Source organism: Hyaena hyaena, unplaced genomic scaffold, assembly GCF_003009895.1.
Source record: "Hyaena hyaena isolate Hyena2069 unplaced genomic scaffold, ASM300989v1 scaffold_55, whole genome shotgun sequence".
Lineage (NCBI taxonomy): Eukaryota > Metazoa > Chordata > Mammalia > Carnivora > Hyaenidae > Hyaena > Hyaena hyaena.
Window position 1 is genome coordinate 3,442,978 of NW_024080687.1, and position 102,197 is coordinate 3,545,174.

A 102,197-nucleotide genomic window follows, 5' to 3' on the forward strand; every position below is an offset into this window, starting at 1 on the left:
GTGTTGTCATTATCCTCACATTATAGATGAGGAAAGTGAGGGCCGGAGGTGACATAATAAGAAATAATACACTTGGTCTCTGCCCCTGGTTCCTGGCACAGGACTCCTAAGTCCCCTTAGTGACAACAGCGTCTTTTGTTCTAATGAGGTCACTCCTGGAGATCTTCTGGATAGCCGCAGGATGGGGGCTGATGGCCAGAAAAACCAAGTCACGATTGGAAGCTGGAACTTTCAGCCCCACTACTCATTCTCCAGGGAGGGGAGAGGGGCTGCGACTGAGTTAATAGTCATGCCCACATGAGGAAGCCTCCAGAAACATTCCTAAATACGCGGTTTAGAGAGCTTCTGGGCTGGTGAACACATTTACGTGCTGGGAGGGTGGGGCACCCCAGCTCCACAGGACAGAAGCTCTTATGCTGGGGACCCTTCTGATCTCACCCTAGCACTCCCTCAACCAGCCGCTCACTGGTGTCCTCTAACATACTTTTTTATATGAAACTGATAAATGTGTTTCCGCGAGTTCTGCTGGGCTGTTGTAATAGCCCACAAGATTTTTAAAAAGTTTATTTATTTATTTTGAGAGAGGGAGGCAGAGAGAGAGAGAGAGAAAGAAAATGAATCCCAAGCAGGCTCTGCACTGTCAACATGAAGCCCGGTGTGGGATTTGAACTCATGAATGGTGAGATCATGACCTGAGCTGAAGTCAGACGCTTAACCAACTGAGCCACCCAGGAGCCCCATCATAGCAAATTATAAAATCTTAATAGTTGTGGGTTCTTGTCATTCCTCCTTTTTGGGCATCAACCTTCATGGCTAAACAGTGAAAAGTTTGAATGGGTAAGGAGTCCTGATGTGGGGCTCCCATACCACCCTAAGATTTTTTTCACCCTCGTCCTAACACCCCTGCCTCCAAAGTCGTGTTAGCAGGAGCAAGGGACATCACCGCCGTGTGCCCTGAGCTCCTCATCACTGAATTTGGGACAGGGCTTCTCTGAGGACTCAATCAACACATAGAAGGTGGTCAGAAGGGTGCTGGACCTAGTGAGTGTTCAGATCTGTCTCTGGCTTGCCCACTGGGCCATGGGCATCGAGAAGCAGCCTCGCTGCTGTGTCACCAGCGCCCAGCTCAGGGCCTGGAGCACAGGAGGTGCTCGAGGGGGGTTCATAGAGGGATCAAGGGCTGCTGTCTGTGGCCTCAGGGGCCTACTGCGTGCGCTCCCTGCTTGGAATTCGCAGCCAGTTTCTGCACACCCAGCAGCTGGCACTCTGCTCCCCAGTCCTGGGTCTCCGCCTAGAGGTCCACATTTCACAAGACTGTGCATCCGCCATACGGGGAACACTGGCCTTCCAAGCAGGGGACATCTGTCCATAACCTGGGGGTGGGTGCACCCTACACACTGTGTGCGCCTGCCCCCTGCCGGTGCCTGGGCAATCTTTCAAGGGCTTTTTGCTTTGTTCACTGTCCCTGCTATTGGTTGTTTCTGGTGGACTATCTGCAAGCATTTGTGACACCTGCTTTTTCTTTTCCTCTGCCTGGTCCTCTGGGGTCTCTCCTTTTCTCTCCTCTGCAAGTTCCTTGACTCACTTTCTTTTCTGGATCCTGCTGATGGGTGGTGCATAATGGGTGGGTTGGATGTTCAGGGCCTTTGGGGTTACTTGGTCATACTCCTTAGTTTTTATCGATGAGCAGATGGGTTCAGAGAGGGGAGGTGGCTTTCCCAGGGTCGCAAAGCACGTTAGTGACAGAACCAGGCCTGGAGTTCCTGGCCCTCCGAGAGCCAGGAGACCCGATGCCCACAGGTATACGCTGCGTGTGACCCTGTGGCTGGGTGGTCCTCTTGGGGATGGGCCAGAGTGGCCATAGGAAATTTTTAACAAAAAGTGGATTACTGGGGTGCCTGGGTGGCTCTGTCAGTTAAGCATGGACTTCGACTCAGGTCACAATGATTTCACGATTTGTGAGTTGGAGCCGCACATTGGGCTCTGTGCTGACAGCTCAGAGCCTGGAGCCTGCTGCGAGTTGTCTCTCACTCTCTCTGCCCTTCTCCTGCTCACAGTCTGTTTCTTTCTCTCAAAAATAAACATTAAAAAAAGAAAAGTGAATTACAGCTGGGTCTGGGGATGTGGAAGATTTGACTGGGCACTCCGGAGGGGGAAGGGACAGACGGGCTGGGGACCTGGCTCACTGAGATTCTCAGAAGGGCCTTCCAAGCCTCCTCCCAGGCCGGTAACCTTGGACAAGCCCCATAGCAGCCTTGAGCTTCCACAAGAAGAGAGAAACAACACTGCTTTGCAGGAGCTATTAATGATCACGGAATTAATCCTCATTGACATTGACGTTTATGGGGTGTTTCCCATGAGTCGGGTGCAGGGCCAGCTGGGCATCTGACATCTATTACCTTATATAATCTTTGCAGTGAACCCATGCCTGACCCTGGAGTGAGCTCTCTGGGGTGTAGATGCTTTAAAACAGCACAATCACTCTTACATGATTCCAGGCACATAATAACTGCTCAATACGTGGTAACAGCAATGACAACAAATAATAATGGTATTGCTTGCTGGACTACTGTGGCTCCATTTTTCTTCCCTCTCGCTCTCCAGAGCCACCTGCTGAGCCCCTTTCTAGAAGCAGCCTTGTGGGGATCTCCCTCCTCCAGGAAGTCTTCAAGAAGACGCCGGGGAATCTGTGGTTTTGCACAGCCTTTCTCCCTGAATCTCTATCCCATCCGTGTGGCTCCCAGGGGATTCAGTGTGTGGGTCTGTGTCCTCGTCCCTCAGACTGAGTGGTCCTGCAATTTCTTCCGGGCAGGGGTGAAGACGGAGCAGAGAGCTGACAGACGCCAGAGCAGGGGGGCAAAGTGAACGCAGCGGACTCCCCTGCAGGCTCCCAGGCCCCTTCTCTCCTCTCCCATGGGGAACTCAGGTCCCACTCAGGAAATCTTTTGCCCGGGATCCAAGCAGATCCTCCGGGTACACAAGGGTGCTTGGTCCCCAGCCCATGTGTCTGGGGCGGCAGCACAAATCAGACACCTGCCTCAGAGTTTTTCTTTTTGTTTTTATTTTAAAGGAAAAAAAAAAAAAACAGTGCAAAAACCCAGTTTCCAGTGTCAGCCATGCCCACCCCCCACCCCTAGGTCACCTCCCTGGCTGGGGGCCTGACTCTTCCTCCCACTCAGCAGCCCCTCCCCTCTCATGCAACCCACAGGGGCCTGGAGGCTCCACTTCCCTGGAGTGCCAGATCCCAGGGGGCCTTGGGGGGAGAAAAGAACTGGGGGGGCGGCCCCTGATCTGCCCGCCCCCCCCAGGTCTCCAGCCATGGCACCAGGTACCCCTCTTGGCTCTCAATAACCCTTTCCTGACCACACTACTAGCCTGGGGGGCACTGATCTGGGGGAACCCTGTCCGCACCCCTCTTTGCCCCGGGTCCGGCTCGGGGCTCTCCTCACTGAGGTTGGGGGGTTCCCTCCCTCCCTCCATGGTGGGGGAGAGTGGTGAAATCCCCAGGTTTAAATACCTTAATGAAAGCAGGGGATGGGGAGGAAGGGGCTTTAGATCTAATAAATTATTAGCGTTTTTAGTGTCCGTGGGGGGAGTGGGGAGGTCGAGGGGGCAGGGCGTGGCCTCCAGGGCCCCTCCCGCCCCTTACTGGTGAATCTCATTCTCTATGAGGCTGTCCTCATAAGACGGGAAGTCTGTGTCCGTGAGGCCATCAGGTGGCATCAGCAGCTCCTCATCTTGGGACGAGGACAATGGGGGCTCATCCCCTGAGCTTCCAGGACCCCCATCCCCTTCCCCTTCCACCTCGGAGTCCTGCAGCACCTGAGCGATGTATTTCTGAAAGGGGAGAGGCGTAGAGGGTGAGGGTGGACAGCTGCTCCTCATGGCAGGGACTGATTGGGGGATCTCAGGGTCTCCAGGGGGCGGGACAGTGATCTTGCCCCTAGGGAGGGGTGGTGGCCCCCCCAGTGAAGCCAGATCTCTCCCTGCCACTGGGGTCTGGAATGGGCTGCACTTTCTGGAGGACTAGTGGAACCCCCGACTTTGGATTGAGCCTCAATCAGAGGCTCCTGCCCACCTCTGGCCATGAATCGGGACACTCACCGCAGATTTGGGGACAGCGGCAGCAGTGGGGGGCCGTCCATTGCTTCTGGAGTCCACAGTATCTGTCTCTGTGTGCTCAATCTTGAGGGGCCCAGAACGAGTCAGGGAGTGAGGAGATGCCCTTGCCCTCAGCCACAATCATGACCCTGCACCCTCTTGGCACCCTTGTTGCCCCTGCCCTCAGCTCCCACCCATCCCCCTGCTCCCCTGCACCCCCTTCAGCTTTTGCCCTCAACCGCCCCCTGCCCCCTCGCCCCACACCTTGTAGTTGTGGGCACTGAGGTATTTGAAGTGTCCGAAGCAGACGTGGCAGAGACAGATGACGATGGTGATGACCAGGACCACGAATGTGAACATGGACGTGGGGGCTAGGAACCCTGGTAGGGGGGGCAAAGGATGGGGCTGCTACCTCTCCTCTGGGCACCCCCCCTCCACTTTTGCTACCTTCTGAACGCAATCCCACATTCCCACGTGCTGCGGCTTCTCCCAGGTTCCTTGCCTGTGGCCCTTGGGCATCACAGACCCTCCCATGGCTTGCTCGGCCTTGACTCTGGACGGCGGTCCCCCTCCCCCAGCTCCCTAAGATGTGTGTGGGGGGGGTGGCCCTCACCCGTGCGCATGGTGGAGAAGAAGAGCAGCCAGAAGAGGCAGAGGATGGGTGCGGCCACCACCTGGTTCACGGCCCCTGAGTGGATCTTCTTGTCCAGCTTGGCCGGCAGATAGGCGTAGTAGAGATTGTACCTGTCTACCAGGTGCTTCAGCAGCATGTACATGAGCCCTGGGGGAAGCCACACGGGCCCTGACCTCGGAACCCAAGCCACCGGTCTTCTGTGTGTCCGTCGCGGGGCATCCCTGTGCTACTGAGATCGCCGAAGGGCTGGCCTCCCTCCTCCTGCCCTATAGCCTCAAGCCCACCACTGGGTCCCAGACGGCCCACTTCCTCAGCTCTCCCGCTTTGCTCTGTGGCCCCTCACTAAAAATCCATTCATTTGGGCCAACAAGCTTCTTCTCGAAACCCTTATCGGTTTGTTTCCTACCCTGTCCCTAAACACACCGGTATAAATGAGGTGTTAAGTTCTGTTTTCCTGGAGGCTGAGGGACTGAGGACAAGAAGGTTAGTTTGGAGCCTTCAAGAACTAGGGAGGGTGGTTAAGGGGTTAGGATGTTATGGGGGGTGGGAGTAGAGGTCACTAGGTCACTAGTAGGGCAACAGTTGAAGAGAAACTTTGGTAAATTTTAGAAGGAAGAGGGACTTGTGCAAGGTGCCCAGCTCAGTTACAGTGGCTCTCTGTGAGTGGCGAGGGTCCCACACGACTCTGGAATCCAAAGGTCTTTCCTGAGCTTATGGGACTATGTCCATGTGTACCTGCGGGCGCTGTGTAAGAGTGTGAGTGTGTGTGTGTGCACACCTCTGTGGGTCTGCGATGTGTGTCCGAGTAGGTCAGCTGAGTGAAGGCAGGTGTGGATGAGTATGGCCATGTTGGGTGGCTTTGCCCAGGGGCCCAGCACGCCATCTGGGGCCAGCCTGGGCTGAGATGGCTTTCCCCCTCCTCCCCCCAGGCCCGGCCCCAGACTGAGGCAGGGACCGGGCGGGAGGCCCGAGGGGCCGGCCTCCCAGCCGGGGCCCTGTCCACTCGGGGCGGCCTGCCTTACTAGAGTGGAGCGGGTGAGGTCCTGGGTCCCCCCGAGCAGGGCCCAGGTCCCGGCGCGGCGGTGCCTACCGAAGGGCACGATGATGGGGCAGGTGATACTGTAGGTCATGACCACCGTGAAGACGCACATCATCCAGGCGTAGGCTGCGCCAAACTGGAACTCGTAGGCCTGATGCTGGGGGGGAGATGGGCAGGAGGGTGGCTCAGGGAAGGGAGGGACAGACTAGAGGGGTGCAGGGCAGGCGGGAGGGGGCAGGGGGCCAGGAACAAAGCCATGGGGAAAAGGAACCCAATATCCAGGGTGGGGCAGGGCAAAGCAGATGGAGAGAGGGGCTGTGGCTGAGACAGAGGTCAGGGCGGGTACAGTGATGGGGCATGGTGGGGGGGGACACCTTTGAGAAATAAGGGGCTGGCAGGTGGGTAGGCCTGGGAATGGGATGCTCAGAGATCTCATGTGGGGGTAGGGCACAGGGACCCTAGGTCTAGTGACCCAGACTTCCCCCAACTCCCATCGGAACGCTAGACTGTCAGAGCTGGCGGGTGCCTTCGGGGTTCTCTATGTCGATCCATCGCTGCACATATGGGTAAACGGAGGCTCCAGATAGGAAAGGGATACCCCAAGGCCACGGCATTGGGTCCTTCAAGTTCCAGGACCCCCGTGTCCCCGCTCCCTAGTCTAACTGCCACTGTTTCTGGGTTGGCCCACCAGGGGGCGCTGCGCGGGCAACCGCGGCCCTGGGCGGCCGTACCCGCTTCACGTTGCGCCTCTCGGCGGCCGAGCGCGCCAGGCAGAGCCGGATCATGTACATGAGCAGGCCTGGGATGCGCAGCAGGTCCATGGCGTTGCCGATAAAGGCTGAGGCAATGACGTAGTTCACGAAGAAGGCGCCGTTGTCGGGCAGGAACACACACCTGCAGGCACCAAGTGCTCCAGCACTGCACCCTCGGGAGACCCGGTGGCGGCCTGCCCACTGCCAGCAGGAGGGCACACCACACCTTCACCCCCGACGTGCCCTCCTTCATGTGGACACCCCCCGCTCAGCTCTCAAGCCCCAGTCCCCCCGGAGTGTGAACCCCAGGGGCTGGAGTATCAACAGACCCCTCCAACACCCTCGGTGTGAGTGGCTGCAACCCGGAAGTGTGAGCTCAGCGGTGTCCCTAGGACTTGTGTGCTATATAGAGAGCTCTACAGCCCCGAGGCCACTGCCGTTTAGGGTGTGACCGTCTGAGATCTCCACGGACAACCCTCACGAGATCCCCAAAGACACCCAAGGGCATGAGCCCTAGGAATACCCAGAAAGTACCCCTTAGACCTTATTCAGCCATGGTTGTTAGCCCCAGAGCGTGAGCCCCAGACACCTCCAGAACACAAGCTCCCGGAGACCCTTCCCCAAAGATCTTCAGTGGCGGAGCCCAAGAACTTTTGTCAATGCCTGTGACAGCCCAAGTGTGAGCCCAAGCAGATCACAGATGACCTAGAGCAAGACCCCTGGGGCTGGTGTCCACATACATAGCTGTGGCGTGGGGGCCCTCCCCCAACCACCAAAGAGCCTCATAGGGCTTTCCAGAAGAGGTACTCCATACAGAACTCCATAGTCACACCTCTGGATGATGAAACGTCAGGGGTGCTCCCAGAACCCCTGCCACATAAACATCCCAAAGTATGAGCCCCAGAGTTCCCCATAAATACTCCAGGGTGGGGAGCCCAAGAGCCTTCCATAGATATTCAAAAGTGTAGGCTCCAGAGCCCCTCAGGGGTCCACCCAAGTCACTCCCAAAGTATGACTCCTACTACGGACACGTCTCCAAACTTCCTGAGTGAAACTCGCCTCCCACAGTTAGTTCTAGAACACGAGCTCTAGAGATGGTCAGAGAGCCCCCCAGCGTGGGTCCTAAAGCCCCAAACACACCTTGAAGGGGACCTCTAGCTGGGTTCCTGGAGAATGAGCTCCAGGGACATCTCCCATGTCTACACCTGACGCACTGTGTGCGAGCTTCAGGGTGACCCTGCCACACCCTGTACGCCCCCTCCTCTTCCTGGCAGCAGGGGGTGGGAAGCTCTGCTGCACCCTCCCATGGCGGAAGGCCGTGAGTCTCAGGCATACCCACCCCCACCCTCCGGCCTCTTTCCCTGGGGGCCCGGGTCACTCACTCAAACCGAATAGCTGCCTCGGCCAAGAATTTCTTGTCAAAGAGCCAGCGGAAGAAGAGGTCCAGGCTGGAGAGGAGTGGAGAGGTGTGGTGGGGGGCTGGAATGGCCCAGAACACCAGGGGAGGAGGAGTCTAGCCCATGAGCCTCTGGGGATGCCCTGCAGGCGTGGGTCCCCCCTGCTCTGTGAGGGAAGTGGGAGTCTGAACCGCTCCCCTTGCCCATTCTGTAACGCACCCCCCCCCCCCCCCCCCCCCCCCCCCCCCCCCCCCCCCCCCCCCCCCCCCCCCCCCCGGCCACCAGCTCCCATCTCATCCTCTGCGACCTACCTGCTCAGTCCCAGCGAGGGCAGGAGCAGCACCATAAAGATGAGGAAGGTGTAGCACTTGTGCATGGTGGTCCTGTTCTCCCCAGAGCTGGGGCAGGGGGCGCAGGGGCAGAGGTCAGCCGCAGCAGCCCCCACGCCCACACCCCTAGCCTGGATGGTATCACAGGAGGCTCGGCTGGGATGGTGGCCTCCCAAGGTGAGGGGCATCCCTCCCCAGCGGCTCTGGGACCGCCCAGGGTGGGGAGGCGGAAGGGGAAAGGGCTGCCCAGCGGGGCCGGGCACGCACCCGGAGGGCCAGAGTGCAACGTGTGTGAGGTGTCTCACCGTGTCCAGTGAGCTTCGAAGAAGGCCGAATAGTAGACGATGGTGGGGAGCAGGGCCGAGAAGCACCACAGCAGCAGGGTGGGGAAGAACTGGGTGATGATGGGGTTCTGCAGCGGGGCACAGGGGGCCGTTTCAGGCAGGGGCAGCCTGGCGGGCCCCGGTCCAGCTTGCTTAGCTTACCGGCCCCTCCCCTACCGAGCCCGCAGCTCTCTGGGCCCCATGACAGAAGTCCAGAACCTGTGGGGGCCAGGGTCTCAGGAATACATCAGTAGTTAGCATTTGTTGAGTACCTACTAAGTGCTCAGCATTGATCACGTGCTTTATGTACATTGACCCTCACAACAATATTACCCCATTTTACAGATGAGCAAACTAAGGCAAGAAGAGATTCAGTAGGTTACCCAGCTAGTAAGGAGTGAAAGGGGGTGGAATTTGGACTCAGCAAGACTGGGTCTTACATATTTTGCTATTATCACTCAGTAATTTTCAAACTGTCTTCCTTTGGACTTCGAGACTCCAAGGAGCTATGCTGTGTGTGTGGCAGGAGAGGTGAGGGGAGAGCTAGTGGAAGTGACCATCACGCTGTCTGAGCAGCCTTGCTTTTCCACACTGGGTTTCATGTAAGAGTCTTTTTGATAAAGGCACCAGAATCTGAGTTTGGAGGCCAATGACGTAGTCTGGACCTCCATTCTGTCGGAGAGCCGGGGGGTGCGAAGGGACTTGCCCAAGGTCATATGGTCAGTTGAAGCTGGCCCTGGGCGCTCTCTCTTCCCTGGTGTCTCTATAGATGTGTGCACACCCAAGGGCGGTCTCTGCTAGCGGGAAGGTGGCAGGGAGCCCGAGGGATGTTCCCAGAGGGCTTTACAGCCCACGGTCGAGTGGGCGTTCTTGGTGGGGGCAGGGCTAGGAAAGCAGAACAGGGGCCAGGCTGGGCAGGAGGGCACTCTGCCTTCCCCCCCACCAGAAGAGGGGTCTGAGGCCTGGCATCTGCGTCTCCCGGCGCAGCATGGAGGGGTGGGGCGGGCACGGGCCTCACATTGAGGTACTCCACGGGCTTGGTGACGTTGAACTTGTCCATAGTGGTGATGATGATGGCCGGGGTGGTGAGGAAGAAGAGGAGAATGAAGAGGACAACATTGATGACCAGACAGCGCAGCCACCAGATGAAGCCTCGGATGGAGAGGTGCTCCCTGGGATGGCGGGGGAGAGGGTCATCCGGGGGACTCGTGCTGACGGTTCCCGGTGACAACCCCCACTGCCCCCTGGGGCCAGCAGGCCCCATGAAGCCTGCCCCTGCCACCTCCGTGCTCACCAGTAGATGTTCTGGGGGTCGGGGGCATACGACACGGTCCAGTTGGAGATGTGCAGGGACTCGCTGCAGGACGAGGAACGCGGCTCCCCGCGGCAGGTGCAGCCCTGGCACTTGCACACGTTGAAGTCCTTCAGGATGCTGGGGGACGGGCACCGGTTACCGGGGCGCCAGCCACTGCGGACCCCGCTGCCGACAGCTGGCCGCAAGTGTGGGGACCCAGAACTCCCAGCCGGGCAGTAGGGGGGACAGGGCCTGGGCTGGGCGGACAGGGCAGGGGCTCACATGGCGGTGATGGTCTCATTGTGGAAGGTGACAAAGGCCATGCCAAGAGGCTTCTCGTTCACCTTCTCCTTCTCCCGCTTGTAGTCTTCCTTCAGCTTCTGCTCCAGCTTCGTGTAGTACTCGATGGCCTCCACCTGCCAGGGAGGGGGGCGGTGGGTGAGGCAAGGGCTCTGGTCAGAGAGCCAGGCTGGGCTGGTCCCCACCATGCCCAGCGGCACTGACCTAGGGCTTACTACAGGCCAGGCACTGCTCTAGTCTTTCTATTGTTCACTCGTAATCCTCACAAGCCTGAGGTAGGTACAATTAGCTGCATCCTACAGATGAAGAAACTGAGGCACAGAGCAGTCAAGAAACTCGCCTGCAGCCACAGAGCTAGTAAATACAGCACAACACTGTCCTCTTGGCTGGCCTCTTCTGATTTAGGCCCTGAAAACTTGGTCACTGGAGGGACGGGCACAAACCCAACAGTGGAACTGGAGCTTCAAGGACTGTAGGAACAGGCGGGAACCGCCTGTAGGAACCGCTGAGGGAGGGCCGCTCCCTACCTCCAGCCCCCGGGCAGCATGGCCTTGCCTCCTCAGGGGGCTGGTTTACCTTCAGTGTTTCTTATTTATTTTTGAGAAGACAGAGAGTAAGGGGTAGAGAGAGAGGAGGGCAGTGGATCTGAAGCGGGCTCTATGTTGATAGCAGAGAGCCCAATGCGGGACTTGAACTCACGAACTGTGAGACCATGACCTGAGCCGAAGACAGACGCTTAACTGACTGAGCCACACAGGCGTCCCCTACCTTTGGCTGTTTATGTTTAAGGCCTCTGTGTGTGTGCGTGTATGTGTGTGTGTGTGTGTGTGTGTTCCCGGGGTCGTGGCACATGCACCTGGAATGTGTCCACCTCTACTGTGATCTGTCTTCCCGAGATCTGCTCAGCCCCTTCCCATATCCACCTGGGGCTCTGGGGGCCTGAGGCCATCTCCTACCTGCTCACAGCCTCGCACCACGCAGCAGCAGAGGTGGCCGCAGGGCTTGGGGTTGATCATGGTGGGGACATTCTCCTTACTCTGGAGGTTTGTGAAGTAGAGCTTCCCCCGCTCAGCCTTCTTCCTGTGGGATTCAAGTGCCCAGTCATTCTGCCCCCCCCCCCCCCTGGGGCCAGGGATGGCTGGGAGGGGGGTAGGGAGCCCAGCTGAGGGGCCATCCAAGTCTACTCCCTGAGGACAGGGACCTTACTCTTGGATCTGCTCAGAATGCAAGGTTCAGATATGCCCCCATTCCAGGGTCTTCCTGCCCATCCCTAGAGGGCCAGAAGGTCTTCCTATAGTCTGACCTAAGGTTTTCACACTGCGGCTGAAGAAGGGTGTGCCCTCGGGTGGGGTGGGGATGGTGGGCCCTTTCCTCTTGCAACAAACTCTAACCTCCAGGCCTTGCTCTTTCCAGAGCTGAACTGACAGGCGATCCAGGGGTTGAATTAAAATCAAATGCCCTGGGAAACACCTGGAAGGGGAGTGCGTGGCAGCCAAGATGCCCTCCACGATAGGCAGGGGCCCCCGGTGTCCTTGCCCCCCATTACCTCTCTGCATCGAGGAACATAAGGCGAGCCACGTTGTAACACGGGCGGGCTTCAAGAACCGTGCAGTTGGGATAGGCCTCCCTGGAACACAGGCCACCGTCACCTCCTGTGGCGACCCCGCCCGTCCGCCCCGGACTTGCATCCACGAGCCCATCACAGCCCCCGACTTGCATCCACGAGCCCATCACCTTGAGGATGTACACCCCCAATTCAAGCTCCCTCTTTCGGGTCTACAAAAATGGGAGCTCTGTGAGAATGAAACTTGGAAATTCCTCCCCATGTTTATATGAACAGCAGGAGGGAGCCCGAAGGCACGGGGGACCCTGAGCACACTTGAGCATATCCTCATGGTGACGGTGATGGGGGAGGGGGATATGTGAGTGCGCGTCTGCATGGCGCTAGGGGAGGCCACAGCCCACCGCAGTCTGATTCTTGTTCAGAGCTCTGAACTTTCAGTGGAGAGAAACTGCTCCTACTCTCGGGTTGCTCTTACCCCGGTTCCCAGAATAGCTGGTTACAGTCCAACGCTCAGCCTCGCCTAGGGACCGACCCCGACCAACCCACGGCCTGGACTGCAGACCTGAGACTGGCCTTTTAACCCTGCCCCGAGTTTGCCCCTCGCCTTGCCCTGAAACCGAGCAGAGAGAGACTGTGCGCGGCTCTCGGCTCTTGGTGCTGCTACCTGGCAGGACCCGGGGGAGCCTGCTGACTGAAGGCGCGGCTCCTCCTTTCTTATCGCATGCTGCTCCCAAATCTAGACTGAGCCCCATCTTTTTTAAAAGATTGTTGAAATGAAGAACCACCAAATGGTAAAGACGCACGAAGTCTGGTTCACAGATGCATGAGAATTTGCAAGCTTCAGCCTGGGATGGGGGTCCCTGAAATAACACTCCAGACTTTGCCCCTGACATGGCGGTGCTCTAGCTATTTTAGGGCTCCTCTTTGAAGGGGCCGTGAGCCCCGTTGCGGGCTGAGCCCTCATTCTCACCGACTAATCTCTAACCCCTTAATCCCCGCCATGCAGGCTCTCTGATATCGCACACGGGATGTTCCCTAATTCTGCTGGGTCGGGCCTCTAATTCAGACAGAGCCTAGACCTGGATCATGCGCCCTACTCATCACCGTACACTCGGGCCTGGGGCAGTAGCTTAGACATAGTAGGTGCTCACTAAACATGCGCTGAATGAATGGATCAATGGGATGGTTGTTCCCTGATGCTCACCTCCTTGACACCCCCCCCCCAACTCCAATTAGGACCACAGTCTCCTCCGCCCCTGCTTTAGAGGCTGACTGCTGGATTTTAATTAGTCTGCTTCCCACACAAAACCATAGACTGACCCCTGAAATAGACAGCCTGAACCATCAGGCCCGGTTCTCCTTTGTCCCTCTGGTAGAAAGCAAGGTGTGCGGAATGGATGTCTAGTTAGCGGGGTTCGCTTCCTCACTGCGTGCAGGGCCCTGTCAGGGTGTTCCCCCTCCCACTGGAAATAGCACCCCTTCCTCACCCCTTCACTCTGTTCCTCTTCCTGCTTTGGTTTTCCCCTTGGCACCAACCCCTACTTGACACAATGTCTGTTACTGGTTCATTTATTATCTGTCTCGTCCACCAGAATGTGAGGAGACAAGGGCAGGGGCTTTTTTTTTTACCCTGTTTCTGTCCGTAACCCTAGTTCCCCCTCCAGTGCGGGAGCCCAGCAGGTGCTCAAGAAGGATTTGTCATTAAAGGACTAGTCAGTACAAGCTGACAACTGATTCCGACAGGACAGTGATATTAAGGTGTCACCTAATTCTGAGCACACACTGTCCTTAATCCTGACTCGGACTGCCCCCTAATGCCGGTCACAGCTGGGACTCCAGACAGGATCCTGAGTCGCTCTCCTACTGACCGAGCATGATCTAATTTTGACCACTGTTCTTGAACTCCTGGGAGGGCAGGGCCTGGTTCTAATTTATTTATGCTTGGGGTACAGAAAGCGATAATAAGTGCGTGTTGAATGATGACTGTCCGTCCGCCACTCATTTGCCTGCGACGAAGTGGTCTGCCACCTGACCCTGGCCAGACACTGACTCCCAATCCTGTTCTGATCCAGAACAACAACCGGCTTCTGATCCAGTCCAACTGGCAGGGGATCTAGACCTCACTAAGTCCTGATCCTGAGCAGAGACTGAGCCCTGATCCAAACTACCAGTGTCCTCTTCAGGACCACTGGCCAACTCCTAATTCTGGCCACAGACTGATCTCTGATCAGACCCTGGACCGGCTCCCTGACGCTGACCTCCACCCTGTGAACCCCCCGAGAGCTCAATGATCTTTCATTCATTTCTATGGTCCCAAGGCTTAATATCATTAGAGAAAGTCTGCTGAGCGCACAGATGAATGTATGATGGGATCCTTAATCCTGGACGCAGACTGCTCCGGCCACCTGGCACTCTCGGAGGTGTGTGTTCCCCTCCCCCTCCAAGACAGAACTCCAGAACTGAAAAAAGCCTCCGAGAACACGCAGCTCAGGTCCCCCCGGGCTCTCTGAGGATCCACTGAAAGCCAAGAGCTCCTCCCTGCCAATCTGCACACAAACCCCAGAGTGTCAAACACAGTTTTGAAGCCACACACCTCAAAGGGGCATGGGCCCTGGGTCATCAACCCATGACCCAGTTCAAGCTGAGAGGAGAGGTGGAGTGGGGGGTGAGAGGGAGGAGGGAGGGGCTGTGACATCCACTTCCTTCTCTCACTTTCCAAGTATTTCCTGTATTTCCCCTGCTGTTAGGGGGGGCCTGTCACCCAGCCCCAGTACTAGAATATCCTGGAGTCACCTAATTCTTCAGTGGTCTAGCCCCCACCCCACTGCAGCCCCAGACCTCAGCCGGATGGTGTGAGGAGTCTGAGGGGCTGAAAGATGAAGAAGGGCACACAGGAACTGGGGTTGGAGGGAGGAGTGGCCACTCACTCAAAATGCTTCTTGATCTTTTCTGACTCTGCATATTTGGAGATTCCATTGATGAAGAGAGTCCGCTTCACCTGGGGTGAGAAGGGAGCAGGTGTGCCTTCCTGAGGAGGCTCGAGAATGCCAGGAGGGCGTGGGGAACAGTGAGTGGAGAAAAGCAGCTGGGGGGGTGGGAGGAGGCCTTAGGGGTAAACCAGGTCCCAGGGACAGCAGGGGAGTGTATCTCATTGAAATCAGGCAGCGAGCTTAATGAAGGTGCCATTGGGTGCCTTGCTCCCTAGGGGTCATCGAGGGGGAGGCAGGGGTACTACTCTCTGACCCTCAGGCCACGAGGCAGGCCCGTGGCTGCTCTGGGGTGGGCATTCAGTGCTGGGCCGGCAGGTGGATGCGGACAGGCAGGGAACATCGCTGTGACGGCACAGCACCGCGGTGCCCTGAGGCCAGGCACAGTGCGATTTCCACGCCTCCTGTCCCCTTCCTTAGGAAGGCTCTGCTGTTGCCTCATTTGGATGAAGCAACGGGGCTTGGGGAGGTAACTTAACTTGCAGCACAGGGGGCTCTTGAGCTGCTGAGCCAGGACTGAAACCCAGGTGGCCTCACCGGGGTGGGTGCCCACCCCAACACCCCATAGAGAGGCCCAGAGGGGAGGGAAGAGGCTGGGGGCGGGGCAGGCCTGCTCCGGCTCCACTCACCAGGTCATCTTCCTTGTAGCGCATCTTGGAGGTGTGTCTACGCATGCTGTAGACGGTGAGCAGCAGGTACAGGAAGGCGAAGGAGGTGTGCAGCCATAACAGGTTGTTCCTGGGTGGGGCAGAGGGGGGCACAGAGCACTGGGGCCAGGAGCACACACAGACAGTCCTGAGCCTCCCAGTGTGAGCTCAGCCCTGGTTCAAGGCTCTTCTACAGCCAGTGGCCTTCTGTCACTAGCCCCTTTCACAGGCAGGCCCCCCCCCCCCACTTCACGTCGTCCTGGCCCCAAGATTATTGCACTGCAGCTGAAACATCCCCAAGAGGTCATCTCTCGCTGCCCTGCCCACTGGTCACACTGTCTCCCAGCCACTCCCCGCCATCTTTCCCTGGCCTGAGGGAAAAGCAACTTCTTTCTCTGGCCATTCCCAGGGGTCCCCAGCAGACATCCACCTACTGTCTCCAACCCAAGTCCCCAGGGCCCCATAGCCACCTCTCCCCCTTCACACCGCTCCTCATCACGGCTGGGCTCTGACCTCCCCGGCTGGCTTCCCGATCTTACCCTGATTTCAGGTTGGCAATGGTGGTTCTCCCGAAGCTGTAGGCGTTGTTCTCTGGGGGGGGGCGGGCAGGAAGAGGAAGGGGGTGATGCCGGGGTCAGGGCAGGCGCCCTCCTGCCCCCCCTCCTCCCTTCCCTGCCCCACCCATCCCGTCCCTCACTGACCCAGCAGGTCTCCTGAGAAGTTGACGGGCAGCACGATGCCCACAGAGAGGACGCCCACGACGACCAGCAGCCCGATGATGTGCCGCTGGAAGGACAGGTAGTGCACGGCATCGCCCCCACATTTGTCCCGGATCTCATCATCCCTGCGGGCACGGGGCGGCAGGGGGATCCGCTGAGGGCTGGCGGCGCAGGGGCCACAGCTCGCTGCCTGGCCTGCCCCCGCCCCTGCGTCCACCCTAGCCCCTGCCAGTCTGGCAGCAGTATGGGGGTGGGCTGGGGGCTTCAGGGCCCCCTATTATTGGGAGGGGAGGGACTAGAGGCAAGGGGAGGGAGGAAGGGAAGGATGCAGGGAAGAGAGGAGGGAAAGGAGAAGAGGAGAGAGAGGAGGGGAAAGGAGGGGAAGGGGAGACTGTAGAGAGGAAGAATGGGGAAGAAAGGGACAGGAGGAGAGGGTGTGTGGAGACGAAGGGCCAGGAGGGAGAGAGGAGAGATTGATGGAACGGGTTGAAGCAGGAAGGAGGAGGGAGGCATAGGGCACAGCAGCGCCTTATGGGTGCTGGAGAAACACGTATGTGGTGTAGCTGGGGAGGGGCCCTGGGCGCCAGGGTGTGGGTAGCGGCGGTGCTGACCTGTCTAGGCCTCCTGCCTCTCTCAGCACTCACTGCCTGCCTGCTGCACTCTGGCTCGATCTCCTGACTTCTGCCTGCCGGATACTGGCTCCTGTCTGTTGCTGGCTGGCTGCGCCCAGCCCACCTGCCGCCCCCACCCGCTGGCTGCACAGAGGCTCTGAGGTGGGGGGCTCTGGCCTCTGCCCTCACAGGGTGGCAGGGGTGCGGAGAGCTGAGGACAGAGCGGGCCCACCAGGCAGGGGGCATCTAGGAGGCGGCAGGGTGAACTGAGGCCAGCTCAGGGGACAACAGAGGCCAGGACCCCAGGGCCCCCGTCTCTTGCAGTGGGGAGGAGGGTGCTGGGCTGGCTAGGAGCGCTAAGGCCCTCAAAGCTGCTGGCCTCCGGGTTTTGTAGGGAAGTGACAGGTTCTGAAGTTTTCCTTTGTTTCTCTCTTTCCTTAGAGCCTGCAGACTGTTCACTTACTTTATCCTGAAGATGGCTGTCAGCCAGGAACAGAAACCCTGGGGGGGACAGAGGGCCATCAGCTGGAGCCCCACCCCCACCTCACCAACCCCAACCTCCCTCCTCCCTCAAATCCCATCGGCCCCATTCTCAGAATCGCCTCCAGGCTGGGGCTCACCTTGAAACAAACTTCCACAACCCCCCAAAGAAAGTAGCTCATCCCAGAGTGGGAGACGGAAGGTGCCAGCCCTCAAAGAAAGGGACTAAGGCCGAACTGAGTGACCTGTGGATGCTCATGCCCAGAGCTACAGACCCCCACCAAGGGCCAACGGGGCCGGGCAACCAGAGGAAGGCCTGCAGCTGTGTGCATCAGGGTAAGGAGGGCGGGCTAGGAAGGGCAGCGGGGGTCTCCTCCAGACCCGGAGCCAACAAGGATAGTTTGCAACATGGCTGCCTATGCCAGGCTTCCGAGTTCCTGCCGCCTTTCTTCCAGGACACTCCAGAGGGACCAACCCCTGGGGCCCTGTGAGCTGCAATCTCCCCCTCCTCAAGCCCCCAGGCCTACTGCAGCGGAGACCCCACTGAGAGCAGGGTGGGACTAGGAGGGGGAAGGCCTGGCAGAGAGAACCGTCCCCCACCTTCCTACCAGTGGAAGGTCCAGGCTTAACATGGAGGAGAGAGGTGCCTTCCAGCTAAGACGCAGGACTGTGCCGCCTGCTGGCAACACCGCCTGAGCCTGGGGACCATCGGGACACCTCTGGTGGGCAGGGGTGATACCTTTGCTTTGCCACTTACCGGTGTGAGTCCAACTCAGGAGGCTGACAGGCTCCTTCTACTCTGGCTGCTACAGGAGCTGCTGCCCCCAGGCCACCCAGCCCAAGCTGGAGAGCCCAGGGCCAGCCTCATACCCAAAGATTAGAGTGCTGACTAGGACCCACACCCCGGCAGAACGAGGGGGACCAGGCAGCTAATGCTGGAGTACTGGGTCTGACATGCGTGAGGGTCTGGGGACTGCTGGCAATCGCCTTATCTGCAGGGACCTCTGCCACTCAGCTCCAACCCACAGCTGGTGGCCCCACCTACATGAGGGCCAACAGCCTGCCATCTCTGAGCAACACAATGAATTTCTGGTTTTGCTCGATGGGGCAGGAAGGCCTGCTAGTACTTCTAAAACCCTAAGGAGAAAGGGGTCATTGGGATTAATAGGCGGAGATGGGCGCAGAGCTCTACATGGTACAAGGTGTGGGATTCACGGTGTTAGGTTTGTGCTGACTTGGAGGCTGGCAAGGGGTACAGAGCAAGGCTGGGTGGCCATCCTGTGGCTCTTACGCAACCACTGCCCTTGCTGAGAAGGCCTCATTCCAGGTCCTTGACTCTGTATCACTGGAGGCGAGGGGCTGCTGGAACCCCGGCCCCGGAGGAGGAGTGGGTGGTTAACACGTTTGGGGGAGGGCACTCACATTGTCTCTTTGGTCAAAGTCGACGGAGCTGGAGACAGACGTGAGACGCTCATACCGGTCATGACTGTCCCCGTGCATAGCTGAGGCCACACTGGGGGTGGGGAGGTGAGAGATCAGAGAGCCTGGTGAGTCTGGGCTCCTGGAGAGTGGGGCTGAAGTGGGGGGCTCCCACTCCAGAGCTTCAGGGGCTAGACAAGGCACAGAAAGCGCAGAGGCTGAAGCGGGGATGAATGACTGCCTTCTCCCAACCTCCCTTAATTCCGCCTCTTCCCTTCAGGGCGCCTGGAGGGCACACCAGTGCAGGGCAGTTGAGTGAAGGGATTACTCCCTGGAGGCTGAAGCGAGAATGTGAGCAGGCCCTGCAGTTCTGGAGCTGACCAGCAGGGGGCGGGATAGGGGAGCAACAGAGCCCATATTAATCACAGGGCAATGGGGAGCTGAAGGAAAGGATGGACTAGGAAAGCCCCAGAAGGGCTGGAGGGATTAGGGGCTGGGGGATGCCTCCCAGGTAAGCCCCTACTCTCCCTCTTCCCTGACCCCAGCAGCTGCCGCAACTCCAACGTCAATCCTATAGACAGAGACAATGATGTGACACGAAAGGCCAGACTCGGGGCTCCGTGGGAAGCCCCCTTCCCAGACCTCCAGAAAGGGTGAGCAGGGAACCCTGAAATATGAAGAACTAGTTGTTAAGCAATGGCAAGCCACTGGTGACACCCAATCTTGTCTCTGGGACCAAAAGGTGAGTGTACTCTAAGTTTCCGGGAGGACGGCCCCTCCAGCCTGGACACCGGCCACCGGCCACTGCAGAGAGAGCCGGGCACGTGGGGAGGGGCTTCTCCCAGGCAGGAAGCCAGAGGGAGGGATGGGGAAGCAAGGCAGAGACAAGTTGGGAGCCCCCTGCTCTGCAAAGCACACCACCTGCGTTAGTCCGAAACATGAGCCTGCAGAGGAGAAAACTGCAAAGAGAAACCAGTAACGAGGCAGGAAGAGAAAAGCAGCATGAAAGAAGAAAAGAGAAAGCTGGTTTAGTGGGGATGAGGGGGCAGGTGCCCCACATACTATTCCTGTTCCACTCGCTCCCTCTCCTGCCGCCGCCGAAGCCTGGGGACAGAGAACAGACAGGGTTAAGGGCGGGGGGGGGGGAGGGGGAAAGGGAAGGGTCCCTGGGGATTGGCAAAGGACAGAGACCCAACTGTAGGCCCTCATGTCCCCCATGCCTGCTCTGGGACTGGTCCCTCTGCACCTCCCTGACAAAGGGGGATGAGAGAGGGCTGGCTCTTTCCTATCCCCGAGGAGTGATGGGTGTGAGTGAGTGAGAGTGTGTGTGTGCGTGCAGGGGTGAGGGAGAGTCCCAAAGCCTTACCTGTCTGCATCTGTCACCAAGGCCAGCCGCCCATAATCCCAAGCCACCTTCCGGAGAATGGAGAACAAGAACAGCAGGGCCTGAGGGCAGAGGGAACGGTTGGCAGGTAGAGAGACTGTCCAACTGCCAGACCAGCCCGGAGGGCAGAGGGGCTGGGACCCAGTCTCAGAAAGGGCTGCCCCTGGCTTGGGTGAATGGTCAGAGGCTAGGCTATGTGGATCCCTCCCACAGTGAAGCCTGGGGAGTCAGAGTCCGCTGGAAGAGCGGTTAGAGCAGCCGGGTTAGCTAGCTAGGTTTGGGGTGTGGATGCCAGGGCGGGGAGGCAGAGGGCATGCGCGGGCACTCACAAGGAAGCACATGAAGTCAAGAGCCAGTACGGTGGGGACGCCCCCAAAGGGCAGGCCCTGAAGGACGGTGCTGCGGATTCGGGCACTGTAGCAGTAGTCCTTGGGGTTGCTGTTGTTGAGGGCCGTGGTGCCCAGGGTGGCCAGAAGGAAGGGCAGCATGGCTGCTACTGCCGCATGGTCCTCCTGAGCAGAGAGCACAGGGGTCGGCTGGGCTCATGCCCTATCCCCCTCATGGCTCCCAGCATGAGCATGGGGAGAGGGAGCGAGGGCAGGTCCCCCGGCTGCCTGGGTGGGTAGAAGCACTGGCTTCCAGAGATAAGGGCCCGCGGAGGGGAGGGCTGAGTCACATGGATTTACCTTCAATGGCTCTAAGGCTGAGACCCCACCCTGGGTCTGGGGAACTTGGCCCAGATCTGGACTGGGGAGACTGGTTTTTCTAAGCTGGAAGTTGTGAGTCTCTACTGTCTACCTCCCACCACCTCCATGCACACACATACACATACACACACACACACACACACACTCACTTTCACGCTTGCTTTCTCTTTCTCCCTCCTTCTCTTTCCCTCCCTCTCTGTCTCTGTCTCAGGCAACTGCGCATGAGGGAACATGGGGAGAGGTCTTAGGCCTGAGGATTCAAGGCTAACAGGTGGCGTCTGGAGGCCAGGGCAGGATGAGTCAGGAGCCAGCTAGTTCATCCTGATCTTCTCTTTCTACTTCCATTAGAAAAATGGCATGATTTCATTTGGTTCGAGATTTCAACTCTGTTAATCACTTTCTCAATATAATTGGCTTAAAAAAAAAAAATAAAGATGTTCAGCTTCAGAGCTGGCTCTCTGTCCTCAGAGTAGGGACCTGAGGATGAGGTCAGGGTGGGAAGTCAGTTAAAAAGTTAGGACTTCTGGGTTTGTGTTATCTGCCTGGTCCCAGCCACTCCTGCTTACCCTCATTCCTCTTTCCTTGCCTTGGAAGGAGCTCCTCCCTTCCAGCTTCCTCACCTCTCCAATTATCTCAGCACAGGGGTCACCTGAGCGGTGTGCGAACTACAACTCCCAGAGTGCCCTGCTCCTGCCTCCGGAGTAGGGCAGGCTGGGAATGCCGTGCCCTCCAGCGAGCTTTTCCATTGGCAAAGGGAGAGAGTGGGCAGGGTCCTCTAAGGCTGCCCAAGCCCCCTGCAGCCATGGGTACCGTCCTCTAGCCCGGTTCCCCGGGATGCCCAGCCCTCTTGGGTCTGGGTAGATGGGGCGGGGAGGGAAGGGAAGGGGCAGCCAGCCCGGATACCTGGGTTCTGGGAGTGCCTGGGGACGGAACCTAGCAGGGCTCCGGGGAGGCTCCTACGGTGGAGAAGTGTGGCCGAGACACGCTGCTCCACCCCCATCCCACTGGGGGCCCCTGGGGGCCCCTTCTGCTGACAACACTGAAACTCTGCCTGGGGCGAGGGGGGGTCCCCAGGGAAGAGAGGAAACCAGACAAAGAGAGAGAACAACAAACCTAGAATCAGTGACTGTAACTCTGGGAGCAAACATCCTCTAGCCCCTTGGGGGGGAGACTCAGAGGGTTTCTCCTGCCCACCGATCCCTGGTTTCCCCCTTTCCTAACACTTCAATTACAGGGGAAGAGGCACCAGCTCTCAAGTGGAGGGGGAAGCTGTGGTTGTTTATATGTTTCACTTGGCCTCAGGGAGTCTCTGAAAAAGCCTGTACTAAGAAGGCTAAGGTAGTAACTGCCCAGTGTGTTATGCCTCCCTCTTCCCTTCCAGCCCAAGTTGCCTTAAAAAAAAAAAAAAAGCCCAAACCCCACTAATTTAGTACTTGCAACAGGCGCCACTTATCAAGTACCCACTGTTTCAAGAATAATACATGATTTTATTTAATCCTCGACAATCCTGAGTTGGATATTATTGCCATTTTAAGAAGAGGACACAGGGGTTCAGAGAGGTTAAGTAACTTTCCCTAAGTCACACTGCTAATAAAATGATAGAGTTCAAACCTAGGTCAACTTCCTTCTAAAGCGAGAACACTGTTCAGGGCACCATGCTTTTCTGATGTGCCTAGAACAGGACACTGCAGAACACAGAAGCTTCATAAATGCTCATTCTCCAGCTAGAGAATACCAGAGTACTATGGGAATGTGTATGTTTAGGTGTGCAGACATGTGTTGATGTGTCTATCTGTGTGAGTGCTGGCGGAGGTAGAAGACTGGTCTGTAAGGTGGGATGTGTGGGGGGCGTGCCTAGAAGCTTGGATATGTAAACATAAGGTGTGTAGAATCCTGTGGTACCAGGGTTAAAGGGGAGGCTAAAGGTAAGTATAGGTATCTCGGATCTTGGGTCTGTGATGGTTGGGGGCCTCTAAATTAGTGCCCCTCCAAACTCCAGTGTACTCCAGCAATCAAAATAGCCCATTCCTACTTTTTCCCTGTCTCTCTCCCCAACTCCAAGGCTCCACCAGACCAAAATGTAATGGGGAGAAACCCCCGGAGCAAAAGACACCGCACCTCCACTCCCAGTCCTGTCCACACTGAAGAAAGGTGGAACATTCTGGGAGCTTCCACATTAGGGGAACCCCATAGGGTGGATGAAGGTCCAGGTAGATGCTTAGTAACTGAAATTACAGCGTCCATCTGCTGCCTCCCTCTTTACACTTACAACGCACTCCCCTCTTCACACTGCATTGATCTTACCCCTCACCCCCCAGGAAGGCTGGGCACTTCCCAGATCAGATCACTATCCCCTCTATATAGTGGAGGAAGGGGGGGGGCAGGGAGGAGAAACGACTCACATAGGAGGTCACAGGGCAGGTAAAGGGTGGAGCCAGGGCTAGTGGCTCTTCAGGCTCACTTGGTTCCTCCGTGCTCCTAATTGTGGGGGCGGGGTTGCAGGGCTGGACTTCAGCTAGGGCAGCTGCTCAAAGCTTTTGGTGAGAGCAGCTGGGAGGATGGCAGAAACTGAGGCGGGATATTTGGGGGGAGGAGTAGGTGAGGGGGCAGTTCATCCCCTGGTCCAGTGGTATCCTGGGAGTTCGCTACTCCAACACTGAGACTGTAGGTGGCAGTATGTAGAAAGTGGCGGGGATTTTACTTCTAGCTATCTAAAGGTTGTTATGTTACCATTAAAAAGTGTGTGCATGGGGAAGGTGGGGAATCAGAAGGTAAGCGTTTTTTCTTCCAGAGTCTCTTGGGAAGATTTTGTGTAGGGCTTGGGATCCGGAAGGCTCTGTGGTTTGAAGGGAGGAGATGATGATGATGAAGGCCAGCTCTGCTACTATGTAACCTGGGCCTCAGCTTTCCAAACTGTAGCAAAGAGGTATTAATATCTTTGCTCCACCCCTCCAAGCTTCACAAGGATGGACAAAAAAGTATCCACAAGTGAGGATAAAAGTAGCAGGAAAAGGGGCATCTGTGTGACTCAATGGCATCAGCTCAGATCTCGGAGTTTGTGAGTTCGAGCCCCGTGTCGGGCTCTGTGCTGACAGCTCAGAGCCTGGAGCCTGCTTCAGATTCTGTTTCCCTCTCTCTCTGCCCCTCCCCCACTCGTGCTCTGCCTCTTTCTCTCTCTCAAAAATAAATAAACATTAAAAAATTTTTTTAAAAGTAGTGGGGAAAGGATGCATTTATCAAATACTGATTTCACTCTTCTTTTGTGCCAGGCACTGTTCTAAGTGCTTTACACATGTCAGCCCATTTACTAGCCATCACAACCCTGGGAAGACACTGAAGAGCAGAGAGGGCGCATAACGTGCCCGATGTCACACAGCTAGGCTGTCGTAGATCCAGATATGGACCCAGGCAGCCTGGCTTAAGTGTCTGCCCTTGACCATGGCATGCTGCTGCCCTGGCCAATGGAGGAGCGGCTTCCACAGGGGACCTGGGAGTCAGCGGGACTGCCGGCTCCAGCTCTGGAAAAATGCCACATCCTATTTCTACCTGTTTGCTCTCCTTCTTGCTGATGGCTGCCAGACCCTCCACTCAGGCCCTGGGCTTGTGATTGCAGGTTTTGAGAGCTATGCATAGGACAGGCAGAAGAGCCTGGTGGTGAAGGGCTTGCGCTCCATCTGGGGTGAGACAGATCTGGCCACTGACCTGGGCAAATTACTTCACCGCCCTGGGCCTTTCAGTTCCTTCATCAGTAAATGGGAATCATAATTCAATTGTGTGTTTGTTTTGAGAACTAAACAAGATGACTTATGTAAAGCTCTTAATACAGTTCAAGGCACATGATGGATTCTAAAAATATTAGTTACTGTTATTAATAAAGTGTTGGCATAAAAGGGGTTGGTTTGGTAGAAGAAAACTGGTAAAAATCAAAATAAAAGGAAAAAGGCTTTCTTGTGACAGAGACCCTCAGCCAGGATGGGCTTCCCGTTTAGACTAAAGGGTTTATAGGGCCTTCAGGACACTGCCGCTGAGAGGAAGGGAGTGTCCCCAAACTCTTCAAACATACCCAAGCCATCTGTAGCAGGCCAGAAAGGTGGGAGCCCAGGAGGGGGATGCTAGGCTAGGATGGGTCAGAAGTTCAGAGAAGAGAACCCGTTATTGATCAACCACCAGGCAGGGTGCCAGGCTCTTTACCTGTGTGATCCAATTGATCCTCATGATAAATCTTGTGAGGAGGTGGTAGTAAACGCACTTTTCACTTAAAACTAAGGTTCAGACAGGTTAAGCAACTCGTCAAGGTCACACAGCTAAAGAATGGCAGATCTGGAATTTGCACTGAGGGCTCCAAGACTCTGTTATAATTGGAGGGAACTTGTAGGATGTCCAAAAGCCGGGGGGGGGGGGGGAGGTTTGCTACCCTAACTACCTTTAGCTACCCACCACCTGCTTTCTGCCTTGCCAAGTCCCCACCCACTCAACCATAGGCCAAGACCGAGTTGGGTGAGCCAACAGCAGGCCCCAGCATGTGCCACTTGGAGCAAGCCAGGGCCTGGACCCTCTGGTGCCCTGGAGGACAGTCCCGCTGCTAGCACAGCCAAGGCTGGAAGTCTGGTAGACACTCTCACTCCTCTCCTCTCATGGCCTGGGAGGCAAGACTGTGTGGGGGGGTGGGCGGTCTATACTCAAGAGGGGTTGAGCACAGCCTCATTTCCCCTGGGCAGACCCAGGGAAAGGGTAGAGAGTGGTATTGGGTAGAGAAGCCCAGACCCTCTTGCCCGCAGGGAAGTGGAGTGCTGAGCAGCCAGAGCTCCCCCCAGGGGACCCTGGCAGGTGGCAGCACAGAGTCCCAAGGGCAGCTGGCCCCTCTGACCTCTCCTCTCCACTTCCCAAGCGTCCTTCTCTTCTGAGGGACAAGGCGCCAAATCTGTGGGACTGTCCTCCCAAGACGGTCAAGAAAGCCAGGAGGGACAAAGCGCGCCCCCTCCCCCCAACAGGGCCTTTGCCCCACTCCTTGTTCCGCCTCTGAAGCCTGTCCCCACCGCACCCTCCAACGCAGGCCCGGGCGGCTCATGAATGAACTGCACTGTGCGGGGCGCAAGGAGAGGACACGCTCCCGGGGCCAGTCGCCTCCCCAGTCCGAGACCAGTCCCTAGACGGGCCGGGGGCAGCGGCCGGCCTCCAGCCAGCACCCGCGAACCCTGCCCTTGTCCGAGCCCGAACTCTTGCCCCGGCAGGCTTCGGGGGTACTCGGCCCCGGGAAGAGGAGAAAAGATAAAAGAGACCGAGGGCATTGGACTTGGCGACCCTGGAATCCAAAACTCGGGGGCGGGGGCGGCAGGTTCCCCACAGCGGCGGCGAGCTGATGGGGGCGCAGCTGGAACCCTGGAGAGGCATGCGGGGGACGCGCACCTGGACCGGGCAGGTGGGAGAAGAGTGGCGCTTGGGGGCTGGGGGCGGGGGTCCCACCCCTCGGGATCTCCCTAGGGGTGGGGACAGACGGCGGTGCACATCTGGACCCTCGGCAGGGGTCAGAGGACTCGCATTTGGCTCCGGATGGTGGGAGGTTGGGGGCAGCGCGCGGCACCACTGGGTCCCGCGGGCACGAGCACCTTTGGGTCCCAAAGGAGGCTGAAGGGAGGGGACACGTAGCTGAGTCCGGGGTTTTCTTTGGGTGGTAGAAGGATCCTCAAAGAAAAGAGAAAGGGTTGGGGAAGGGTCGCGTACTTACCCCCAGGCGCAGACTCGGCTCCAGCTAGGAGCCCCGGGTTGGGGCGGGGCGGGGCTGGGGGAGGGGGAGGGGGAGTCGCTGGGCGGCTCGAGCTCCGGGCTCCTGCGGCGGCCGCGGCAGTGTCTGGGGGAGGGGGAGAGGGAGGAGGGAGGGGGATGAGGAGGGGGCGGGGCCACGCAGGTACCACCCCCCACGCCAGAACACGCAAGGCGCGCGCGCACCCTCAGATCGGCGCTCGCCTGGCTGGGTCGGGCGCGCAGGCGCAGTGGAGAGGCCGCGTGGGGGAGGAAGGCGGCGCTGGGCCAGGGAGGCCCGCCGCGGGATATTCCGGGGCAGCGAGAGCGGTACGGTCGGGTGGCCGGGTGGCCGGGTGGCCGGGTGGCGGGGGGAATGGGCGTCACGCTCCTCCTTCTCTGCTTCCTTTCTCCCCTGCAGTAGGGGAGGCGCACACCCCGGGGTAGATGGGGAAAAGCCGGCGTAGGTTAGTGGGCCCCCTTGGGGGCAGAGGGGCAGTGGGAGGGGTCAGAGCGGGGAGGGGGGGCCTCTGACCCCGGCCCTCCCGTTCCAGTCCCCGAGGGCGGCGGGGGCTCCCAGGGTCTCTGCGCCCCGCGACCCCCGCCTGCGCTCACCTGCCCTTCCCAGGGGTGTGGGGCTGGCTCGGTGAGGGGCGGGCTGCGGTCCAGCCTTCGCGAGTTGACCTTTGGCCCGATACCCTGACCCGGCTCCTCGAGTTTGTCTACTTCTCTTCGTCTTTCTTTCCCCTTTCCAGCCTAGGTATTGAGATGACTTTGTGACTCGTTTGCCAGGCGCTTCTGTGGTGTGGAGAGTGAGTCCACTGCTTTCACTGTCATGCCGATGAGTGGCTCCCCCTTGCTCCAGGGGGTTCCCTGGTTTCTCATTTCACCAGAGGCTGCATCAGCCGGGGATTAAGACTGGAAAGATGAAGAGAGAGGGGGAGAGAGGGGGGACAGATCGTGTGTAGGCTTTTATAGCACCCACACAAATAGATCACAAAGGCACGCAGAGTACCAACTTTTTTCATTGAATGTTAGGTTCCTGGAAGGCTCTATCTTCCCTTCAGGCTTGAAGAGGGGAAGTTTGGGAACAGAAAGGAAGTTTTGCGTTCCATACTGGGCAGTAAGTGAACTTGGCCATCCTATGGACAGAATTTATAAACAGGGTAACAAAAGGGCATACGATGGAGTCACGTTGGGTTACTTGGGGAAAGCTGGAAGATTGGGAGGTACTTAAACCCGGGCTGCTGGACCGAGGAAGGTCACTGCTTACCTGGTTGTGTCTGGTTCTTATGACCGGTCGTTGTCTCTGCTGGCTTTTTAAAGGGATCGTTAGAAGCTTGTGGAATGCAACCCTAAGGTTTGATATATTGCAGTTCAAACTGAACTCCCATTCACACTGCATCCCATTGGTTAGCTGAAATCCAGTTTAGTGCATCACAGCCATCATTGGGGGAAACAAAAAAGGTAGACGATATCAGAGCGCATTTTACTTAGTAAGACCAAGTATTGTTTCTTGATGCTTGTTTCGGGGATACATACATGCATACCTGTGTGAATGTGTCAAGTGTTAATACCATGTGTTTCTCTGTGTGTCACGGAAAACTTCGAAATGGATTGGTGTCCCTTAACCTCCTGTTTGCTGCCTTTCCTTCCTCAGCCTGAGCATTCAGTCATTTGAAATCGTAGACAAGGACTCAGCCCACTGGGAACGTACAGTAAAGAGTGTGTCTCTCTTGAGGGAGGTACTGCCCAAGAAGAAAGAATTTACTCTTCACTCGTGGAGATACATGCAGCTGAAGAACAAGCATTTTGTTGGAGGAGGAAGTAGGCTTACTTAGGAAGAATAGAAAGGAGAATTAAGCTGTCTTTGGGACACTCGCTGGTGGTGTCTCTAGGTTTGGATTCCGGGAGCTGTGTTGGGTGGGCGCAAGGGGTTTAGATGAAAAGGGATCTGTTCTGGTTTTTGTTTTTGTTCTCTCATGGATGGAATTGCTCATTTAACCCTTGGAGCTTCTTGGGTGTATGTTTCCTATGGAACGTTTTGCATATGATGTTGATTTTATGGTTGTAAAGCTGATGTGATCCACTGCCAGATAGCACTTGTCATGGACGTGGGTCTCTGAGGACCATTACAAGGTGTTTCTTATGTAATACTATTTTTTGTAAAGTTTTTTAATGTTTATTTTTGAGAGAGAGAGAGAGCGTGCACAAGCGGGGGAGGGTCAGAGAGAGAGAGGGAGACACAGAATCCGAAGCAGGCTCCAGGCTCTGAGCTAGCTGTCATCACAGAGCCCAACGTAGGGCTTGAACCCACTGTGTGAGATCATGACCTGAGCCGAAGTAGGATGCTTAACCGACTGAGCCACCCAGGCGCTCCAAGAGGAAACTATTCAAAAAGCCTGCAATGATAATTGAATCCAACATGCTGTGGAATCCATGAAGAAATGGTGGCCAAAACATTTTATTATTGCTCCTGAATATCAGGGATAAAAACCTTGCAGGGAGCCCATTTTCAGGTGGTACTCTGTTGGGTACTAGACATGATTATTTAGATTCTCCTCAACATTTAGAAACTTAGATGATCTAAAAGTCCTTTAAAGCCTATTTTGTCCCAATTCTGTGCTGGAGGACCTACATAAGATGGATTTCCCTTTTGTTTTTCTTACTTGGATGGTTCTTATGGCTGTGTGGTGGCGGGTGGGGTAGGGGGGACTTTGGGCCGCGAAAGGTCTCAAAATCAAGTTACAAGTTAGCCTTCATTTTTAGAGGTTATGAGTTGGCCTTCATTTTATTTTATTTTATTTATTTTATTTTATTTTATTTTATTATTTTATTTTATTTTATTTCTCTTATTTGTTTCTGAGAGAGAGAGAGACAGTGTGAGTAGGGGAGGGTCAGAGAGAGAGAGATACAGAATCCGAAGCAGGCGCCAGGCTCTGAGCTAGCTGTCAGCACAGAGCCTGACGCAGGGCTCAAACTCACAAATCGTAAGATCATGACCTGAGCTGAAGTTGGACGCTTAACTGAGTGCGCCCCGAGTTGGCCTTCATTTTAGAGGCTGATAGTTTTCTTTGGGTTGTACCTCACCCTGTGTGATTTTACATGTGTATTAGCAATGACAACCGGGTTGGAAGAGAGGACTGATTCAGATTCCAGAAATGCTGCTCTCGGTCAGGTAAGATGCCTTCTTATTGAGGCATCAGGTAGCTTATTATTTATAAGTGAAACACAACTCCGAGTTGGAAAGTCCCCCATCAGAAACTTTCTAAAAATCATTTATGTCTTTAGAAAAGGGAAGGAGCACTTTTCCATATTTACTTTAAGCTGAAAAACACTTTTAGGAGTGAGTGACCTTTAAAGACACACCCATAGAGGGGGGTGCCTGGGTGGCTCAGTTGGTTAAGGGTCTGACTTTTTTTTTTTTATGTTTTTCTTTCTTTCTTTCTTTTTTTTTTTTAAATGTTTTATTTATTTCTAGCAGAGAGAGAGAGCGAGCGAGCGAGCAGGGGAGGGTCAGAGAGAGAGGGAGTCACAGACTGAAGCAGGCTCCAGGCTCTGATCTGGCAGTCAGCACAGAGCCCGACGCGGGGCTCAAACCACAAACCGCGAGATCATGACCTAAGCGAAAGTCGGACGCTTAACCGACTGAGCCACCCAGGCGCCCCTGTTTTTATTTATTTCTGAGAGAGAGAGGGAAGGGCAGTGTGAGCAGGGGAGGGTCAGAGAGAGGGAGAAAGTATCCAAAGCAGGCCCCAGGCTCTGAGCTGTCAGCACAGAGCCCAACGCAGGGCTTGAACCCACAAACCGTGAAATCATGACTTGAGCTGAAGTCAGATGCTTAACACTGAGCCACCCAGGCACCCCAAGGGTCTGACTCTTGATTTTTGGGTCAGGTTATGATCTCTCTGTTTGTGAGATCAAGCCTCATGTCTGGCTCTGTGCTGACAGCGAGAAGCCTGCTTGGTATTCTCTCTCTCACTCCCTTTCTGCTCCCCCCCACCCCAATAGCGTTGTCTCTCTCTCTCTCTCAAAATAAATAACATTAAAAACTTAGGGGCACCTGGGTGGCTTAGTCGGTTGAGTGTCCAGATCTTGGTTTCAGCTCAGTTCATGATCTTGCGGTTCATGGGTTCTTGCCCCGTATCTGGCTCTGCACTGGCAGTGTGGAACCTGCTTGGGATTCTTTCTCTCCTTCTCTCTGCCCTTCCCCTGCTCGTGCCCTTTCTCTCTCTCTAAATGAATGAATGAATGAATGAATGAAGTAAAGACACACCCATAGAACTGCCTTGAGCATCAGGGAGCGAGGCTCTTCTCCCTGGTCAGCATCTGGGAAATAAACTGCTTGCGATGCAGACCTGGTCCTTACTGGTTAATTCCGAGAGGGCTTCCCCACTTGAAGATGACCCTTTTCATGAGGGAAGCTAATGCGTTTTCATTTCCATGCCTCTTCGCTTTTCCCTATGACCCCTGCTTGGCAGAGAGTTGCTGAGGCCTGGAGAGGTTGATTCAGGGGAGGATGAGGGTGGAAGAGTTATGCTTTCCATCAGCAGTGGCCTCTCTTTGAGTCCAGGGACTCTCCTAGGCTCTTCTTTTTCTCTACTGCCTGCCTGCCTGCCTGCCCAACTGACCGCTGGGTAAACCTGGCCCCTCGATACTGGCCCACTAAAGGTACTAATAGGAAGGAAATGTGTAACTGATTAAGTAGGACTTGACTTTGCCTTATACGGTTTTTCTGAGTTTTGACCATACCAAGATTGTTTCAGACTTAGTTCTGAAACTATAGGTGTTTGCACACCTGTGAGGCAGGGATGGAAGGGGAGCAAATCTAGAATAAATAAAATCCACATATTGAATAATTGAGAATTGTCATACATATTAAAGAACCACTATTTTATCTTTTTTAGTGTTTATTTTGAGAGAGAGAGAGCACTCACCTGCATACCCAAGGGGGAGGGGTAGAGAGAGCCTGTGCTGTCAGCACAGAGCCAGATGCAGGACAAGGGGCTCAATCCCTTGGATTGACCTGAACCGAAATCAAGAGTCAGAAGCTGAATGGATTGAGCCACCACCAAGCCACCCAGGCGCCCCAAGAGCCACTGTAGAAATGCTTCTGTAACTGGGTGGAGCATAGGATAAATAAATAAACAAGCATAGGACAAGAACCCTGGAAACATTTTATCTTTGTGAATCAAATTGGGAAATGGAGTCCTCACTGGTAGCCTTGGTAGCCACAGCGCACTGTGTCCTGGAGAGATGCTTTGTTTATGGATAGTGGTGCTGTGAAAACTGACACCTTGGCCAGTGAATCAGATGTGAATCAGATCGGCCTGAGCTTCGGTTCTAATCTGGTCTGGGTGTAGTGTAGATATTTATTGAAAAGACAGCTTTATTTTATTTTATTTATTTTTTTAGAGAGAGCATGAGTGGGAAGGGGCAGAGGAAGAGAGAGGGAATCTTAAGCAGGCACCTTGCTCAGTGTGGAGCCCGACATGGGGCTCGATCTCACAACTGTGAGATCATGACCCGAGCCGAAACCAAGAGTCAGACTGTTAACCTACAGAGCCACCCAGGTGCCCATGGAAAGATAGCTTTTTAATTTCTGAGTTTTAAAAGATTGGACAGAGGAAGAAGAGCACTTGCCCTCTGTGTGGCATGTTTGTTTCTGTGAAGTTTAGTAATGATCAAAGCAGCATCTTAGCCATATAGGGTGCAGTAGAAACAGCTTACTGACCTTGGACAGTCTACAAGTTAGCATTTTGGACTTCCTTTCTTCATCTGCAAAATGGTACTTTATGGAGCCCCCACAACTATTCAAAACCCTTAGCAGAGTCAACCCTTTACAGACTGTGGCTCTTTATTATTTGTCTATATGTTTCTATTCGGTGCTCAAGAAGGGATTCATCCAGGGGCGCCTGGTTGGCTCAGTCGGTAGAGCATGCAGCTCTTGATCTTGGGGTTATAAGTTTGAGCCTCCCATGTTGGGTGTAGAGATGACTTAAAAAAAAATCTCAAAAGAAAAAAACGTAACCATCCAACAAAATGATCTATGAAAACATTTGGAGAATTTATTTGGAGAGTTATAACCTGTTATAGTTGTGTGAGGTTTAAAAAAAAACCCACAAAATTTCCTAGAAGAGAATAATTGGACAGCAAAACAGTAACAAGTTCTTAAGCAACAAGTAGGAGTACTTCTTGGTACAGAAAGATTGGGGTGAGACCTGCCGGAGGTGGGAGGGGCTCTGTCTGCATGACAGAAGGGAGTGCCTTTTTTTGATTCCTGGAAGCTGCTAAGCTTCTGCTTTCCCATGCTTTAATTAAGAAGGGCATTTCTATCCTTACGGTCAGTGTATTTCCTTTTTGTGGCTGGGCCTTGCATTTGTATAGTGTTTCTTTTCACTTATTGACATGTTATTTGAACAAGTCTATGTGATTGTGCTGAACTTTTTATTTTTATTTATTTAAAAACATTTAAATGTTTATTTTTGAGAGAGAGAGAGAATGGGGGAGGGGAAGAGAGAGAGAGAGACAATTTGAAGCATGCTCTAGGCTCTGAGCTGTCTGCACAGGGCCCCCACATGGGGCTTGAACTCACAAACTGTGAGATCATGACCTGAGCCAAAGTCTTTTTGTCTTTTAAGAGTCCATTCTTGGGGTGCCTGAGTGGCTCAGTTGGTAAAATGTCCGACTTCAGCTCAGGTCATGATCTCACAGATCGTGAGATCAAGCCCTGTGTCGGGCTTTGTGCTGACGGCTCAGAGCCTGGAGCCTGCTTCAGATTCTGTGTCTCCTTCTCCCTCTGCCCATTCCCTGCTCATATTCTGTCTCTCTCTGTCTCTCAAAAAAAAAAAAAAAGTCCATTCCTCTTGAGAGGGTTTTACATTGTACCTTATGTGTCAGGCACTTAAAGATGGAAATTGTTCAGGTAGAAACAATAAATAAATATATATGTCTACATAATACATATCCGTGATACTAAGTACACCATTTTGCTGATCCTTACTCAAATAGTGGTACATTCCTGCTTTTCACAAAGCACCAGAGGTATAGGCTCTTTCTGTCTGCTTTTCCAACTCAGTCTCCGTGTGTTAAAATTAGCTAAACACGTTGGTTGTTCCTTGGAGGCTTCCCTGAGTCACTAGGAGCCAGAGTGAAGGGCACAAGAAAGACCCCGCCCCCCTCCCAGCATGGAGCCTCTCTCTGGGACTGGAGCGCCAATTGAGTTGTAGATTAATTGTATTCATTTAACAGATACTTAGTGAACTCCATCTGGTACATTGTGCCGAGGCCTCTGAGTGTGCAGTGCTGGGCAATACAGGTGTGGTCCCTGCCCTCACTAGGTGTCTTTCCCATGGAACCCTATGAAGGCGGTGCTAAGTAAAATCCCTGTGTGGCCCTCCCCTGCCTCCAAAACTGAAGGGAGACCTTAAAGCTCAACCAGGATGGAAAATGAGCACAGTTCTTGGATTGTATCCAGTAATCTCTCTCTCTCATTCCCTCCCTCCTTCTCTTGCTCCCTCATCCCCCTCTCCCTGGACAGGTTGTGATTCATCCTCTAAACCTGGAGGGCAATACTTGGTGCTGACCGGGAAGTGGCACGGAAAGCCATCTCTGGCACCAGAGTCTTCTGAATAGCTGGCTTCTGAGTGAGTGTTGTAGAGGAGGAAATATCATTGGGGTTGGTTTCCTGTGCTCACAAGATTCAGAGTGACGTTGCTTGTGAAACAAAGCATTATATATATAGACTGCTCCAAAGTGAATCAGGCTGTGTCTGCAGGATGGATTTATGCTAGGAAGTAACATCAGGCTCAGTTGGAATTACTTGGAAGTAAATTGCTGTCTCCATTACTCTTGCCTGATCTGAACCAGTTGTTTAGTGGTGGGATGAGGTGCCCTTCCACAGTGGGCACTGTAGGCACCAGGCCCAGGAGATGATTCCAGGGGCTGGTAAACATGGCAGGGGCTGATCCTGCCGTGACCAGCAGGATGGTTCTCCAAAGTGGGTCTGCATGTGATGTCCTGGTGCCTGAACACAGACAACGGCTCTATAGGGGCTGGATTTCCTTCTGGGTGGAGCTGAGGGTGAGGGTGTTGGCTACCTCTTTTTTTTTTTTTTTAAATGTTTTATTTATTTCTAGGAGAGAGAGAGAGAGCGTGAACAGGGGAGGGTCAGAGAGAGAGGGAGTCACAGACCGAAACAGGCTCCAGGCTCCGAGCTGGCAGTTAGCACAGAGCCTGACGCGGGGCTCAAACCCACGAACCGCGAGATCATGACCTAAGCGAAAGTTGGACGCTTAACCGACTAAGCCACCCAGGCGCACCTTGCTACCTCATTTTTAAATTTTTAAAAAACTTGCCCTTGGGGGAAGGGCAGAGAGAGAGAGGGAGACACAGAATCGGAAGCAGGCTCCAGGCTCTGAGCTGTCAGCACAGAGCCACGTGTTGGGCTCGAACTCAGGGACCGTGAGATCATGACCTGAGCCAAAGTCAGACGCTTAACTGACTGAGCCACCCAGGCGCCCTGGCTACCTCATTTATTTTATTCAACAGATATTTATTGCTCTCCTATCAAGACCTGCTGGGTTAGGAGTAGAGGGGACCACAGATTTTTTTTTTTTTTTTTGAGAAATAAGGGACACATATACAATAAATGAATGTATTTAGTTCTTGTGTGCTTTCAAGTTCATGGGAATACTTACTGCTGTCCATTTGATGTCTTAAGTCCTCTGGGTGTGGAGGTCACTATCAGATCCTGAAGAGCTAGTGAAAAGTCTTTGAATAGGACCTTTTCTTACGAAAATGGAAGTACCTGCTGGAGATTGTCAGTGTATCACTCCTGTGTCTGAGGTCAGTGCATATAATCCTCGAGAGCTGAGTCTATATGACCCCTGAATTCCTGTCGTGAGGTCATATGCCACGTTATCAAGATCCCTGCAGAGTCTCTGAGTTTTGGAGAGTAGCAGGGATTGGAACTTTAAGGGTTATCAGCCTTATCTCAAAAAAGTATCCAAATTTATGCAGTGACTGAGTTTGGATAGTGAATGTTGGTGCTGTGAGAGTTCCTCTGGCACAGGGTCCCCAGATGTCCTCGGTGTGCAAGATGGGTAGCAGGTGATGCTCTGCTTGTACACAAGGCTGCCCCAGGGAGCGGCGATTGTCACCAGGGCAGACTGAGCTGGGCAGAGCTGGGCATTGGTTGTGGGGGCGGCTTGTGAGCGAGGCACGGAGCGGAGGCCTGGCTTTGGGTTTGTGCCCAGGCTGCCCTGCGGATTTGAGAGAAGTGCCTGGAATCGTGGGTTTGTCGTAGCCGAGTCGGGAAAGTTCTGGGAAGCCCCCAGCACTTCAGCAGCCCTCGGACTAACGTAAGTGTTACTGAGGAAGAGGTGCGGTGTGAAGAGGCAGGGTGTTGCTGTTCTCAGGAGAGGGAATGTGGGTGGGTGGTGCTGGGCTAATCTTGAGGGTTCTGTGGAGGAGCCGAGGAGCCTCTTTCCTCCCTGGGAGTGAGAACGAGGGCCCGCCAGCATCAGATGGGAGAGCTTGGCTGAGATCGGAGGTAACCACCGCCTGGACCAGACAGACTGCTTTTCAGAGCCTTTTTTTTTTTTTTTTAAGGCCAATTTTTAGTTATTGCTCAGTGTGGAACTCTTCTTGCCACCTACACTACCAATTGCCCTCAAAACTTAAATTGGATTAAAGTGAATAATTTACACCTGGTGCTTATACAGTTCGGTTGATTCAGCAGGCATTGGGTCGGGTATGAATAAAATGTGTGTGCGATACCAGGGATGAAATGGGGATGATTTAACAGTTGGAAAAAATACTAATATTTAAATTAAAGTTAAGCTGTGTTAACTGTTGAATAAGAGCATGGGTTCAGATTTCAGTTTTGTCACTCCTGGCCCTGTGACCTTGGGCAAATTATCTAACCTTGCAGGGCCTCGTTCCTTCATGTGTAAAATGAGGCTGACACTAATGCCTATTTCATAGTTTTTGTGAGGCTTAAATATGAAGATAACATAAAGCACTTAGTCTAGTGCCTGATGCTTTGTAACTATTAGGCAAATTTTCCTAAAGAAACAAAACAGAGAAAGACCAGATGACCCTGAAAACTGCTTCTCACTCTGAGCTCCCTTTCAAGAAAAGAGCTTTGCATGGCTGGGTGAAGCTATCCAGTGTGTGGGAAGGACCCTTGGGCTGAGCCGGGCCTGGTCTGGGTCTGGGTCTGCCCGTGGCCAGCTGTAGGGTATCCTGCGAGTCACTGCATCTCTCTGTATCTTGATTTCCTAATCAGTGAGATGAGATGTGCTTGGATGGGCAATGATGGTGACTTTGGAGGCAGCCAGTACATACTGAGTGCCAGGCAGTGCGCTCTGTCCTTTGTTTTTGTTTTTTTAAATCTTTTTTTAAATGTTTATTTTTGAGAGAGTACAGGTGGGGTAGGGGAAGACAGAGTGGGAGATAGAGAATCCCAAGCAGGCTTCGTGTCGTCAGTACAAAGTCTGATGCGCAGCTTAAACCCGCTAACCGTGAGGTCATGACCTGAGCCGAAATCTAGAATCGGGACGCCTAACCGACTGAGCCTCCGAGGCTCAGTCCTTTGCATGGTGTATCCCATGACCAGCTGTGTGTAGGTGTCCAGATGGGGAAACTGAAGCTCATAGTTCCTTGTCCAGGGTCACGTAGCTATAAAGGTAAAGCTGGCCTCTTCTGATTTCTTTAATTTGGCGTGTCAGATGTTAATTGTTCTAGAAGTTAGCTGCCTTTCTTTGCATTTAATTTTCTGATCGTGACTACATTTTGACCACTGCTTCCTGGGTTGGTCTTACGGAAAACACTGGAGAATAAGCTTGTAATCTGAGGCTAAGTTGTAGTTAATAAACATTTCTGGAGTGTCCAGATATTTCTGTGGAAGTAAATAGTGGCTCCCCTCCCACCCTTGTTAAATAAAGTCTTATCTGAGGTGCTTTGAACTTCCAGGAGGGAAGGCGGTGTGTAAATACTACAGTGGTAGAGGCCTTTCTCAGTAGAGGTTTCGATGAGGCCCTCTGTAGCCAAACATTTGGGTAGAAGAACAGGCATGTTTTGCAGCTAGATTTGGTGGCTGGCTGTAGGATTTTCTTAAACGTACCCCTAACTGATGCCCAGGTCTTGCAGGCAACTAGGGCTGCCATATTTGTTGGTGCCAGGGAGCTGCGGGGTTGGGGTTCTGCAAGATGGAGGAGTTGGTTAGGGGTTGGTGTTTGTTCTGTCTCCACCTGGTTGCCCCAAGCCCGACTTTCAGCTGCAGAGCGGGGCAGGGAATTTTTCTGTGTTATGTTGTTGTTTGGGAGGCTGACCCAAATAGAGGCTTGGTCAGTGATGTGACAAGGGTGACGAGGGCATCTTTTGCCTCTGCTTGGCTAGCCTTGAGCTGTCCAGATGTTCTGGCTTTTATGTTTGGGGAAAAGTGACATGGTGACAAGACACGCTGCCAGGTGTCAGGTAGTCTGCTTTCAGGGAGTAAGAGTTCTGGTTTTGGGAGGCATGGGAGTGTCAGCAGGGGTACTGGTGTGTCGGCTTTCCTCCGTGGAGGACTCGGGAAGGGGCCACTGGCTGGGTGTGTGCCAGAGGATTCCTGCTTTCCCCTGCCTGTGGAAGCCTTGTAACCAGGAAGGCATCCCCTGTGCTGTTGTATTTGAGCAAGAACTGCTGTGGGCCGGTCCAGCTCTCTGACCCCAGTGAGATTATGAATCAGCAAAGCCAGAGCTGGAGTTCCACCTAATCATCTGTGTATCTTTTAACCACTGAGATTTCTATTTAGTGACTAATGATCTTCTGCTAGAAGTACCATCTCCCACACAAGGCCCCAGCAGGCTGGCTCTGAGCAAGGACACTGACTTAGGAATAAACCCTTTCCCCCTCTTTTCCTGCAGGATTTGCCATGGCTTTCTTTGCTGGGCTCCGGGGCCCCTTCACCCATGCAGGCAGAGCCCTCAGCCAACGCAGTTTCAGGTAACTTCCCCATTCAGTTCTCAAAGCTGCGGCTTTGAGTAAACCCCCCCATCGGGACTGGGCATCGTGCCTAGAAAGGGAGTGGGAACTCAGAGAGGCTGGCTTGGTGGCTGGGAAAGGTGAAGGGGCTGGAGCAGCTGGGATTTGTCAGGCCCAGTGAGCGGATTGGTAAGGAGGTGACTTTGCTGTTGGAGGAGGGGTAGGGAATGGCCGGCCTATGGTAGATGAAACTTCCATCCACGCCGGATTCTTGCAGTGACTCTGACATCTCTCGACCCGGTCATTCCCCCAGCACTTGAAAGCCTTTTCTTTTAAAAATGGAATCCCTTTTTAAAAATGTTTCATGCTTACTACCAAAACTCAGGCACGGTGGAAGCATGACAGCCTCCCCTCCTTCTAGATGCCAAGCCAGGACACAGAGCACGGGGTGTGTTCCTATTGGCAAATGTGCCTTCTGGCCCCTTTCGTGCACTCACTCCCTGGAGTCTACTGAGCACTGCGCCTAGGGCTGGTCATAGATGAATAAGAATTGCTTCCTGTCCTGAAAGAGTCTTCACAGTTGGCCATAGGAGCAAACTTGGAAACAAATAACTCTGAGGAAATGTGACCAGTATAATAATAGAGGTTTGTACGGTGCTCTGGATGGCTTGAGACAGGAGCTGCTAATGGGGCAGGAGGGGGAAGAGGGAGCAGAAGCCTTCCCGCAACAGAAGAGGGAACAGGCCCGGCCAGGCCTCCAGGGAGGGCTGAGAGGCACGGTGGGCCTGGAGGGCGCAGGCCACTCTGGCAAGTGGGAGGAGGTTGTGGACCTCAGCAGGTAAGTGGGGGCCAGGTTGGACCACCGTATAGTTCTAAGTGGTGGGGGTAGGGGGTGGCCTCAGTCTTACGCTCTAATGAGAGCCCTTGGTCTGCAGTGGGAGGCTCCCAGAACCATTTGGGACACTAACGTAACAGTCATGGTGGGAGAGAGGAAGCTGCGGAGCGGAGAGGGTTGGTGGGGTTGGAGGGAAGGGAGGGAGTAGCTTTGCAGGTCGCGGCAATAGGACTTGGCAGCCAGGGTGTTGATGGAGTGAGAGGTTTATGGCTTGGGGGCTGGGGAAGCCATTTTCTAGAAAGAAAACGTAGCGGCGGCCGGAGGTTTGCAAGGGGAGACGATGAGGTCAGTGCAGGACGTGACGAGTCTGCAGTACCAGTAGGACGTGTTGTGGGGAGCTCGGAGTGTAGACGCAGGGCCCGGATATAAGCAAGAAGTGGGGCCCGAGGTGAAATGTACTAGTTGGAAGCAAAGGGAATAGATGAGATTGCCTGGAGCAGGCATATGGAATTCGAGGGGAGAGTCCAGGGTTACCCCGGAGAATGCCGGCACTTCAGGAAAATAGACTGCTTAATCATAGTTTATCTGCCTTTTAAACAGGTACTGTTTTAAAAAAAAATCATTCTAGTGGGGAAAATGCACTGAACAAAAGATTGTTACCTTGACTTATTTCTCGTTTCTCCTATATTATGTCAGGGGCCTCCCTTAGCAAACCTACTCACTCACACTGTCTGGTTCCCAGCACCACATGGATGGGAAATTTGGGAATCGGTGTATTCTGGGGGAGCAGGTTTTGCAGGCTAGGCAGTGGGTGAGGCCTAGCCGGTAAAATAATCCCTTCATCCTCAGAGTTCTTTTGGACACTGACGGCTGTCAGTTAGGTTGCCATGAAGTTCCTTGTAACAGAGAATCAGGTTCTCCATAAAACCCCTCCAAGTTGCGATGTTGACCTGGCAGCAGAAGCTTTTGACTCTGAGGAAACTGTCTTGGGCACAGAGAAGTCTCCACAGGCACCCGGCTCCCTGTCAGCGCCCTGGGCGTTGTTGCCAACGTTTGATCTCTCCTAGGCCCTGCCCTCTGAGGCCTCTGCACCCTGACCAGAAAGATTACAGACTCCAGACATGTTTTCTCTTTCCGCAGCACCACCGGGAGCCTTGATGCCATTCAGAAGATGACACGCGTGCGCGTGGTGGACAACAGTGCCCTGGGGAACACCCCATACCATCGCCCGCCTCGTTGCATCCACGTCTATAACAAGAATGGGGTGGGCAAGGTGGGTGACCAGATACTGCTGGCCATCAAGGGGCAGAAGAAAAAGGCACTCATTGTGGGGCATCGCATGCCTGGTCCCCGGATGAGCCCCAGGTTTGACTCTAACAATGTGGTCCTAATTGAGGACAATGGGAACCCTGTGGGGACCCGAATTAAGACACCCATCCCCACCAGCCTACGCCAGAGGGAAGGTGAATTTTCCAAAGTGCTGGCCATTGCTCAGAACTTTGTGTGAGCCGTGGCCAGGCCACTGGCTGCTGTGGGACTCATGGGAGGGAACTCGGGGCCCCATGCTAAGGAACAGTGTCCTGTGAAAAAATAAACTTTTTCATGTATGTTCCTTCCTGGGCTTTCTGGGATGTGGTCCTGAGGTAAATGGCACCAAAGCAGTTAAAAGGTGGCCAGCCCTTGTCTGGCCACGCAGATGGTGGTCTTTGCATGAAAGAGCCTATGAGCTCATCCAGGATTATCAAGCTCCGGAGAAGGGGTGCAAACCACATGCCAATTCATAAGTGTACAGTTGGGCTCTGTCACTTTCTAACTGGGCAAGATTTTTTTTTTTTTTTTTTTTTGCCATTCAGATTTTTTGTGCATCAGAGGGCTTGTGATATTAAATGGTTATGAAGTTTACAGGGTTAGCATGAATAAGAGCAGAGGGACTTGTTGAGTAGAACATTGCCTTCAAGTTTCCATAGAACCCAGACGGTAATCCTCTCTCTACTGTGGAGTATCCTCTGCCAGGGACCAAAACCACTCCTCTGTGTTCAGTAGTAGAAAGCTCCTGCCCTTGACTGCTGGGGAAATGGGCTAGCCCTGATACTTTGCAGATGGCCTAACCTTGGGCCTATGTAGGTGGGTCCCATTTATTTGTTGACCTTCTTGGGGAGACTTGGGGGCTCCCTTAGTTTCTTTAATGAAATCTCATCAACTCGTTTATAAATTCATTCATTTGTTCATTCAAGATAACCCGAGCACTCATTCTTTGTATATTCCAGTGGCCTCTGAGAGGCTGAGTAGCATGATTAAGAACACAGGCTTCACGGTGCCTGGGTGGCTCAGCCTGTTAAATGTCTGACTCTTGATTTCGGCTTAGGTCATGATCTCATGGTCTGTGAGATTGAGACCCGTGTTGGGCTCTGTGCTGAGTGTGCAGAGCCTGCTTGGGATTCTCTCTCTCCCTCTCTCTGCCCCTCCCCCTCCTTGTGTGCGCATGCACGCGTGCTCGCTCTCTCTCCAAATAAATAAAAAATTTAAAATATAAATAAAACAAAGAACACAGGCTATGTAGCCAGATCACCTGGGTTTGAATCATCTCTCCACCATTTACCACTTTGTGACTTTGGGAAAGTTGTTTAACTTCTCTGTTCCTCAGTTTCTTCACCTATAAAATGGGGATATAGCAATGGCACCTACTTGGTAGGAGTGATGTGAGAATTCAGTGAGGTAGTACCTCTGAGTACCCTGCAATAATGAGCATTCAGTAGGTATTTGCCATTTTTTGTTGTCATTTCTATGCATCTGCCCGCACCGAGGAACAGTGGTGAGTGCTACTAGGTATGGTCCTTGCTGTCATGGGGCTTATGTGTCCCTGGAGAGAATCAACATAGACCAGAACTCCTCAAATGCAAATCCTTGGGGGCAAAAGTGCCTGTGATAGAGGGGTTAGACTTTTTCTGAGGGACTGGAGGCAGCATCCCCAAGAAAGGTCGCATCATTTGCTTTCTGAGGAATGAACAGAAGTGATAGAAGTCAGAATAGTGGTGGGGGTGGGGAGGAGTATGGACAGGAAAGGGGAAGAGGGAAACTTACCTAGGCAGAAATTATGGGAGTGTATAGATCTGTAAATATTGAGCTGTACATATTATGTGCTTTAGTATACCTTAGCAAAAATAAATGAGTAGGCAATAGTTAGGTGAGAGAGGAGGGGAAAATGTTCCAGGCAGGGGGAAGAACACGTGCAAAAATCCTGTGGCAAGAGTCAATGGTATAAGGACCAGGGACTTGAAAAAGCTAGTGTGGCCGGAGCAGGAAGAGTGGGAGGGAGTGTGATGTTGGCTGAGGGTAGGAGAAGAGCAGGGCCAGGATGTGCCGGGCCTCATAGGCCCCAGGCAGCTTTCCTTGTCTTGAGGGTGCTGGGGTACTGTGTAGGGTAGGGGTGGTAGGAGAGGAGATCTGCTTAGAGTTACTCTGTGGACAGGGGCCGAGGGAAGCCAAAATGGGTGGCATGGGCTTTGCAGCTGGCCCTGTGAAGATGATGATGCGTTGCATGAAGAGGGTAGCAAAGGAGGGAAGGAGAAGCTTTGAGGAAGTGCAGTTGACTAGGCTTGGGGGTGCGTTAAGATGGTGGGGATGGCCAAGAATGGGTCATGGGTTTCTGGCTTCCATGCTTGGATAGTTGGTCCTACCAAGCATTGAGGGGGCAGTACCCTAGGAGAGGTCTGTGCAGGGGGAGGGAGCAACTGGGGCATCTGGATGGGGATGCCTTTGAGACATCCAAGAGCTCTCAGGTAGTTGGATATAAATGATCTCTTAAGTTGGGATGGCCCCTAGTATCTGTTTTGTAAGTATTTATGTGTATGTCTATTCTTGGATTCCTCACGGTCCTTAGGTTTGGCAGGCATTGGTCCATGGTTTGAATGAGGACACTGCGTTTCAGAGGTAACTTGATTTCACAGGGTCTTAAAACTCATAGGTAGCAAAGCTGGTCTGGAAGTCAGATTCTGGGCCTTCCAACTGAGGAGTCTTCCCATAGCATTATGGGATCTTAATTTTGTGGTTGATGAGTCCTCCCCACCTTGAATTGATTCGTTAGCTGTGATCCTAGAGGATAATTTGTGTTTCCTGAAGTCGGTGGGTACGCCTTGGAGCCTGTTGCCTGCTATGACTTGACTGTGAGGAGGTGAGGGCTCGTAGTCTTCCGTCTTCCTGGTTGACGCATGTACTGCTCCCCTGGGCTCCTCCGACAAAGCTTGATTCAGGGGAGCCCTGGGTCCTTGAGGAGCTAACGTCCCTTTCCATCTGGCCCTCCGGAAGGGCTGATTGAGTCTGTGGCTGGCATGCTATGCTGCAGTGGCTGACCGTGGCCAAGGAGGAGGGATCACACCCAGCCTGGGACATGCTTTGTCAGTGGTGAGCGTCTCCAACTGCAGCAGCTGGTACTCAGCACGCTCTTCATTTCTCTGCTTTTTGGGCTGCTGCTTCCCGAAGGCTTTGGGGCAAGAGACCCCTGTCCTGAGGTGAAGGAAAAGCAGGACTGTTACTCTCAGCCGGGTACCACCTGCTCAGGGGCTGGGCCTTTGCTCTTTCCGGAGCTGCCCTCCCTCTTCGCAGGTCACTTGCTTTCTGGGCTCACGCTCACTCCTTCCTGTGCCCTTAGTCAGCAGACAGCGTTTGGTGTGGATCCTTTGACGGGTTTGCAGGGTCCCGCCGCTCTGCCGCATTCCCTCTGCCGCTGGGGCTTACCCAAGTCATTCAGATGACCGTCCTCGTTGTCCCTTCCTCTGGTCTTCACTCCTCCCCAAAGTGTTCTGTGCTGACCGCTGGAAGGCTGTGGTTTCCACAAAGCCGAGTGGCCGGAGCCTGCCCTCCTGCCTGTGACGCAGGCCTTCCCAACGCACAGCCCAGAATAGCCTCAGCTTTGCTGCTTTTCCAGCTGCCCTATCACTTTGCAAACTGGGATCTAATTTGCTGTCCACCCTCCCCACCCCAGTCTCTCAGCCAGTACCACTTTCTTTGCTCATGAAATATTTATAATCACAGATTATGTTTCCCTATGAGTATAAGCTTGCTTTTGTTTTTTTCCCTTCCATACCCTGAAGAAGCTGCCCCTGACAGGTCAGAGAGCCTCCGCCTCATAGACTTCGTCGCTCTGCCTCCTGCAGTGTCTGGCTTGATGACACTGTTGTTTTACTCCCTCTGCTGCAGCGTTTAACTCTCTGCTACAGCGCGGCCAAAGAAATGTGGTGGAAGGGGCTGTAGGGAGGTGGTCGCGATTGGGAGACCTGGGCCCCTGTTGGGCCGGTGCCACTACCTGGTCGTGTGACTTTGGGCAAGCTGCAGCCTCGGGGGAGTTGCACGGGGGCTGTGTGCTCGGGGGACCGGCCGGTGGGGGCCCTCTGGAGTAGTCCAAACATGCTTCTGGCCGCGGCCCTTGCCCCTGCCACTTTGAAGGGTATGTCTGTGGCTGCAGGTGGGGACCTGGCCAAAGGATGTGCAGAGATCATCCTGTCGCCACCAATACTCCTGGCAAACAGAGGCCAGGTGCTTCTGCTCTTCCTGTTTCCTGGGCAGTCCCCTCCTGAGACTTAATGCCCTGTCTTGCTTTAGTGAGGCAGGGAGAGAGAGAGAGAGAGAGAGAGAGAGAGAGACACGCCTTCTCTGGAGCCCACAGGCGCTGGCCTCACCTGGGCGCAGCCTCCTTAGATTTCCTGCTCCTTCCCCTCATTGCCTTTCTTGGCCTCTTCTCATGTTCTCTCTGGTTCTTTCTCAGCTGCCGAGAATTCCTGTTTTTGATGAAAATTGCATGATACTGGAATCAAATGATTAACTGAAATTCAAATCTGTCCTGGCAGCTGCATTTCTTTCCTTCCTCTGATTTTGTAATTCAATCTTTAACAAAAAGTTTCGGGATCTTTTTTATTCTTTCCCACCTGGAGGATGGATAGATATCACAGTTCAGTTCCCCTTGACATTTTGGACATTTGCCGAATTGTTTTCCCAATGTTAGTCATTTTCCAAATTGTTTGGACTTCCCAAGTTCACAGTGGTCATGAGTTTGCCTCTCAGTTTTCAGCATCAAACTAATGTGTTTATGAGGTTTTTTTGGTCTTTATGGTATTTTAAAGCCAGTGGGTTCCAGCCAGATTCAGGAACAGTGAGGCCTGTTGTCATTTGCTGATATTATGACAGACTATCTCAAAGACATACCACAGTTTTTTTTGTTTTTTTGTTTTCTTTTAAATGGAAGTGAACTTACACATTCTGGGAATTTCACAAGAGTGCTTGAATAATCGGGGTACCCTTGCCTATTATGAAACCTTCCTTTGAAATTGCTTTTAGGCCAGATGTTTACCTGCCAAATAGAGGTAACTCTTGGTCAATCGGGACTGATGATCCAATGTGGGATCAGAGCCGTCCTCCCAGGTCCCCGCTCCCTGCTCTGGGAGGCAGGCAGGAGGGCGCAAGGAGAGAGAAAGAGGCCTCTCCCACACGCTGGCTTTTCCAGGCATGCTGCTCCTGGCCTGCGCAGGATGTCATGGGCTGGGAGTGGGCTGTGCCACCCATGCCCACAGGCTCACCCAGTGCCCTTCCTGGCTGGCGCACAGGGCCAGGGGGTGGGGCCTTGCTTTGTCCGTGGACCTAGTTGGCCCTGTCCTTAACCAAGTACATTAGCCAACTCCCATTTGCTGCCAGCTCTGGTTAAAGGTCTGCTGGTGAAGGAGAAGGAAACCCTTGCTTATGTGAGGTTTTAGGGTTGTCTGTGGATTTTGTTTCTCCAGCTTTGTCCCCAAAATGTGTGAAACATTGAGAATTAGTCACATAGTTCTCCATGTATTTGGAACAGACTTTGCCGCAGATCTCCAGTCCCACAGGCTTCCCTTTGTACTTAATTTTAAGTTGCTTTTTGGCAGGTGGCGTTTTGCAGACAGTCTACATATACATATTCCCCCCCCTTTTGTTTCATATAAAAGTGAATTTTAGTCTTTTTACTCCTCTTATTTATAAGATCGTGTATTCGTTTTTATTTTTATTTTTAAAAGTATTTTTAATTTACGTCCAAGTTAGTCAGCATATAGTACAATAATGACTTCAGGAGTAGATTCCAGTGATTTATCCCCTAATGGATAACACCCAGTGCTCATTCCAGCAAGTGTCATCCTTAATGCCCCTCACCCATTTAGCCCATCCCCCACCCACAACCCCTCCAACAACCCTCAGTTTGTTCTGTATATTTAAGAGTCTCATGTTTTGTCTCCCTGTTTTTATATTATTTTTGCTTCCCTTCCTTTATGTTTATCTGTTTTGTATCTTAAATTCCACAAGTGAGTGAAGTCTTATGATATTTGTCTTTATCTGACTGGCTTATTTCACTTAGCATAATACCCCCTAGTTCCATCCGCTTTGTTGCAGATGGCAAGATTTCATTCTTTTTGATTGCCAAGTAATACTCCATTGTCTCTATATATCACATCTATCCATTCATTTGTCGGTGGACATTTGGGCTCTTTCCATACTTTGGCTATTGTTGTTTATAGCGCTGCTTATAAACGTTGGGGTGCATGTGCCCCTTTGAAACAGCACAACTGTATCCCTTGGATAAATACCTAGTAGTGCAATTGCTGGGTCGTGGGGTGGTTCTATTTTTAACTTTCTGAGGAACCTCCATACTGTTTTCCAGAGTGCATTCCCACCAGAAGTGCAAAAGTGTTCCTCTTTCTCCGCATCCTCGCCAACATCTGATGTTTCCTGAGTTGTTAATTTTAGCCATTCTAACTGGTGTGAGGTGGCATCTCATTATGTTTTTAGTTTGTATTTCCCTGATATGTGATGTTGAACATTTTTTCGAAAAATGTGTCTGTTAGCCATCTGGATGTCTTCTTTGGAAGTGTCTATTCACGTCTTTTGCCCATTTCTTCATTGGATTGTCTTTTGGGTGTTGAGTTTGATACGTTCTTTATAGACTTTGGATACTAACCATTTATCTGATACGTCATTTGCCAGTATCTTCTCCCATTCCATTGGTTGCCTTTTAGTTTTGCTGATCGTTTCCTTCCCTGTGCAGAAGCTTTTTATCTTGATGAGGTCCCAATAGATCATTTTTGCTTTTGTTTCTCTTGCCTCCGGAGTTGTGTTGAGTATCAAGTTGCTGCGGCCGAGGTCAAAGAGGTTTTTGCCTGCTTTCTTCTCTAGGATTTTGATGGCTTTCTGTCTTACATTTAGGTCTTTCATCCATTTTGAATTTATTTTTGTATATGGTGTAAGAAAGTGGTTCAGGTTCATCTGCATGTTGCTGTCATCTTTTCCCAACACCATTTGCTGAAGAGACTGTCTTAATTCCATTGGATATTCTTTCCTTCTTTGTCAAAGATTAGTTGGCCATACATTTGTGGGTCCATTTCTGGGTACTATATTCTGTTCCATTGATCTAAGAGTCTGTTATTGTGCCAGTACCATAATGTCTTAATGAATACAACTTTGTAATACAACTTGAAGTCTGGAATTGTGATGCCTCCAGCTTTGGTTTTCTTTTTCAGGGTTGCTTTGGCTATTTGTGGTCTTTTCTGGTCCCATACGAATTTTAGGATTGTTTGTTCTAGCTCTGTGAAGAATGGGGATTGCATTAAATATGTAGATTGCTTTAGGTAGTATCGACATTTTAACAATATTTTTTCTTCCCATCCATGAGCATGGAATATTTTTCTATTTTTTCATGTCTCCTTCAATTTATTTCATAAACTTTCTATAGTTTTCAGTGTATAGATTTTTCACCTCCTTGGTTAGGTTTATTCTTAGATGTTTATGGTTTTTGGTGTAGTTATAAATGGGATCGATCCCTTGATTTCTCTTTCTGTTGCTTCATTATTGGTGTATGGAAATGCAACCAATTTCTGTGTATTGATTTTATATCCTGTGACTTTGCTGAATTCATGGATCAGTTCTAACATTTTTTTTTTTAATTTAACCATTTATTCCTTATTTGAGAGACAGAGAGAGACAGGGTGAGCCAGGGAAGAACAGAGAGAGGGAGACACAGAATCCAAAGCAGGCTCCGGGCTCTGAGCTGTCAGCACAGAGTCTGACGCGGGGCTCGAACTCACGAACCATGAGATCATGACCTGAGCTGAAGTCAGACGCTTAACTGACTGAGCCACCCAGGCGCCCCAGTTCTAGCAGTTTTTTGGTGGAACCTTTTGGGTTTTCTGTATAGAATATCATGTCTGTGAAGAGTGAAAGTCTGACTTCCTCCTTGCTGATTTGAATGCCTTGTATTCCTTTGTGTTGTCTGATTGCTGAGGCTAGAACTTTGAATAGTATGTTGAATAACATTGATGAGAGTGGACTTCCCTGTCGAGTTCCTGACCTTAGGGGGAAAGCTCTCAGTTTTTCCCCATTTAGGATGATAACTAGCTGTGGGTCTTTCATATATGGCTTTTATGATCTTGAGGTATGATCCTTGTGTCCCTACTTTCTTGAGGGTTTTTATCAAGAAAGGATGCTGTATTTTGTCAAATGCTTTCTCTGCATCTATTGAGAGGATTGTGTGGTTCTTGTCCCTTTTTTTTTTTTTTTTAATGTTTTATTTATTTCTAGGAGAGAGAGAGAGAGAGAGACAGCGTGAGCAGGGGAGGGTCAGAGAGAGAGGGAGTCACAGACTGAAACAGGCTCCAAGCTGGCAGCCAGCACAGAGCCCGACGCAGGGCTCGAACCCATGAACCGCGAGATCATGACCCAAGCGAAAGTTGGACGCTTAACCGACTAAGCCACCCAGGCGCCCCTCTTGTCCTTTCTTTTATTGATGCAATGTAGTGCATGGATTGTTTGGCAGATATTGAACCAGCCCTAAATCCCAGCTATAAATCCCGCTTGTCTTGGTGAATAATTTTTTTAATGTATTGTTGGATCTGGTTGACTGGTATCTTGTTGAGGATGTTTGCATCCATGTTCATCAGGGAAATTGGTCTGCAGTTCTCCTTTTTATTGGGTTCTTTGTCTGGTTTTGGAGTCAAGGGAATGCTGGCCTCATAGAATGAGTTTGGAAGTTTTTTGTTCCATTTCTGTTTTTTAGGAGGTCATGTATTTATGTTTCTAAAAAGCCTGATGTTGAAGTACTTAGGAATGAAGTGTCTGGATATCTGCAGAAAATTATCAGTTGATGAACCTAAAAGGAGAATATGGCAGTTGTATTATTCTTTCAATTTATTTTAGGTTTGACATTTTCAAAACAATAATAGAAATAAAAGAAATAAAAAGGAATTCCTCCTTTTTTCTCCCCTTAATTCTGATGATAAAACCAACCCTATGTTGGAAATGTGCTCCCACTAATCTGTGCCCAGACTGGGTCCCCTAAGCCTATGGCCCTGACTAGCCAGGGCCAGACAGTCCAGATGGCAGGAGCCAGAGCTGTTCAGTCTGCCCGCTGCTGCCCACGCTCCAGCTTCTGGCTGGGTCTTTCTCACTGCCCTCCCCGGCCCCATGGCCCGGGCTTGGGGTGTATTCTTCCCTTCCTCCAGTTCAGGAATGTGGCTGTAGTGTTTGTAACTCTGTTCTAACACCTGGCACACAGTAGATAACGCAGTAAATGTGCAATTCATAAATCGTGTCTGTTGAGGTTTGTAGTGAGTGTTTAAAAGGAAAGGAGAACTTTGGGTGCCTGGATGGCTCAGTCGGTCGACGGTCCGACTTTGGCTCAGGTCACGATCTCACAGTTTGTGAGTCTGAGCTGCACGTAGGCTCACTGCTGTCAGCACAAAGCCTGCTTTGGATCCCCTGTCCCCCCACTCTCTGCCCCTCCTCCGCTTATGCCTCTCTCTCTTTTTCAAAAATAAATGAACATTTAAAAAAAAAAGGAAAGGAGAACTTTGTGCTTCCTAAATAACTACTGTTCGTCTAGCGTGTACTTTGAGTTTCCCTTCAGTGCCACCTGGCTGGGAGCGTGGATGGGTGCCTTTCTCTCAGGGCACATCACATCTAACCCATCTAAACCCCTGTGGCATGAGTTTATTGAAAACAAACCTGGTATGGTTTGAACCTTTCACTATGACTTGGGGGACTGAGAAGTGCCCCATGTTTCACAGATGAGAGAAACAAATTCGGGATTAGAACTAGGACTTTCTGGTACTCAGTCCAGTTCTTTTCAGTGCACCTCACTGTATCACTGAGCACTAGCACCAATGGACTTAGAAATATGGTACACTTTCTGAAAACCAATTTGGGAAGGGGCCACACACCTACCCAGCCTATTGGGGCAGAAAGCAGCATCGGTGTGAGGAGCCGGGAGACTCCTTGGTGTGTGGTGTGGCTGGGCCAGGTGGGCGGGGGTGCCGTGGGGCCAGGTGGGGAGGAGGCAGGGCGCTCTTGCTGCCGCGGGCTGAAGCCACCGGGTCCCAGAGCTTCAGAGCCCACTTCTCTGCCTTCTTCTCCTTCCCTGGGTAGCAGGACACTTCCTCCTGAGGGTCCACTTGATCTGTGGACACCACCACTGGTAAACCTCTGCCTCTGTGGAGCACTGCCACGGTGTAGGGTGGTCCTCCCTCGCATCTACCACTAAGGTGTCTCCCAGCCTTGCACCTGTGACTCTGGCCTCAGTGACAACTCTGGGTGGTAGGTCTCTATTTCATAGATAGAAAACTGAGTGAGTACGCAGTGGAGTTGGGCTCAGTGTTCCTTTTATGAGCCGTGGAGCCCCTGCTGTGCTTCATACCCCCTTAGCGTAGCACTTTTCACCCCGCTTTGTAACGGGGCAGGCCCCCTGCACTCAGGGCTGTCCCTCCCATTCTCTGCTATCTGCTGCGCACTCAGTAGGTACACAAAGAGTACTGGCCGCTCAAAGGTTAAAATTTGGAGTCTCAGTTTAGGAGTCTGTGTGTAGGTAGGTAGTGTAGGATAGGACAAAGGCTGAGACATTTACAGAGCATTTCCCAGGACAAGTGCTGGACGGGGTTGCACATCTCCGTGCAGATCCTTACCCGTAGACTTCATCCACACGGGTTGGATGCCCGGTGTTTCCAGCTCGTAGGATGTCTGCCCGTGCTGGTAACCCTGCGAAACTGGAGTTCACCTTCACATCCAAGCCATCGATATGTGCTTTCTTGGAGAGAACCCGTGATGAGTGTGGCTTTGGGCCATACCTTTGGTATCTCTTTCCAGGACTAGCCAGGATGAAAAAGAAGCCTTTTACTGGAACTTTTTCCTGGAACTTGCTTTTCTTATTTGCTTTCCAAATAATAAAATACTGTTCCTTCTCCTAAACTTGGTTTCGTGCATACAACATTTTGGTAACCTTCAAATATTTAGGCAACAGTTAAAAAGAGTTACAAGATGGCTTATGAGGCAGTTGTTTGTACAGGGGTTCAGAGGACAGCAGTCCCTTCAGGCTGGGCAAAATGTCTCCGGGATGGATGGAAGGAGTGAGATGGACATAAACGGCTCAACCCTCGCCTCAAGTTCATCAGGGTTAAATGATGTCCTTGGAAGCAGTCAGCAGTCCTTAGGCTCCGTCAGGGGACAGAAAGAGAATGGAAAAGGAAGGAAGAGATGCATGTGACAGAGAGTGACAATGTGCCACTGTCAGTTGGTTTCAGCATTAGGTGCCTAGGCTGTTGGTTGCTTCTTGTCGACAGAGCTTTTCTACCTTCCTCCATCTAGTTTCCTCCACCGTCCCCACCCAGAAAGATACTGAGTAAATAAGCTCTTATTAAAGTTTAATTTTTAAAAAAGTTTATTTTGAGAGAGAGCAAGTGAACAGGGGAGGGGCAGAGAGAAAGGAGAGAATCCCAAGCAGGCTTCGCACTGGCAGCACAGAGCTGAATGTGGGGCTTGAACCCATGAACCGTGGGCTCATGACTTAAGTCAGAATAAAGAGTGGGACACTTACTGAGCCACCCATGCATCTCTAAAGTTGAATTTTTAAATCTTTACCCTGCGGAGGAGAAAAGAAGGCTGTGGACAGGAGAAGGCAGTGGTGCTCAACTGGGGACATTTGTCAGTATCTGGAAGTGTTGGTGGTTGTCACAACTGGCGGTAGCATCTCATGGGTAGAGACCAGGGTCAGTGCTAGACATGCTGCGATGTACGGGACAGACCCCATAACAACCATCTGGCCTCAAGTGTTGATAGTGCCAAGGATAAGAAACCCTGGGGTAAGACTAGTCATGTGTGAGGGGACAGAGGACATCTGGGAGTCACAGTGAACCATTGGTTCCTAAATCACGGTGATTAATTAGAGGAGCGAAACCCTCTAACACTGAAATCCATGAAACTTTGCACTTGACATCGGCTTATGTGCCATTGCCCTGGCTTGAGCCCTAAAGGTGGAGCAGCAGGTAATGGGGGATTTAGATGGGCTGCAGCTTCCTGAAGGGTTGAGAAATAGACCAGCAGAGTCCAGGCCATCAGAGGACTGGGCCCTGGGCTCACAGAGTGGTTAGAGGGGCTCAGACCACGTGAGAGCTGTGGGCTGGGGTTGAGGGCAAGGTTGGAGGTTGGGCCCAGCCACGTGCTCACAGGCTAGGTCACTGAAGCTAGTTGCTTTTCTCAGAGCTTTGGCTTCTGCCCCCGCCCCCATTCTCCAAGACTGTCCTAATGGCACCAGCAGCCTTCCAACCCCACAGATCTTACAACTTTGGAGTCCTTTTGGGTCCGTCCCATTTTCCCTATTTATTATTAATTTTCATAGAGTGCCGCCCACTTTCCTAGAGCAGAGTGGCACTCCTCCAGCCCGGGGCCCAGCGCAGTCCTGGCATGCTGCTGTCTGCTGCCGAGTCACTGTGGCAATGCAGCCGCCTACCAGAGTCAGCTTTCGGTGTAGACCGCACACCTCTTTCAGCCTGGGGCCTGTAGCGCCTGGTGGGAGGAACAGAGAAGAGAAACCCACGTATCGAGAGCTGATTTCGTGCCAGGCACTCTACATGCTGTGTTCCAAGTAGCCCTTGCGAGGACACCGTGTGACTGCTGTGCCTCACATGTGAGTGAGCAATCCTGGGCCGGTGGCAGGCTGGGATCTGAAGTCAGGCCCATCTGACCTCACAGCTCCTGCTCCTTCTGCTGCACTAACCTGTGGAGGACATCTTTCTTGGTAGCGGGCCCTCCCCAGCTCTTAGAGCCATCTCCCAAGTGGCAGTTGGATGGCAGCTACCCGTGGTTGCTTCTGGTTTTCTCTGAAGTCCATTCCCTCCAGGCAGCCGAGGGCAGCGTTTCCCACTCGAGGCCTGCTCCCTGCCGTATTTATGAGTCCTGCGTCCTGCCCCTTGCAACTCAGGCTTCAGCTCCCGCCAGGGAAATGGGCCTTGCCTCACTCTCTGTGCCCAGCAGACTGGGCTCCCTGGGGCTGGCACCTGGTCTTGGCTCCCTGCTCAGCTCTCAGCACCCAGGACCGGGTGGCTTCTCAATGTTTGCTGAATGATTTATCAGGCGCAGGTTTTTCTCCAGCTCCACGAGAGGCTGCCTCTGCCTCTGCGGCCCCATTCCCACCTGGGAAGCCCAGGCCCAGGAAGCCCTGTATAGGCCGGCTAAGCAGCTCTGCCCGCCAGGTGCCGGCAGCCTGGAGCCTGGAGATCTGCACTCGCTCTGTTCCTCCACCCCTCCCTCCCGGCCGGCGCCTTTGCACCCAGGTGAGCCGCGTGAGCCCCCAGCTGTGGCTTTGCACAGGTCCCGCTTGGCGTGTCCTTTCCTCCCGGACACATGGCCAGTCATCCTATAGAGCCCTGCTCCCACATCAGTTAAACTTGGATCAACCGACATTTATTGACCCCCGGGCTAGATGTCTTTTAGTTTGCCCTTAAGGGTCCCTCGTGCCCCTTTTCTGCCTAGTTGTTCCCTGGCGGCTAACCTGTGTGGACTCCCATGCCCTCTGACTCCCGATTGGGTTTGGCCAGTGGGAAGCCCCAGCAGGAGCTCACAGGATGGGTACGGAGCACTTGTCACGGTCCCCTGCCCCTGTAGGGCTGGCCGCATCCCCAGTCCCCTCTGACAGCTCTATCTGCCACACTCCTTCCAAGAGCCATGCCCCCGGGGCCTCATGGAGCCTACTGCGCTGCCCGCAGCTTTGTTAAACTCTCCGCAGAAGGTCTTGACTGGAGTGGGCCGCCCGTGACCTGCCGGGACCCTGCCGGATACAAGCATGGACCGTGGGAACCCAGATGGCAAGCGATGGCCCCTGCTCTGGAGAAGCCCTTGAGAGGTGATGGGGCCGGTTCATCCTATGCGAAGTGGCGGGACGCTTCTGCCTCAGCAGCCGTTAGCCTGGGAGACTCCGACTTCTGGAAGAGATTTCTGGGAGCCAGAAGATTGGTCAAGTGACGTCTAAAGTGGCAGCTACTTTCATCCCAGCCAAAGCCAGACGTATGACACTGAATGAGAGGGACCATGACCTGCCGACGGCCTGGGGACCCTGGAGGCCAGCAGTGAGCGTGGAGGCTGGCAGGGCCACACCAGCCCCACGACACAGTCCTCCTCACCGCCTGGCTTCAAGTGCCCCAAAGCCCCTCATCCCAGACTGCATTTGTCAAGTTGGGCCAGGCTGTTGTGCAGAGGACCTCTCTAAGCGGTGGCCTGAGGGCCAGGCAGGTGGCAGGGAACTCAGTAAGTTCAAGGGATGGTAAGAGCACCAGGGTAGGGCAAGGCGGGGATGAAGGATGGGAGTCGGGACATATTTGGGCGGAAATAGGTATTCAGCAAGTTGAGACTGTTTGGCCTAGAGGAGCCATGTTGAGAGACAGAGCAGGGGTCAGGAAACTCACAACAGCACAGCCAGGCTGTGGGGACCAGAGCTGTGGGGATGGATTATTGAGGGCTGAGGTTTGTATCCAGAGGAGTTGTGTGGTGGGAAACAGGAGAGTGGGTGGGGAGGGGAGCAGCCGAGCATGGGGCAAGCTGCCGGCTGTGTCTGTGGAGGGGAGCGAGGCCAGCTCAGAGGGTGATAGGAGGTGGCCTGGGTCAAGGCTGGGAGGGGAAGCTGCCTGCAGTGTCCCTGATACGGCTGGGCCCACCTGGAGGCCAGGTCGGACTACCTGTGCCTGGAGGCGTGGGGCTTGCTGGCTGCCGTCTCCTCTAAGCCACTTTCCAGAAATAAAGGGCATCCATGCATCCTGCACCTTGACTCTTAAACCTGCTGGGCCACCCAACTGTTGAACTGGCCCAGAGGTGGAATGCGCAGGATGTGGTGAGTGTTTGGAAGTAAACAGAGGCAAGGGTGCCTTCTAGGTCTGTGCCTTGGGGGGCTGGTGGGTCCCTGGGAGAGGAGAGGAGAGGAGGAAGGAAGCTCTTTTCTGGTTGTTGAGCTGCGACTGTTTGGGGGACACCCTCTAAACACAAGGTCAAGGAGAGAACAGATGGAAGGCCTCAGAGGCTTGGGGACCCCCGTTGCTCACCCCACCACACACACCTGGGGAGAGGAAGGGGAGAGGGGAGCAGGCAGCCAGCGGAGAGCCCGGAGAGGACTGTATTTAACAGGTGGCTGCAGGAAGAGGAAGCTGGGCAGGAGATCAAGAAGAAATGGGAGGGAGGGAGGAGGGGGGCTGGGGAGTGGAGTCCTGGGGGTGCAGAGGGGAGGAGGGAGGGTGTGAGGAGGAAGTGGTCACCCCGGTCAGATGGGGCAGGGGCCCTTAGAAGTGAGGTGTGCAGAGGGCTGGATGAAGGGACCACATGGTTGCCACGGGCGGAGAGAGTTAGGTCAGAGGCAGCCCGCAGCGGGGCGAGGAGGGATGGGGGCAAGCAGACGGTCCCGAGGAGGACGGGGAATTTCTTCGGGAAGTTTGTCTGATGAAGGGAGAGGAGAGAGCAGCATGAGGGATGTTTTAGGCTGGGAGAGACCCGAGGAGTTTGTAGACAGGTGGGTTCTCCTCCTTGCTGTGAGGGATCTTTGGTAAGATGCTAGCATATGTAAAACTCAAAAACAAATGGAGGCCAGCCTTGAAAATTCCCAGGGCAGGGGCACCTGAGTGGCTCAGTCGGTTAAGCAGTGCACTCTTGATTTCGGCTCAGGTGATGATCTCCTGATTTGTGAGTTCAAGCCCCGAGTCAGGCTCAGTGCTGACAGCATGGAGCCTGCTTGGGATTCTCTTTCTCTCCTCTCTATGCTTCTCTGCTCTCTCTCAAAATAAATTTTAATAAAACATTAAAAAAATCTTAAGAAAATTCCCTGAGCAGACAAAACCAGGTTAGTCATACAAGTAAAGCTTAATTCAGCATCTTTTGCACGACCAACTTGACCTGGGCCATTTCTTGCTTATGCCTCTGGAAACCACAAGCAAGACTGAAGCTGTTTCCCAAGGTTGATACGAGGTAATAATTCCCTGTCATTTAAGAGAAGTCTAATATTATGACCAATCACTGCATAATAAAACAATCACTGCTTTCTCAGGTATAAACTGCTTCAAAACAATACACCCCTGAGCCTGATACCATGTTTTGGGAGTGCTGAGTGCTGGTTTGCAAACTTTTTGGTGGTGCACAATAGACTCTTGTTAATTACTGCTTGGGGGCACCTGGGTGGCTCAGTCGGTTAAGCGGCGCACTCTGGGTTTCAGCTCAGGTCATGATCTCATGATCTGTGAGTTTGAGCCCCGCGTTGGGCTCTGTGCTGACAGCTCAGAGCCTGGAGCCTGTTTCGGATTCTGTGTCTCCCTTTCTCTCTGCCCCTTTGGCACTCTCTCTCTCTCAAAAATGAATAAAAGTTAAAAAAAAAATTACTGCTTGGATGGTTCACTGGTTTTACGTCTGTTATTTTGGAGCTTTTGATACCTGCTAAGTACTAGGTCAATATTACCTGCATGAGAAGACCCATTAGCACGGGCTGTGTTTTACTCCGAAGGCCTTCCAGTGATGCCCAGACCCAAGGAAGGTGGCTCCCGGGAGGGAAGTATAACAAAGCCGCCTGACGGAGAGTGTGGGCCTTGGGCAGAGGTGGGCAGAGGCCCCCAGAGGGTTGGATTGGGGGGGGTTCCTCTGACTTAGACCAAAAGATGATGTGATGGGGCAGGTGAGCAGCTATTGGCGCCATCCCGTGCAGGGAGACTGCCCAGTATGCACTTAGTGATCATCGGATGGTGCCTCTGTGGCAGGTGGGTGTCGCCTAGGGGTTAGGGCAGTTGCAGTCACATTTCGTGACCACTTCTAGGCATTTCACGTGCAGATATTACCGCATCTTCCCAAAGCCTCAGGAGGTCGGTCCTGTCAGTGTTCCTGGGTCGTGCCCTGTGCTGACATGGGGACTGAAGCTCTGACTGGCGGAGCAGCCGTCTCAGGTCCCAGGGCCAGGCAATGGTGGAGCTGGAGTGCCAGGCCCCTGCACTTGCTGCTGGAGGCGGAGGCGGAGGCGGTGAGGACTGGTGGAAGGGGCCCCCGAACAAGCAAAGGACACCTGATCCCTGAGCCTGGTGGCAGGCTGGACGCTCAGGGAGGTCAGTTTTTGTATAGGTTGTGGGCGGGCAGGACACTGAAGGGTTCAGTCCTGAAGGTGAGAAGGAGGCTGTCCGCTGAGAGTGGGGTGGGGGTGGGAAAAGTGGGGATGAGCTGCCCAGAGGGAGGGAGAAGGCTGAAGCTGGAGAAGGGGTGGTTAGGGCGTCAGGGCGCTGGGCCCCTGTGGTTTCCGGCCTGGGCAGAAGAGGAGTCTGCCCAGCGGGGCTCAGTGGCCACGTGGGGGAGGGGGCGGAGAGCCGGTTGCCGGGGACATCCTGGGTCAAGGTTCTGCAAGGCCCGGCAGGGGAAGTGCCCCCACTCTCCCCGTGGGTTTGTGGCTCCATGACAGAGTTGACTCCACCCTCTTCTACACTGGGTCTCGAACACGCTTCTGTTCCCGGGTGCCATGCATGGGTTACACTAGTAGAATTACGAGTCTGACTCTAGGGGGTGGGGACAAGGCTGCCACCTGGAAATATTGCTTGAACCCAACTGTCTTATTTTGTCCCCTACGAATTCTTCAAGGACAGGAGCAGTGTGGGGCACACAGGAAGTGATTGCATGTTTATTCCATCAGGCTGGAAACTCCTCAGGGTACGGGGCCGGGGGTCCTGCCTCTCAGGAAACCATGGCCCCCTCCTTTGGTCTCTGTCTTTCCAGCACACATAGACACACACACACTCCCACGAACACATCCACGTTCATGCACACGCCCCCACACACATGCATACACCACCTTGGTCAGAGCTTCCCCCCAGCAGAACCTATTTGGAGGGGGGGCCTGTCTGGTGGCCTCGCTCTGGTGTGACCCACAGAGGCACGACAGGGACTCTGCTCGTGCATCTGGACTTGTCCGCAGTAAATTTAGGCTCTGAGCCCAAGGGGAGTGCAGACTTTGGGTGAGCTTGGTCCCTGCCCTTGAGAGGGTCTGGGTTGCCGAAAGATCTTGGCCAGAGGTAAGGAGGCCAAGGACAGGGATACAGAGACACACCTACCGCATGTGCTGGACGCTTCGGCATTGGCGATCTTACTGTCTTCACAGCCATCCTATGAGGCAGGTGTTCTTCACTTTGTAAAGTGGAAACTGAGGCTCGTGCTCATTGGCTGCCCACAGTGAGGGTGGAACCAGAATCTGGGCTAGGTCGGCCTCCAGAGATTGTGTCTGCAGTGGATGGAATTCTTGTTGGCAAAAACCGCTGGGAGGGAGGTGGCTTTATGTTCCCACCTTGTCCTTTTGAGCACATGACATGGTATTTCGTAAAGGCACAAAAGTTAATGTGGGTTAGGGCTTCTTAGTTTTTATGAGGCCCTCTGAAAACCAGAGAACTTGTGGAGGTTATGGCCCCTCTCCCCAGAATAATCCAAACATGCAAAGGCACACATAGGTAAATTTGCATATGACTTCAGGGGTTCAAGGCCCACCCCGCCCTAACCCCCCTCCCCAGACCTCCCATCAGAGGTGTCGTTAACAATGTGACAGACAAGGCCTCCTGGGACAGTGTACAAGGATGTCCATTTCAGCCCCATTTCAATTTTTAGTTATTTTTAATTTTTTACAATGTTTAATCGTTTTTGAGAGAGAGACAGAATGTGAGTTGGGGAGGGGGAGAGAGAGAGAGGGAGACACAGAAGCAGGCTCCAGGCTCTGAGCTGTCAGCACAGAGCCCGACACAGGGCCCAAACTCATGAGCTGTCAAGATCATGACCTGAGCTGAAGTCAGACGCTTAACTGAGCCACCCAGGCACCCCACGGCCCCATTTGTAATAATGAAAAACTGGGAACAATTTGAACGGCCAGCAGGAAGGGCTGGTTTGATAGGTAAAGCCGATCCAGGTACGACGGTCCCAAGAAAGAATGGTGTAGGTGTAAATAGATGTAGCTCTCTAAGACATATTGTTGGGTGGGGAGAAGCATGTTGAAGATTGATACACACACCATTTATGTAAAATAAAACAAAATAAGTTCACTCAACAATATTACTTATTTCTGCACATGTAGAAAAATGTGTATGAATGCATAGAAAAAGGATTGGGACCAGATCCAGGACGGTGTTAACAGTGGGGGTACGGTGGGGAGGGTGGGAAGTCCTGTTCAAGTATGACAAAACTCTGTCTATAGAGCTTTTTAATAGAGACAGAGCCCAAGCAGGGGAAGGGCTGAACTCCTCCGGGCTAGATTTTCTCAATGTAAAAATGTCAGTAATATCCACCTTTAAGAACTGTTGAGAAGGGGGTGCCTGGGTATCTCAGTCGGTTAAGTGTTAAGTGTCTGACTTCAGCTCAGGTCATGATCTCACGGTTCATGAGTTCGAAACCCACATCGGGCTCTCTGCTGACAGCTCAGAGCCTGGAGCCTGCTTCTGTGTCTCCCTCTGTCTCTGCCCCTCCCCTGCTCATGCTCTGTCTCTCTGAAACAAATAAATATTTAAAAAAAATTACAAACAAACAAACAACTAAATAAATGGAAATAAAAAACCACTAATTTTAAAATGCAGCACATATACTGGGTAAATAGGGGAAAAAGGGAGGAGGAAGGGATTCTGAAGGAGGTGGTGTTGGGTCAGGGAAAACCTCATATCAACAATCTTGTATTCCAGTCCTGACCTTGACAATGATCTGCCAGTGACCTTGGGCAAGTCACCTTAACTCTCCAAGCCTCAACTTCCTCTTCTGTGAAATGGGGATGCTAATGTCTGCCTTCCAGGACTCTTGTGAGAGTGAAGTAGGATAAAGCAGTCTTAACATATAGTATGTGATCAATGAAATCATAGCCATTAGTGTGATTTCAAATTTCAGCCCGCAAAATATTTGAGCTCTTACTAGGTGACAGGTAACATGGCTTAGGGATCATATCTAGTTCAATCAGAGATGACTTCCTGAAGGAGTTCAAGCTACCTGACCATGTGTGGGAAGAAGGGCAGCAGAGAGTGTGAGAGAGGGCTGTGTGCAGAGGTGAAGAGGGTCATGTCTGTGTGTCTGTTACTAATAATGATATCACTTACCTCCATGTTATATAGACAAGGATACTTGGAGAATCTAAACAAGTTGCCCATAGCCACGGCTAGAAAGTGAAGAACCGATCACACAGAAAGGATGGGCTGAGGAAGAGAAAGAACTTGGGAAGATTCAGGAAACTGAGGGAGTTCTCTGGGAGGGGAAGAGGGAGAAAATGGGCCTTGTTACCAGGAGGGCTCCTGAAGACAGAGATGTGGGGCCCTTCATGGGCCAGCAGGGCCTTGGTGAGCGCAGAGCAGACCCAGGAGACGCCGCAGGACCTGAGGTGTATCAGTCACTGAAATACTCTGGACAGCAGCTCCCCACCTCCCCTAAGGCCCAGGCGGATTCCCAGATTCCTGATTCCCTCTCCATGGATGGATTCAGGACTACCCCAGGGTGGGAGGGGAGCCAGGACAGGCGGTCAGAGAGGGGGAGGCCTGGAGTCTCTTTCCAGTAAGCATCTGTGGATGGGGTGGGGGGTGGAGAGCTGGCTGACAGGACTGAATCAAGTCATTAGCTCAAACCTGTGACCTGGCAGTTCCACTCCCTGAATCTTCACGCAGGGCCACAGGGGTCATGTGCAAGGGCGCTCAGGGTGGGGTTGTTGGGGGGAGTTGGAGGGAACCTGGGTGCGCATCCCCCTCTCAGTGGGTAACTGTGGAAGGTACCCATCAGGGACTAGCAATTTAGACGGGGTTTAAAAATATGGTACTGAGAAAACAAAGTAAGAAATAAATGATGTACTAATCAGGAAATTACAAAATACATGCACCTGTTTTGCAAGAACACATACAGATCTTGGCTGTGGGTGGAGGAGAGGAGTGGGAGTAAAAATCGAGATAAAGACAAAGGGCGTGGCGAAAATTCCGTCCCTGGGCAGGTGAGAAGGGAGGCCGGCTTGTAAAACCTACATTTCTGTGCGCATCACGACACCTAGTGGGCAGAGGGCCTCCCAGCTCCCCGGCCCCAGAGCCCGAGCCGTGATCCTGGCACCTGGACAGGCTGGGCAGGGCTTGCCTGGTTGGGCCCCTCAGCAGAGGGGCTGGGGTTTGCTGTGGTCAGAGTTCCAGGTACCGGAGTGGGGGGCCTGCATTGGTTCAGGGGAGGGGGAAGCTTCAGACCGGTTGAGCTCCACGCCACCTGCTGTGGTGGGTGTTTCCTGAGGGGCCAGAGGGTGAGGCCCAGATGCTAAATCCCTGAGTGCATACCTCAGTCCTGGCAGGAATCATTTGGAGGGGAGGGGGTGGGGTGGGGAGGGGAGGGGTGTCGGGGGCGTCATCGTGGAAGCAAAGATGGAAGGAGATGAGCCTGGGGACAGTGGGCATGGACAGGAAGCCTGGGGTTGATGGGGTCACCGGCAGCAGGGCCTGGGGCCATTGGCTAGGAATGCACCATGGACCCAGGCCAGGCCTGGGGCGGGCGTGGAGTGAAGCAGGGTGGGGTCCTGGGGTGAGGTCCTGCAAAAACACCTCCTTATCTGCTGCCTGAACTCCTCTGCTCTCCCAGACAGGTTGTGAGACCCTGGTCATGTATGATCAGGGTAAGTATGTCCTCGCTGGAAGTGGTGGTGAGGGGTACCAGCAGTGCTGGTGATCTTGCTCTCCGGGATTTGAGGGGTCCTACCCTGCTCCACCTCCCTCTGCAGTTCACAACTCATTACTCTCCCGCTCCCTCTCCTCCTTCACCTCCCCCTCCTTCTCTTCTCCATAAGATTCTGTCCCCTCACTTACGTTAGCTCTCCCTTCCCCCCATCTCTAGCCTCTCCTGCTTCCTGCACCAGAGTTATCTTCCTAAAGCGCAGAACAGCTTAGCCTGTTTAAGAACCTTCCTTGGCTTCTCATTGCTTGTGAGTCAATTCAGACATCTGTTGTAGGCACTCAAGTCCCTTATAATCTGGCCCAACCTGCCCTATCACACGTGTCTTACAGCCCGGCAACTCCATTCCTTCTTTCTTTCTTTTTTTAAATGTTTGTTTAGAGAGACAGAGCATGAGCAGGAGAGGGGCAGAGAGAGGGAGAGAGAGGGAATCCCAAGCAGGCTCTGTGCTGACAGTACAGAGGCTGATGTGGGGCTCGAACTCACAAACTGCGAGATCATGACCTGAACTGAAATCAAGAGGAGTCAGACGCTTAAGCTTAACTGACTAAGCTGCCCAGGTGCTCCTTCTCCATTGCTTCTCATCCTCCAAACCGACCGAGTGCTCCCGGTCTCCCCTGTTGCTTAAGCTGCTTTGGATACTCTTCCTCCCACTTCTCTGCCTGGTAAAGTCCTCCTCATCCTTAAAGGGCCAGTTCAGTTGTTAGCACCTCCACAGACTTCCCTGGCGAACTGGCCACCTGCAGCCCTCTGTCGTTAAATCAGCTGTCATTAATACTGGCTGGTGTCCAGTGCCTCTTGAGTGGGTAGAAAAAAAAAAGACCTCTGGGTTTTGACAACAGACTGTGTGGAGGGATCTTCTCTCTCTTTCTCTCTCTTAGTGTTTATTTATTTTGAGAGAGAGAGGGTGAGTGGGCGCAAGCAGGGGAGGGCGAGAGGGAGAGGGAGAGAGAGAATCCTGAGCAGGGTCCCTGCTTTCAGCGCAGAGCCTGACTCGGGCTCGATCCCACAAACCATGAGATCATGACTTGAGCCAAAAATCAAGAGTCTGACACTTAACTGACTGGACCATCCAGGAACCCTGGTAATTTTCTTCTCTGAACCTTAGAGTCCTTCTCTGCTAAATGCAGATGAAGCTGTCATTACACAGCCCAGACTCCTCGCTGCAGTCGGCAAGGTCTTACCTGACCTGTCTCCCGCCCCTCTGAGGGTACATGCTCCAGCCGCAGCAGCCTCCTCACACTGCTCATTCTTCTTCTATTTTTTTTAATTAAAAAATGTTTTTATAGTTTTTGTTTATTTTTGAAACAGAGAGAGACACGGAGCATGAGTGGGGGAGGGGCAGAGAGAGGGGGAGACACAGAATCCAAAACAGGCCTTAGACTCTGAGCTGCCTGCACAGAACCCAATGCGGGGCTTGAACGCACGAACCGTGAGATCATGACCTGAGCCAAAGTTGAATGCTTAACTGACTGAGCCACCTAGATGCCCTGGAATTTTCCTACTTTTTGACTTGGTTGGCAGCTTGTGAGTTCTTGAGGATGAAGCTCTTGTGTCTGGGATTATGGGGATGACAGGCTTGCAAAGTACTAGCCCTGGGCCCGGCTCTCCACCTGCTCTGGGAAGGGAGTATGTCTCTTTCATGCTTGTACTCTTAGCACTGAGCCCCGTGCCTGGCCCAGAGCGGGCCGTCAGGCCACATTTGCTGTCTGTCTGTCTGTCCATCCTTGTTCTTCTTCCTTCTTTTCCCTTCACAGCTCCTCATGGTCTAATGGGTTCTAATGGGTTTCTAATAGTTTCCTCCGGGCGCAGCAGTGCCTCCCAGGCAAGCCCCAGGTCTCTGCCACTTACTTGACTTCCAAGCCAGAAACAGGGTTTTTTTTTTTGTTTTTTTGTTTTTTTTTTTTTTTTACAAATAGTTTATTGTCAAATTAGTTTCCACATAACACCCAGTGCTCATCCCCACAAGTGCCCTCCTCCATGCCCATCCCCCCCTCCCCCCCACATCCATCAGTCCTCAGTTTTTGTCAGCATTCAAGAGTCTCTCATGGTTTGCCTCTCTCCCTTTCCCCCATTTCCCCCCTTCTTCTCCCGGTTGGAACTTAACAGAAACAGGGTTTTAAGTGAGCAGCTTGCGTCCTGCCCGTAGCATCAGAGGCCTTGACTGTGCCCTCAGCATCAGCATCACACCTGGAATGGTCTAGTCTAATCTGAGAAAACTGGAGAGAGCCCAGTGATGCCTACAGCCCCTCAGAACTTGGCTGTGAGTTGCTTAGGATGAGTGGGGTCCACGCAGTCTAATGAGGCCTCATTTGGTTCACAAGAAAATTGGCCAATGGCTTGTCCCTTCTTAAGCCAAGGTAGAGGTCTGGTAAAGAGAGGGTGTCATGGCGCCACGTCTCCCCCTTTGCCTCTGGGACCCGGATGCAGGAGGCAGTCTCTGGGTAAGCAGAGGCTGGCCTGTGAGGACGCTGCTGTGCGGCTGGGAGGCTGCGAGGAGCCACCGAGCTAGGGGTGGTCCCCAGGGACCGCAGCCTCCTCCCACCCACGGAGCCAGTGCGACAGGATTCACCCTCTGTCAGAAGAGAGAGACTTGATGGGCAGGTGAGGCAGGACCGTGCTTCTTAGATTTGAGGATTTACCAAAACAATTTAAAAAAAAGTCATTTTGGGAACTGATACAAAGGTTGCTGGCATCTCGTTTTGTTCAATAAGGACATAGGATAATTTAAAAAGTCACTTTTTTAAAACACTTAAATATGCTGTGGTAAGGTAACATGAAACTTACCGTTTGCTTCATTTAAAAGTATACACTTCAGGGGGTGCCTGGGTGGCTCAGTTGAGTGTCCGACTTTTTTTTTTTTTTTTTTTTTGAGAGAGAGGGAGGGGGAGAAGCAGAGAGAAGGAGAGACTGAATCCCAAGCAGGCTCTGGGCCATCAGCACAGAGCTGATGTGGGGCTCAAGCTCACAAACTGTGCAAGCATGACGTGAGCTGTGATCAAGAGTCAGATGCTTCACCGACTGGGCCATCCAGATGCCCGACTGCTGTCTGACCTTTGATTTCAGCTCAGGTCATGATCCCAGGTGGTGGGGTTGAGCCCTGTGTTGAGGCCAGCTCTGCACTGAGCATGGCGACTGCTAAAGATTCTCTCTCTCTCTCACATTCCCTCTGCCCCTCCCCCCCAAATAAATAGGATCTCTCTTTCTAAAAAAAGGTAATAAAACAAAACAAAATAAAATAAAATAAAGTAAAATAAAATAAAATACTGAGGTGTACTGAACTCAGTAGCATTTAGTATGTTCACAAGGTTCTGCAAGATCACTGCTTTATAGTTCCCGTACCCATTAAATGGTTCCTCCCTATGCCTCCACCCCAGCCCATGGCGGCCGCCCATTTACTCTGTCTCTACAAATTCGCCTGTTCTGGACTTTCATAGACATGGCAGCCTACAACACGTCGCCTTTTGTGACTGGCTTCTTTTGCTCGGCACGATGCTTTCAGGGTTCATCCATGTTGTGGCATGCATGAGTACGCCGTTCCTGTTTACGGCTGTATACTACTCCGCTGTAGGGACATACCACATTTTGTTTATTCATTTGGCAGTTGATGGGCATTTTGGTACTTTCTGCCTTTTAGTTATTGTGGTTCATGCTCCGATGACATCCTTGTGAAAGTCCCCTCTGAGCGCCTGTTCGATTCTTTCGGTCCATGCAAGGAGTGGAATCGTTGGGATCATACAGCAATTCTATGTTTAACTTATTGAGGACCCGCCAAACTGTCTCCACAGCAGCTCCATCATTATATGTTCTCAGCATGTGAGGGCTTCAATCTCCCCACCTCCTTGCCAGCACTGGTGATTTTCCTTTTTGTAGTCATCCTCGTGGGTGTGAAATGGTATCTCATCGTGGGTTTTGACTGCATTTTCCTAATGACTAATCGCATTAATCATCTTTGCCCTGAACTCTTTGGGGGAACTCTGGCAGGTCCCTTTCCCGCTGCGTGCCTCAGTTTCCTAGTGTCTACTATCCAGGGCCGTGTGAGGGTGAAGCGAAGGACCCACGAGAAGAGCTTGGCACCCATCCCAGACATGTGGGGGGGGCTCTCGAGAGCATGTCAGGCAGCCCGGCCCCACCCCGGCTCAGCTAGGGGAGAGGCTGCCACTCCGGGGACCCTCCTGGCTCTGATGGGCTGTGACTCTGCAGGGTAAGTTAGAGCCATTGCCCTTTGCCCAGCGGTCTGTGCCTCTCTTCCTCTACCTCCCTGAACTAGCAGGGATCCGTGACCCTTCAGAAGCTGGGCTGGGACTGACGTCCAATCAACCAAGAAGATGTTTCTGGAGTGTAGATCCCCTGAGGCCCTTTTTCCATTTCTTTTTTTTTTTTAAATACAAATATATTTTATTTTTTTAATTTTATTTTTTTTAAATATTTTTATTTATTTCTAGGAGAGAGAGAGAGAGAGAGACAGCATGAGCAGGGGAGGGTCAGAGATAGAGGAAGAAGATACAGACTCTGCAATAGGCTCCAGGCTCTGAGCTGGCAGTCAGCACAGAGCCCGACACGGGGCTGGAACCCACAAACCGCGAGATCATGACCTAAGCGAAAGTCGGACGCTTAACCGACTAAGCCACCCAGGCGCCCCAATACAAATATATTTTATTTGAAATAAATAAAAATGCTTACACAGCTCAACGGGTCACTTGGAAACAAACCTGCTTGACTGTACGGCTTAGCACAAACAGGCACCCTTCTTTTATGACATGTATTTGGATGGGTAGGAAGACACTACTTGGTTTTGTAAAACCTGACCTTCCCTTAAGGCCGGGTCATAGAAGCGTAAACAATGGAAATGAATCGGCCATTACCAGCCGTCGCGTCATATCTGTGTCACCCGTGTATTCTGAGATCACACATATATACCTGGGAAAGCTTACCGTGTCATACTTACATTTAAGTTCTTGGCAGGCAGGACTGAGAAAACGTAATTTGGAAGCAGTTTTACGTCCCATTTAGAACAAATCCCTGGTGTTCCCTCAAATAACAGGTTACACAAGAAAGATACTGCCTGGAACGTATCCTTCTCACTTTGGTTCATTTTTTGGCTTTGTTGGTGATTTACATAGTTGTCTGAATCATCTGTTGATAGTACAATCCGGCCACAAAGCATTAAAGTGCAAGATACCTATTCTTCATCAACATCTGCATTTTTCACGTTTTATACTCTACTGCAATCCTAGTATGTCAGCAGTCCTTGAATAATAAAAAAGAATAATAAGTGGGTAAAACTCTTCTAAAAATGCAGATGTCTATACCTATAATGGTAGTAGATGGGAAGGAAACAATGAGGTAAGAGAGGAGAGCGAGCAAGTTCCTGGGCAGGAAATGTGGTTCAGGTCTTTGGATTTAAAGGCAACTTCCCCAGAGAAGCTGGCTATGATGGTGTTTCCAGAAAACCTTCTTTGCTCCCACAAAAGGACCTGAAAAGCTCTATCCAAACTTTGGAACCCTACAGTTATGAGATGCTGTAAATGATGGTTGAAGCAGTCAGAGGGTGAAGGATGAATGTGTCTTCCATTCACTCCATTTGTAGCATAGCCTCTTTACCTGTTGATGGATCAGTAAAAACCACTTAAGTGCCGGAAGTGCTTTGAAAGATAGGGGTAGAAAAGTACTGAGCATATTACCTGTCTATATCAATAACAGGGCTTCAGGGGCACCTGGGTGGCTCAGTAGGTTGAGTGTCCTACTTCAGCTCAGGTCACAATCTCATGGTTCATGGGTTTGAGCCCTGTGTCCGGCTCTGTGCTGACAGCCAGCTCAGAGCCTGGAGCCTGCTTCGGATTCTGTATCTCCCTCTGTCTCTGACCCTCCCCTGCTCACGCTGTCTCTCTCTCTCTCTCAGAAATAAATAAAACATTAAAAATTTTTTAAAAAACACAGGGCTTCACATCTAGGAAAACTTTTTTTTTTTTAGTTTATTTCTAGGAGAGAGAGAGAGACAGCGTGAGCAGGGGAGGGTCAGAGAGAGAGGGAGTTACAGACTGAAACAGGCTCCAGGCTCAGAGCTGGCAGTCAGCACAGAGACAAAAGCGGGGCACAAACCCACAAACAGAGAGATCATGACCTAAGCGAAAGTCGGACGCTTAACTGACAGCCACCCAGGCACCCCTAGGAAAACTTTCTAAACAGTAAAGTGACACCAGATAAATCTCTCTCTCCAATCATTAAATGTGGCAGAATTAAACAAATTTTTTTTACAAGTAGATGTAGTGAAAACAGAAAATTATAAGGCAGAGAATACAAAAGAATCAAGATAATCCTCTAGGTTCAGCAGTATTCCACGAGGCTAGAAAACCTGCAAAACATCACTTTTGTTTATAAATCACTTATCATACAGCCGTGTGTTGAATCTTTTCTTTCTGCCAGATGAAGAATCCTACATTCAGCCTTTAAGCGTTCTGCATTTCTTTGCCAATCCGGTAGCTGAGTATCTTGTTCCAGTCGATTTTGGTGCGGGTAATTGGAAGCTGCAGGCGCAAAGCCTTGAATGTGATGTCTGACGTTGTCTGATAGTTTTCCACTAATTGCTGTCTGATGTCATGATGTAAAATCATGTGCTCTATGATTTTAATAAACTCCTTGGCAGTTTGGACTTCATTTGAAACAGTTACTGAATCCTGTATGTCTTTTTTCTTTTCTTTTTTTTCTTTTCTTTTCTTTTCTTTTCTTTTCTTTTCTTTTCTTTTCTTTTCTTTTCTTTTCTTTTTTTTCTGAGAGAGACAGCGTGAGCAGGGGAGGGTCAGAGAGAGAGGGAGATGCAGAATCCGAAACAGGCTCCAGGCTCTGAACCAGCCATCAGCACAGAGCCCGATGTAGGGCTCGAACCCATGAACTGTGAGATCATGACCTGAGCCGAAGTCAGATGCCTAACCGCCAAACCGACTGAGCCACCCAGGCGCCCCTGTACGTCTTTACGACTAACCAAGTGAACGTCACCTTTCTCCTAATAGTGAACTTGAATCTTAAGGACTCCAGCCACCTGGGCTGTAGGTGATATGATGATGAACTTCCACTCTGATCTCCAACGACTGTTCCAGAAGTTTTTAGGCTAAAACTGGTGGAGTTCAATACATGCAACAGTGGTCTGTTGCCCATCTGTAGTTTTAGCATCAACAGTACAGAAGCCATTGGAATAATGATCTTTCACATAGGCCTTTAAAGCACCATCAGAGGATTCTCTCCAAGGCTTTAGCCCTCTATCTACGTGTTCTCTGGCTGGGGGTCCACTTGCTTCTTTCCCTAAATGATCAAACTTAAAGGAAATTTCGTTTCTGGGATCTAAAAATCTGCTACTACCCAGGTCACCGTGTTCTGTACTGAAGACCTGATCTTTATATCCTTCAATCTTCACAGGCGTGAGCTGACCCATGTTATGCTGGGCAAATGTGGTACCCTTTCCCTGAGGAGATTGTCATTGTTAAGTAGTAGCCAGACATCGTTGAACACTTCATGACATTCCCCTGGAGATGCGTGAGTGATGAATTTAGCAGCTATGCCTACCCTCTCCTCATCCAACACCTGATCCCTGAAGTCGGTCATTTTGGGCTGCTCTTCCTTTTCCCATTTCCGTGCACCCTCCCTGCCCTCTGTGTGCTTTCCCTTCTGCGGTCTCTCTCTCTCCCAAGTGCACCCAGTTCCTGGAGCATAGTGGAAGTGTCTGGAAGTTTACCCCCACCCCCAAAGTAGCCCTTACCCAATGAATGGAGTGCAGGTGAGAGAGGGCTCAGCTCCCTTGCCTGGTGTGGGGAGAGCCCTGAGGTGTAACGTGCACCGCAGAGTCCCTTTGGGGACAGGATGAAGCCAGCCTCTGCTCCCCCATGGGCCTACTCTGCTTCCCCTAGTCTCTCTTCAGTGTCCCCCCCCCCCCCCCGGCCCCTGGTCCCCCTGGGAGCACTGCCTTAGGAAATCACTGAGCTGGGAATCCCCATCTCAGGATCTGCTTCTGGGAACTTGACCTAAAACTGGGAGCACCTACTCTGTCCCAAGCCCTGTGCCCAATGCTGAGATAGACCGTGATAAACAAGATGTGGTCCCTTCCTCCAACGAGCTCGCAGCTCGGTCGGGGCCGATCCTGACAACAGTAGGAACACTAATAGCCAATGTTGCACACCTACTATGTGCCAGGCATCAGGCTGAACACTTGACACACCTTACTTCATTAAAGCCCCGTAACCCAGGGCACCTGGGTGGCTCAGTCAGTTAAGTGTCTGACTCTTGGTTTCGGCTCAGGTCATGGTCTCACGGTTTGTGGGTTTGAGCCCTGCCTCCGGCTCCATACTGGCAGCCCCGAGCCTTTTTGGGATTCTGTGTCTCCCCCTCTCTCTGGTCTCTCTCTCTCTCTCTCAAACTAAATAAATAAACATTAAAAAAAAAAAAAAGCAACCCCACAGCAACTCTGTAACCTTCTGTGAGGGGATGGTTTTATCACTACCACTTTGCAGATGAGAAAACTTGAGGCCCAGAAGTTACCTAATATGTGGTCTGGCACAGCACTGCGTGGAAGTGGCAGCGATCACCTGGAGCCCCGGCTTGTCTGCCCCGAAACCCATGCTCCCGACCCACCACTGCACTACATGGCATTTCTTTGTAGAGAGCCAAGCTTCAGGGGGAGGGGCAGAGGGTGGTCCCAGCTGCTCCCATTCCGTAAGATTCTCCAGGGGCCACGCTGTGACTGGTTGAGGGTGTTTCACAAAGAATGTGTTACTGATCTTGGTTAACTTTCTTTTTCTTCTTTTATTTTTTTAATATATATTTTTAATGTTTTATTTATTTCTGAGAGAGAGAGAGAGAGAGAGACAATGTGAGCAGGGGAGGGTCAGAGAGAGAGGGAGACACAGAATCTAAAGCAGGCTCCAGGCTCTGAGCTAGCTGTCAGCACAGAGCCCGATGCGGGGCTCAAACCCATGAATCGTGAGATCATGACCTGAGCCGAAGTTGGACGCTTAACCAACTGAGCCACCCAGGCACCCCTCTTTTTTTTCTTTTAAAGTTTATTTATTTTGAGATGGGGGAGGGGCAGAGAGAGAAGAAGAGAGAATCCCAAGCATGCTCTTCACCCGGTGCAGAGCCCTACGTGGGGCTTGATCCCATGACCGCAAGATCATGACCTGATGGTCAAGGGCTGGACCTTCCAGTGACTGAGCCAGCCAGGTGTCCCCATCTTGGTGAACCTTGTGTTAATGACTTTAATTAGGAACAGAAATCAATAAATTCAAACCCACCTCTCTGACACAGTCACTTGCCGCTCACTTACCTTCCACTCTGCTTTCCGGAGCAAGAGGTGAGTGGATGTCCTACCCTGGGGCAGGTGAAGATCCCGTTCCATGGGCTGTGGTATAAACAGGGGGCCAGCTGCTGGCTTGCCTGCGTCCATGCCATCTGAGCTCCCAGGAGTGGTGCCTCAGGCTCTCATGGGGGAAGGAGTTGTGGCCACTGACCTGTGCCCTTTTGTGATAGAGCCCCCACCCCCTTCACATCAACACCCACCAGACCCCCAGGGAATCAGAAGTCTGACTGTTGCTCTTGCAGAGCGCCCAGGGGTGGTTGAGAGCATAGACTCAGGGCTGACTTCCTGGGATCAAATCCTAGCTCTGCCGTTTACAAGCTGAGTGACTTTGGGAAAATTACTTAATCATTCAATACCTCAGTTTTCCCCATCTGTAACCTCTGCCTTGTCCACAGCAGGAACTATACAAGTGTTGACTGCTATTACTACTGTCACAGAAGGAGGTCCAGGCTTGGTTAAACCTCCTGACTCATCCAGCAGCCTCTGATAGAGTCCCTGAGGCTGGGCATGCTCTTCTAGACAGATGTCCCCGGTCCCCTCTGTGTCCCTGGAGGGGGTGCAGGACTGTCCCTCAGTCTCCTCCCTCTTTCCCCAGCCCTCCCCTCTCTGGCTTGCATCTCGCCCACGAGGAGTTCTTGGTGCTCCTCTGAGTCAGAGGCCCTGGCAGTGGGACTGGGGCTTGAAGGGGACTGTCCCGGGGCCCCGCCCTAGCTCCGAACACGGGTGCTCTTCATAGTGAGCGAGGGGGCAGCTGGCTCAGGGTCGTGCACCTGTGCATAAGCCGGCTTTGCCACTCCCTGACCGTGTGACCTTGGCCGGCTCCCTCCCCTGGTCCTGGTGACACAGAGTGTTTATGAAACACCGCGTCTTTCAGTCCTCCAGCTCACTGGTGATTCTGGTTCTTGTCATACAGGCGCGGGGGCAGAGGCAGCAGGGGCTGAGAAACCACGATACGAACAGAGAGACTTGGTTCGGGAGGGGCTGGGTCAGCGGAGGCTTCCCCCCCCTCCCCCCCGCCAAGCACTCCTGGGACATTTCCTCAGGCAGGTGCTGCTAAGGTGAGGGACCTAGGCCACGAGCAGGTAGCGCCAGAACCAGAACCACGTCTGCTTAGACATGGTTCCCGTGCCTGGCCCTGGGGTCTCAGTAACAAAGGCCGGGTCTGGGGGCTCAGCTCCTGGTGGCAGGACCATGCCTCTGTCCCACATGTGGCCCCCTGGCCAGATAGGCAGGCTGGGAAGATGCAGGAAGGCCGTGGCCACACACAGGGCGGGGGGCTGTGTCTCCCCTAAGAAACTGGGGGCTCCCTGAGGTCAGGGGCTACTCTCTTCAGATGACAGACTCTTAGGGGGACCTTTTTCTTTTTTTAAGTTTCTATTAGAGAAATTTGCAAACCTACATGCACGTAGAGAATGAAGCATAATGAACTCTTGTGCACCCGCCCCCAGGTCCAGGAGCCGTCAGTTCATGGCTGATGTGGTTTCATCACCCCCCATCCACTCTCCCCTGCCCCCCCCTTAGATGATTTTGAAGCCCATCTCAGGCTGTGTATCATTTCACAGATGTTTCTTTTTTTAATATTTATTTATTTATCTTGAGAGAGAGAGAGAGAACAGGGGAGGGACAGAGAGAGAGGGAGACACAGAATCTGAAGCAGGTTCCAGGCTCTGAGCTGTCAGCACACAGCCCGACGTGGGGCTCGAACTCACAAACCATGAGATCATGAACTGACCTGAAGTCGAACGCTTACCCAACTGAGTCACCCACGTGCCCCTGAAGGTACATCTAAAGATAAAGACTCTCCTTCAAGAAAAGGGCAAAAATTCCTTAATTATAAGGACTTTTGAGAAGGCAAGGACTCACTTCTCACTTCCTCCTTCCCTCTAGCTCAGGGGAGACCCATTGCCCAAGGTTTGAGGTTCCTTCTGCCTCCATTTCCAGGGCATGAAAGATGCCCACCCTGGGTGGGCTCTGAGTGTGCAGTGGATTGACTTTGGCCAAGACCCTTCTCTGCCAGTGGAGGGTGACCTCTGAGGTCAGCAGGGCTCTGACCCATCTGCCTGGGGTTCCTGGCTCCTCCTGTGGCCTGTGTTGGGGACTTTGTGGCCATCTCCCTTTGTGGCCCTTGGGTGCAGACTTAGTGGGCATCACTGGCCTGTCTCGTTTGTGTGTTTATTCCTTTCATCCCCTGACACCACTCCCCTCTCCCCTCACAGTATTGGATGTGGATCTTTCCATTTGTATGTTTTCTGCAAATAGGCACTGTTATTTTGAAAAAAAAAAATTTTTTTTAACTTGGGTAATTTTCACTTTGTCATAATCTCCTTTGCTCAGCACTATTTTAAAAATCTAGCCTTGGGGCGCCTGGGTAGCCCAGTCGTTTGAGCGACTGACTTTTTTTCTGGTCATGATCTCGCAGTTCATGGATTTGAGCCCCGCATTGAGCTCTGTGCTGACAGCCTCAAAGCCTAGGTTCTGTATCTTCCTCTCTCTCTGCCCCTCGCCTGCTTGTGCTCTGTCTCTCTCTGTCTCTCTAAAATAAATAAATTAAAAAAAAAAAAAAGAATAAAAATCTAGCCTTGTTGGGACACCTGGGTGGCTCAGTCAGTTAAGCATCCGACTCTTGATTTCGGTGCAGGTCATGATCTCAGAGTCTTGAGCCCGGAGTCAGATGCTGTGCTGAGCATGGAGCCCAAGATTCTCTCTCCCTCTCACTTTGCCTCTCTCCTCCACTCTCTCTCCCCCTCCCCCTTTCAAAAAAGAAAAATCTAGCCTCGTTGCTCCAAACTGCTGCCACGTATCCCATGATGTGCTGCCCCACAATTTTCTGCCCACCCCCGTGGAGGGAATGAACTGCGGGGCTCCGCCTGCCTGGACCAGGGGGCCCGGCTAGGACTCCCGGGATGCAGTCACAAGGGAGCTGCCGGCTCACAGGGCACCTGGTATTTCACCTGACTAAGCATGGCCACCCCGAGTCCCCAGTGCACCGCCTAGCCTATGCCCGCCACGCCAAGGGCTCAGATGTCTCCACATCCCCACCAGCGCTGGGCTTTATCCAGCTTTCCCATCTTTGCCCATCCGTTGGAAAGAAGTGATGTCTGGTGATTTTCAGCACCTCTTCTCATGTGTGTTCGCTTGTAGGGTCTGGTCTCCCTTCACTGCCCACTCATATCTCTTTGCCCATTTGGGGGGGCGGTTTGCCGTCCTCTTGTAGCTCCCAAGAGGCCCCTTGGGTCATCTCATCCAGGTACTAATCCTTTGTGGGTTGTGACATGGCCAGCATCCGCCATCACTCTGTCATCTTTGGGCACTTTGAAACCTGACCCCTCTGCCTCCTGCTGGCTGCCCGGCTCCTTTCTGAGTGGATGGCACAGGTGAGGCCCTTCTCGCTGTCTCTGCCCTTTTGGTAAATGCCAGGCATCTGGGACAGGGTACAGCCTGCACCAGGAACTTGCTTTAGCACGGGGCTCCGGCATGGGGGAGGGAGGGACTGGCTAGGACAGGACGGCAGCTGCCCCAGAGCCCCGTCCCCACCCCTCGGGTGCCCTTGACCCGGCAGCTCTGGATCTAACTGGTTCCTTCGCTCACACACACACCAGCACTGGGCTTGATCATGATGTCCTGGGCCTTCCAACATGATTAAGACCCTGCCCCACCTCAGTGGAGGGGAAATAAAGAAACACACCCACTAACTACAGCAGTGGCTAGGTGGAAACTCAGAGACAGGGCCGGAGCAGAATGTAACCTGCATGGACTGCCTGTTGCTGGTCAGGGAGGGCTTCCCAGTGGAGGTGCCTTTGGTCTGGGCTTTGGAGGAAGCATGAGTGTTCGTTCTCCAGGCCTCAGCAAGTGAGAATAGGAGTGGAGCTTTCCATTTTTATTTCCAGGGAATATGATTTCTAGGTCTTTCCCTTCCATGGAGTTGAAGGGTCTTTGGCCCTGGCTTCTTATGAAAAGGGCGCATGGTGCCTCACAAAGAAAAGGCTTGGGAGGTTAGCAGATAGGCTTTCTCTGAATGACCTTGGACAAGTTCCTTTTTCTCGCTGGACCTAGGCCCCCTCATGTGAACGATGAGGGCCTGGGGTGGAGAGAAGGGCCCCTGGATCCCGGAACCCTTCAGAATCCCTGGAATGTTGCCAACATGGCGGCAGCGGTTGTCTTTCCCCCTTCAAGGGACAAGGGCCTTGAGGGGAGACTGTCCTGTGTCCATGGGCTCAGCCTCTCCCCCAGGGCTCTCTGCTCCCTTAAGCCCCCTTTCTGCTGGGCCCAGGGCAGGCCTGACTTGTTTTTCAGGTTTGCCCTCAGAACCTTCCGGACTTCCCTTGCAACAGCTTCTGTGAGTCGAGCAAGTCCTGTGCGTCAGGCTCTGTGCTTGGCATTTTACTTCATTTACTTCCCACAAGTCTGTGAGGTGGGTGCTATTATCCCACAGTGCTCAGAGAGAGTAAGCCACCTGCCCAAGGTCGCCCAGCTTGTCAGTGGCCGGACAAGGATTCTAACCCAGCTCTGCCTGCTCCAGGGTCCGTTTCTTAATCGCCTCTGCTCCTGCCCCACGGGTCCTCCCTTTCCTAAATTCCAGCTGCCCTGTTAGCATTCCCTGGCCAAGCCGTCTCTCTCCATGCTTCTCCTTGATCCCAAACCTCCACCTCCACCTTTCCCAGAGTCACTCCTACTTTCCCCTCTGCCACCCCCCCGCCCTCCACCCCGCTCAGGCTCTCTCTGTTACTCTGAATCTCCCCGGAGTGTGCCCCGAAGCTGGGTACCTGCACGGAGCCTGGCGGGGCAGAGTGGGCGGGGAGTGGGGGGGAGTCCCTGAGGCTCTTCATTAGACCCCAGCCCCACAGCACATGCTGGGCCCCTGGACGGGTGGCGTCTCTGAGCCTCACATCCCCGGGGTGGGGCGGGGGGGGGGGCGGGAAGAGGGCGGAGGTCACTCCCCTTCCTGAGGTCGAGCAGGGTGAGCCATGGAGGAGGTCACGCTCTAGGGCCCAGCAGGGCTGGGGATCTGGGCCTGGCAGCTGGCCTGGCCTGTGCCCGAGGTGACCAGCCTGACGGTACGTGCGTGTCCTGCTGGAGGCCGCTGGGTTATCAGAAGGGAGTGAATGGGCCGGCACAGCCCGTCTCCTGGGACGTGCAGGGACTCATGCCACCTGGGTGTGTCCGTGCACACACGCACGTGCCAGCCGTGCGGTCTCGGCTGCGGGCCTGGTCCCTGAGGAGGGGCGGTGGGAGTTCTGGGCTCAGCACTTGACTCCCTGGCCTGTAACAAATTCGGCACAGTGTCTGGGACCCGGCGGGCCTCTGACTCTTCTGCGCTGTTATTTTTATAGCCTTCTCCTAGACAGCGAAGCGAAGCCTGTCTCCCACATGGGCACCCCAGCTGGCGGAGGGCCGGCAGTGGGTGTGTGAAGTGAGCGCTGGGCCGGAAACGCAGCTACGCAGGCTGTGTCCTGAGGTCACCCATCCCCCAGATGCAAAGTCATGGCCTCTCTGGGTCTCAGCTGCCATCAGTGAGCAGGACCAATACCACCCGGGATGGTGCCTGGGGTCTAAAAGGAATACTGGCGTGTGCAAACTTTAAGTGCCGCAGCGCAACATAAAGGTGGGTAGTGTCGTTGGTCGGAACCCCTGATTTCCACTGAGCACCTAGTGAGGCCCAGAAAGGGTGATCGACAGGTGCCCCCCTCCGCCGCACATTCTAGTTGTTAAGGATTTAGCCCATAGTTTGCCTCTGCCCTTGAGATGTGGAAGATGATTGGATGAGGAGCATTGCGTGAATGAATGAGTCAACGGATCCATGAAGGACATCGGTCTCTGCAGGTGTTGAGACAGAAGGCTACTCCACAATTGCAAGGTCATGGGGGCTGGACCAGGTGCCTTTTGAGGTGATTTCCCACTGCTGGTCCTTTCCAGGTTCTGTGACTGGAGCTGAGATTGTCCCTCCCCCCCCATTAAAAAATATTTTTAAAATATTTATTTATTTTTGGGGCACCTGGGTGACTCAGTCAGTTAAGCATCCAACTTCGGTTCAGGTCATGATCTCATGGTTGGTGGGTTGGAGCCCCGCGTCGGGCTCTGTGCTGACAGCTCAGAACCTGGAGCCTGTTTCACATTCTGTGTCTCCCTCTCTCTCTGCTCCTACCCCACTCATGCTCTGTCTCTGTCTCAAAAATAAATAAACATTAAAAATAAACCACAACCATTTAAAAATATTTATTTATTTTTGAGAGAGAGACAGAGTGCGAAAGGGAGAGGAGCAGAAAGAGAGAGGGAAACACAGAATCCGAAGCAAGCACCAAGCTCTGAGCTGTCAGCATGGAGCCCGATGTGGGGATCGAACCCACAAACCGTGAGATCATGACCTGAGCCAAAGTTGGAGGCTCAACCGATGGAGACGTGCAGGCGCCCCAAGTTTGTCTGCTTTCTAAGAGACTCTTGCTCCCAAGCCTCTGCTGCTGGTGCTGGGCTGGGCACAGTACCTTGTGCCCACATAGCCTGCCCTCGGGGCTTCTTGGGAGAGCCTAGAGCTAGGAGAACAGAGGCCTATGTAGGACCTCTGTGATGGGCGGGGGGAGGCAAGGGAGGTCAAGGCTGAGTGTGTGTATGTTGGCACCATGAGCCCCTTGTGGAGCAGCCTGGAAGGCTCCCTGGAGGAATCAGTTTTGAATCTCAATGTCGGGGCCAGTGGGCTGGCCTCTGGTCCCAGCCATCACCAGGCCTGTGGACTGGTTTGCACCTGCCCCCTTCTTGCTCAGCCATGCGCAGCCCTTGACCCTGGATGGCAGGGGGGAGGGGTGCCCAGCTTGGGTGCAGAGGGACTCCCGCCCAGGTAAGTGTGGGCGTAGGTTTTGGTTCTTGCTGGCTCACTTGGATAGTCTTGGGAAGCTGGAGCTTCCGGGTGTGGTTCTGACGCTACGTGACTTGGCTGGTTCTAATCTCTTAGACCCCATTTCTTCCCTTGCAAATGCCTGGTTGGCAAAGGTGATCGCCTGGGTCCCCCTGGGACTCTGGGTGGGGGTGAGGGGTCTGTTGGGAGCTGCCTGGCCGGCCCAGCCCAAGACCTTGTGCCCTGGGGGTGAGCTGGGGGTGGTGGGGATTTCGTTTTGTAGCTGCCACCATTTGGGGGCTGCCAAGAACCCCCAGTGAAGTTTATTCCCAGGCATCTGCTCCCTCCACCCCCCTCTCCTTTTGCGCCGTTTTGTCCCCTCAGTGTTACATTCCACAGAAGAAAGTGATCCTTCACTCAAGGCCTGAGGATTATGGGCCAGAGAGAAGCCTGTGTTGCCCTGGGAACATGCACGTAGCCCTTTCCCACCGGTACCCTCCTCCTCCTCCCACCAAAGGCTGGGGCTGGGAGTTGATCCTGGCACATCCCGGCCCGAAGGAGCAGCGGGGCATCTGGGGTTAGGGGGCTGGTCAGGCTCTTCCTCCCTCTCTGGGGGTCAGCGACCCAGGGTGGGGGGTGAACTGGGTTGAGCTAAAGTGGGCCTTCCCAAGAGGTGGCTAGGGGCTAGGTCTTGGGGTCTCCACGTGCCTGGGCTCCCCTGCCCCCTCACTGCTGCTCTGACCCCCACCCCCAGGCTGAAGCCCCCCTATCCCTACTAAGCTGAGGATTTCCGCAGGCTCAGCCAACCACCTGACCCTAATTATGGCGCCTTCATCCTGTTGGGGTTAAGCTCTCAGTGGCCTTCCCTGCCCCCACCACAGTGGTCAGACCTGGGGTCAGAGATTCAGGAGGCTCAAGCCCGGTGGGCCCCCTCTGGGAAGAGCTGATGGCCAGGATTATCCCTCGGGGTCACAGAGGGTAAGGAGGCAGCTTGCCTTGGGGGTCTGGGTGGACAAGTTAAGAAGTCCAGAGAACTCTGGGGAAGGAAGGCGTGGTTTCTCTGGACAGCACGACAGACAGCGGAAGCCCTGGGCAGCTGGCCTCTGGAGGGCAGGGAAGTCTAAAGAATGAGAAGCTCCCAGAGGCCACAATCTCAACCCTAGCTTCATTTAGAATCACCTAGAAAGATGTTTAAAAATACCCATACCTCAGCCCCACTCCTACTGACCTTGATTTCATCAGCCAGGCCTGGGGCAATTGGTATTTAATCTCTTCTCCCCAGGTAATTCTCTTTTTTTTTTTTAAACTTCTTTTTATTTTTTTATTATTTTTTATTTTTATTTTTTTTTAAATATTTTTTTATTTATTTCTAGGAGAGAGAGAGAGTGAGCAGGGGAGGGTCAGAGAGAGAGGGAGATACAGACTCCGAAACAGGCTCCAGGCTCTGAGCTGGCAGTCAGCACAGAGCCCGACGCGGGGCCCGAACCCACGAACCGCGAGATCATGACCTAAGCGAAAGTCAGACGCTTAACTGACTAAGCCACCCAGGCGCCCCTAAACTTTTTTTTTTAAATGTTTTATTTATTTCTAGGAGAGAGAGAGAGACAGCGTGAGCAGGGGAGGGTCAGAGAGAGAGGGAGTCACAGACTGAAACGGGCTCCAGGCTCTGAGCTGGCAGTCAGCACAGAGCCCGACACGGGGCTCGAACCCACAAACCGCGAGATCATGACCTAAGCGAAAGTTGGACACTTAACCGACTAAGCCACCCAGGCGCCCCTCCCCAGGTAATTCTCAAGGAGAGAAAGCCAGTTTGAGAATCCCTGCTCTAATACCCCACTGCCCTGGAGCCAGCAAAAGGCCCTTGAGGGAGGTCACTCCACTAGTTGGGCAAGGCTGGGTTGGAACTTGGTGTTTCTAACCCTCTGGCAGGCCACTTCCTCTTGGCCTCCTAGGTCACCTGGAGGCTTACCAGATGTCCCATTCATTTCATCATTTAGATCCTTAGGAGCTGTGTGACCCTGAGCAAGTTGCTTAACTTTACTGTACCTGCTTTCCCTGCTGTGATAATAGTCCTTAGTGATAAGAATTGAATGAGATGGTGCCTGTAAGGCCCCCAAAGCACATGGGGGAAGAGTAACCTGATTCCTTCTGCCTGATGCCTAGGGCCAGGGCAGGGCCTGGGCAGAGGCCTCCTTGATCACCCGCCATCAGGCAGGTACAGGTGACAGAGCAGATGGAGTGGGGAGTGGTTGTCTAGAGGTTCCCTGGGCTCTGAAATGGAGGTGCGAAGTGGAGGGGAAGTGCTGGAAAGAATGGTTCCCTCTCCCACCAGACGTCTTGCCTTTCTTATTGGAGGCGGTCACTGGTGTGGGGCCTGCAGATACAGGAATGGCCACCGGGTGTCACCCTCAGCTCATGCTTGAAGTGAAGGCCGCCCAGAAAGAGGAAAAGGAGCCGGCTAGAGAAAGGGAGGAGCACCTCCCCCGGGAGTGGGTGAACTTGGAGAGGGCCCGGCTTGGTGGGATGGCTGTTAACTTCTGCAGGAAGGTGTTGTGCAAAGCCTCATTCGTCTGCTTTCAGAATTGTTCTTCCCGTGCTGCCAGCAAATCCCATTCAACAGGTACTTTACGGGGCACCTGCTGCATGCGTAGCGTGAGAATTTTCCTGAACACCTACTATGTGCAGACTCTGTACACACAGTTGGCCATTCACCACACACACAGCAACCCTTTGAGTTAGTATTATTATCGGTCCCATGTTACAGATAAGGAAACCGAGGCTCGAACTGGTTATGCATTGGGCCTAAGGTTACCCAGCTGGACAAGGATTGAAACCCATTTAGAGCTGAAATTCTTTCTCCTACACCATATTTACTTCCAGAGAGTCCCCCAGAGTTGTTTCAATTTCTTTACCTGTCAATTCTAGGGGCAGATTTTGTTCATTCAACAAACCAGCCCTGCTCCCTGCCCTCTGCTGGGCTCTGTGCTGAGCACTTCTCAAGCACAGATACTAAGAGGGACAAGCCAAGCCATCCCCCACCTGCAGCCACCCCACTCGAAGTCTGGACCAGTGCTCTCCAAAGCGTTTTGGGCCATGCTCTCTCACAGTAAAAAACACTATTGAGACACACTAATAATATAAACATATTTTTATGTTGTTTACTTTATGAACCACACTCACACTAAATGAAAAGAGGAGATTAAAAAAAAATAGACGTTCTATTATTTTCCTCCTGTACCTCTGGACTCATATACACACAACACTTCAGCCTCAATTCTTCCAGGAGAGGAGAGGAGAGTGTGGGTCCAACTCTGCTCAAGATGAATGTGCGGTCAGGGTTCCAGAACATCTTTGCCCACCCCTTCCAGGCCCTGGCGATGGAAGGGAGAAACTTCGGGGGCGGCCAGTGGGAGTGTGGGCAGATAGGACGCAGAAGCAGGGCCACACCTGAGGAGAGATCCAGATAATCCAGACAAGAGACAGGTTTTTTATTTTCGATCCTGATGCTGAAAATTTTTGTGATGACTTTTTACCCTGTCCCAGGACATACAGTACCAGGACATTGTGCCCCAGGTAGTATCTGATTTCATGTACTTTTAGGCAGTTCTGTTCCATTTCCAACAGTTTAAACCATCCGGTCCCCCCCTTCCCAGAGGTTGGGGAGCATTCCGCCTACTACAGGAAGGAGAGAGCCCATCTGGGGAGGCACTTAGGTCTGCCTTCCTCTGGGGCCGCAACCCCCACTGTCTCTCCTGGGTTAGAGGTCCCCCTCACTGGGGTAGGTCCTCCCGTAGGGCCCAGCACTCGGGGGACCTCCATGAATATGGGTTGCAGGAGAAGAGGGGTAAGAGGCTGCATTTGGAATACAGAAGGGAGCCCCTCACTGAGGCTTAGGAGAAACCTTAAGAGGCTTCTTAAGAGAGAAATCTTAGAGATGTCTTAAGATAAGCCCCTTCCCCCCAACCCTGCCCCGGGCTGGGCTGGAGAAGAACCAAATGGCCTGTGAAGGCATCTGTCTGCCCCTGAGGGTAGCTGCCAAGACGGCAGCCATTTTGGCTGGCCTGGTGTGGGTGCCTTTGTGAGCAGAGGCTGGGTGTCTGCTTCTGTAGTCACTGGGCGCTTGTTCTGTGGGGTGAGGGGTGTGGGGGTGGGGGCACGTACGTGAGGCTGGGCACGAACAGCCTCACCTACCAACCGTACTTCTGCCAGGTACAACCAGCTACTGCAGCTGCCCGCCGTCCGCCTCCTCCCTTCCCTGGGCATGGCCACGCCGGGGGGCAAATGACTTGGCGGGTACCTCCCCTCCCTTGGACCCACTGGTGCAGGGCGGGCTCACCTAGGGCACAGGCAGGACTCCCAGCTAGGTGGGTGCTCCGCCAACACCCCTCCCAGGCTGCGGGCCAGGAGGATGGGGGGAGTGAGGCATGGGAGGGGGCTCAGGGCAGAGATAATGGGCCCCTCCTCTCGCAGACTGTATGGGTAGAGCAAGGCAGAGGGGTCTGGAAAGAAGGGGGGGTTGCTCTGTTTAGGGCCAGGAAATGATTTCCATGCAAATTAGATGCAAACTCCTTAATGAGTTTGCAATTAGGAGAGGAGGCTGCCAGGCCCGGGCAAGGCCTGCGGGTTTTATGAATGGGCCTGCGTGGGGTGGGGGTGGCGGCGCGCCGGCCCGCCCCCACATTTCCCTGCCTCTGCGGCCGCGACATGCCGCGCCGCACGTTGCTGCCTCCCGGCCCCGCCGCGACCTGGCCCGCCACCAGCGGGTCAGCTGCTTCAGACGGGGCTCCGGAGGCTGTCGCCCAGAGTCCCGGCCGCGCCGCCCGGCCTCCTCCCGCCCGCCCGCCCGCCCGCCGCCGGCGACGCGTCGGGCAGACGACACGCCCCCCCTGGGGCCCGGCAGGGGCTCTCGCCTCTGGCGTCCCTTTCTCCAGGTTATTGGAATGGTTTCCTGAAGCAGGAGGCAGTGAGGTTCGCCTTCAGGCTCTGTTTCCCTTAGAATGAGCAGCCCTGGGAGGTCAGTGACCATAGGAGGGGGGGTGGACCCCTAACTTGGGAGGGCGATGACCTTGGGAGGCATGGACGTCTAGGTGAGAGGAGAGGAACCAGTTGCAATTCCAGAAACGCTTGCACTTGCATCTCCCCAGTCATGCGCGTTCCCACCTGCCTAACCTCCAAAGGCCTGTTCCCACCACCCCAAGGCACCTGCTTTCTTCGGCAGCACCCCCTCAGGTCTGCTCTGGGCCTTGCTCTGACCTGGGGCCAAAGAGTGGGTCTCCTGGGTGGGTGGTCAGCTCTATTCAGAAAGAGCCTCAGCAGAGTTTGAGAGTTTGAGCCCTATTAGGCCACAGACCCATCCCCTCCCCCACTGCTTTCAGAGTAAATTAACTAATTACCTCCAATTAAAGTGCCATGCTCTCTGTTCCCTCCTGGGTCTCAATCCCTGCGGGACACCCCCCCCGCCCCCGGGAGTCCTCTTCACCTAGGCTGGGTCTGGAAGGGGGCCTGGCCATTAGGGTGGAAGGCCGGGAATCACTGAGTGGAGCAGGGGAAAGGAGAGGGGCGGAGGGAAGCCCACAGAGCCATTTCCTTTTGTGGAGGGGTCTGGGCCGCCAGAGCTTCTGCCTTCCTGGGGGTCTGGGGAATGTGGGCCCATGTGGGGACGAAACCAGGGACCTCCTTTGGAGGTTAGGAGTTGGGCCAAGGGCCTGTGCAGATACTGGGGGCCTGAGGGTGACCCTCCTCAGAAAAAAGCAACTTCAGGGACAGGTTCTAGGAGCTGGCAGTTCTTGGTGGCGCCTGTTGCCTCCCTTACCCAATGTACTGGGAGACGCTTCAGAAGCATCCATCCAGTCTCCCCAGTCCAACCCCGTCTCCTCCAGCCACAGCAGGGAGAACCCCTTCATTCTTTCCCCCCTACCCCTTTGTGGCCCTGAAGCACAGGCCCTAGCACTAACGTGGCCCGCACCACCCGACACTGCCCTGACACCCCCCTGGCCCCACGTGTGAGACGTGACGGGGAGGATGCCTGGCGGCCAGAGGCAGAGTGATGGGCTGTTGACCTGGTCTTTCCTGAGACAGGGCAGTACCAAACCAGGCTGTGACTCAGGCCCCTACCCCGGCTTGAGCCCCACTATGCCACAGACCTGGGCTTGAGCCATCCTTGTGTTTGGGGGATGGGGATGGATGTGGAGATTTGTCAACTGCAGACTTCTTTTTGGGGTCACTTCTCCCAGTCCAGGCAGGGCACCACACACATCAGTGGGTGTGTGAGCTATTTAGGGCAGGGGCATGGTTTCACACACGGAAAAGGCTGCCTCTGGTATGTCCTGAGCCCCCATCTGCCAGCTTGGCTTTCCCTCCTCTGTCTACTAAAAGCCAGCTTAAAACTCCCTACCTCCAGAACGGCTTCAGCATGCCTCCCTTATTTGTGGCCAGAGGCCACTCTCATCCGGCTCCTGGTTTTCACTTATCTCTCTGACTCTTGTCACTGTCTCCAGACCCTCCGAGAGTGCATCTGCAGAACTTTGTTCTTTCCTGCACTTCCCAGTGGCCAGCAGAGGGCGCACCCCAAAGCCGGAGGCACCAGGGAAGGAAGAACAGGCAATCCGCTTCCCGGGATCCAGGCTCTGTGCAAAGTCCAGGCTCATGGGTCCGTTTGTGTAAAATGAAACTGACCCAAGATGCCTTCCTTCCTGAGGATCTGGATTTAACTTGTCAGCAGAGCGCCAGAGGTTAGACTGCAGGCTGAACCCAGGTGGCTGTCTTGGAGATGAACCCAGGTGGCCCCCGGGGGACGGGAAGGAGAGGATGAGGGAGCTGTCCCCTCCCAGCAGCCCTAATGGGGAAGGGGCACTAGAGATCATCAGCTTTCCTCCCCTGACCCTGGGAGAAGGGTTGGGAGGCGCTGCAGAAAAGAGCTGTTGTCCTACCCCGTGGGACGGGCTGCTGTGGATCTCTGGGTCACCTTTGGATTCCTGGCAGGATGTGGAGCTGGTCAATTTGGGACCCTTCAGGGATGTAAGATCCACCCCTTGGTGGCCTCTTACCATTACATTTCTGGGCAGTTCTCTACAAACAGGTGTATAGGGCACAAACTGGTAATACGGGTGAATTCGTGCCAGTCTAGGAGGGGCCCTGACACTCATTTCTGTGAATGTGGCCCTAGGGCCCTGGGCAGCAGCCACCAGACCCTTCTGGGCCATCAGACCCTTCTGCCATCCTGTCAGGGCGTGCACGATGAGATGCTGGCCTTCCCATTTTGGAATTGCTGGGAAACGGGCTCTGTGTTCATCCCGAACATTCCACTTCCTCCAGGGACATAATAGAGAGGAGAAGGGGAGTGGGGCTACCTCATCTTTTAGGTACCCCACCCTGTGAAAAGTGGAGTGGGGAAAGGCTTGTTGTTGGGTCATCTGACACAAAAGCCTGGGAATGGGACTGGGGGGATGGGTGGGGGAAACACGGCGACGGGACACCAGGAGTGGTTCTTTCTTGGGTTTGGGGTTTGGGGAGGGGACAACACGGAGAAAAACCCGATCGGCTAGGCTCCAGGACGCCCGGGCTGGGAACAGAGGGATGGCCATAATGGTCTAGCAGCAGCGGACGATGGCGAAGGAGGGAGGTGAAGGGAGGAAGCGTTGCGCCCACCCGGGCTCTCCCCCAGCCCCTCTCCCCCAGCTCTCCCCAGCCAGGCCCGCCGCGGCCCCTCCTCCAGACCTGGGCGCCGCCTCCCCCTCCCCTCCTCCTCCCCCTCCCACCCGGCGCTGCAGCTGCTGCCGACGGACCATTCTGCACGTAGCGAATGGAGGAGACGCACAAGGGAGGCCTCAAGTGCGCGCGCGCGGGAGCCGGAGCCGCGCGGGCGGGGGAGCGGCTGCGAGCGCGCGTGCGCGTGCGGCCCGGGCCCTGAGCGCGCGCGCTGAGCTCCGGAGCGCGCGGCTCCTCTGCGCTCCGTAGTTGGGGATGCTCGGGGGTAGGGTCCCCGCTGCTCCAGGCCCTCCCACAGCACCCTGTCCCCGGTCCAGCGAACCTGACCTCTACCCAGGCCCCTTTTCATCTTCCACCCCAATACTACGGACCTTTGCGCATAGTAGGCGCTTCGTGATAACTGGGTGCTGGAATGAATGGATTTACTTGCCCTCTTCACCCTCCGGGTCACTGCTCAACAGTCAATAGGTTCCTGGGCTGGGGCAGGGCCTCATAGAGGGCTGAAAAGTCTGGTTCCTTGGGGACTCCATTCAGAAGCCTATAGCCCTGCCTTTGCCCCAGTAGCTTTCAGCCTGGAGGCCCTCACCCTCCCACTTCTCTGTACCTGAATCCAGGGCAGGTCGGCGAGGCCTCTAGAGGGCCTTCAAAACCGGCTGTCAAGGAAAATGCTTTGACCTCTATCTTTTCTGAGATGGGGAACTCCCAAGGGTGTGCCTTTCCCTGTCACCTCCTCCCACTGTCTGTCACCTGCAGACTCCCACTCCCTGGGGTGTCCTGCATGGGACTGGGCTCAGCCCACACCGCTGGCAGAGGTGTGGTGTGGGGAACACGGAGCCTATGCCTTGACATAACCAGTGAGTGCAGGGAGGCCACACCAGGCTGTGGCAGGCGGTGCTCATCTTGGAAGTGTCTGCCAAGTCCCAGAAGCACCCTCCCCACTTCCTGAGCCCCTGATCTCAAGGGGCTGGTAGGTGGGTGGCCTGGAAGCTGTCCCTTACTTCCTTGCTTTTGCAGCCTCACTCCACCCTCCCCGCGGCTCAGAGACATGGGATGAGGCCTCGCTGAGCTGTGCAGGCTTTGGCCAAGGCAGGTGTAAGGCTTTGTGAAGGGGTGTCTGGATAGGATCAGTTTCCTTTTGGACCTCCCGTAGTGCTAGTAGGAATGAGTAGAAGGGGGCTGGAGAGTGGCATGTGGGTGATGGTGATTGAGGGTCCTTTGTCACACATGTTACCTTGAGCTTGCCCAAGTTTGAGCCCTCTGAGCTACAGTTTCCTGTCTAATGGGAACACGGCATTCATCTAGTGGGGGTGTTGAGGATTCAAATGTAGTCTGCATCTAACATGCCTCACGTGTTGGAGACAGATGCTCAGTCAGGGCTAAATTTTTTTATTATTGGGTGTAAAGAGGCCGAAAGGCTGGGGACATTTCCCTCGGCTGTGTCTCCACAGATGGAGTGAATTCAAATCCCAGAGCTGGCAGCTCCTTGGAATTTAGAGGTGGGCTTGGAGAACACTATCGCGGAACCAGTAACATGTCATCTTTGTGTCATCATCCAAGAATGAACCGTTTCACATTAGTTTTCCCAACATTAATATCTGAGCCCTTAAACATATTTTGGAATGGAAATCACTAGTGGGTATTACACACTTTCCTGCCTTCTTAATCAGAGGTTACAGACCATGTGAGTCTTTATGACTCAGGGTTGTGGTTACAAGTGCCATCACTATCCTGGTTGTAATACTGTCGTGTTGAGCCCCACACCAACGGCCCATTCCACGATGGCCTTTTCATGGTTCTTGGGTCTCCTTTTTCTATTCCTTCATCACTTCATCAACTCCTTCCCTATTAGCCGTCGCCTGCCCCATCTGTCACCATCACTTTGTCTGCCTGCAGGCCGCAACCCCACCTCGTTTTTCACTTGTTCCTATTCTGCTCTGGGCAGAGAAATTAGAAAATCACATCTGTTTGTGGATGTGAAAAACAGCAAGATCTTTTGAACTTGACAAATTATATTAAAATTCATCTGGAAAAGTAAACATGCAAAAAGAGCTTAGAGAATTCTGAAAAACAAGCATTATAAGGGAGCGACCAGTGCTACTAAAATGTTGTCTAAAGCTCTAGTAATAAAACAGTTGGGTACTGGCACGAGAACAGACAGACAGATCAAAGGAACAGAACAGAGTTCAGACACACACTTGCGAACAAATGGAAATTGAATATATGATAAAGGAACATGTTAGATCAGAGAAAAAGATGAATTATAATCAAATCAGACAACTTGCTAGCTGTTTAGGGAAAAAACCCAGTTGTCCCTTCACTAGTTTGAAATAAGTCCCAGATGGACCAAATATTTAAATGTAAAAGAGAAATCATAAAATTACTAGAAGAAAATATTAACAGGTTTTGAAAAAATATATTTTTGGACTGGGGAAAGTATGACACAAAACATAGGAATCACAAAAGGAAAGACTTAATAAAACTGGTTACATAAAAATGTAATATCTTGGCATGTCTGGGTGGCTCAGTTGGCTAAGCATCTGACTTTGGCTCAGGTCATGATCTTGTGGTTCTTGAGTTCGAGCCCCGCATAGAGTGAGCTCGAGCCCTGCTTTGGGTGAGCCCTGCTTCTCTCTCTCTCTCCCCCCTACTCTCCACTCTCTCTCCCTCTCTCTGCCCCACTGTGGGATTCTCTCTCTCTCTGCCCCTCGCACACTTGTGCTGTCTCTCTCTCTGTCTCTCTGTTTCTGTCTCTGTCTCTCTCAAAAAAGTAGAATCTTAAAGTCTAAAGGCAAATAAACCAGAAGAAAGTATTTTCCATATATATGACAAATGAGTTCTACAGTCAATAAGGAAAAGAAAAGCTGATAGAAAATTGGGCAAAGCACACGAACAGAAATGAGAATACTAATGGCCAATAAACAGATGAAAATGCCCAACTTCTGTCAAAATACAAGAAATCGAAAATGAGAAACAATAAGATTTTGTTTTTCCCAGTCGGATTGTGGAGGGTTCCAAGTTGGTGGGGAGGCAACAGCACTTGTGAAGGGGGTTGGCCATACACGTAAGAAGAATTCACAAACCGTTGGCATAGGTCACAAGCTTTCAAAGTATATGTGTAACTGTGTTCATTGCAATCTTATTTCCAGATCTAAAAAACCAGGAAGCAATGTCAAGCCCAGTGGTAGGGCACTGGTTAGCTATGTTATAGGGCATTCAGAAACCAGAGTAGTGTGTGGTGGTTAAAATGAATGAGCTCCAGGGGCGCCTTGCTGGCTCGGTTAGAAGAACGTATGACTCTTGATGTCAGGGTTGTGAGTTCGAGCCCCACACTGGGTGTAGAGATTACTTAAAAATAAAATCTTTTTTTAAAAAAAGAACGAGGTCTGGCTTTGAGTGTCAGTATTCACTAAGTATAAAAGCAAGTGGCCGGATACTGCTTAGATGGTGCTGGTCAGCAAAGTGTACCCCCTTGGGCTGCATTGTCATCCTGTAGACCCCAAATCTTGGGTGGCCTCAGGACTGGGTCAGGAACCCTGGGGCTGGCGCCCAGCGGTCTGTTTTAACACGCTCTCAAGGGGATTCAGATGAAAGCTCACATTTGAGAAGTACTGGTAAAGAGCATGTCACTATTTGTGTAAAAAACGGATGTAAATCTATCTGCCCTCCGCTTCAAAAATTTTGGGATTCACTCTGAGCAGATTGAGATGACCTTTCCTTTTTCCTTTTTTTTTTTTTTTGCTTCTGAACTCTTCAGACATTTTCTCCTGAGAATATTGTGATGTAACTTTCTAAAAAAGTAGTTGATTGTGGCTCATGGGTGGCTCAGTCGGTTAAATGTCTGACTTTGGCTCAGGTCATGATCTGGCGGTTTGTGGGTTCGAGCCCTGCATTGGGCTCTGTGCTGACAGCTCAGAGCCTGGAGCTTGCTTCGGATTCTGTCTCCCTCTCTCTCTGCCCCTCCCCCACTCATTCTCTCTCTCTCTCTCTCTCTCTCTCTCTCTCAAAAATGACTAAACATTAAACAAAATTTTTTTAAAGTAGTTAATAAACAAGCTACCCAAGAGGAGACACAAAATGTCGTCTATACACACAATGGAATATTATTCAGCCTTAAAAAGGAAGGAAATTCTGACACACGCTACAAATGAGAACAAACCTTGAGGACATGATGCGAAGTGAAATCAGCCGGCCACAAAGGGACAAATACCGTATGACTCCACTTTAATGAGGTACTAAACACATAGAAACAGAAAGTAGAATGACGGCTGCGGGGGCTGTGGGGAGGGAAGAATGAGGAGTTAGAGTTTAATGGGTAGGGTTTCGGCTGGGGATGATAAAAAGACTTCTGGAGAAGGATGGCGGTAACGGTTGCACAACAATGTGAATCACTTGATGCCACTGAACTTGCCCTTTAAAATGGTGAAGATGGAGAATTTTATGTTTCTGTGTAATTTGAAACATGTATGAAGAAGAAAGCTACCTGAACGAAAAGTTGTACCACATAGGAATAGCGACTGAAGCCAGAAGGTTCTGTGAGAGCCTCCCGCTAGATTGCAGTGTGAATTTGAGGGTTGGGCTTGACAGCAACTCTCTCTGCTGCAGAGTCGGGTTGCAGCAAGTCTTGGCATCCGATAAGAGAGAGACCATGTCCTCACCCACGCAATGGGAAGTAGACCTAACGAACCTGCTGCCTTGAGAGCAGGCATAGGCTGAAGACAGGTAGAGATAGGAGAGCAGGTTGGGTGGAAGACAGAGGCATGCTGGCTAGTGGGGAAGCTGGGTCATTTCTCCTTTCCTTCTGTCTCTGCTGAGACCCTTCTGTCTCAGCAGAAGGGGTGGGGCATGGCGGGCTCTCCACGTGGGTCAGGGCTCTGCAGAGAGTGTGGTGAGCCCAGTGGCCAGGAGGGAGACGGCTCAAATGGGGAGAGGAGAGGAGGGAGGGCAGAATGGGCGGAAAGGAGCAGGGCAGGGCCTGGGTTTCTTGGGGATAAGGCTGTGCTCCGACATCTGGCCGCAGCAAGGCCTGTAGTTGCATGAGGGATGATGCTAGGGGAAGGGGTGAGAGGAGGGGGTGCTGGCCAAGCTGGACCCAGCACAGCCACCTGTCTGGGGCCCAGGGGCAGAGGATGGCCAGCCTGGGGGAGAGGGCTCCTGCCTCAGGCTCCGGAACTTCAGAGACGGCCCATTCTGACAGGTCTGCCTGTGTAGAATGATCCTCCCTCCCCAGGTCCCAGGAACCAGGGGCTTCCAGGAACTGAGAAGGGGAACTTGTGGCCAGAGAGGGGCCCCGAGATAAGGCGGCCTTGCAGCCAGCCTGGTCAGGTTGAGGGCACCACACAAAGCGAAGGGAAGGAGGAGGGGATCTGGAGAATCTTACGAGCTCTATGTGCTCTCTAGGACGAGGACAGGAGACCCCAACACGGGGACCCCAGCACTGAGGTTGGGGGAGGCTGCCTGCCTGACCCCCCCCACCCCTACCGCAGGGCTGGCCCACATTTAGCAAGCTCCTCTCAGGAAGCTGGAGACCAGTCCCCGACCTCAGGGAGCTCACAGCCCGCCCGGAAGGGGGACCACCCAAACTCAGGCAGAGTGGGTGCTGCCCACAACCCTGGCCGGCTCCCTCCAGGGCTGGCTCTACCCTGGCTCTGCCTTAGTCACAGGACGCCTGTACAGTGGGGTTGACAGTCTCAGCCACGGCAATGCCCAATCCTCAGTATGAGGGAGGGAGGGCACAGACTCTCTGATACCCCCCGCTTGTCAGTGGAACAATGAGGGCCAGAAGTCGTTGCTTCCTCTGGGCCATGCCAACCTCGGTGCTGCATGGCCTTGTGGTTCATTTCTCTGAAAGAGGTGCAGGAGATAAGGAGAGGGATAGAGGCTGGGGAGAGCCCTGCTACGGGTATGGAAAGGTGGCTGAAGGTCTGGAGAGGGGTTCCAGGCCTGTCCATCCTGTTTCCTGCTTCCTTCACTGCCACCTATACCTGCTCTTGGATGGGGCGGCCCTCTTACAGTGACCCACTGGGTGGGAGGCCTCTCCTCTCTAATCCAGGGGCCACCATGTTGGAAAAGGACTAGTTGACGGGGTTGGGACCCACTCCCCATGCTGGTTTGGACTCATGGAAGCCAGAGCCTGCCCAGCCTGGCCTTCCCAGGCCACAGCTAGCTGCCCAGGCTTGTCTGCCCTCCCCACACTTGGCTTCGGGTGTAGGGGGAGCTGGATCCGCACCCCAGCAGCTGAGGGCAGCCAGGTGTGAGATGCTGATGCCAGAGTGCTGGCTCTTTCATCTGGACTCCCACGTTCAGCTGGGCCCTGCACACGCGTCCTGTGGGGCCACCCTGCCCTGCAGATGATTTAGCACGAGATACTGGGGCTAGACTGCAGGGGGGACCACTCAGAGGTGGGAGTGGGTAAACTGGGAAGAGGGTGCTCCCTGAGGGAGCCCCTGTCTGTGAGGATAATTGCCCTCCTTCAGGACGGGAGTTTGTTGGGAAGTTGATCTCTTCTACCTCCAACCAGTCTGAAAAACCCGAATGATATGATACGGATGGTCTAGGAGTCACCTGTTCTAAAGCTAAGAGATCCAGTCCAGAGCTGGTTTGATGGGAAAGACACAGCCTTTGCTTTCATGGAAGTCACAGCTGAGGGGGAGATACAGCCCTGGCTTCAGGGAGCCCTAGTCTGAGGGGAGACACAGCCTTGCCTCAGGGACCCCAGTCTGAGGGGAGACACAGCCTTGCCCTCAGGGACCCCAGTCTGAGGAGGGGAGACACAGCCCTGCCCTCAGGGGCCCCACTTGATGGGTGGGGGAAATGCTTTCTGCTCCTTACCTTTTCCCTCCAGGGCACGTTATTTTCTCTGTCTAGACCCATCCCCAACTCTCATGGAGATTTCCTTGCCTAGGAAAGGTTGAGTGGGGGGCATCCTGTCTGGCTCTGCCCCCTCTTTCCTGCTGACTCCAAGCCCGCTCACCGTCCCTGTGTAAAGCCCATGAGGGTTCCAGGCGGGAGACTGAGTCATGGTGACTCAAGGGTGAACTGAACCCCCATCCCCATGGCAGGGGTGGTTGTGTGAAGTGACACTGGAGCCAGGGGTAGGAAAAGAAGGGAGCTTGTTGACTCCCGGCCGTAGGCATCCTCTCCTGTGTGTGCCGGGGCTGCGCATGCGTGCAGGCAAGCGTGTGCAGCTTGAAGCCCTTGTCCTCTGCATCTCGGCAGACATGTGAGGCTGGAGTGAATCATGGAGCGAGAGGTGGATGTCTGGAAGCCAGATGTGGCCCAGCTGTTCGGGGCAGCGAGCCCAGCCACCCCCAGACCAGATGTCTCCCTCCACCCTCTATCTTCCAGGCTCTCAGAAGCATTTCTGGGGAAGATCCCCCACCTGGGGCCAACCAAGGATTCTCTCTCCCTACTGTGAGGGATTATTCCCCCCCATCAGGAAGGCATCCCCTAGTGGGTAAGAACAGGGCCTCCACAGAATCACACGTACCCCCCCTCCCCTTCACTTAAGCCTAAGTGCTCATGGACACACATGCCCTCAGACAGAGAGCTCTCCCGGGGTGGGGGGGCACGTGTCTTCCCCATCAGATTAGAGGGTCTGAAGGGAGGGTGCCAGCACACAAATATGGCGCTCACTCAAGCATGTGCTCCTGCGGACATGGACACCTAAGCTGGGGCTCCTTCAGAGCAGAGCTCAGCCTCCTCATACTGTAGCTTCCCTTAGGCAGATGTCAATACGCCTTCCTGATCAGATTGGAAGTTCCCTGAAGGCAGACCTCCTATCTCTGCTGGTCAGACTGGGGCTCCCTGAGGCAGGGCTGTGTCTCCCCCTCAGGCTGGGTCTCCCTGAGGACAGGGCTGTGTCCCCCTCAGACTGGGGCTCCCTAAGTGAAGGGCTGTGTCTCTCCTCAGACCGGAGCTCCCTGAGGCAGGGCTGTCCCCCCGCTCAGACCGAGGCTCCCTGAGGGCAGGGCTGTGTGTCCCCATTAGTCTGAGCCCTTGTGAGGGCAGGGCTCAGTCTCGCTCCTCAAGCGGCTTCCTCCAGAGTCCCTGAAGATAAGCTTTGCCACAGTTCTCTTCCCTGGGCTGTTCGGTCATCTCCTCATTCCTTGAGGCTTCCTTATGTCTCCTGTGGTCCCTCCTGCGGTCACTTCACTGCCCGTGGCTAGGAATCTCCCAGCAGATTCCCAGCATCTTCAACATGACTGGTGACTCAGCCCCCTCCAGCTTTCTTCCCCTGCCTGAGCAGCCGTAGGCCTCACATCACGATGGGGAAACCCCCTGCTTCCCTCTTTCTCTGACGTCTGTGCCTGTCTCCTGTGTCCTCCCAGACAGGACAGCCCTCTCCCTGTCCCCCACCTCCACCCCCACACTGTAGTCCTAATCCACTATCAGAGATCGTGAGGAGGGAGTGTCAAACATGTGACTTCATTTTGTCTTCACAAGTCTGGGATGTGGCTAGGGAAGGTGATCTACATTTGACAAGTGAGGAGAGGGCTCGGAAAGGCTGAGGGGCCTACTCAGGGTCACACAGCTCCTGGGTGGCAGACCGGAAATGGGAGCAGATCCCGATGAGGCATATGTGCTTGGCCAGGTAGCCTGGATGATGTAGCTTGCTTAGCCTCTGCTCTCAGGGAGTCCCAGCTTGGGGTGTTTGTGTCTGAGGGACCATCTTTCCTGTTTTCCTCTGGACCTACTAATCTGATGGCGGAGACACAGTGCCTGCCCTCTGAGCCCATCCTCCTCAGCTCAACTGCCGGTGCTCAGTCTCCCCGGGGAGAAGCCAGGAGGAAACCAGTGCCCATGGTTAAATGGTGGTGCTTGGGCTGAGCTGGCCATGCCACAGGGCTATGTGGCTGGTCCTGCTCGTGGCTTGCAGCAGAGCCCGAGTGCCACGGAATGTTGCTGCTCTGCGGGTTTGGCCCGAGGGAGTACAGGCTGGCATGGTGGCCTTCAACCAGCCGGAGGACATTCTAATCGTTCGATGGAGGGACACTGAGCTTTGCTAGGTGACGGGGAGCAGCACCTTCCGTGCATGAAGCATGTGCTGTGAGCGTTATAGAGGTGAGGAAGCATGGGCCCAGAGGGGAGCTTCGCTGGGCTCAGAGCACAGAGTTCTTGGCTTTCAGCCCATGTCTGTCAGACCCCAAAGCCGCCATTCCCGGGGGGAGGTGGCTGAGCATTGCTCGGTCCCATCTCTGCTCCTCCTGCATCCTGTTGAGGAATGGCTTGGCTCTTGACTCAGCCTGCCTGGATTTGAATTCTGACTCCATCCCTACCTGCTGGGTGGTTGTGTTAAGTTACTCAACCTCTCTGTGCCTCTGTTTCCCCATGTATTCAATGGGTATAATGTGATGGTACTTAGCATGTTGAGATCTACTTGGTATTTGCGAGCCGGGGAACCAGAGTGCTCATACGAAGATTTCGGTCTCTTCTTTCTCCTCCACCCCCACCCCTCTGAGTCCAAGAGGAGAAGAGTAGTTAAGAGCTGGGACTTGGCAAGATGCGTCCAAGGTCTCTCTGGGGTTGGGACATTCCCCAAGGGGTGCTCGGCCCCTCCTTGAGAGCGGCGCGGGGTGGTGGGGGGACCAGGAAGACTTACCCCCGCATTGGTACCATCCATCCCTGGCCTCCAGTCCCCTCTCCACGGCAGAGGGTAGGCACGTGGGCTTCTGGCACATACCCGGTGATAAGGGCCACCCAGCAGGCAGGACGTGGGCTACGTGAGGGCCCAGTGGAGGCGGCAGCTGCCTGCCCAGCTCAAGGGGCCAAGGCCAGGAGGCTGGGCTGTGGGGTCCATTGTCTGGCCTCCCCCCTTCTGGCGAGCACAGGCTCGGCAGCAGCCGGCAGCGGGCTCTTGGCAGAAACTCCATCCTGCCCCCCCACGCAGGCATGCCCTGGCCTGCACGTCCTCGCCTGGGCCTCCAGCCACCATGGTGCGACCCGCTGCACTGGCTACCGCTGCCACTGGCCTCCAGGGGGCACTGCTTGGGCGCCCAGGAAGACCTTGCAGGGCGAGGCAGGGCGTGGAGGCCTCATCCCGGGGGCTGTTGGGGGGCTCAGTTCACCAGGATGCGACAGACTGGGAAGAGGGCAGGGGAAAGTGGGCCTCTGGGCAGAGCGGTAGGGCGATGTGACCCCCTGGATAGAGCTTTGGAGAGTTACCTAAGTGTCAGGTCTATGGATGGACAAGGCAGAAGGGAGCTGATGCTAACTGGCTGGGGCTCCCCCTCAGGTCACCGCGTCCTAAGCTGTCCAACGAAGGGACCGGTGAGGACCCACCTCAGGTTCAATGCTCTGTGATTCACGCATCCTTGTTCTTACTGGCTGAGCTCAACCCCAGTTGAGACTAGTGGAAACCATATGGGGCATGTCCTGATCTGTGTCTCCCTCTTCCCTTCTCCATTAAAGTGGAGTGCCTGGAGCCCAGTGTCCTTAGGAATCATTGAGGTGAGGCCTGACAATTCACTTTCCCCTCAGAGTCTCCAGCCTGGAGCTGGAGATATGGTCTCTGATCACCAGGTTAAAAATAACCCCCATGGGCTCTTCTCCTTCCACAGGAATGATGTTTCGGCATCTGTGGCCCCTCTGGGCTTGCCAACTTCCAAAGCATGTGACGTTGTCAGGGGACTGTAGGTGTGAGGAAGACAGCTGGGCGGGGGTGTCGGGGGAGTCATGCTGCCCTGACTTTAGGTGACGCTGTGGTGCAGGGGTCAGAGAAGGCTGGCGGGGCCGCTGGGGCTGCCATGGGGCTGGGGGCACGTGACGGGCACGGTGAAGCCCACTTGTGAAAGCAAAACGATGCGGACCGCAGGCGGGGTCTGTCTCCGTGCAGAGCCATCGGGTCGTGTCTAGCCGAGCCTTAGATCCCAGAATCAGAGTCAGGGAACCACAGGATCGTGGAATCAAGGGATTCTAGACTTGAAAAGAACTCAAAGAAAGACTTTCAGTCCGAGTCCTGCCCAGACAGGAGAAAAACAGCAGCCTACTAGAGAATATTTATGGAGCTTGTCCTGGGGGCCGGGCTTCTCAGCTCGCCTCCACGGAATGAATTCTCCTAGTGGCTCCCTGAGCCCGGCTCAGCCTTGTTTATGTTTTGCTTCAAACAGAAGAAACAGAGGCGCGCAATTAGATAGGGTTGTCATCCAAGGAGGCTTCACGCTCCTCTCTGTATGAGTTCCAAACTACTCACGCCCCAAATCAGAACCTGGTCCAGTTCTATAGGGGAGGAGCAGAGGCCCAGAAATTCAGCTGCTGGGAGGAGACCGCTCTTAGAATTGCCAAGGCCCTTTTATTCCCGAGTCCGTCCACCGCTCCCTGCACTTCCGAGTTCTCGAATCACAGTGACTTTCACGTCAGGTTATTTTTTCCTCATTTCCTCATCTGCTTCTCCAAGGAGATGGGACAACCCTCAGTTCCCCTAGTAAAAGCCGCCGCCCCCCCCCCCCGCATCTTTTTAAAAGTTTCTTTATTTATTTTGAGACAGAGAGAGAGGGAGCAAGGGAATGAGCAGGGGAGAGAGCGGGGGAGGGGCAGAGATCCCCAGCAGGCTCTGTTCTGTCCTGGAAGAGCCAGACGTCAGGCTCAAGCTTACAAACTGTGAGATCATCATCTGAGCTGAAATCAAGAGTCTGCTGCTTAACTGACTGAGCCACTCAAGCATCCATTCTCCCCCACCCTCCACCGGGAATCTTAGAAAGGGCCCCCCTGTGCGTTATCGAATCTGACCACTGAAGGCCACGTTGAAGGCAGCCCTGTGCCTTCCCAGGCAGGGCAAGGCAGGATCCTGATGGGGCGGAAGGTGTGGTTCTCCCACAGCATTTACATTACATGCTCTTTAGGGTCCTAAAGGGCTGGGCTTGTTGTTCCGGGGTGGGGACCCCACGTCTCTTCCCCTGACTTCCCACCATGGGTCGGGTGGCCCTTTGTTCCTTACACCGGGGCAGGATTTCAACAGCAGCAATACCGAGCATGCGCGGTTCCCCATGCGCTTTCAAGGCACCAGACACAGTGAGAAGCACTTTGGGGGAACTGTCCCACCGAATCTTCATGATCCTCATGACAACCGGCTGAAGGGAGTTCTATAGGCCTCACCTTACCAGGTGAGGAATCCCCAGAACACCAGAGAAGGGCTCCCTACCAAGGGCCCTATTGACATAAAACCACACGGACTCCGTGTGTTTGTAAAAAGTCACTTCACACTTGTCTTGAGTAGTGAGGCCGTAAGTAAGGCTCATTCTTAAAGCACAGAGAGGAGAACAGAATTGGACATGGGTAGTGGGTCAGGTTGGCCATGTGGCTCCTCCCATACCACGAAGCCTGGCTGTCTGTCTGTCACTGGAAGCATTTTCCAGGGGGCATTTCCCTCCTTCTGGGTATCTTTTTCATTTCATCCACTTACCTGACTCCTCCCTCCCTCCCTCCCTTCCTTCCTTCCTTATCTGTCTCTCTTTCTTCTCTTCATTCACCCCTCCATCCATCCCCAGCTCCTCCTGGAGCTAAGTCCTCCCAACAGGGCTCCTCTTGACCATGCAGGGCTTGCAAAAAGGAATACTCTCCCTCCCCTGGGGCGCCTGGGTGGCTCAGTCGGTTAAGCATCCGACTTCGGCTCAGGTCCTGATCTCACGGTTTGGTTCGTGCATTAGAGCTCTGCATCGGGCTCTGTGCTGACAGCTCAGAGCCTGCTTCAGATTCTGTGTCTCCCTCTCTCTCTGCCCCTCCCCCGCTCGCGCACACACACAATCTCTCAAAAATAAATAAATGTAAAAAAAAAAAGGGAACGCTCCTCATGAGGAAGTCACATCCTGGGCTCCTCTTCTTTTACACCGCCTAGCCACACATGAATCTTTTTTTTTTTCATTTATTTTTAATAGTTTATTGTAGCCACACATGAATCTTGAGGTGATTCTACCAGAGGAGGGGTCTATATCAGAGTTTAGCTCCATTTAAACAAGACAGAGATGAATTTTTGCTCCTTGTACCTGAAGTCTGCAAGTAAACATCCCCAGGCTGGTTTGATGACTCCAGGCCATCAGAGACTCAGCCCCTTGTCTCTTATTGATCTGCTGGGTGTAGATTCCGTCTCCAAGGTCACTTCATTGTTCAAGATGGCTGCTGGAACTCTAGCCAGTAGAAAGGAGGAAGAAAGGCGGAGAAGGGCATACCCTTTCCCCGGACACTTCCTGGGAATCGAACACACACTGCTCACAACCCTCTGGCCAGAACGTGATCCCCCAACCACACGAGCTGCAAGGGAAGCTGAGCACTAGAGCCATTCTATCGTGGGGGTCTGGCCGAAAACCAGGGAAGAGAAAGGAACAGTGGATGTTGGGAGACGGGGCCTGCCACAGGGCCCTTGTTCCCTTTAGTTTGCAATAGGCAGCGAGGAGGTGGGGTCTTCCCAACTCCCTTCTTCAAGCAACTCTGATTCTCTCCCTTCTCTGAAGCCTCAGTGCTTCCTGATCCTTAGTACAACTGTCCCACAACCCCTTACCTACGATTTCAAAGTGGTTATGGTTTCGCTTTCTGTGGTTTCAGTTACCTGCCAACCGCTATTTGGAAACAGATGATCCTCTTTCTGATATGGGCTCAGAAGGTCAATAGGATGATGCTACAGTACAATGTCTTTGTCATTTCCCTCGCCTCCTCTCATCACCTGGGCATGTTACCATCCCGCCTCATCGCAAGAACAGTGAGTATGGTACAGTTAGATATTTGAGAGAGAGAGAGAGAGAGGGAGAGACTACATTTACATAACTGTTATTACACTATATTGTTATGATCATTCTGTTATTAGTTATTATTGTTAAGTGTGCTTAACTGATAAATTAAACTTTCTCACAGGGATGTGTGTATGGGAATGACATGGTATATATATGTAGAGCTCTGTACTATCCGTGGATAAAGGTCTTGCAAGCACCCCCCAGGGGAAGAAGGGACGACTACATTTACTGCCTGGAGCTGTCAGCGGCAGCAGTGAAATTCCAACACTGGCTGCCTTTGTCTGTTGTTCACCCACTGCAGATCTAAGCCCAAAAAGCGGCTAGTCTTAGTCCCATTTTATCGTTGAAGAAATTGAGGCCCAGGGGCGCTTGGCTGGCTCAGTCGGTTAAGCTTCCAACTTCGGCTCAGGTCATGATCTCGTGGTTTGTGGGTTCGAGCCCCACGTCGGGCTCTGTGCTGACAGCCCGGAGCCTGGAGCCTGCTTGTGATTCCGTGTCTCCCTCTCTCTCTGCCCCTCCCTTCTCTCTTTCTCTCAAAAATAAATAACCACTAAACAAAATTAAAAAAGAAGTTGGGGCCCAGAGAAATGAGGTAACTTCCCTAAAAGCACCCAGCAGGGCTGTGTTCCCTGTAGGAGTCAATGCCTTAGGTCCTCTCGTGGTCTGACAGGAGGAACTGGAATGATCTGGGCCCCAGGAGGGGCCCGTCTGGGAGGAGAGAGCAGGCAGGGATGTGACCTCAGTCCACAGGTGTCTCCTCAGCACTTAGTCAGTGCCGTGGTCAGGGAACGTGTCTGAACACGGTCCATGGACAGCCTTAGGGATTCCTGCTGGTGCCCGGAGCTGGCCTCTGCGGCCACGTTCCTGCACGCAACTTTCCCCAGCGTGGGAGCATCCCGGACCCGGTGGTGGGGAGGGGCAGGGGCGGAGCAGTCCCCATCACTTCCTCTTTCTTTCCCCTGCCCACCCTGGTCCAGCCCCTACCCCAGCCGGCTGCTTTGAGGAGGGGAGGGGGCCAGGGTGTGCCACCCACTCTGAGGGAAAGGGGCCAGATTCTGGGCTTCTCAGGCAGCCCAGGCCCATGAAGGCCATCCCCCCTGCCTCTGGGGGATAGTTCTATCCTTGCTTGCTGACCCCCGAGAGTGAGGTCACTGCTCTGGCCTGGAGTTGGGGAAGGAACACCGAACGTAAGCGTGGTCACAGCCACGATATGTGGTTAGTAATGTTACTGTAATAACTGCCCCCTGATCTCTAGTCAAGAGGAAAGGCTCATGAACCATGAGTCACAGTTGACAGTGAGTTGACAGGCATGCGCAGCTCCTAGGGGTTGTGCTGGTGACGGCCCTGAGACCCAGACATGACCTCTGCCCTCTGGGAGTTCCCGCCGGAAACAGGTGAAGAGCAGGAAAAACAGATGAGACTAGGCACCTCCACTCCCTGCCCACCTCCACCAGGAAGTCTTCCTTGATTAACTGCCTTGGCATTGCTCTGGGGTTGACCTTGAGTTACCGGCTCTGGCAAGATGGGCTCCTCTTGACGTTACCGTCCTACTGCATCTGAGCACGGAGCACCTGTAGGGGCAAGGGAGTGGCGCTTTCATTCAAGTCGTTCATCATTTGACAAATGCACCAAGTACTCAGGCTATTCTGCTGACCCCCCGCAGATGCAGGTTCTCACGGAGCCAGGAGAAAGAGACTGAAAGCAAATAGTCACACTCGTAAAAAGGAATCACAAGCCGGGCCCAGGGGAGGCAGGGCTTGGGGGCAGGGGGTGGCCTAAGGGGGCTTATGAGTCTGAGCCGCTCCTCATGGGGGCTGATTCTCCTGGCCGCTCCTCCTCCGCTGACAAAGGTTCTGCAGGGAGATGGCTGGCCGACACGGTGGCACAGTGCCCGCCAATGGGGGCCGTGCCAAGCGTGATGTGATGTGTGCTGATCCCTCTCCACTCCTTACCGAAGACCAGCGTCTGCTGCCCCCGCAGCACAGGGAGCCCGGGGCGGCTCTCTCATCCTGCCCGGGGGTGTTGGGGGGAGCTGTCAGAGTGGGGAGAGGGCTCTCCTGTGCTACAAGGGGAGGGGCTGGTCTGGAAGGGGCTCCCCACCGCAGAGCGGGTCAGCCCCCGCTGGCGGGGCCCCCGGTGCTGTCCCGTGTGTCGGTCCCCTCTGCGTTCCACTGTGTCCCTGCCACGCACGGAGGAGCTGGCCCGGTTGACCTCGTTGCTCCTCGTATCCCCACGCTTTGGACCTCCCACTCCAAGACGCGTTGGAGACATGTTTCCTTGCCCCCTTTCTTTTTTTTTAAAATTACTTTTTTTTTTTTTTAATGTTTTATTTATTTCGAGGAGAGAGAGAGAGACAGCGTGAGCAGGGGAGGGTCAGAGAGAGAGGGAG

General features: G+C 53.4%; 2 protein-coding genes and 1 pseudogene across 4 annotated transcripts; 1 reads left to right on the forward strand and 2 right to left on the reverse strand.

The window, feature by feature from the left end:
• Positions 1 to 3,078: 3,078 nt before the first annotated feature.
• On the reverse strand, positions 3,079 to 26,532 carry TMEM63B (transmembrane protein 63B). The gene is made up of 24 exons (XM_039231230.1): positions 26,413 to 26,532; positions 20,310 to 20,492; positions 19,963 to 20,042; positions 19,659 to 19,700; positions 18,600 to 18,690; positions 17,161 to 17,198; positions 16,069 to 16,211; positions 15,907 to 15,958; positions 15,350 to 15,458; positions 14,661 to 14,731; positions 11,716 to 11,796; positions 11,126 to 11,249; positions 10,152 to 10,285; positions 9,870 to 10,007; positions 9,594 to 9,747; positions 8,558 to 8,664; positions 8,235 to 8,321; positions 7,909 to 7,974; positions 6,506 to 6,668; positions 5,826 to 5,931; positions 4,715 to 4,882; positions 4,366 to 4,481; positions 4,105 to 4,185; positions 3,079 to 3,837 (listed from the first exon to the last, which is right to left on the reverse strand). The coding sequence occupies exons 2-24, from the start codon at positions 20,466 to 20,468 to the stop codon at positions 3,646 to 3,648; spliced, it is 2,502 nt and encodes an 833-aa protein (XP_039087161.1). The 5' UTR covers positions 20,469 to 20,492; positions 26,413 to 26,532; the 3' UTR covers positions 3,079 to 3,645.
• Positions 26,533 to 26,665: 133 nt separating this feature from the next.
• Positions 26,666 to 40,846, forward strand: MRPL14 (mitochondrial ribosomal protein L14). 3 transcript variants are annotated; one of them, XM_039231093.1, is made up of 4 exons: positions 26,667 to 26,756; positions 33,967 to 34,072; positions 38,339 to 38,417; positions 40,372 to 40,846. In XM_039231093.1, the coding sequence occupies exons 3-4, from the start codon at positions 38,347 to 38,349 to the stop codon at positions 40,736 to 40,738; spliced, it is 438 nt and encodes a 145-aa protein (XP_039087024.1). In that variant the 5' UTR covers positions 26,667 to 26,756; positions 33,967 to 34,072; positions 38,339 to 38,346; the 3' UTR covers positions 40,739 to 40,846. The 3 variants fall into 3 exon arrangements, with proteins under 3 accessions (XP_039087023.1, XP_039087024.1, XP_039087025.1); XM_039231094.1 differs by lacking the exon at positions 26,667 to 26,756 and adding an exon at positions 33,706 to 33,744; XM_039231092.1 differs by lacking the exon at positions 33,967 to 34,072 and having other exon boundaries at positions 26,666 to 26,756.
• Positions 40,847 to 68,660: 27,814 nt separating this feature from the next.
• LOC120231251 lies at positions 68,661 to 69,810 on the reverse strand (annotated as a pseudogene).
• Between the last annotated feature and the right edge of the window lie 32,387 nt (positions 69,811 to 102,197).

Bases quoted from the DNA above. Each gene is read 5' to 3' on its own strand.
- MRPL14 (XM_039231092.1), top strand. From the start codon at position 38,347: ATGGCTTTCTTTGCTGGGCTCCGGGGCCCCTTCACCCATGCAGGCAGA. The intron at 38,418-40,371 runs GTAACTTCCCCA...CTCTTTCCGCAG, and splicing joins CTCAGCCAACGCAGTTTCAG to CACCACCGGGAGCCTTGATG.
- TMEM63B (XM_039231230.1), bottom strand. From the start codon at position 20,468: ATGCTGCCCTTCCTTCTGGCCACCCTGGGCACCACGGCCCTCAACAAC. The intron at 10,008-10,151 runs GTGAGCCCCTGC...CCCGTCCCCCAG, and splicing joins AATGAGACCATCACCGCCAT to CATCCTGAAGGACTTCAACG. The intron at 5,932-6,505 runs GTACGGCCGCCC...TCTCCCCCCCAG, and splicing joins AGAGGCGCAACGTGAAGCGG to CATCAGGCCTACGAGTTCCA.